The sequence below is a fragment of the Myxocyprinus asiaticus genome, chromosome 33 (assembly GCF_019703515.2).
Source record: "Myxocyprinus asiaticus isolate MX2 ecotype Aquarium Trade chromosome 33, UBuf_Myxa_2, whole genome shotgun sequence".
Taxonomy (NCBI): domain Eukaryota; kingdom Metazoa; phylum Chordata; class Actinopteri; order Cypriniformes; family Catostomidae; genus Myxocyprinus; species Myxocyprinus asiaticus.
This window is the reverse complement of record NC_059376.1, coordinates 25,546,418-25,690,596: the sequence shown is the minus strand read 5'-3', so window position 1 is coordinate 25,690,596 and position 144,179 is coordinate 25,546,418. Positions and strand designations below refer to the sequence as shown.

At 38.7% G+C, this 144,179-nt stretch overlaps 5 protein-coding genes and 1 pseudogene across 6 annotated transcripts in view; all 6 read left to right on the top strand.

Annotated features, from left to right (window-relative positions):
* LOC127424692 (cadherin EGF LAG seven-pass G-type receptor 3-like) overlaps window positions 1–65,811 on the top strand; it is a 69,396-nt gene extending 3,585 nt beyond the window's left edge. Inside the window, exons 2-37 of the mRNA XM_051670083.1 lie at window positions 1–1,573; window positions 18,919–19,256; window positions 20,002–20,290; window positions 31,836–32,058; window positions 33,424–33,539; window positions 34,343–34,431; window positions 34,569–34,726; window positions 34,874–35,037; window positions 35,296–35,421; window positions 35,535–35,704; window positions 37,120–37,305; window positions 37,682–37,792; window positions 38,703–38,871; window positions 44,061–44,202; window positions 44,835–44,955; window positions 47,328–47,511; window positions 47,727–47,828; window positions 48,593–48,687; window positions 48,803–49,012; window positions 49,136–49,319; window positions 49,552–49,701; window positions 51,573–51,753; window positions 51,846–52,013; window positions 52,442–52,568; window positions 52,812–53,018; window positions 55,052–55,226; window positions 55,308–55,420; window positions 55,547–55,626; window positions 57,392–57,518; window positions 59,292–59,411; window positions 59,543–59,640; window positions 60,286–60,407; window positions 60,857–61,030; window positions 61,860–62,048; window positions 62,260–63,133; window positions 64,002–65,811. The exon at window positions 1–1,573 is cut by the window's left edge and continues 2,276 nt beyond it. Coding sequence (XP_051526043.1) covers window positions 1–1,573; window positions 18,919–19,256; window positions 20,002–20,290; window positions 31,836–32,058; window positions 33,424–33,539; window positions 34,343–34,431; window positions 34,569–34,726; window positions 34,874–35,037; window positions 35,296–35,421; window positions 35,535–35,704; window positions 37,120–37,305; window positions 37,682–37,792; window positions 38,703–38,871; window positions 44,061–44,202; window positions 44,835–44,955; window positions 47,328–47,511; window positions 47,727–47,828; window positions 48,593–48,687; window positions 48,803–49,012; window positions 49,136–49,319; window positions 49,552–49,701; window positions 51,573–51,753; window positions 51,846–52,013; window positions 52,442–52,568; window positions 52,812–53,018; window positions 55,052–55,226; window positions 55,308–55,420; window positions 55,547–55,626; window positions 57,392–57,518; window positions 59,292–59,411; window positions 59,543–59,640; window positions 60,286–60,407; window positions 60,857–61,030; window positions 61,860–62,048; window positions 62,260–63,133; window positions 64,002–64,029 — 7,683 coding nt within the window. The 3' untranslated portion in view covers window positions 64,030–65,811. The remainder of the gene's footprint in view (window positions 1,574–18,918; window positions 19,257–20,001; window positions 20,291–31,835; window positions 32,059–33,423; window positions 33,540–34,342; window positions 34,432–34,568; window positions 34,727–34,873; window positions 35,038–35,295; window positions 35,422–35,534; window positions 35,705–37,119; window positions 37,306–37,681; window positions 37,793–38,702; window positions 38,872–44,060; window positions 44,203–44,834; window positions 44,956–47,327; window positions 47,512–47,726; window positions 47,829–48,592; window positions 48,688–48,802; window positions 49,013–49,135; window positions 49,320–49,551; window positions 49,702–51,572; window positions 51,754–51,845; window positions 52,014–52,441; window positions 52,569–52,811; window positions 53,019–55,051; window positions 55,227–55,307; window positions 55,421–55,546; window positions 55,627–57,391; window positions 57,519–59,291; window positions 59,412–59,542; window positions 59,641–60,285; window positions 60,408–60,856; window positions 61,031–61,859; window positions 62,049–62,259; window positions 63,134–64,001) is intronic.
* A 10,865-nt stretch (window positions 65,812–76,676) lies between these two features.
* Window positions 76,677–85,902, top strand: LOC127424694 (WD repeat-containing protein 6-like; annotated as a pseudogene).
* A 113-nt stretch (window positions 85,903–86,015) lies between these two features.
* LOC127424704 (uncharacterized) lies at window positions 86,016–88,788 on the top strand. The gene is made up of 4 exons (XM_051670106.1): window positions 86,016–87,232; window positions 87,361–87,468; window positions 87,600–87,663; window positions 88,127–88,788. Exons 2-4 carry the CDS (start codon window positions 87,376–87,378, stop codon window positions 88,588–88,590), a joined length of 621 nt encoding a protein of 206 aa, XP_051526066.1. The 5' UTR covers window positions 86,016–87,232; window positions 87,361–87,375; the 3' UTR covers window positions 88,591–88,788.
* Window positions 88,789–90,480: 1,692 nt separating this feature from the next.
* Window positions 90,481–93,573, top strand: LOC127424055 (solute carrier family 26 member 6). The gene is made up of 4 exons (XM_051668852.1): window positions 90,481–90,551; window positions 92,314–92,493; window positions 92,963–93,102; window positions 93,304–93,573. The coding sequence occupies exons 1-4, from the start codon at window positions 90,481–90,483 to the stop codon at window positions 93,396–93,398; spliced, it is 486 nt and encodes a 161-aa protein (XP_051524812.1). The 3' UTR covers window positions 93,399–93,573.
* A 1,076-nt stretch (window positions 93,574–94,649) lies between these two features.
* On the top strand, window positions 94,650–110,269 carry LOC127424702 (pendrin-like). The gene is made up of 13 exons (XM_051670104.1): window positions 94,650–94,758; window positions 94,842–94,977; window positions 95,872–95,985; window positions 96,825–97,089; window positions 97,434–97,568; window positions 101,573–101,683; window positions 102,172–102,347; window positions 106,143–106,199; window positions 106,368–106,445; window positions 106,566–106,661; window positions 107,093–107,199; window positions 108,327–108,396; window positions 109,664–110,269. The coding sequence occupies exons 4-13, from the start codon at window positions 97,080–97,082 to the stop codon at window positions 109,685–109,687; spliced, it is 864 nt and encodes a 287-aa protein (XP_051526064.1). The 5' UTR covers window positions 94,650–94,758; window positions 94,842–94,977; window positions 95,872–95,985; window positions 96,825–97,079; the 3' UTR covers window positions 109,688–110,269.
* Window positions 110,270–110,826: 557 nt separating this feature from the next.
* Window positions 110,827–142,703, top strand: LOC127424701 (monoglyceride lipase-like). Of its 2 annotated transcripts, XM_051670103.1 has the most exons (8): window positions 110,827–111,023; window positions 111,795–111,921; window positions 122,054–122,160; window positions 127,953–128,089; window positions 137,571–137,681; window positions 138,744–138,833; window positions 139,636–139,851; window positions 140,331–142,703. In XM_051670103.1, the coding sequence occupies exons 2-8, from the start codon at window positions 111,797–111,799 to the stop codon at window positions 140,445–140,447; spliced, it is 903 nt and encodes a 300-aa protein (XP_051526063.1). In that variant the 5' UTR covers window positions 110,827–111,023; window positions 111,795–111,796; the 3' UTR covers window positions 140,448–142,703. The 2 variants fall into 2 exon arrangements, with proteins under 2 accessions (XP_051526063.1, XP_051526062.1); XM_051670102.1 differs by lacking the exon at window positions 110,827–111,023 and having other exon boundaries at window positions 111,655–111,921.
* The last annotated feature ends 1,476 nt before the right edge of the window (window positions 142,704–144,179 follow it).

Here is a 144,179-nt window from a genome sequence, read left to right as displayed (position 1 = left end):
GTTGAGGCACGGGATTATGGCACCCCGCCACTTTCTGCCACGGCTAGTGTTACGATCACAGTAATGGATGTTAATGATAACAGGCCAGAATTTCTTCAAAAAGAGTATTACGTCCGACTCAATGAGGATGCTGCTGTTGGCACAAGTGTGGTCAGCGTAACTGCAGTTGATCGTGATGTAAACAGCGCTGTCACATATCAAATCACTGGTGGAAATACACGTAACCGATTTGCCATAAGCACAGCCAGTGGTTCTGGGCTGGTCTCGTTAGCGTTGCCTTTAGACTACAAACAGGAGCGTCGCTATGTGCTAACAGTCACTGCCTCTGACAGAACTCTCTATGACACCTGTCAGGTGCATGTCAACATCACAGATGCCAACACACACCGCCCAGTATTTCAGAGCGCTCATTATTCAGTCAGTGTAAATGAGGACCGGCCTCCTGGCAGCACCGTGGTGGTTATAAGTGCCACAGACGAAGACGTAGGAGAAAATGCACGCATCACTTACTACTTGGAGGACAATATTCCACAGTTTCGTATCAATCCTGCATCTGGAGCAATTACACTTCAAGCCGAACTAGACTATGAAGACCAGATGACTTACACACTTGCCATTACGGCTCGTGACAACGGAATCCCACAAAAATCCGACACCACATATGTGGAGGTTAACGTTAATGATGTAAATGACAACGCACCTCAGTTCTTGAGTCCCAGATATCAAGGCGGAGTAAGTGAGGATGCCCCGCCCTTTACTAGTGTTCTACAAATCTCTGCCACTGACCGTGATGCTCACGCCAATGGCCGTGTCCAGTATACATTCCAGAATGGAGAAGATGGTGATGGTGATTTCACCATCGAACCGACATCTGGAATAGTCCGGACAGTCAGGAGACTTGACCGTGAAAGTGTTCCATTCTATGAGCTGACAGCATATGCTGTAGATCGAGGTGTTCCACCTCAGCGAACACCTGTACACATTCAAGTCAGTGTCATGGATGTCAATGACAATGCTCCAGTGTTTCCTGCTGATGACTTTGAGGTTCTAGTGAAAGAGAACAGTGCCGTTGGGTCTGTTGTAGCTCAGATTACAGCGACGGACCCAGATGAGGGCCCAAATGCTCAGATTATGTATCAGATTGTGGAAGGAAATATTCCAGAAATCTTCCAGATGGACATTTTTTCAGGAGAACTCACTTCTTTAATTGACCTAGACTATGAGGCACGGAATGAGTATGTAATTGTCGTCCAGGCTACATCAGCACCACTAGTGAGTCGAGCCACAGTGCGGATCCGACTTGTTGACCAGAACGATAATGGGCCCCAAATGCAAGACTTTCAAATCATCTTTAACAACTTTGTATCCAATCGCTCAAACACTTTCCCAAGTGGGGTTATTGGACGAGTTCCGGCCCATGACCCAGATGTTTCGGATCATCTCTATTACACTATAGATCGTGGAAATGAGCTGCACCTGCTACTGCTGAACCACACAAGTGGAGAGATCCGTCTGAGCCGAAAACTGGACAACAACAGACCACTGGTGGCCCCAATGGTGGTCACCGTCACTGGTAAGACCAAAAGCATTGGGAAGAATGAAGAGGGGGAGGGAAAGATGAGAGGGGAAGGCAGGAAGAAAAGGAAATGGGGAAATGTGGCAAGGGCTATTAAGGTCACGATGTTAAAATCAAATCAGGTCAAATTGGTTTGGCTAACTCTTTTCTGCACTGTAAATGGCTCAATGCTGTATTATGAAATATTGCTAGAGGCAATGTGTCAGAATGGATAGTTTATTTTAGAGGAAAGAATGGAAAGAATACCAGATATCTTTGGAGAAAGCAGACTCTTCCCTGTCAGGGCTTTTTTCCTCTAAAAACATTTTGAGATCATTGTGAATTACTTTATGATAGAATGATTTTTACTGGTATTAGCAGGTAGCAATACCCTTTAATGGAGTCAGTGGTAAAATGAGAGGTTATTATTGCTGGGCGAGAATTACTTGGCCACAACGACTGATTTTGTTGATACCATTTTCTTGGAAGTGCAAATAATTGTGGTTTTTGAAAGGTTATAAATGGTGACTTTTTATTATTTAAAGACATGTTGGCTAAAATGGTAAATGTAACATGTTGTGTGTGATTTTTATCACAATCTACACACAAAAAATGCCTGGATTTTAAGCTTGACTGGATTGATGGTGAACAATATTGCTGACATTTTTACATAGTTTTACCTTTTCTGACAGTTTGTGTGTGTATACAATAGGTTGGGGAGTTTGTAAGACTCCAATGTTAGATGTTTGTGTAATTTCTTTGAGTTTTCTGTGCGAATGATGAATGTATTTTTCTGGGGTTGTGTTTTGAATTTGTTTTAGTTTTGCCTGCCTGAATTGAAACATTTAGCTGGTGCTTGTCCACTAAGTACTGTAAAGGGTCACTCTCTGGGTGTTCTGCTCTGTGTATAAATGCACAGTAATGGTGATTTTCTGGGGAAGATAGGTGGAACCAGAATTTACTGGCTCTCTTTTGAATGTCAGTCAAGAGAGGGAATCTGCCCAGTTCTGCCCAACAGCCCAGGCTAAAAGCACTTCTGTGAACTCCCAGGATATTTTTACAGAATTCAAGGTGGAAGATTTCAACTGGACTTTTGTCCCAGAATTCATAATTCAGTTTATATTTGGGTCCCCAGATTTTTCTGCCGTACATAAGTATGGGCTTGATAACACTGTCAGACAATTTCAGCCACAGTTTAATAGGGAGGTTGAATTTAAATAGTGATTTTCTTATAATATAAAACGCCATACGAGCCTTGTCTGTTAGGTCTTTTATTGCCATATCAAACTGTCCAGAAGCCGAGATAGTCAGACCTAAATAATTGTAACTGGTAACATGGTTAAGAATTGTTCCCCCAAGTGTAAAAACATATTTTTGTGTTGAAGATGATAATAGATCTCTATTAATGACCTACTTACATTATTGTTGAGGACATCAGTTCATTAAAAGGTCATTAATAAAGAACTATATACAGGCTACTGAAAGTTTACTGAATGTTTGTTGAAACACTGTTTACTACCTATAGCAAGTCAGTTGATAAGCTGTTATTTTGCTGATGTTATACAGGCTACTGAAAGTTTACTGAATGTTTGTTGAAACACTGTTTACTAGCTATAGCAAGCCAGTTGATAAGTCACTTATAGTCAATTAAATATCTATTTGGGACCATCAAAATAAAGTGTTACCAAATAATCAGTTAGTCTGTTGTTTATTTTAATGCAGCATTTGTTGTCTTTGTACATGTCCTTTTTTAAATCCTAAACGTTTTAATCCACTCTGAATCAGTTTTAGGAACAATCATCATGCCAAACCAAATCAATGGCTTTGAACAGTGAGTTGCTGCTCACTGCAATTCCTCTATAGACGTTCGGGTTAAATTTGTCGCCTTGTTTGTAGATTGGAGCGATTTGATTTTCTTTCCAATTCTCAGGAATGTGTCCTGATTTTAAGAGCAAATTGAATAATTTGAGAATGGCCTCATTCAGTTTGGGACTGCCATGTTTCAACATCTCGTTGCATATTCCATTTTTGAGTTCCTTCAGTGATATGGGGGTGTCAAGATTATTTAATTGACCCTTTATTGTGCATTCCAGATTATATAGTTAGGAATTCAGAATTTTTTGGGTGGGGTTTTATTCATTTTGTATATAAAGGTTTCCAAAATGTTCTGTCCAGGTGTTTGGGTCACAGATGGGAATTTGTACTTCTTTTTTGGACTTTTCCCAGAATGAATTTTTATGAATGGCTTCTTCTATTTTGTTGACCTTTGTTGTCATATGTTCAGCTCTTTTGCTTTTTAGCAGTGATTTGTATTTTTAAAGAGTTTGTTGATAGGTGGCATGTGTTAGTTGATTTGCGGGGTCTCTGTTTTTATTTGATAACAGTCGTAGTTCTTTTCTTGACATTTGACATTCTTTATCAAACAAGTCAGCTTTCGTGATTTCCTTTTTTCTCCTTTTCAGTTTTATTTTATTCAATGATTGGCTGGCAACTGAGAAAAAAATGTTAGTCAATTGTTTTGTTGCCAAATTGATGCTTTTCTCATCTTCTCCAAATGTGGATAGGAGAAACACATCTATCATGTTCTCAACCTGAGTGCTGTGGAGTTTGTCTTCATACTGGGCTGGACTATCTTTTCTCCAGAAGAATCTGGTTGGGAGGGGATACAGTTTAGACTTCTGATCTGAAGATGGTATAAGACTGGCTGACTTGTTTAGACTAATGACAATGTGACAGTGGTCTGAGAAAGGTAGCTGTGACATCACTGTGAAGTAATATATCTTGTTTTGGTCTAGATCTGTGATGGCGTAGTCCACTGTGCTACTACAGTAGGTAAATCGACATAGAGAATCACCCTTTGTTCTGCTGTTAACTATATAGAGACCCAGGCTTTTACAGAGCTACAGAACTTGTTTTCCATTTCTGTTTATTGTGTTGTCATAGTTCTGACATGGTATAGTGGAATGCTTATTTTGATTTATATTTGTATTCTTAATAATATACTTGTTCTCAGAGCTTATCAGTGTTACATCCTTGATTGTTTTACCAAATATTTTCATGCCCCCTCGATGAATGTGGATATGGTCATAAAGGTGCTCATGAGTGATACGCTAATGATTTGCTACATGTACATTTGGCATGACTGCACACACATCAGCTATCTCTGCATTAATGGCATTGATGATGTTTTGTGGAATGTCTCTGTGAGGCAGAAATGTAGAGATGATGACTTTGGCATTGGGGTACATTCCTGTAGATGATTTCGCCACGTTGATTGGAGCTTTGGCAACATCCACTCTCCTGGCGCTGCGGTCGTTTGTCCCAATGTGCAGTATAATGCGTGATGGTGTTCCCAAAACATCCTCTCTCAGCAGCTTCAAAGCAGAGTGAGAGGTGGGACACCAGATATTTTATGACATCAATGAACTCATGTTTTGCGTGACAGGCTTCAATCCTTTCAACATACAGTATGATGTTGACATTTACACTTGTTTACATTTACAAGAGAGAAAAAAAACTTACTTTTAAGCGGCTCTTCAGCATGAAACCATTCTAACGGTGCAGTTTTCAGGATGCGTCACCCAGTGTCAAGTTTCAACATTCAAAGTATATATAGGATATTAAAATGAATAAATGTCTATTTTTCCAGCCTGTTGAATTACTATTTATTTATCACCCCTTATTTTTTTAGATACAGTTCCTATTTATTGTTATTTACACAGGGCAAATGTCCTATTCATCAAATGTTTTTTATTACGTATCATATTTGAATGGGAACATCATTTATTACAGCTGACAGTTACGTGAGCAAACAAGGTTTGAACATGAACTGTAACAAGATCAAACTGAAATTCATGGCTTTGTAACACTTCTGTGTATTAATTTGAAGGCTGTTTATTGGATCAGTTCAGTTAAACATCATATTATGCGACTACGCATTACTTTACGGAGAGCTTACGACCTACTACTTAAGTCTTGCCTTAAGAACAGGTGATCTCTCTTGATTAGCTCCTCTCTCACCCTCTTCAGCTCCTCCCGCAGCTCCAGGTTGTCCTCCTCCAGCTGTCTGATAGCAGAGCTGAGCTGCTGAAGTTGTTGTGGGCTGAGGTGGGTAGTCTGGTTTTGTAGCTGGCAGAGTTTGTTGGTAGTTTCCTCTTTAAACAGGAAGTAGTCCTGCTCCAGCTCAATGACGTTGTCTCTCAAGGCCTTGATCTTTGGAGATGCAGGAAAGACAGGGTGTCTGTGTGCTACAGGGGTGCTTGAGGTGAGGTCAGTGTTTGTGGCTGTTATGTTGTAGGACTCTACACTGCTCTTCACCTCAGGATCTTTCTTTAACTTCTGAATCTCCATTTTAATGTTCATGAAATTCTTCTGGAATTCATCAAGGCTGGGTTCTGACCCCTGGACCATGACTGTACCATTGTGATACAAGTTTACAGTCAGCTTTGTCACTTTTTCACCTTCCAGTGTGCATTTTCTACCTTTACTGATGCCACACGTTCTGCTGCAGTTCATGGCAGTTATGAGAGTGCTGTGCCAGGCTGATGGCTGATCAGTGAAGAAGAGCAGGTTACACTGGACTCTGTTGGGTTCTGGTCCACTGTAGTCAGACAGCATCTCTGGGTTCTCTCTCAGGATCATCTCTTTCATCTTCTTATTTTTGTTTGACTTCTGCTGGATATATTATCTCCAGCTCCTCTTCATTTTTGACAAATGCTACTGCCTTAGGCAGGCCCAAGCTGTAATCAACAGTTTTAACTGCAATAGAATGCTTGGCTAGCAGTTAGCTTGATGTATTGATTATATGAAATTTTTTTTATGTGAGTTTCTTAGAGGTCTTACCTTAAAAATCTTCTGCCTCTTTTATTCTTATTTTAGTTTCCAGTCATTTAAATAGTGTTTGAGTCGTAAAAACATACATTCTCTGGCAAAAAAAATGGAAGTTACAACAGGAGCTGATATTCTTTGCTGCCAACTGCAATCAGAACTCTCTCTCTCTCTCTCTCTCTCTCTCTCTCTCTCTCTCTCTCTCTCTCTCAGAAAAGCACACACATATCTCTATCCACCCCCTCCTGTTCTTTATTCCTTACTAATTTTTGCCTCCTTGCTTATTTTCACTCTGTTCCTTTTTCTCCCACTTTTTCTCCCATATTTGTCTTTTTCTGTAGGTTTAACTAAGTTTGTGTATGTTTATCTAAACAGGCAGAGCTGCATTCTTCTGTATAGTGATATTTTATCAGAGTTTTGACATCCTGAGCTAGATGACTGGCTAAATTGAAGGAATTTCATATTAAATAATTCCTTTGTATTCCGCTTCACCCAGAGAAAACTTTACAGCTTACTAATGAGCACAGAGCTCATCGTTTGTAAGAGATTACATAGTTTGAAGCTTAATTTAGCTATTTTTGTGTCATTTTCCAAGCAAGGCAAATGTGTATGTGTTTAAATGATGTTAACTGTGAGGACTGTGTGTTTACTTTGCTATGTCCATAGTGAGGCAATGTGTAAATGCACATTTATGCCAAAGCTGCATTGGTCTCAGGGATAATACATGTATCGCTAAATGACGTGTTCTGTTCTTGTGTGTGTGTGCGTGTGTGTGTGTGTGTGTGTGTGTGTGTGTGTGTGTGTGTATGCATACAAATAAATGTAGTTTAATAGAGGATTACAGACAGCCTTCTTATCTCTTTCTTTCTCTCTCTCTCTCTATCTCTCTCTCTCTCTCTCTCTCTCTCTCTCCCCCTCTCTCTCTCTCTCTCTCTCTCTCTCTCTCTCTCTCTCTCTCTCTTTCTCTCTGTTCTACTTTTCTCTCTGTTCTACTTTAATTTGAGTGTAATAGGAGGTCCTTAGGGAAAGCCTGGCTTTGGAAACAAACAGAGCACAGTAATCAGCTGTCAAACCAGTGCCCAAGATTTGTGTGTGTGCGTGTGTAATCAAATGGTATAATATACATTCATGCAGGCATTCACATTGTTTACACCTACATCTGGGTTTGTTTGAGCATATATTAAGTGATGTTTTTAAGTTTATACATACAGTTGTACTCAAAAGTTTGCATAACCTTGGAGAATTGATAATATATGTACCATTTTTAAAGAAAACAAGAGTGAGCAGGCAAAACACATTTCTTTTATTTCTTATGGGATTCATATTCAACTGTAGGTTATAACAGAATGGTACAATCATAAAACAAAACATGGCAACATAGAAAAAAATGAAATGACCCCTGTTCAAAAGTCTGCTTACCCTTAGTTCTTAATACTGTGCATTGCCCCCTTTAGCATCAATGACAGCGTGCAGTCTTTTGTAATAGTTGTCTATGAGGCCCCAAATTCTTGCAGGTGGTATAGCTGCCCATTCGTCTTGGCAAAATGCCTCCAGGTCATGCAAAGTCTTTGGTCGTCTTGCATGAACCACACGTTTGAGATCTCCCCAGTGTGGCTAAATGATATTAAGGTCAGGAGACTGTGATGGCCACTCCAGAAACTTCACATTTTTCTGCTGTAACCACTGAAGGGTCCACTTTGCCTTGTGCTTAGGGTCATTGTCATGCTGGAAAGTCCAAGAGCATCCCATGCGCAGCTTTCGTGCAGAAGAAATCAAATTGTCTGCCAGTATTTTCTGATAACATGCTGCATTCATCTTGCCATCAATTTTCACAAGATTCCCCGTGCCTTTAGAGCTCACACACCACCAAAACATCAGTGAGCCACCACCATGCTTCACAGTGGGGATGGTATTCTTTTCACTATAGGCCTTGTTGACCCCTCTCCAAACATAGCGCTTATGGTTGTGACCATAAAGCTCTATTTTGGTCCTGTTACTCCAAATTACAGTGTGCCAGAAGCTGTGAGGCATGTCAAGGTGGTGTCAGGCATATTGTAACCGGGCTTTTATGTGGCATTGGTGCAGTAAAGGCTTCTTTCTGGCAACTCGACCATGCAGCTCATTTTTGTTCAAGTATCGTCGTATTGTGCTCCTTGAAACAACCACACCGTCTTTTTCCAGAGCAGCCTGTATTTCTCCTGAGGTTACCTGTGGGTTTTTCTTTGTATCCCGAACAATTCTTCTGGCAGCTGTGGCTGAAATCTTTCTTGGTCTACCTGACCTTGGCTTGGTATCAAGAGATCCCTGAATTTTCCACTTCTTAATAAGTGACTGAACAGTACTGACTGGCATTTTCAAGGCTTTGGATATCTTTTTATATCCTTTTCCATCTTTATAAAGATCCATTACCTTGTTACGCAGGTCTTTTGACAGTTCTTTTCTGCTCCCCATGGCTCAGTATCTAGCCTGCTCAGTGCATCCACGTGAGAGCTAACAAACTCACTGACTATTTATACACAGACACTAATAGCAATTTAAAAAGCCACAGGTGTGGAAAATTGACCTTTAATTGCCATTTAAACCTGTGTGTGTCACCTTGTGTGTCTGTAACAAGGCCAAACATTCAAGGGAATGTAAACTTTTGATCAGGGCCATTTGGGTGATTTCTGTTACCATTATGATTTAAAAAGGAGCCAAAACTATGTCATAATAAATGGCTTCATATGATCACTATCCTCAAATAAAAGACAGTTTTTTGCATGATCAGTCATATTTTCAAAATCAATGCCAAAATTTCACAATTTCTGCCAGGATATGCAAACTTTTGAGCACAACTGTATGTTTATATGTGTGTCTGTGTAGTTGAATGCATTCTGTTTGTTTCTACTTCTTTGCCAGTTGGGGTAGAAATACATTTATAGGTGACTAATTTCAGCAATAAAGAGCAAATACACCTTAACCTCTCACTATTGTCTGTGCACTATATGTTGTGCGCAAAAAACACACATAGAGGCGTGTGAGACATTTCACTCATGCCACAGTAGTTTAGAAATTCGAATGTTTAGAAACATGTCAAATGTGAGTTACTGTTTTTCCAAGTCATTCATTGCCAGAGTTCTTGAGTGCCTGCATTTTTCTGTATCTGAGTGTGTGTGTGTGTATGTGTGTCAGATTTTTGTGATAGTAAAATATGATAAAACATGATGAACCTACAATGTGGGGGCCAGTGTCTGGTAGTAACAGATTACATGTAAACTGGATTATGTAATCAGATTACATAAATCAAGAACTTGTAATTGGATTACATTACCCATAATCAGATTAGTTACTTTTTATAGATTACATGATTACATATTAACAAGGCAACTGCAGTAAATTGTTTATAATTTATTGATCATCCTAATCATCCTGTTTTTTCAATCTTTTACATTTTTCATTCTAAATCAGCACACAGCTGATATACGTTCGGTAAGCCTTCGAGTGTTTTTGGAAGTGATGGGGAGGGGGAGGGTTGTGTGTATTGCATTCAGAACTGATACTCGCTACTAGCCAGTCAGGTGAAAATGGAGTGGTCTATGTCGGCATTTAACCACTGGATCTATAGAGATAATTTCATTTTTAAGGATACACAGGGCAAAAACATCACTGTGCAATGTAAACTTTGCCTTCGAAAAGTTAATATCCTGTCAACTGCAAAGGATTGTACATCAAATCTAAAGAAGCATTTGGAAACTTTGCATTGCAAATATAACCAACTCAAACACATTTTTTCAATTATTATTTGAATTATCTCTCTGTGTGTAATATAATCATGTGTCGCAATGTCTTTGGAAGGGTTTTGTCCATCAAACGCAAAAAAATGCACAAATATACTTCATTTCATTCAATTGGATTAGTACCATAAAATTACTTTTAGCTTCTTAAATTGCTTTTGTAGTCGGCTTCACAAATGTATATGAATGCATTTTTGGTGTAGTGATAACTTTGAGAAGTTTTTTTGATGCTGATTCACAAATATAACTGGTCTCTTCCTACATGTGGGTGGTGTTTGTAAAATGGCGAAATTGCATAAACACATTTGTGTTAACGTGCCTCGGGAACCTGTCCATAATTTTAGAAACTCCAATAAGAAATGCCTGTTAAGCGTAAATGTACCGTAAAAGGCCTACCTCATAGCCCATGGTGTAAACAGCTTCATAAAGGGACTAAATCATGTCTTTCACATTAATTCACATGTAACAATAACAAAAATGACTGTAAGAGTAGGGTTAGTTACATGCTGTCGATTAACACAGAAACTAATTTGGATTTGTAAAATACAAAAATGTCACTAATGCATGTGCAATGGCTATCTATGAGGTAAGCATTGCACCAGAATAAATACATTTTAATTTTAATTTTAGCCACAAGACTGAAACATTATATGTTATAGGATTTTGTTATACATTAGTGTGATATTCTACACATGTTGTTAGAACTTAAAGGGATAGTTCACCCAAAAATGAATATTCTGTCATTGTTAAATCATCCTCATGTTGTTCCAAACCAGTATGACTCTTTTTTATACAATGAAAGTGAATGGTGAGTGGCGCTGTCATTCTATCTAACATCTCCTTTTGCACTCCATGGACGAATAACAGTGAAATGTGTTTGGAACAACTTGAGGGTGAGTAAATATCAACAGAATTTTCATGAACTATCTCTTTAACTTAATTTAACTTAATTAAATCTCAATCTGGAGCATTTCTTATTCTTTATTTAATTAGAGAAATACATAAATTGGTCAATGGGAGGTCCCCACCACCAGCATATAAAACAAATGCATTTGTGTTTATTCTGTTATTGTGAGCTGGTTAAGGCTATTTTCATGTTCACCTGCAATCCCAAAAGGAAAGAAAAAAAGAGGCCTTTGAAGTATCATCTCACAGACACACATACTGTACACACACAAGCACACAGCGGTATTTCTAAATGATCTCCCTGAGCAAAAGTGGCCTAAAATAAACTTAACTTTAGTTTGGGTAAGAGAGCTAGATTATAAAAGATTTAAAGGGCATGCGAGCAAGAGAGAGATACAATGAAGAATGAACTGAGGGAGTGGTATAGAGGAAAGGAAGGAAAATGAAGAGAAAATAAAAAATAAAAAAACACCGAAGAGGAACAGAGACTCAAAGATGGTTGGAGGTGAATGGGAGAGTTGCGATTGCACAGGAGGAGGAATATAGAGAGTAAGGACTCGCTGTGTTCAACTTTCAGAAAGGAGCTTGGCTTTGAATTGGCTAAAATGAAATTATTTCAGATGAAAGAAATGGAAAATTGCACTCTTTGAAACCTGCCACACAGCTCTTAACAACGTTTCTAAAAGATGACAGTGTGTGTGTGTTACATACCGTATGCATAATGGCTCTATTTGTGCATGTTCTGGTGCTTCTCACTAAAACAAATAGCTGTGTGCATGTATGCTATATATACAGTATATGTGTGTTTGTGTGCAATAAATCAGTCTATTGATTCAATATTCAAAATACAGTATATAGAACCAGATTTACATTTTCTGAAGAAAAAAGAAAATATGAGTGCTTACCTATGCAAAACTCACTGCTATGATTATAGGATGTTGTAGCTTGTTACCAGGGCAGTGCTACGTGGTTGCAAAGGTGTCCCAAGTGTTTTTAGCATATTGTATTGTGGTTGCTACAGTTTTTTTTATGTAGTTGCTAAGGCATTGCTAGGTGGTTGCTACAATGTTCTAGGTGGTTGCTTGATGGTTGCTTACTGGCCCAAGACAAAAGTAGTAGTGATGGTTGCCTTAGCAAGCACCACCAATAAATTCCAACCTCTACAAATATTGAATGTCCTTCCAAAGACTGCTTATTTGCTTGCAGACACCAGACACCACAGACACAGTAATATTAAACAAAGAACAAGGACACATTCACATAAAACATGTTGATAATTTGACTTGCCCTCTGTGGGAGACCGAATGTGTAGATTTAATCTGTATTATGACTAATAATATTTTCCTGCTCTAAGCTGCATTAATCATTAGAATAAATGACTCGTGTTATGCAGTATTTATGTAGATGCAATGTAACCATAGTGTATTTTCTCTGCACTAGTTGTGGCTGTATGTAGTATTTGAGATTAGTTACTTGTCATTTTGCAATAATTTGCTATTATTTATTGTTTGCCCTCAGTTCTAATAGGACAGGAGTATAACATAAAAACGCTAGATTAGAAAATTCTGATTTGCCTCAGTTGTGTTTTGCTCCATATGTTTTTGTAGTGCATTAGTTTAATGGCTGTGTGGCATGTTAAAGAGAGAGAGAGGGACACACAAAGAGAGTGTTTTTCGGGAGGTCAGTAGGCCTTATAATCCCATAATCAAACCAGCTGCCACCTCATACCCTTCCCCCACTCTCCTTTACTTCCCTCTCTCCCCCCACTCTTTCTCTCTATCTGTCTTTTCTTCATCTCAGACTTGCTCGTAAACACACTCTTTCCTGGTTCTCTTTTCAGCTAGATATTGCCTTCAACTTTCTGTCGTCTATGTAAACACTCCGTGTTCCTGCTTCCCTGCATCCATCCTTTCTTCTCTAACCCTGTTCGCTCTCTCCATTTCTCTCTCTCTCTCTCACTCTGGGTGGCATTTCATCAAAGGAGAATATAATCTCTTTAGACACTGAGACATCCAGTGACATTAAAAACTTCAAGCCGTCACTGTCGTCCTCTTATAGACACTTGCACATTGTACCTTACAAACAGGATTTTATAACACAGCCACAGTCAAACACTCCATCACTATGAACTATGAAAATTTTATGAATATTTTGACCTAAACTCTTAGTAACAAACAACAGGTACATACAGTGTTTGGTGTGGTGAGTAAAATAGGCTTACAGGCTCTTCATAAAATCAAAATTGACCTAATCTGCGTTCCTAATGCATGGCCTTATTGTGACTGATACATTGATGCTCGACATGTTATTCCAAATTTTAAAAAGTACTCTTCCTCTGAAACTACTTTCCTTCTGCTGACGTGTTAACCAATAGCAAAATAGCTATTTAGGCATTGTTTTAGCAAACTCGCATTCAGATCCGGCTCCATTCTGATATTGAACAATTTTCACAATCCAATCATTTGCAGATCAAGTCCCGTGCTACATTTTTTCACTGAATATCATTTGAAAATACTTTCACATTACAGAAGTAAAATAGGTTGCGAACGGGGAGTCACATTGACTTTAAGGACTCCATTTGTTTTTACATTTAAATTTGTGAATTAAAAAGGCAGGTGCAGTTGTCAAGTCATTTTTATTTGTATAGCGCTTTTCACAACACACATCGTTTCAAAGCAGCTTTACAGAAAATCATGCATTAACAGAAAATGAAACTGTAATATCTATAAAGTCTTAAGAGTCATCATTGTGTAGTTTGATTAAATATGATTGTAATTTGTGTATAAAAATAAATAATTTAATAATTAATAATAATTGTATTTATAACCCCAGTGAGCAATCCGAAGGCGACTGTGGCAAGGAACACAAAACTCCATAAGATGTTGGTTAGTGGAGAAAAATAACCTTGGGAGAAACCAGGTTCACTGTGGGGGCCAGTTCCCCTCTGACTAACAGCATGTTTACTTATGTATAGTGCAAGTCATTGTTTAAAATTAGAAAACTCAGTAAGTGTTAAGGGCCAGTGTTTAAACAAAGATTTTGTATGAACTGTAAGATTAATGACTAATGTCTTTGAAGTCCATCCTGTATTAACTGAAGAAGTTCACATTGATGCATTGTCCTTTGTTAGTTGGCAATTAATTGATAATCTATGTATTCCATTTTAAGAGTGTAGTCCATCAATAGACCAAGGTGATGCAGGTAGAGATCAGTGAGGTGCATCGCCGTTTAACCGGCAAGTAATTTCGGTGAGGTCTATCCTAAATCCAAGGTTCAGGCAGTGGCTTATGAAGTAACCCATGTCTTATGGTTGGAGTTGGCATCAGTTCATCCTCTGACGTCCATCATAATAGACTGAAGTGATGTCTGGCTGGCACCGGCTGCATTTAGTCGTCATCAGTCAGAGACACGTAGCAGTGGAGTCCGACACTAAGCAGGAACGGAGCTGGATCTGGGCAGCTCCGGTAACCTTGGGATATGAATCCCGAGGTTGAGACAGGGAAACAAATGGAAAAATATTAGCGTAGATGCCATTCAATTTTTTGCAGAGTTTTAGATCATGATCAATGTTTCTGGTTCCGGCAGACCTAACTAAAGCAGCCTAATTGTAAGTTGATGGATAAATTAGGTGTATGCCTGGCTAAATAGATGAGTCTTTAGTCTAGAATTAAACTGAGTGAGTGTGTCTGCATCCCGAACAGTGTTAGGAGTTAATAATATTAAGAAGAGATTCTGAGATTGCAGGATATACCTCTTTTAAGAGCTTAGTTGGTATTGCATTTAACATACATGTTGTGGCTTTTGATGTTTCAGTAAGTTTTGTTAGCTATTCATGACCTATGACAGTGAAGGATTGAAGTTGCTTGTGAGGAAAATTACGAGACACTGTTTTCTGAGGTACTGTGACAGACGTTCTCATAAATCAAATGTTATATCTGATGATTTAAATTTTATCAGTAAAGAAATTCATGAAGTCATTACTATTGTGCTGCGATGGAATATCTGGTTCAGTCGAGGCTTTATTCCTAACCAATTTAGCCACAGTACTAAATAAACACCTAGGACTGTTGTGGTTATTTTCTATGAGTTTGCTAAAATATGCTCACCTGGCAGCTTTTAGTGCCTGTCTGTAGCTACAGACACTATCCTTCCATGCACTGCAAAATACCTCTGATTTTGTATTCTTCCACTTGCACTCCATTTTCAGTGTGATCATTGTACCATGGTGCAGGGTTTTCTCTTTAATTGTCTTTAACCGAAGGGGGCGACACTATCAATAGTGCTAGAGAAGACTGTATTGTTATTATGTCAAGTTCTTCTAGACTTTTTGGCTTACTGAGTATATGAGATAAATCTGGACATTTATTAGTGAAGCTATCTTTAGTGGTCAAAAGAATAGTTCTACCTGAATGAAAGCATGGTGTAGATTGAGTAACATTAGCTGATCACAGCATACAAGAGATGAGGTATGTCATCACTGAGATGTCATCACTCTGCTGCAAAATTTCTATAGTAACAACATTAACTCTAGCGTATGATTATGGTGATGAGTTGGTGCTGTCACATTTTGTCTGACTCCAAAAGAGTTGAGAATATCGATAAATGCTAATCCCAACGTGTCATTTTCATTATCTATGTGAATGTTGAAGTCACCAACAATTAAAGCTCTATCCACAGTAACTACTAGATCTGATAGAAAATGTGCAAATTCACCAAGTAAATAAGAATATGGCCCGGCTGATCTATATATACTGTAGCAAGGGCAAAAGTAGACAGATATTTTTTTATATCTGACTGTGTCACATTAAGCATTATTAGTTCAAAAGACTTAAACTTATATCTTGTCCTCTCAGTAACACCAAAAACTTCTCTGTAAATTGTAGCAACACCTCCTCCTCGACCCTTCAGACGAGGCTCATGTTTATAACAATAACCTGGGGGAGTAGATTTATATAAACTAATATATTCATCTGGTTTAAGACAGGTTTCAGTCAAGCAGAGCACATCCAAACTATGATCTGTAATAATTTCATTTACAGTTAGTACTTTAGTTAATGAGATCTGATGTTTAGTAGCCCTACCTTTATATGTTTATCTTCAATTTTCTTTCTTTCTTTTTTTTTTTTTTTTTTAACCTTAATCAGATTTTATCTACATGATTTAGTGAGGGGTTTGTGTTTGGTAGTTTGGGTAACAGACACAGTCTCTATATGATATCGAGGTGATACAGTCTCTATGTGTTGTAGTTTATGTGACCTGTGTGACATCTCAAGGCAGCTAGCAGTTTATAAACGTAGATATTTAGTTGTGAAGAAAGCATGTTTGTGTATGATTGTGTAGAAGAGAGAGGAGTGGAGGATGGAAGGTGAATTTTATGAGAAACTCTTATGCCCTATGCTTTTATTCTTTCCCATCTCTGACTTCTCCACACCAGCAACCTCACCCCACACCCCAAGTCCATCTCTCTCTTGCTTCTGCTCTCTTCTGAATCACTCCATGCTCTGTAATTTTCTTTCACTCAGTTTAGATTCACTTTACAGAGACTTAGTGCCAAGGCCATATTCACGCACTTTTTTGCTAAAACATCATTTAGAAAATGGAAAAATAGCAGCGAATGTCAACGATGTTACAACATAGAAATATCAAGGACAATGCTGAACAAAACGATTCAGAATTGCTTAGACTGGCAGGTTATTAGTGGAACTAGAATGCCAAATTTCATCAAACACTAACAGCACTCCCATATGCTTCAGTGGTAACTATAATGATAATGGGTGTAATGGTGTGTATTTTTGAACTCACAGCCCAAAAGTGGTTCAAGGTCCAAAGTTCCAGCCAGTGGCTATATATTTGAACCCGAACTGCTGTAGATATGTACAAGTGAATCTCATAAAGCCTGTCAAGAACATATTTCACCCCAAAATCAAAATAAATAAATTAGAAATGTTATTTTGTTTGAAGAAAATGAAGCCTATTCACTGTTAAAATGTTTTGTAATTTCAACTAAAAGGTAACCTAACCATGTGGTAACATTTACATGACTGGTTTTAAGCCAAAAATGTTGTTTAATCTGACTAAATTTACCTGAAATTAGGTTATAACAACAAAAGTATTTTTTATGGATCAGATAAAGTAGAAATAGATCCTTGAGGGAACAATTGCAGGTTTTTTTTGTAATGCAAAAAGAATAATTCTCTAAATTTAATGCAATAAAACTGAGAATTTAGAGGGAAATTGCCATGGGAATAATGTCACAGTGAAAATCTTAATGGTCCTCTTAAGACTGGATTTTTTTTTTTTTACACAAGATGTATTTTTTTCTTTTCTTTTGATTTTGGGGTGAAATGTGACCTGGGCATGTTTTCATTATATTCAGATTTATAACTTCTGCTCAGTCCCAAAAAACCTAAAAAAACCCAAAATGAAAATTCTCTCATGATTTGCTCACCCTCCTGGCATCACAGATGTGTATGACTTTCTTTCTTATGAAAAACACAAATTATGATTATTAGAAGAATATTTCAGCTCTTCAGCTCTGTAGGTCCATACAATGCAAGCCAAAATTTTGAAGCTCCAAAATCTGCATAAAGGCAGCATAAAAGTAATCCATATGACTCCAGTGGTTAAATACATGTGTTCAGACACGATATGATAGGTGTGGGTGAGAAACAGATCAATTTCTAAGTCATTTTTAAATCATAAATTCTCCTCCCTGCCCAGTAGGGGGCGAAATGCACAAAGAATGTGAATCACCAAAAACAGAAGAAGGAGAAAGTGAAAGGGAAGGAAAAAGGACTTAAATATTGATCTGTTTCTCACCCACACCTATCAGATCTCTTTAGAAGATATGGATTTATCCACCAGAGTTGTCTAGAGTACTTTTATGTTACCCTTATGTGGATTTTGGAGTTTCAAAATGTTGGCACTCATTTACTTGCATTGTATGGTCCGACAGAGCTGAGATATTCTTCTAAAAATCTTCGTTTGTGTTCAGCAGATGAAAGCAAGTCATACACATCTGTGATGGCATGAGGGTGAATAAATGATGAGAGAATTTTCATTTTTGGGTGAACTAACCCATTGATCTCTTCTCTTTATTTCTCTCTCTTTTCTATTCTATTGTGTGACTGAGGTTGTGTGTATGTGCATGCATGGGCATAAGGTATGTGTGCATGTGATGGATATGCATGATTCACTTTGTAGCATGTTCTAATTTCACAGTCAGTGAGCTGTAGATGATATTGTGGGCAGTACTGACACCGACCAGACTCAGTTGTGCATGTTTAGATGGACCTCTAAAGTAATACAACTCTCACTGAACAACTGCAATATCAAAGTGTTTCAGTTCAGATCGCAGTCAAATAAAACATAGATTGTGTGGACAGTTTTTGTCCGAGAGGCTGAAGTGATGTTGTTTTGATTTATTGGGCTGTTAGACATCTTAAAAGGGATAGTTTACCCAAACATGAAAATTATGTCATAATTTTCTTACCCTCATGTCATTCCAAATCAGTATGTCTTTCGTAGAACATTAAAAAAAAAAAAAAAAAGAAATTTTGAAGAATTGTAGGCTACTGGTCGCTCTTTTCCATGCAATTACATTGAATGGGGACTGAGGCTTTCAGGCTTAAAAAGGATGCAAAGGCACCATTAAATTATCATAAAAATGGTCCATATGACTCATGGGCTTTATTCAAAGTCTTCTGGAGTCATACGTTAGATTTGTATGATAGATTCTTAGCAAACATAAAATGAACAAAATTTTACGATCAAGCCTTTTAATTTTCCTGACCATTATCAAATCTCTTTGTCTCACTTCCACTCTCTCTCTTTTCTCTCATTCTCTTTTTGTTTTAGATGGCATTCACAGCATCAGTGCTCAGTGTGTGTTGCGGATTCTCATCATTACAGAGGAGATGCTCAGCAGCAGCATCACTGTGCGTCTCCAGAACATGTCCCAGGAGCACTTCCTATCCCCGCTACTCACTCACTTCCTGGAAGGGGTGTCAGCAGTGCTGTCAGTCTCTCCTGACGATGTGTTTGTGTTTAACATACAGCCGGATGCAGATGCAGGAAAGGTGCTCAATGTTAGTTTCTCAGCGGCATTGCCGGGAGGACAGTTTTTCCCATCAGAGGCACTAGAGGAGCAACTCTACCTCAACAGGCCAAGACTCAATGCTCTTGCACATATGGAGGTAGTGCACACATACTGTATGTTAAATCAGGACTATCCATATACGTCTATTATTATTTTATGTAGAGCTAATTAGAATTACTGTATAGACCTAACCCAAACCCTAATCCTAGCCTTAAAATAAAAGTTTTCTAGAAGTAAAAAATAAAAAGATTTTCCAATTGAGAATGCCCCTGGGAATGCCCAAACTAGCTCAGATTAAGAGACAGTTTTGTAAATACAGTTGCTTCAAAAAAGTATTTGGACATACTTAATATATTAGGTAACAAAATATCAAACCAAGTGGAATCTGGAAACAAATGATGTTAGCTATTTCTTCAGAACTATCTAGCTGCGAATTTTGCAATTACTTTTAACCAACTGATCCCAAGATAATTTTAGTGATTGTATAAAGTCAGTAACCATCAAGTTCACACAGGTGTCCTAGCAGAGTAACCAATGTGTGTCTGCATAATTTTGTCTGATAAAAAAAGAAAATAATTTTTTATAAGTTTTATAATTCAAAACCTAACAAACTTCTTTTTTTAATCAAATGTGTTGCTTAAGAAGTTTACTTGTGCAAACTTTCATTTAGATAAATGCCTTATTTATCTATAACTTGGTTTGATATTTTATAATATAATGCAATGACATTCATACATTAGTAACTGTGGCTTTAATGTCCAAATATTTGTATGCCTCTTTGCACACAATCAAATGCAAACATGCACACTTACACTCTGACACTATGTTGTGTATTCCTGCAGGTTCTCCCGTTTGATGATAATGTGTGTTTGCGTGAGCCATGTCAGAACTACATGAAGTGCATCAGTGTCCTCCACTTCAACAGCTCTGCCCCCTTTATCACCTCTCCCTCCACACTGTTCCGGCCCATTCATCCAATCACAGGCCTGCGCTGCCGCTGCCCAGTGGGATTCACCGGAGATTACTGCGAGATTGAAATTAACCTTTGTTACTCAAACCCCTGCATGAATGGAGGAGTGTGTGCTCGCAGGGAGGGAGGGTACACCTGCATCTGTCGAGAAGATTACACAGGTAAGAGTGTGCATGGAGTGCACAGGTGTGTGTAGAGTACATGGGTGAGCGATGTATTCTGCCCTGCAAAGGCAAAACACAGTAAATCCATATTTTGTCAAAACTAAACTGAAATCGGGTCTTTTAGAATATGATTTCTCCTGAATTCCACTATCATCTCCACTGTTTTGAGAATGTTCAGCTCAAGGTTGTTGTGACCGCACCGGACAGCCAGCTGTTCAACCTCCCGTCTGTAAACTCGTCACCATCACAGATGAGGCAGATGCCTGTGGTGTCGTCTGAAAACTTCAGGAACTTGACAGTGGGATCCTTTGTAGTGCAGTCATTAGTGTACAGGGAGAAGAGCAGTGGAGAGAGAGAACTTGGTGATGCTTTTCAGGTCTTTCCACACAGATGCAGGATTGTTGGTTGAAAACTGTTTTTTCTTTTCTTTTTTTTTTTTCAGCTTTTTAGAGTAGCTTCCTTTAGCCACTTTGATTTCCTTAGTAAGTGTGTCCCTGGCCTGGTTGTACAATATTTTATCCCCACTTCTGTAAGCATCCTCTTTGGCATGACAAAGCTGTCTGAGTTTTCCTGTAAACCATGGTTTATCGTTATTGAATGATAAAAATATCCTAGTAGGGATGCACATATCCTCATAGAAACTGATATATGATGTCACAGTATCTGTAAGCTTGTCCAGGTCTGTGGCTGCAGCTTCAAAAACACTCCAATCAGTGCAGTCAAAGCAGGATTGTAGTTCCAGTTCTGCTTCATTAGTCCATCTCTTTACAGACCTTACTACAGACATAACTGATTTTAGTTTCTGCTTGTAGGTCGGGAGAAGATGAACCAGACAGTGACCAGAGAGTCCTAAATCTGCATGTGGGACAGAGCAATATGCATCCTTTTCAGTAGTATAGCAGTGGTCTTGTATATTTCTGTCTCTGGTGGGGCATGTGCTGTATTGTTTGTATTTTGGCAGTTCATGGGTGAGGTTAGCTTAATTAAAATCTCCCAGAATAATAATATGCGAGTCTGGGTGTTGTTGTTCCATGTCTGTGATCTGATCAGCCAGCTGTTGCAACGCTGCGTTCACACACGCTTGTGGGGGATATAAACACTCACCAGAATGAACGAGGAAAACTCAGAGTAGAAAGGCTTACAGTTGATGAAGAGTGCTTCTAAATTAGGACAGTACATCTTCTTCAGTGCTGTTACATCTGTACACCAACTTTCGTTGATGTAAAAGCATGTTCCACCGTCTCTCATTTTCCCCAATGATTCTGCAATGCGATCCGCTCTGAACAGCTGGAAGTCCGGCAGATGAAACGCGCTGTCCAGGATGTCTTCATTCAGTCAGGTTTCCATGAAACTCAGAGCAGCGGAGTTAGAAAAGTCCTTATTTGTTGAGTGAGCAGAAGTAGTTTGTCCGTTTTGTTGGCAAGGGAGCAGACATTTGTCAGATGAATACTCGGTAGTGGAGTGCTAAAGCCGTGTTGACGAAGCGTGTGTCTTTTGGATCGCTTGTAGAGCACTGCTGCACCTCCAACTAGGATGTCTAATAAAATGTCTGAATAATCAAACATCGGCAAAAAATGATCAGGTATGCTCTGCCGAAATATCAGCAGTAACTGATTGGGAAAGAGTGACAAAAAACATGAAAAACAAACAAAAGTAACAAAAGCGCTAGAGAGCTCCACACCGAAGCAGCCATCTGTGGCGCCATCTTGTGATTGTTACTTTGTGATTATCATTCTGTCATAATTTACTCACCATCATGTCGTTCCAAATCCATATGAATTTATTTCTTATCATATTCCAAGTCTTCTGAAGGCATATGATAACTAGTGTTGGGCAAGCTACTCAAAAAATGTAGATAGCTAAACTACCAACTACTCAACAGAAAGATTTGTTAAGCTAAGCTTAAAGCTATACTTCAGAGAAAGTAGCAAGTTACACTACAAGCTACAGGCCAGGAGTAGCTTGTTTTTGTCAAAGCTAAACCGCTAACTAATCAAAAATATAGTTTTGCTGCTGATTTAAAAACTAGCGAAGCTACTACCTCACTACTCAGTAATGTAGTTAAGCTAATAGCTTCGCTTTTTGTAGCGAAGCTACTGCCCATCACTGATGATATCAACCCAAAATGTAAGTATTTTTTCAGTAAAGATGTGGGGATCCATTGTGTGTTCATGAGCTTGTTCACAGTGGCTTACGCAAGTGTATTACAAGAGAACAGAACTTTGTTTTTGGCGCTATGCAGCACAAGTTCTTGTGTGAACAAGGTTCTCTCATAACGTTCATGAACACATAAAGGGTGTAAAGAATTTTGCTAAAAACGATATTTTGGATTTTTTAACCAAAATCTATTGTCTGCCTTCAGAAGATTTGGAATACAAATCACATGGATTGCTTTAATGACACATTTGGGTCCATTTTAAAGCTTTAAAGTGAGTCACTATCAACTGCCATTATATTAAAAAGTCAGACCACGATATTCATTGGCTTTTTTGTTCCACTTAAGAGAGTTATTTTTGATGAACGTTCCTGTTTAATACCATAAGCCTAGCAAACTTTTCCAAATCCAAAAGCAGCCAGCCAATCAGATTAGAGCTTACCACAAATGCATCAGACAGTCAGTGTACAGACTGTAAATACATTTGTATACATTGATTGTCCACATTGCTGATTGGTTCGCGCATGGCCAGGCAGATTTTCTCGACCCGTGGACGCGATCCTCGTCTGTGTGCATCGTTGGCGCATGCGCCAGCCATTGACTGTATTAAATGACTATCACAAAGCAGCTGTAGTGAGCATGCATCGAATGCAGTCGTATTCACTTGCGGTCAGAAGAGTATACTCAGAAAGACAACGTGGCCGGACGTGCATAATCCAATCTGGAACACAGAAAAACGAAGTATACCAAATGACTAAATGGTTGCGACTGGCTATACTGCAAATCTATGTGTGTGTGTGTGTGTGTGTGTGGCCAATAAGATTACACAGATCTAAACTGTCAGCTATGAAGTCAGTCTGAAGTTAAATGTGCAACCCTTAGTAATACTCATTTTAGATTGAACGATAGTGAAATAGGATAGAGGAAGGATGAGAGCAGGGGCAGATGCAGGATCCCCTGAGGGTCGTACCATGTGTGAGAGTTGTGGGGGTTGGGAAGAGAGGTTGGTTTAGCCCTAGAGAAGAAGAATAGCTTTGATGAATTAAACATCATGTGAACAAAGGGGAGAGAATACATTACCAAATCTGCTGAGGGGATGGAGGGATAGGTAAAGGGGAGGAGAGGGAAAGAGAGAGAGACAGAGGAAGAAAGAGTGGGAAGTGCTCTTAATAGTAAGTCAGGAAGTTCAGCTATTCAGAAAAGTGAACAGCTTGAGAAATGGAGAGAGCGAGAGAGCACCAGATGCAAATATAAAAGGACAAAGGTATCTAGAGACTAAAGATAGACAGACTAAAGATGGGGAGATATTTGCAGTGAGATGGAAAGAGGGTTTTAAAGCCTTTCCCGGCTGGTTTTTATCTAAGCGATTTGAAGTCTGCTAAGAATCAATAGAGATTTGTTTAAGTGTCCTGATGTGTACTTAAAAGCTCACCTTTTGTCCATGTCTAGATAACTGTGCTTGAATGCTCTTTGTGTACATTTAGATGAATATATACTGTATTTGTTGTGGTTGTTTTGAATGTTTATGAAGCCAATCCTGTTTTTCTCAGTCTTTATTTTTGGACTAGATTGACTGTGTGTACAGAGCACCTCTTTTAATATGTGTCCATTTGTTTTTATTTTTGTGTTTGAACATATGTTATGTTTATGAACATGATATTCCCTGCTGGTTGATCAGTTTCACAACCTAAGGGTTGCTTGCAAACAGCATGGCTGGTCCGTTAGCTAGACCAGCACCAACCAGCATAAACCAACCTGGACCAGCATGGAAATTAATGCAGGGTTATATTTGAGTGTTTATGGTCATTCTGGTTGAGGAAATTCAAGAAATTGCTGTTGGTCTCTGAGTATGTATGTCGTGCTCTGTGAGTGGGAGCAGATGTTGTGTGATTTTGTTTTTATAATTGCTTGTATGTACATGTCAGATGGTCCAAAGGTTTTAACACAATTCTCTTTGTGTTGGACAGATGATCTTTGTGCTTGCAGTTTAATATGTGTAAAGTTTCCCCATAAAATAGCTATAGGAGCACTGTTTACTGTCATTGATGTACTGTATTTCTTATTGAAACAGGAAGTTGGTGCTGGACATACTGAAGGGCTCATCCATTAAAAAAAACAAAATAAATATACCAATAACCTTTAGCTTACGCAGCCATGAATCATGATTGGCTACTTACCATTGCTTGTCAGTGGCAAGGGGTATTAGGGGGAGGGCATTCTAACACTAGAGAGCATTTGATTGGACAAAATTTTGGATATACTCTTGAGTTACTCTCGAGTACATTTCCTCTAGAGTTTCCTCTAGAGAGACTGATTGTAAATTTAAAATGCTTGTACAGTAAACGCTTAAAGTTAATTTAGTCAACTCTTATGAGTACAATAGCTGATGGCCTCCAACAGGGGTATCATGCACCTATTTATTTATTGTATTTTTTTTTTTTTTTTTTGAGGGGGCACCAAGGTCAGTCTGATTTCTTACAGCTTACAGCAGATTTCAGCACCAAAGCAAATGAACAGCGACCGATCAAAAAAAAAAACATAAACATAATCTATATTAGATTATGTAAAAACACTGATTGACGGTTCCACAGCGATCAGACATAGTTGGTAAATGTTTACTGCACTGAAGTTGATGCAGTTAATTAATTTTATTACCATAACCTTCCCAGTGAACGCGATATCTGAAGCAGCCACAGGACGTCTTGTTTAGTGGAGAATATCTGACTCGATTGGATTTGGACTGAAATTGAGACATGTGAATAAAGATTTCTGCCACAGACATTCTTTTTCACATGGAATAATCATTTAATTTAATTATCGAAGGTACAAATAAGTTTTTGGAAGTTTATATAATCCATTCAAAATCCTCTTGCCTAAAACATCTAAAGGGGTACCCTCTAAGTGTGAATGGGCATGACGCCTCTGGCCTCCAAGCTAATGGACTAAAAGCCACAAAACTCAAATTTTAATGCGTTTACATGACTTTAATCGGTGTCAGAACATGCATGTAAACACGCTCAGTGATTGTAACCAGAGATTATTTAGCAGAGATGGGCCACTTCTATCAAAATTAATAGGAGAAAAACGGTCCGCTATTTCTCCCTGATGCAGCTGAAATTTAATCTAAGCACAAACGCAACATTTCGAGCAGAATTATCTGTTATTTTAGTGAATTACCTGTATTAACCTGAGCTACAGGTGTTCATGCTTCTCATAAGTGTCCCTGCGTGTTGATATCAGACACAATGAAGAAGATCTGTGAAGTTCTCATGCTTATGTGTATATCCGCTTTTTTAAATGTTTCTTATCGGATGGTTATTTCCTTTCAATTCGCTCGCTACCGGAAAAGTTTAAACTCTTGTTTTAGCACTGTGGTTGATTGATAGGTGAGGGGTGGTGCTTTGCTGCTGCTGGGACGCATACAGGACGGATTAGCGTTTACACCTCAAATGTGGTGTGTTCAGATGTGTTTTTGACCACATATGGATGTGGTTTTTGTGATCCGATCACAAAACTTTTAGACCCCATTTAGACCTGTATTTAGCGCTGACCACATGTGATCTGATCACCAAAAATGCATCGGAATACAACTTTGGGGGCATGTTGAAGCGGGTTTCACCCACGGCACCATACAAGCTAGAACCGCCACTGGGAATACCAGGTGGAAACGGGGTCTTTATGTTAAGTTAATAGGGAGGAGTTCAATTCAGTGGCCACAGCAATATGTTTTATGTGGCTTTTGAATATTCAGTGAGACTGGTGCTGTCAAGAGGACTGTTCAAAAATCCTTTTCCCTTTTCAGGTGATGTGTTTGTAAGTTATGATAAATATGCTAATGCCTCTCTTTCATGTTGAATATGCAGATAATTCTAAGTAGCCAGTGGGAAAAAGGCTGGACTGAGCTTTTTTTTAATCTGCACGCCTATGTGTCTTGGGGGCTTTGGTTTATGTGTGTGTGTGTGTGTGGGGGGGGGGGGGTTTACGCGGGTATTTTTTTGGTTACAAACTGGTAATTACAAGGGTATTATGCTATAAATGTGGTTTATGAAGACATTTCTGGTGTTCCCATAATTCAAATCGCTTAAAAAACATACTAAATTATGTTTTGTTTTATTTTTATGTAAAAATGCAGAAAGATTTTTGTTAGGGTTAGGTTTAGGGGTAGGGTTAGGGTTAGGGGATAGAATCTATAGGTTGTACAGTATAAAAATTATTATGTCTATGGAGAGTCCTCATAAGGATAGCTGCACCAAAATGTGTGTGTGTGTGTGTGTGTGTGTGTGTGTGTGTGTGTGTGTGTGTGTGTGTGTAATTGTGGCTGGTTTGCATGCATGTCCAGCGGTAAGTGTAAACACTGTTGGTTTGTTTGCATGTGGTTTGAGCCTGTCCTTATGTTTATCCTGAGGCATGTTTGGTATATGTGTGTGTATGTGGTTTTAATAGTGAATCAGAGTTTGATGCTTTTAAAGGCAACACTTTCACACTCCCACTAAGGGGAGATGGAATAGTCAACCTGTGTGTCTGTGTCATAGGTTTTCACATTAATGTGCTTTATTTAACTGTTGCCAGAGGCTCACCAACACATTGCTGGTACATCACAGTGCCAGACTCTGGCTCACACTTGGCTCAGCATCGTAATGCCTGAGGGCAGGATCTGCTGATGTTTCAAACCCAGACAACAAGCTGCTTTAAGAATGAGTATGAATGTGGGGGTTATTGGTCCATTGGGGCTTCCCTGTCTACAGGTTTTTTTTTAGAGATTCCACACATCCTGCCAGCAATTTATGTTTGTGTGTGTGTGTGTGTGTGTATATGTGTGTGTGTGTGTGTGTGTGTGTGTGTGTATTAACTTGACTCTTTCTGTACCACAAGTCATTGTAAAATTTAAAGACTCTTTATTATATCAATCCTTTAAATGGATAGTTCACCCAAAAATGAAAATTCTCTCATCATTTACTCACACTCATGCCATCCCAGATGTTTATTACTTTTTTCTTCTGCTGAACACAAACAAAGAGTTGTGACATACAACGGGCGCGTAAACCGCCTTGACGGTTGATGTATGCCACTGTTGCCGTGTTGTCTGTCCGAACTAACACATGATTGCCCTGGATCAATGGCCGGAACCTCCACAGGGCGAGCAGAATTGCCAACAACTCGAGGCAGTTGATGTGCCAATGCAGCCGCGGGCCCGTCCAGGAGCCGGCGGCTGCGTGCCTGTTGCATACAGCGCCCCAGCCCGTTTTGAAGGTGTCAGTCGTAACCACAACGCGCCTGGAGACCTGCTCTAGGGGAACGCCTGCCCGTAGAAATGTGAGGTCGGTTGAAGAGGGCTGAAGAGGCGGCGACAGATCGGCGTGATGGCCACGCGATGTGTCCCACGGTGCCATGCCCATCTTGGGACTCAAGTCTGGAGCCAGTGCTAAAGCAGTCTCATATGCATCAACCCAAGTGGAGTGGCCACCGCTGAGGATGCCATATGCCCCAGGAGCCTCTGAAACAGTTTCAGTGGACCCGATGTCTTCTGTCTGAACGCCTTCAAACAGGTCAGCACCGACTGTGCGCGCTCATTTGTGAGGCGCGCCGTCATCAAGACTGAGTCCAACTCCAAGTCGAGAATGCTCTGAACCGGAAGGAGCTTGCTCTTTTCCCAGTTGACCCGAACACATCCCGAGAGTGAGCTAGGATTAGCCAGTCGTTGAGATAGTTGAGGATGCAAATGCCCACTTCCCTTAATGGGGCAAGGGCTGCGTCTGCGACCTTTGTGAAGATGCGAGGGAACAAGGACAGGCCGAAAGGGAGGACCTTGTACTGATATGCCTAACCCTCAAATGCGAACCGCAGTAAGGGTCTGTGTCGAGGTGAAATCAAGACGTGGAAGTACGCTTCCTTCAGGTCTACCGCCGCGAACCAATCTTGATGCCGGATGCTCGCTAGAATGCGTTTTTGCGTCAGCATCTTGAACGGGAGTCTGTGTAAAGCCCGGTTCAGTACTCGCAGGTCCAAGATTGGTCGCATCCCACCGCCTTTCTTCGGTACAATGAAGTAGGGGCTGTAAAACCCCTTCTTCATCTCGGCCAGAGGGACAGGCTCTATCGCACCCTTCTGTAGGAGGGTAGTGATTTCCGCGTGCAAGGTAGCAGCATTCTCGCCCTTCACCGAGGTGAAGTGGACGCCGCTGAACCTGGGCGGACGCCTGGCGAACTGAATCGCGTAGCCGAGTTGGACGGTCCGGACCAGCCATCGCGATGGGTTGGAAAGCACATGCCACGCGTCCAAGCTCCGGGTGAGGGGGACCAAGGGGACAATCTCGTCGGACATACCGGCGGGTGGGGCCTCACGGCGGGGTGGAGCCTGAGGTGCCACGTTGTGCCGTGGCCGTGCAGAGTTCAGGGACATCGAAGCACTTACCTGGCTCCTTGTTACCACCCCCGGAACAGCCTGGGATGGGGGAGGAAGAGGCTTGTCCTCGTGACCTGTGGAGACCGTCACATCGGGGGCGGATTTGTGCCAGAGCTGGGCGCGCAGGGGCAGGGAGACCACCGAAATGGAATGGTGGACAGTGGTCATGATGACGGCCGTGGTATGTGACCCAGGGAACAAGGAAACTGCTCTTTTGCTGAACTCTTGGGTACCGCAGCCACTTGGGCATGCGGTGAAATTAAATGAAAAGGTAACAAAAGATTCTCCTCCCGGACCTCCACTTGGGGGATGGAGTGGTCTGCTTACCAGCTCCAGAGCAGCGGGTTTCCTTGTCCCTGGGTCGCCTGCTTCGAAGCCTTTCTCGGGTTCTTGGTGACCAGCTGTGAGACGGGTGGCGTCTGCTTCCTGCGGTGGGCTCCACGCCGGGGCCGGGCCACAGAGGACACCCTTGGTGACGAGCAGACGGGGTGCGGTATCTTGTGCCGCTCCGGGGCAGGATGTGTTGGATAGCTTCCGTCTGCTGCTTCACCACCGAGAACTGCTGGGCAAAGTCCTTGACGGTGTCGCCGAACAGGCCAACCTAGGAAATGGGGTCGCCAAGGAACTGTGCCATGTCGGCCTCTCCCATCTTGACCAGGTTGAGCCAAAGGTGGCGCTCCTGGACCACCAAGGTGGACATCGCCCGCCAGAGAGACCGCGCTGTGACCTTTGTCGCCCGGAGGGCGAAGCCGGTCGCCGAGCGCAGTTCCTGCATCAATCCCAGGGTGGAACTACCCTCGTGCAGTTCCTTTAGTACCTTGGCTTGGTGGACTTGCAGAAGAGCCATGGCATGCAGGGCGGAGGCGGCTTGTCCAGCGGCACCATAGGCCTTGGCCGTCAGGGACGATGTAAACCTACAGGCCTTGGATGGGAACTTCGGGCGCCCGCGGCAGGTGGCTTATCCACCAGTGGGATCGCCAGATACCCCTTGGCCGCCCCACCATCGAGGGTAGTGAGGGCGGGGGAGCTGAAAGATCAGAACCGGACAGTAAAAGGTGCCTCCCACGACCTTGTCAGCTCCTCGTGCACTTCCGGGAAGAAAGGAACTGGGGCGGGGCTGTGAGCGGTGCCGCGAGCCCAGGAACCAATCATCAAGCCACGATGTTTCAGGGGAGAGCAGAGGGTTCCACTCTAGCCCGACGCTCGCAGCTGCCCGGGAAAGCATGTCCATCATCTCCGCTTCAGCCTGTGACTGAGCGACTGTACCCAAGGGGGGGAGCCCAGTGGAGGCTTCCGCGTCCGACTGGACGAGCTCCGAACAAGAGGTCGAACTCGCCGTGAGATGAGCCCAGACTCATCCGGAAGCCCGATCGGGGCAGACGAGTGTGCCTGGGAATGGGAGATCCGTGGGAGGATACCCAGCGGAGGTGGTCCCATTGAGGTCCCCAAATCGCCCCCAGTGCTAGCCGCACTGGCCTCATACCCATAGGTAGAAGGAACGAGGCGGGGAGCCGCTGGGGTGGCTTGCTTTCTTACGAAGGCAAGCCGCGACTGCAATGTTGCCATGATCATGTTCTCGCAATGAGTACATGACCCATCCACGAACGCTGTCTCTGCATGGGTAGCACCCAGACATGAAAGACAGCGATCGTGACCGTCAGAAGGTGAGAGATAACGACTGCAACCAGGAATAACACACAAACAGAAAGGCATCTTTAAAATGACGTTCTGTGTGTGCCGCTCTTTTAGAGAAATATACTCTTTTTTTTCAGAATATACTCTTTTATTTCTGCCGATTGCCCAGGAGCGTTCTCTGCAGTGCACCAGTGCAGAGGGGGAGAAGCCGCTGAAATGCGCCATCAGATCCAGCAGAAGTGAATGAACAGCCATGAGAATTCAGCTCAGTGAGCATCGACCGTTCGGCTCCGAAAAGAAAATCTGAATGAGTGGTTGCATACCAGCTCTTTTTATACCCGTATGTCCGGGGGAGTGGCATGCAAATACCACTCGCCAATTTTCACTGGCCTTTTATCAAAGACCAGAGGTGTTTCGGGCTCCCGAGAGTGACCCCTAGTGTCACTACATCGACACAACATTGAGTGAGTGACAGATAGGGAACCATAGGACTCCAATGGTTTAATCCATGTCTTAAGAAGCGATATGATTGGTGTGGGTCAGAAACAGATCAACATTTCTTTTCCTTTTTTCTTTTTCCAAGTCCTTTTTTACTATAAATTCTCCTCCCTGCCCAGTAGGTGGCGATATTGAATCGCATTGAATGGACCAACAGAGCTGAGATATTCTTATAAAAATATTTGTTTGTGTTCAGCAGAAGAAGAAAAAAATAGGTATACACATCTGGGATGGCATTAGGGTGAGTATATTATGAGAGAATTTTCATTTTGGGGTGAACTATTCCTTAGCTAATGTGTATCTTCACATTTTCAACTTAGAGTACAAATAAAATTTAATTGAAAAAGTATATTGAATAATTAAGTGTGCAGGAATATATGCATGTTAATTCTGTCTACTGAAGAAGAATAAAACATCTTAAACTAGCCTTTGCTGGTTTGATGGTCTTTTCTGGTCTCCCAGCCTGTTCAGGCTGACCCGTTTACTGATTTTAGAGGCACTTTTCAGCTGGTCAGGCTGGGGTCCAGGAGGTCTATCAGTTTAACCAGCTGAGCACCAGTTTGGCCTGGCTGGGAGACCAGCTAGACAAGCTTAAATCAGCTAAGACCAGCAAACCAAGGCTAGTTTAAACTGTGTATTTGTTTTTTTTTTTTTTAGCAGGGGAGGTGTAAAAAGTGGACAGTGTGTAAGTGTGTTTTCTTTATTGGTGCTTGAAAATGTATAGATTTTTTTTTTATCTCTTTTCCAATACATCTGATTGTTTTCTTAAATGCACATGGGACCCTAATGGTGATGCAGTGTGTGAGTATATTAAATGTGTTTTAAATGTCTTAATTTCTCTGTCTGTTTCAGGTGAGCAGTGTGAGTTTGACCGGCGTGCTGGGAAGTGTGTGGCAGGTGTTTGTCGCAACGGTGGTACGTGTCTTGAGCTCTCTGGAGGAGGTTTCAGGTGTGAGTGTCCTGCAGGAGGTTATGAGAGGCCCTACTGCTCTGTTACCACTAGATCCTTCCCGCCAAAATCATTCATCATGTTCAGAGGCCTTCGACAACGATTTCACCTCTCCATCTCTCTCTCGTGAGTAAACGCACACAGAAACATCTGTTACCTTACATGTTAGTTATTGTAGTCCAGTCTATAGTCATAAGTCTGAGGTTCTAAACTGTGAAAGAGATCATTATGATTTTAAAAGTATTTTGGTGTGTTTTTTTTATTTTTATTATTATTATTTTTAAATATGATTAAATGTTTAAATACTATAAATCCTATTTTCCTCTGTGATCTGTTTCTTTCCTTCCCCCCCTCTCTCTTACATTTTCTGTCCATTAAAAAGGCTCCTAGCTCACTCCCTCTTCTTTCATCCTGTCTTGTTTTATCTATTTCTTCTTGTGTGTTATTTTCCAGTCATGTATTGTAGTTGGTCAGGGTTTGGTTGCTATGGCGCAGAGGTAATATAATGGATGTATGCTGTAATCTCCAGGGTGGCAAAAACAGAGATATTTTATTTATTAACATGGTCAAATATCAAAACTTCCAGAAAAGGGCACAACCTTCTATCATCTCCCCAGATAGTCCAGAATAATAAATTATTCCCTCTCCAACTTTCTCTCTCTGTTAAAGTCTTGCATTTTTTCTCGCAGTGAAAGACCATTGTGTTACATTATGCAGTTTATGGACTGGTGCTGCTCTATAAAAAACTCTTTTAAATCTAAAAGTCTTTGCTCAGGAGAGCGTAAAACAGGGACCATCCCTTTCACAGCTCAGGCCTTTGTTTAGACAAAACTAAAAGCTGTTTTTGGTGAACTTTCTGTTCTTTTAGTTGTTTTTAACCCAGAGGACATTCAAAAGCATGTCGGCTTTAAATCTATGTTACAATACCCTTTTAAAAAGCTGGTCTTTTGCATGGATTGCTGGTACGCCTACACGGCATCTTAACCAGCAAGCCTCCTTTGTCAACCAGCTACATTTTTGCTGGTTAAAACATGGCTTCACTGGTCTACCAGCTAGACCATCTCCAAACCAGCAATAACCAGCATGATCCAACTAGGTCCAGCATGAAAATTCATGTTGGTCTAAGATGGTCTTTTTAGCTGGGTAAGAATGAATATATATCTGAAATGCAGCAGTTGCATCTATTTGGCTATTTAATGAAATTACAAATCCCTATCAGTATATTTGTTTAACATGATATCTGCTGTGTTTCCCTTGAAATGAATAATTTTTTATTTTTAATATTTAAAATACCTTTACATTTTTTTTTTTTTGTTGTTGCTTTTAATGTTTCCTAACTGGATATAGAGTCTGCGCTAATGGTGGATTACTTTAGAGATCACTCTATGCTGAGTCTGCTCTTCAAACCATTTATGGACTTCACATTAAACTTTTAATGGAACAGTCATGAGTCATTCCAGACATTTGATGAACTTTAAATGTGTTTTGTAGGTTTGCCACATTGGAAAGTAATGGTTTACTATTCTACAATGGTCGATTTAATGAAAAACATGACTTTCTTGCTCTGGAGATACTGAATGGACAAGTGGTTCTTAAATACTCCACAGGTAAATTACAAGGAGTGTGCATGTGTGTGTGTTCAGGGAGTTAAAGGAATGTTCTGTGTTCAATGCATGTTAAGCTCAATCGACAGCATTTGTGGCATAATGTTGATTACCACAAAAATGTATTTAGACTCATCCCTCCTTTTCTTAAAAAAAAAAAGCAAAAATCTAGCCTACAGTGAGGCACTTACAATGGAAGTGAATGGGTCCAATTTTTGGAGGGTTTAAACACAGAAATGTGAAGCTAATAATTTTATGAAAGCACTTGCATTAATTCTTCTGTAAAAACTTGAGCTGTAAAGTTGTTTAAATCATAATGTTTACAGTCGTTTTAGTGTTTTTTGACATTACAACGTCATGGTAACAAAGTTGGAAAATTGGCTATAACATTACACAGAAAAGGTTTGTAAGTAATTCTATCATGCTAAAATCATGTTTACATGTGTATCCTTTATGTCTTGTGGCTATACTTTTGAAACAGTGAGTATTTTAATGTTCAGAAATTGGCCCCCATTCACATCCATTGGAAGTGCCTCACTGGAACAAAGCTTTTTGCTTTTTTTTAAAGAAAAGGATAGGTGAGTCAACATACAGTTTTGTAGTTATCAATATTATGTCACAAATGCTGTCAATTGAGCTTAACTTGTATTGAACCTGGAACATTCCTTTAATACAAATCCTGTACACATCCATGGTCCTAATGTCTATTCTGGATTACAACAATATCAAGCAAATAAAACAAATATGATTCTGCTTTCCTTGGGTTGGAATAGCTGTTTGTGATCCCTGATTGACCTTTTCAATAGGTGAGTCATCTACTCAGGTGAGCCCATATCTGCCTGGTGGAGTGAGTGACGGCAACTGGCACACTGTTCACATCCATTACTATAACAAGGTGAGAAGCTGATGCCATCCAAAGCAAGTTAAGGTGCATTTATTGGCACAGTCCTCCTGGAGCTCACGGAGAAGTATGGTTTACTGTGTCATTGTGAATACTCAACCAAACTCATTTGTGTGTGTTTGTGTATTCAGCCAAAGCGCAGTGTGAGCGGTGAGGTTCAGGGCCCATCTGATGAGAAAGTGGCAGTCTTGAGTGTGGATGACTGTGATTCGGCTGTTTCCCTGAGATTCGGAATTCAGCTTGGCAACTACAGCTGTGCTGCTCAGGGAAGACAGACTAGCAACAAGAAGTGAGTGCATACTTACTTGACACTTGAGTACACAAGATATGTTCATATTGTCACATATACAAGAACAGGGCTGGTTTTGCTTTTAACCTTGGAGGAATGCAATTAGCATCGCTTTCATTCTTTCCTTCTGTATTTTTTCTCTCACAGGTCTTTGGATCTGACAGGCCCGTTGTTTTTGGGTGGAGTTCCTAACATGCCAGAGAATTTTCCATTTGGTACAAGAGAATTTATTGGCTGCATGAAAGACCTGCACATTGATAACAGACCAGTGGACATGGCAGGATACATTGCTAATAATGGCACCTTACCAGGTGTGTTTGTGTAGGTTTTTACAATGTGATGACAGTGACGTCCTCAACAATGATGGAATACAGTTATCTGTGATGCAAGATTGTCATGGCGTCAACATATTCTTTGTCATTTTGTAACGAGTGTCTGCAGTTCTGCAATATTCTTGGTCTACTGTTGGTTGTGGTTTTGTGTCTGTGATTGGCTGCAAGTGTTATTTAAAATTCTGCTTCTGTGATTGGCTTAAGTGGTTATGATGTAATGTTATGTGTCTTCAATAGGCTGCAGTGCCAAAATGCCTTTCTGTAAATCAAACCCTTGCCAGAATGGAGGCACATGCAGGGTGAGTTGGGAGACATTCTCATGTGACTGCCCTGTTGGATTTGGAGGGAAGAACTGCAGCCAAGGTGAGAAATACATACTGTATACACATTTATCTGGCTTCTTTGTTGCTCTTTAAGATGATGATGATCATGATGACAGTGATGATGACAGTAATATTGGACTGATTCTTCCATAGTGATGTCCCACCCCCATCGCTTCCTTGGAAACAGTGCGCTGTGGTGGGACCTGAAAAATGACGTCACTATCACCACGCCCTGGTACATGGGACTGGTGTTCCGCACCAGATCAAAAGAAGGAATTATCTTGCAGGCTCAAGCAGGACAATACACCAACTTAATCTTTCAGGTTGGCTTCACACACTTACAAACACACACAGACATGCATGCAGATTGCCAAGGTTGCCTGGTCTCAGTCCTAAACTCAAAATATGGTTCAGATATTAAAGGGTTAGTTCACCCAAAAATGAAAACTCTCTCATGATTTACTTACCTTTAAGCAATCCCAGATGTGTATGACTTTCCTTCTTCAGCAGAACCGAAATTACGATTTTTATAAGCAGATTTCAGCTCAGTTTGTCCATACAATGCATTTTAATGGGTGCCATCAGGCTGCTGGCTGTTTGACGGTCCAAAAGGCATATTTAGGCAGCATAAATTATTCCACATGACTTCAGTTGATCAATTAATGTCTTCTGAACCGAATCGATAAGTTTGTGTAAAAAGTGAATCGATAATTAAAACTTTATTACCTTTTAAAAATTGCTTCCTGCCAGCAGTCGATGCATCACATTACTGTTGCATGACGTAAGTGCAATGGTGCGTTCATGCGAGAAGTCGTTGTGCTTTGTTTACAACAGAGGAATAAACGTCATGTGAGAGTTAGGTAATTTCAGACAGCAATCCAGTGCTGGCCAGAAGCAACGATTTAAAGTAAAAAAAAAAATTTAATTATCAATTTGTTTCTTACACAAACCTATCGATTTGCTTCAGAAGACATTAATTGATCAACTGGAGCCATGTGGATTACTTGTATGCAGCCTAAATATGCCTTTTGGACCGTCAAACAGCCAGCAGCCTGATGGCACCCATTTATTGGACAAACAGAGCTGAAATCTGCTTATGAAAATCTTCACTTCGGTTCTGCTGAAGAAGCAAAGTCATACACATCTGGCTTAAAGTTAAGTAAATCATGGGATAATTTTTATTTTTGGTTAAACTAACCCTATAAGGTTCCTATTTTAATAAAAGTGTTCAAAACCATTGAAAAAAAAGTCAAAATCAGTGGCATCATTGAAAGTCGTATTATTTACAAAGTAACTAAATGCAATACATTTTAACTGGGGCAGGAAAACCTTTAGGGGTTTACTTATTTAACATAAATTCATACTGTGTACAGTGCTTCTTTTTCTTCATATGTAGGCCTAATACCCGTTGTTACCTTGTTTCCACACACTTTGTAAATCCACTGAAAAAAAAAAAAATAGTATCCATTATCTGTTTTGACTTGTGAAACATTAGCTGTTGGTTGGTCTAAAATCCTTGTATTCTAAAAAAAAACTCTTTGTAACAGTTTTAATGATGCCCTGTTCTGCAAACTTGGCAACCCTGCAACATCAGAACATGTTTGATCCTTTCACATTTACAGCCTGTCAAAAAATGTAAATGTGCTGAATCTCATCACTTAAAAAATGAATTGGAAAGACACTTTTGTCAGTTTTAATTCAGAAATTTGCTTGTGTGTGTCTATGTGTGTGATTCCAGGTTATGTCGGGCCAGCTGGTGTTTTCTGTGGCACAAGGTTCTACTCGGCCGGTCCGGTTGAGACTGGATCAGGTTCAAGTGTGTGACGGACGCTGGCATGACATACAGCTTGAGCTCCGTGATGTCAGGAGTGGAAGAGAGACTCGATATATTGCTACAGTCAGATTGGATTTTGGACTATATCAGGTACACAGGCCTAGACACACATTCACAAATACACACACATACACACACACACACACACACACACACACACACACACATCAGGGGTCCGCTAACCCATATTCTGTTTACTCACTTGCTGCCATAATCCCATATTGTAATCCATAATCTGGAATTCTGGAATCTTTGTGGATTAGGCAAAGCAAATCAGACACGGATTATTGACCTAGTGATACTAACTGTAAATATTGACACTGTATACACACATACAAAGAGATCCATTTGTTAGATTACACACACACGAACACACTGGCATACACACAATGTAATTTAAATGGACTAATCTAATCTCGTTTTCTCTCTGTCTCTCTCTTCATGCCTTTCTCTCTTTGTGTTACAGGGAACAGTAATTGTTGGCAATGAGATTAATGGTGTAAAGGTGAAGCACCTGCATGTGGGCGGAGTTTTTGGGTCAGGAGAGGTGCAAAATGGCATACGTGGCTGTATTCAGGTGCGTCATAGCAACTAAGACTCAGCAGACTCTTTTTACAACAATGACTTATAATCTCACCTCTACTCACCCCATCTCTTCTTTTGCAACCTTCTTTAATTGCTATTAAAGCTAATGTTGCGTTCCATTCAACTCAGATGTGGGATATTCCTACCGATATCTCCGATCTCTGACAATAAAGGCATTCCATTACCAGATGATCTGAAGATGATGTTTAAGGAAACAAATCTGCAGTGCTCCCGTTAGTTCAGCAGGAGTTCGACTGTTACCAGAGAAGTCTCATAGCAACCCAACTAATAAACAGGCGTACGATTATAAAAAGAGAGTTTTATTTACCATGTTTTATACACCTGTTTCTGCAGGTGTTTTTTTTAAACAAGTTTAAAATTCAATATAATGAAGGAACTTTAAAAGTGCATGTCAGTACATCTCAACGAGTGCTGACATGTTTGTGTGACATCACACACCTGTACCATGTTGTTGAAAATATCTGTACGAGTTTCCAAATCGGAATTCCAACTTCAAGTGGCATTCCATTGCACTTTTACTTGTAGGCAGGTGGAAAATCTGACTTTCCGATTTGAAAGGCACGCAGCATGACAATAGCTAACAATTCCTAATGGGGTCATTAATTTTAACAAGCTGACTATTTAATAAATAATGAGATCTTGAAGCTCAGAAATAATAATGATAAGCAGCTCTTTCGCATGTACATTTACTCAATAAATTCCTCTCATGACTGTAATTATCTTTTTTTTTAAATAAAAATATTAAACACAAAACAGCATTTATGTTATTTATATTTATTATAATTTGTGTAATAATTTATTTTGCTTGTGTAAAATGCAAAACATATCTAATCAGGATTTGTGTATTGTGATACATTTTTATGTTTTGTATGTTTTCTCAGGGGGTGCGTCTGGGGGTGCGTCCTGATTCCCCTGCATTGCCCCGGCCCTCCAGAACCATCAAAGTGGAAACTGGCTGTAATGTTGGCAACCCCTGTAAGTCCTCCCCTTGCCCCGCCCACAGTCACTGCACTGACGAATGGGATCGCCACACCTGTGTTTGTGAGCCAGGTAAGCCAAAAAGTGTCTAATGTTGTGTATCTTGTTGTCTGTGCTTGGAACTGTCTCCATTTGTTTTTATAGATATGATGAAAATTTGCAAAATATTAATTTGTATTCAATGCTTATATATATGGCATGTTAGTGGCCTAGATGCCAACATCCTCACAGTTCGCCCACTCATTCAAACAGTAATACATTTACATGATCTCCCTGCATCAGTATGAGCTCTCCCCACTTCTAAATGAAGATACACAGAGACACATTCACTTCATTATCATGCTGTTATAGTTGCATCAGCCTCAGTGTTATTAATAGTGCTCTGCAGAAAGAGAAATCAAAGGCTCCCCTCATACACTCTGAATTTATTTCTCAGACCTCCTACTGGTAGAAAAAAACACACTACACACACACACACACACACACACACACTAGGAGTGCCTAAATGTAAGAACAGAAAAGTCTAATTTTTTTCTCTTTTTTATTGTTTTTTTAATTTAATTTTTTATTCCCATACATAAACAACATAAATTTAAGATATATAAACATTTCCAAATACACACACACACACACACACACACACACACACACACACACACACACATATATACAGGTGCATCTCAATAAATTAGAATGTCATGGAAAAGTTCATTTATTTCAGTAATTCAACTCAAATTGTGAAACTCGTGTATTAAATAAATTCAATGCACACAGACTGAAGTAGTTTAAGTCTTTGGTTCTTTTAATTGTGATGATTTTGGCTCACATTTAACAAAAACCCACCAATTCACTATCTCAAAAAATTAGAATATGGTGACATGCCAATCAGCTAATCAACTCAAAACACCTGCAAAGGTTTCCTGAGCCTTCAAAATGGTCTCTCAGTTTGGTTCACTAGGCTACACAATCTGCTGATCTGACAGTTGTCCAGAAGACAATCATTGACACCCTTCACAAGGAGGGTAAGCCACAAACATTCATTGCCAAAGAAGCTGGCTGTTCACAGAGTGCTGTATCCAAGCATGTTAACAGAAAGTTGAGTGGAAGGAAAAAGTGTGGAAGAAAAAGATGCACAACCAACTGAGAGAACCGCAGCCTTATGATTGTCAAGCAAAATCGATTCAAGAATTTGGGTGAACTTCACAAGGAATGGATTGAGGCTGGGGTCAAGGCATCAAGAGCCACCACACACAGACATGTCAAGGAATTTGGCTACAGTTGTCGTATTCCTCTTGTTAAGCCACTCCTGAACCACAGACAACATCAGAGGCGTCTTACCTGGGCTAAGGAGAAGAAGAACTGGACTGTTGCCCAGTGGTCCAAAGTCCTCTTTTCAGATGAGAGCAAGTTTTGTATTTCATTTGGAAACCAAGGTCCTAGAGTCTGGAGGAAGGGTGGAGAAGCTCATAGCCCAAGTTGCTTGAAGTCCAGTGTTAAGTTTCCACAGTCTGTGATGATTTGGGGTGCAATGTCATCTGCTGGTGTTGATCCACTGTGTTTTTTGAAAACCAAAGTCACTGCACCCGTTTACCAAGAAATTTTGGAGCACTTCATGCTTCCTTCTGCTGACCAGCTTTTTAAAGATGCTGATTTCATTTTCCAGCAGGATTTGGCACCCGCCCACACTGCCAAAAGCACCAAAAGTTGGTTAAGTGACCATGGTGTTAGTGTGCTTGACTGGCCAGCAAACTCACCAGACCTGAACCCCATAGAGAATCTATGGGGTATTGTCAAGAGGAAAATGAGAAACAAGAGACCAAAAAATGCAGATGAGCTGAAGGCCACTGTCAAAGAAACCTGGGCTTCCATACCACCTCAGCAGTGCCACAAACTGATCACCTCCATGCCACGCCGAACTGAGGCAGTAATTAAAGCAAAAGGAGCCCCTACCAAGTATTGAGTACATATACAGTAAATGAACATACTTTCCAAAGGCCAACAATTCACTAAAAATGATGTATTCTAATTTTTTGAGATAGTGAATTGGTGGGTTTTTGTTAAATGTGAGCCAAAATCATCACAATTAAAAGAACCAAAGACTTAAACTACTTCAGTCTGTGTGCATTGAATTTGTTTAATACACGAGTTTCACAATTTGAGTTGAATTACTGAAATAAATGAACTTTTCCACGACATTCTAATGTATTGAGATGCACCTGTATATATATATCTTAGTAATGCAGTGTGCTTTTTGATTCTGTGCAGGACATTGGATGAATACAGTTGTTTCATTCTAATCCTATAGTGACTTCCATACCATTCAATGCTTTGAAAAACCTCATCAGGAGTGTTTCTGTGTATATCTATGAAAGCAATGTATGGTTTTATTACTGCATTCCATTTCTGATTAGTTAGCTTTCCTCTATTCAACTTAATAGGATGAAGTCAGGGTTGGCACACACTGCACATTGTTTCTATAGTGCAAAAATATCTGCACTGAGAGAGGGAGAGATGGGAGGGGTATTGTACCTTTTGATCAGCTGTCGTGCAGATGGAGGCTTTTCTATATGATTCCAGTGATGGAGCGATCAAGGTGTATTCCTATTTTGTGCAGTGAAATACTTCATTCACATCCTGTGTTTTTAATGTCCTTACTCTGAATATAAGTTTGCATGTGAGGTGTGTGGAGGTAGAGGTTGGTACATTTATTTAGGATGTGTAGGGTGTATGTGTGAGTGTATGTAGTGTGTGTGTTATTGACACAATCACTGCATCTCCTGTATTGTCTTAGCATAATAATGCATTTCTTGTAAAGTAGTCATATCATGCAATTTTTATCATACACTTATAGTGTTAGTTGAGGTGTTTTTGCACCAAACAGTCATAATTCATAATCACTTTTTCATGACAATTTTCCACCCTCTCTTTGAGGCTTAGAATTTCTTTGAGCCTTCAAGACAACTATGTAAATGCTTTCTTTGCTTGTGAAATGAGTAACAGCACTCTCTGATGGGCTGTGAGTTTGCTGTCGTGTCCAGTATTGTGTCCATGTGGGTTTGCTGCTGTGTTTATCCTGCATTACATTGCAACAGGTTCACAAACAAGCCACATTAGAATGGGTCCCTCAAACTGTTAAAATAATATTCTGGGTTCAAGTTAAGTTAAGCTCAATCGACAGCATTTGTGGCATAATGTTGATTACCACAAAGATTAATTTAGACTCGTCCCTCCTTTTCTTTTAAAAAAGCAAAAATCGAGGTTACAGTGATGCACTTACAATTTTTGGAGGGATTAAAGGTAGAAATATGAAGCTTATAATTTATAAAAGCACTTACATTAAGTCTTCTGTTTTTAACTCTTTTATTAAAAATTTGAGCTGTAAAGTTTAAATCTGCATTTTTACTGTCAGTTTAGTGTGTTAGGATTTATTGATATTACATTGTCATGGCAATAAAGTTGTAAAATTGGCTATAACTTTACACAGAAAAGGTAAGTAAGTGGTTTTATCACACTAAAATCATGTTTACACACATATTGTTTATGTCATGTGGCTATACTTTTGAAAAAGTGAGTATTTTTAACATTCAAAAATTGGCCCCATTCACTTCCATTGTAAGTGTCTCACTGTTACACAGATTTCTGCTTTTTTTTTTTTTTTTTTTAAAGAAAAGGAGGGGCAAGTCTAAATGAATTTTTGTGGTAATCATTATTATTCCACAAATGCTGTCGATTGAGCTTAACTTGTATTGAACTCAGAATATTCCTTGAAGGCCAGACTGATGTGATAAGTGAGACAGCTGCGGAAGTTCGGAATGAAGCGTTTTTTGCAGCTTAAATGAATAGTTCACCCAAAAATGAAAATTCTCTTATCATTTACTCACCCATATGCCATCCCGGATGTGTATGTCTTTGTTTCTTCAGCAGAACACAAATGAAGATTTTTAGAAGAATTTTTCAGCTCTTTTGGTCCATACAATGCAAGTGAATGGATGTCAAAATTTTGAAGTTCAAAAAAATCACATAAAGGCAGCATAAAAGTAATCCATAAGACTCCAGTGGTCAAATCAATGTCTCCAGAAGCGATTTGATAGGTGTGGATGAGAAACGGATCAATATTAAAGTCCATTTTTACTATAAATTTTCCTCCCTGCTCAGTCAATCTCCACTTTCACTTTCACATTCTTCTTCTTGTATTTTTGATGATTCACATTGTCCATGCAAATGCCCCCTACTGGGCAGAGAGAAGAATTTCTAGCAAAAATGTACTTAAATATTGATCTGTTATTCACTATGCTTTGAGCATGCAAAATTATTTCGGATACTGCAACTGACAGGATATGATGTCACACTCGAGGGATTCTGGCTTTAATAAATAGCTAATTACAAATTACAAATAATATAATATTCAAAATGTAAAAAAAAAAAAACATCTACTCACTTTCCTGCAACAATAAAAACATGCATCTTTGATATATGTATTCTTTGTATTGAGCCAAGAGGTCACTGTGTACTGTTTCGATCTTCTACTGGTCACACATCTTCTCGTCATACAGATTCGCAGGTGAGAGTTCACCGAACTTGAACTTTCGTGCGCAGCATAATGCGAAATATCTTCGCATGAGCTTGCATTTCCAATGCGTTTAGATGTGTTTGAATAGGAGTGAATGGAGCAAAAAATCTAGTGTGAATGCACCTTAAGGCCAAAGTATCCTTATTTTCTGCATGCCGGTACATCTCACAGTGTGCCTGACACAAGTTTCGAATTAGCACAGTATGTGCGAACCATCTGCGTGCAGCCTAGTTTTTTTGTAGGCACTCGGACATTTGTGTCTTTGCATGTCGTCGGCACATGTTCGCACATGTCCTTATTGGCTTATGGACAAAAGAGTATGGCTGAACACTAGACCGTGTGCGAGACGGAACAACATGGGAAAATCAAAGTATACCCTTGCCTTTAGTTTCAATAGATGCTGGACTGGATGACTGGAAGGAAGTTTTGAATTCTTAAAGTATGTTTTCATAGTTAAACTTTGAACTCTATTCACACAAAAGATAAAGGAAAATTTGATTCATCACAATCTGATATACTAGCAGAGGAAAGTCAGAATGACAAAATACAATGTGCCACATATTTAAATTATATTATACTTAAAGATCAATCCTTTGTTTGGCTTTTGCTTTAAAATGTATTTCCTTACTGTAAATGTTGTGCTCTAACAGTTAAATCTATATGTTTATGTATTTTTTTTATTTTGTACCAGGATTCTATGGTAAAAGCTGTATGGATGCATGTCAGCTCAACCCATGTGAGAATCAAGCAAAGTGCCACAGGAAGCCAAGCTCCTCTCATGGATATATCTGCGACTGTGAGGACAGTCACTATGGACAGTACTGCCAACATAGGTACACACGCAAACCATACTGTACAAAACCATAAACACAGACTAGAGGCACACACAGTCCTAGAATGTATAGCCTGATCTATAAGCTCTAATAAGTGGACTAACAAATGCACCATTAAGATAATAAGTGAGAGATGGACAAATAATTTATTGATGCATTCGGATTTATGGCATTCTGACTTTGTGTACAGTATGTGTGTGTGAGAGAGCTTTTGGTCAGACTAATGCAGTGTTTAGGCTCATCCAAAAGGCAGGATGTATATGGCGGATAAGTTTGTATTTATATAATGATGCATTTGTTCTACTTTACCATTTTTATGTATACGTGTGCTTAAGATATTGCCTTAGAACAGATGAAAGTAGATTTAAATTTGCTGACAGTCTGTGACTGAAGTGACCCTAATTCAGCCCCCACCTCAAACACACACACTCAACCAAATCCTTCACTATAGCGGCAATCTCATCTAGTCTCTTTTATCTGTCAGTTCCATCTCTTGCTCTCTCTCTCTCTCTCTCTCTCTCTCTCCCTCTCCCTGTCTCTCTCTTGCTATGTCTTGCTGTCTCGTTCTCTGAGTCAGATCTGCCCAAGATACAGAGGTATTTAATCAAATCTAACTGTGTTTGTGTGTATAGGATCGAGCAACAGTGCCCTCGTGGTTGGTGGGGCAGCCCAACATGTGGACCCTGCCTCTGTGATGCCAGTAAAGGATTCGACACAGACTGCAATAAGACCACTGGACACTGCCACTGCAAGGTGCACACACACTCAAACTCACACACACAAAGTCAGGACTGTCAACTTTACCATCATCAGGGGGAGGGGGGCAATCGAGAACCTACAGTCCTAGATTCTGTCAAAGACCCTGTTTACACCTGGTATTAATATGCGTTTTGTGGTCAGCGCAAAATGCAGATCTAAATGGGGTCTAAAACGTTTTGTTATCGGATCACAAAAGACACATACAAAGGTGGTCAAAAATGCATGTGACCACATCACATTTGAGGTGTAAACAGTGAAGTGCCACCCCTCGCCTGTCAATCAACCACTGTGCTACAACAAGAGTTTAAACTTTGTCGATTACGAGTGGCTTTAAAATTAAATAAACGTCTGATCGGAAAATTTAAAAAAGAAACACAGAGACCCTCCCCTCAAAATTCGAACACATGTGGTCACAGGAGATGCTTTTAAGCAATCAGGTGTAAACAGTGCTGTGTCTCACCTGACTACATGTGATCGGCTCACCCGAGACGCATCTTAATGCCAGGTGTAAACAGGGTCAAAGAGAGTTTTTTATAGCCAATCAAAAAACTAGCCAATATGAAATGCTCTCTGCCTGTCAGTCATTTTATGTGTTTGAGTTTTGTGACATTAAGTTTGCTGACATGTCTTTTCGAGGTTGGGATTTTGGATAGAGGGCATGTGGTTGAAGGGATACGGGCAGTTTAATTTAGTAGCTAAAGTTGGTAGAAAGTAGCAAAATTGCTCAATCCACTTACAGCAATTTAGTCTTTACAAAATAAATTTAATTGTGTATTTACACATGTATAGCAAAATGTCATTACATACACGCCTAGAAATTAGTGAGTTAGTGCTAGTATATTATTATGTTGTACAGTATATTATTCCTTATGTACTGTATATCACTCTGCAGTGACCCTAATCACAATTAGTATATCAATCAGATCACAGATAGACATAATAAAATTAACATGTAATCCTAAAATAGTCCTGATGTAACCTGAGTTTACAGACACAGCAATGATTAAAAGTCACATCTCTCTCTCTCTCTCTCTCTCTCTCTCTCTCTCTCTCTCTCTCTACACACACACACACACACACACACACACACACACACACACACACACACACAGACATGTTGGTGCAGCTATCATTATGAGGACTCTCCATAGACATAATGATTTTTATACTGTACGAACTATAGATTATATCCCCTAACCCTAAACCTAACCCTCACAAAAGACTTTCTGCATTTTTACATTTTCAATAAAACATTGTTTAGTATGTTTTTTTAAGCGATTAAAATTATGGGGACACTAAATATGTCCTCATAAACCACATTTATAGCATAATACCCTTGTAATTACCAGTTTGCAACCTAAAAAAATGTCCTCGTAAACCACTTAAACCTGCCCACACACACACACGCACACTCAAACACACCACTAATGGAATCATCCCGCTAACCCAAAGACCTTTAATCCAGATTTTTCGCCCTAGTCTGTAATCTGAAGGTCTGATCTGTAATCTAACCTGTTTGCAAAGTAGAGCCTGAGCTCTGACATGTCCTGAGAAAACTGGATGTTCTTGTCATAAGTTTTTAGTGAAAACAGTCCCCACCTGTGGTGAATTTACATTTACATATTTATTGAGCCACATAAAGAGCTCATGAAATGATGACAGGGGAGAACAGAATCAGAAATGGTGCAAGCCAGATATAAACCCGCATTGTCTGGATGAGCATCAAAATTGAGAACTGTTTGTTGGCATCAGCAGTTTGGACTGCTACAACTGTAAATGTTACGTTACTTTGCTGTTGCACAAACTCCTCACTGCTTATTTTGCAGTTATCCTGTATACAGTATTAAACCCCAGTTTACCAGTATATACTGAGACCCTCCATCCATTGCTCCCTTTAAATGGGACTTCTAGTTACAGTAAAAAACAAACATATATCTCTGCTACTTTTGAGTTGGTTCTTTTATAAGTAAATGCCCTCATGTTCACTCATACTGTAGATGTAATTGCACATATAGCTGGTCTGGGGAGCATTAATTGGTTTGTTGTGTGTATAAGTGTAATAAAGGGAGAGTAGTGATGGTGTTCCTCACTCTGGGGTGCTGTAACATTACTCGCCTCACGCTCTGATACATCAGGCCTTTTCATTAACACCACAGTATATTGCACTGATCCCAATGGAAAACACAACACACACACTCGTCTTGAGGCTTCTGAAAGTAAATGATTGTTTTTGTTTATTGTTATTGAAATTATGCCAAGGTAATTTATGATGTTTAAAGTAGTTCCAAAACTACACACATCGTCTGTATTTTTGTTTTCATAATTAATGTATTTTCATTAAATTTGCATGTGTTTGTGTGAATTAGGAGTTTCATTATCGACAGCGGGGAAGTGACGTCTGCCTGCCATGTGACTGCTACCCAGTTGGCTCCTTTTCGAGGTCATGTGACCCAGAGAGCGGCCAGTGCCAATGCAGACCTGGTGTGATTGACCGACAGTGCAACATGTGTGACAACCCATTTGCTGAAGTCACACAAACAGGCTGTGAAGGTGAGTGTATGGCATACAACCATACTCTTACTATTTCTTCCGATTAAAGATAAGACAGAAATAGTAAGAGTAGTTTGGTAGTATGCGATTCTGAATTCAGCCTATATCCATCCATCCAACCATCCCATTACCTCTCCATATAATAAATTGTTTTTCTTGTTCTCTTTTTGTTGATCACATTGCTCTCTCTCTCACTCATACCTCTCTTTTCTCAGTGCTCTATGATGGTTGTCCTAAGACCATAACATCAGGAATCTGGTGGCCCAGAACAAAGTTCAACCTGCCTGCAGCTGTCCCCTGTCCCAAAGGATCAGTGGGTAAGTGTCAGAGTGATCTGGGATTTCAGTCTTAAGGATTTTTCACACCAAACTCGAATCTGCATCACGACTTCTCGCCACAATTACAATTTTTAATCGAAACAATGGATTCCTAACAAGCCATTCACACCTGGAGCGAACATTCGCGGCGAATCACACGCTGACAAAGCAAAGCTTTTTTTTTAATGGTGAGTGTGTCATTTATTTATTTATTTATTTATTCTTTTTTTTTTTTGCTGGCCTATGAAATGCCCTGACCTACAAAATATGAGCTTCAGATCACGTGTCAGAAACCATAACCAAAACCAGCGCAACAGGTGGCGCTAAATCACAGAAAGCTGTTTTGACAACTGACATTAAAGTAACTTGCAGAAGAAATCCTGAACCAGCAATGAGGATGTGTAGTTAATTTGCATCAAATGCTTTAAAAACAAAACTTTATTATTATTATTATTATTATCATATGGGTTCTCTTAACATATAAATTATATTATTACATCACTGACTTGCATCCCCTTTAAAAACTAATCTGATCTTGTGTGGATTGTCTTTGTAATTTATTCCATATTTCTGCATTTTTTGTTTTTGCATTAAATTTTACGCAGGTTCGCTTATATCTCTAATATAATATACATTGCGGCATCTCTGCCTTTGTATCACGTTTTTTTAAATTAACGGGTCCTGTTAAACTCTATTTGGAGGGTTTAGTAATATATATGTTGTGTATATTTATTTCTGTATATATGTGACTGTCTCTCTCAAAGGAACTGCAATTCGGCACTGTGATGGAGAGAGAGGTTGGCTGGACCCTGATCTGTACAACTGCACCTCTCCTCCTTTTGTGGAGCTGAACACAGCTGTAAGAAGCTACACACAGACACACATTGATTTTGAACAATAAACTAAGATCCATAATTTTTGCACAGTAATGGATACAGTAGAGTTTCTGTTACATAATCCTTTTGTGTGTGTAGCTGGAGGCATTGGAACGTAATGAGACAGAGCTCAATACCATCATTGAGAAAAAACTGGCCCATCAGCTTCGTGATGTCACAGAGGCAACAACCCGTCTTTATGGCAATGACCTTCAGATAGCTGAGCGGCTGTTGTCCCGCCTCCTGACCTTTGAGGGCCTCCAGTCAGGCTTCGGTTTGACAGCCACTCAGGATGCACATTTCAATGAGGTCTGCTTTACCGTAGGGAACTGATGAATAGCAGGATATCTGTTATTCAAATTTTATTGATCTTGATAGGAATTCTTTATTAACTGCTCTTTTGCCTGTCTCTCCCTTTCTCTCTAACTACAGAATGTGTTACGAAGCTGTAGTGGTTTGTTGGGTCCAAGCAGTGCTACGTTATGGAGAGGTCAAAGTTCAGGTCAGAGCGGAGCCAGGGGATTGGCTGATCTGCTGGGGCAGTACGCCCGCACACTTGCCCAGAATATGAAACAGACCTACCTCAATCCTGTGGCACTCGTTGCTCCTAACATCGGTCAGCATTAATACATGAAAAATACACACATAATTTCTTAGGGCATTTACACACTAGAAAAAGCATTTTAAGGTAGGAATGTGCAAGATACATTTTGATGATAAACTGAACTCGCTTATCCAGTTCATTGTGTACAAAGAAAGATTGATCTGATCTCACAATCCGAATGTGATTGATATTTCTGTATTAAAGGATTGCTCTGGTTGACACTCTGTGTGTTTTTGTGTTGCAGTCATGACTCTGGATCGCATTGACAACCATACACATGTGCGGCGACGGTTTCCACGGTATCACAGCACTCTTTTCCGAGGTCAAGCACTTTGGGACTCTCACACACATGTTGTGCTGCCACCTACTGCACTAGTGCCACAGCGCAACTTTTGTGAGTTGTACACACGCTTACTCTGCTATGTAAATGGGGACATACCATTGACTTTTTTTAGAAAAAGGATAGTTTCAGTTCTAAATTCTGATTGGATGGGCTACATTCGTAGTCATTGTAAAATGATTATACTGTAAACACACACTTGTTACATTACATTTTATATTAAAGGTGCACTCAGTAATTTTTTTAAGTATGTCGAAGTGGCTTACATTGGCTTACACAGACACCTAGTGGCTTGGATGCTGCAACATTCAAACACAGTAGTTTTCAGTGACCAATGCCATTGTAGAAATTAATTATCCATAGTAAGCCAGGATTAATTTAATCCATGAAAGAAAGTGTCCAATAACAGGGCAGAGACTGAGATTAATGCTGCCTTCACATGCTATCGGAATTATCGTACTTCCCAGTTCTGAAGTGCTAATTATGAGTACGTTGTGTTCAAGTGCTTTGTTGTCGGAAAGAACAGGAAACATGGATGACGCCAGGTTCATTCATTCATATTTCTTAAAGGAACTTTTCTTTTTACACCATAATACATAATATTACTCAGTTAGCTTGCTGATGATAATGGAATTTTGGTCAAATACAAGCTATTTTTACGCTGTAAAAATGTACAACATGCAACAGACATAATTCTCTTGTGTGCAAACCACTCACACTAAAAGCCAGTTACTGTTGAGTTCATTGCTGATATACATAAATGAATATTACCAAAATGGTAAGCACTAACAATTAACAGTATTTAGAAAAATAAATGTCTTTCACTACAGAAACCGTAGTCTCCTCAGCCGTGTTGAAAATTTACGACTCCTCCCATCTCAGGTATCATCTAGAATTCTGAGTTTCCCACTTGAACTTCCGACTTTGCTGGGTCATTCATGTGCTCGGAACTCGTAATAATGATATTTCCGAGTCCACTTGAAGGGCACATAAGCCAGTAGTATTCAGCTGGTCATATGATGCTAACATGGCTGCCCCCATGAGGCACCCCAGCTACATGTATAATAAAAGAGCTTTTATAAAGTTACTGATATGACTGAACTCTTCATCTCACATGAGTGGTCATGATTTTGCACATATGTTCCAAATTACTATTCATTTCCGTTATATTATTTTCCATTATTTTATTTCCGAGATACAGTATAACAGAACTCTCAGTTACGATAACTGACTATATTACTTGGTGTGAAAATAATGCCAGATCCTTATTAATAATAAATGTATCTGTTTATTGAACATTTGATCATATTGCTGATGCCACTGTTGTATAAGAACAATAAGCCTCTCAAGTGTGTTTATTATAGTGAATTTTAGCATGTGTAAGGGGGTTCAATACAAGTTTATCTCAATTGACAGCATTTGTGGCATAGTGTTGATTACCACAAAAATTAATTTATACTTGTTCCTCCTTTTCTTTAAAAAAAAACAAAACAAAAAAAACCCACTAAAATCAAGGTTATAGTGAGACACTTACAATGGAAGTGAATGTGGCCCATTTTTTGAGGGTTTAAACACAGAAATGTGAAGCTTATAATTTTATAAAAGCACTGCATTAATTCTTCTGTTAAAACTTGTGTATTATTTGAGCTGTAAAGTTGTTTAAATCATAATTTTTACAGTCATTTGTGGGTTTTTTGACATTACATCGTCATGGTAACAAAGTTGTAAAATTGGCTATAACTTTATATAAGGCTCGTTTTTCCAATTGATGATGTCCCTGAATGCCACCAAAGGGATGTTTTGTCAGATTTAGCTTACTTCTGGGGACAGTTTTGTCCTCAAACGTTAGCTAAGTGAACACACACACACACTCTTAATGTCCACTTAAAGACATTATTGAGCAATAAGTCATACCTTGTGTTTAGTCTCAGCCCCATCTCCAGCTGGCCCTGTGAATCTGTTGGCCAATCAGACGGTAGAAGCGACGGCAGCACGGCGGTCTTTGGCACTGCAAGAGGCACCTATCACCATTGTCATTATCCTCATCTATCGGAGCCTGGGGGCTGCACTTCCCCCCAAATACCACACAGACCGTCGCGGCATCAGGTAAGAGTGTGTGTGTACATAAAACACAAACCTCTTCAGAGTCATGTGTGTGATTCTCTTTCTAATGATGAGTGTGTGTCTCATATCTGCAGGTTACCCAGGCACCCTGTGTTGAACTCCCCTGTAGTGAGTGTGTCTGTGTATAACAACCAGACGTTTGTGGAGGGTTTTCTAGACACTCCGGTCCTGCTGGAGTTTCAGCTGCTGGAGACCAGCAATCGCAGCAAACCACTGTGTGTGCAGTGGAATCACAGCAGCCCGTAAGTGTGTGTATTCAGACAAAGATCTGGAGGTTCCACAGTGTTTGATATTCTTTAATGTGCACACAGTTGTGTTTTACCATACCTGTACATCAATTCTGTAATAAGGGATTTTTCTCTGTTTTTGCGAGTCCGCAGTCAGCCTCACCCCAGCTGCTATTAGGCAACAGTTCAAAGACAGCTATACGGAACACAGTAGAATGGAACAGAATGCAGGGGTCTCAAGACAAATTTTTAAAGGCTAAACTGATTTTAACTTGACATACCATCTTAAAAACGTGGCACTCATGGCACGAGATGCAATAAAATGGCCAAAGACATCCGTCTGAATGTAGAATTTTAATACTTTAAAGAAAACATATTGTTGTATTGTATATATTGTTGTAAAGTATAAATTGTCAACACATTCTTTGAATGTATGTGTGCAGTGTATCAGCAGGGGGCTGCTGGACTGTGAGAGACTGTAGTGTGGTCTATAGAAACACATCACATGTTCGCTGTCAGTGTCACAGACTTGGAACCTTTGGAGTCCTTATGGACAGCTCACAAAGAGAGGTAAAGTACACACACACACACACACACACACACACACACACAAAAGGTAAATTACACACACAACATGCCCACAAAGACAGATTAAGGCAACCTAGTTGCCAGATATTATTTATATAGTTAACATTTACATTACACAAATAGACAACAGGATGTTACTTACATTTTATTCAGCATAGTCTTCATTGCTATATGTTTTTATTCTCTCTCTTTCCTTCTCTCTCTCTCTCTGTCTTTGCTAAGCAGCAGTTAGAGGGTGACCTGGAAACCCTCACCATAGTAACGTACACCTCACTCTCAGTTTCCATGGTGGCGTTGTTGCTAACTGTGCTGGTTTTATCATGCCTGAGGGGACTGAAATCAAACACACGCAGTATTCATTCCAACATGGCTGCCGCTACTCTCCTTTCCCACCTCACATACCTGCTGGGTATCAACCAGACTGAACAACAGGTCAGAGACAAAACACATGTGTGGCTGAGTGTGTGTTAGTGATGGAGACAAAGTATGGGCAGGCTTCAAGATACAAAAACACATGTGTGGACAGTCAAACACAATTTACATTCACCACAAAGTAGACTACTATAGTAGGGTCCAAAAGTTTAAAATGTTTAAAGTTTTTAATGACATTATGCACTCGAGCTGTCATGGATGGCACATGTTTGTGGAAAACCTGATGATCTATGTTTTCCAGAATGATTTGAGAATGTTCCAAAGAGCATCTTTTATGCTTCATTGGAGGACCCAAAGAAATCTGACCTTTCATACAAAGGAGTTAACATTGCCAATGTCACAAATTTGCTTACATTTAAATAGTGAACTAGAATTATTTCTTATGACCTAGAAATACTTCTTACACATTTTTAAGTCATTTTTTAAGTCCTAGTATGTCATACCGTTTCCTTGTTTACATTTTCAAAATCCTAAAACTTTGTTTATTTCCAGGTTAATATGAAAAATATTACATTTTCAATGTGAAAGGGGTGAATTCACTAAAAGTTGTGCCATTTTTGCTCGTGGTATTTCAGTGCAAAAAGCTGCGTTTTATTCACTAACCACCCGCAATCTAGTTTAAACAGGCGCAATCAGTGCTGAAATAGCGCTGCATCTTGAGTATTTAAACTTAGTCATTTTCAGTCCTTTCTTTCTTTCTTTGTAAATTAGGCTTATTATAGTTTGCGCTTCATTCACAAAAATTGCCTGCCGCACTTTACATAGCATTATTACTGCCCAAAGGCGTTAAAATGAATTTTATTTAAAAGAGATGCTTGTGTACATTTTTGATAGATCATGGAAGTAATAATTAATCAAATAATGATCAAATAATGGGTGCAATAAATTATTGACCTCACATTACAGTATTTAAAGCCAAGTGTAACAGCAGGTATTAAAGATTTTGAAAAGCTCAATAGAAAGCGAGTTGAGTATCAGGATAAAATACTAGGCAGTTTGAATGTAATTTGTGTCCTTCTGAAACTGACATTACAGCCATTAGCACAGTATGGTTGAAAAACCACTTAAACTACATTGTGAGCTGGTGCTCAGACATTATTAAAAGACATTTCCTGAAAAACAGATACACTTACTATCACTTTGTCTCTTTTCCTCAGGCAGACGTGCACATCTCTCTCGTTAACACTGTATTTTAATAGACATAATTCTCTTGTGTGCAACCCACATACACTAAAAGCCAGTTACTATTGAGTTCATTAATTTCAACCGCTGTGCTGGGATGTGGGTGTGTGAAACAGAGTACGTGTTCATTCATAATTCAGATTCTCTCTCAGACACTGAGTCTTTAGATCCTCTTTTTTTCCATTTTTTATTTTATAGCAGTGGTACTCATTATTTTACTTTGGGGACTTCTGTTTAACATACAATAAAAATGTTATATAATTAACAGAATTAGTTACTATTACCAAGTTGCATGCCTTTTGGTCTTTAATGGGAACCGTGTGTCTGTTTTGTGTCTGAAGTGATTTTAGTGATTGCCCTGCTAAAGTCATTGTGTGTTCTAGTCTGTGGCGTGCCTTTGTTATGATGACAAGCAGTTCGCTGAATGCTGAGAATTTTCACTGAGAAAACTGATCATTTTTGAAGACTTTGGGATTATAGCTTAATAGTGACTACAAGTGAAATCGTAATCAGTTTCTCTAAAAATCAAATAGATTGGGAAACCATGATGTATACTATAGTACATAGCAGTCAAAAAATTATTAAGAAAAGGGGGGAATGGGATCAGGAAATGTTGCAAACTGGATTCAAACTCACAACACCCATTTGAACACCTGACTGAATGAAAGCACATGTGTTCACCACTAGGCCCCAGTTCCAACACATTGGACATGTCCTCAGTGCTGTACTCCATCTGTAATCTGTACTTTTCTCCCATGTATGCACAACAGCATGTTTTCATGATATGCTGATTTTTTTCTCTTTTTTTCTAATTGGTTTCTTCGTTGGCTCCTGCTTTCTGATTATTACAGTTCATGTGTACGGTGGTTGCGATCCTGCTCCATTATTTCTTCATGTCGGCTTTTGCGTGGCTGTTTGTGGAGGCTCTGCACATTTACCGCATGCAGACAGAAGCAAGAAACATCAACTATGGAGCCATGAGATTCTACTACGCTATTGGCTGGGGAGTTCCTGCCATCATTACAGGTATGTGCACATACAAGCACACACACAAATAAATATAGGCTTTCATATAGGCATGGTCTGTGACATGTATGTGTGTTGCAGGCCTTGCAGTGGGATTGGATCCAGAGGGGTACGGTAATCCAGATTTCTGCTGGATCTCCATGTATGATAAGCTTATGTGGAGTTTTGCGGGACCAGTTAGCGTCGTCATACTGGTATTATGCTCTTGAGTGTGTGTGTGGCTAGGTGTATGAAATGTATTTAAGGGATGTTTATGTAGCTCTTCTATTCTCTCTGTATTTTGGATGGATGTGGTACAGTAATTTTTCACTGTATTACAGATGAATGGTGGAATGTTTTTAGTGGTCCTGCGTATGATGTGCAACCCAACTCAGAAAGAGATAAAAAAGCAGCCTGTTATGTGAGTATAACCTTTACAAAAATTGAGAGTTCACTGCAAATTTACCACAAATTCACCACAGATAATTTTCACATTCAAATGAGCTTTGCAGCAAACTTGCGGCAAATAGTCCATTGTTGCCAAAAGTTTGCCGGAAGTTCACCACTAAAGAGCTGCAAACATCTGGCAAACATCTGCAGCGAATCATAAGCTCATTTGCTTGTGAAAATACGAGCCAATAACATGTTTTATATTTTGTTTTTACAGCGACGTTGTTGATTAATAACAGCTGCGCTTCAATGCGCAAGCTCGTTAATGTGTCGCAGGTGATTGAGTCATAAGTGTCCCAATGCTCAGTGGATGAACACCGTTGCCAGTGCCCGAATTCATGTTCACAATATACTGAGTCATGACATAGGGAGCTAAGGAGCTGATTGAGACACAGGGATCTTCTCTAGAGTCCAGAGTTGAAGCTGGCAATACATAAGTTGTTTTTGTATAAACAAAACATGTTTTCAGTACAGAATGAATGACTTAATATACATCTATTATACATAATGCTGTCAATTTTATGCATGAATTCAGTGCAATTAATTATATAAAAAAATAACGTGTTAAAAAAAATCAACTTAATCACGCCACGGTAACGAGTCATTTTCATACCAGTAGAGCAATTCAAGCACGAAGACACTTACAAAAATTTAGAGTTCACTCCAAATTTGCAGCAAACTTGCCACAGATAATTGTCACATGCAAACTTGCGGCAAGTTGTCCATTGTTGCCAAAGGTTTGGCGAAGGTACACCACTACCGGTGAAGAGCTGCGAACTTCTGCGAGCTTGCAGGTGAAAATAACAAGCAGCAAATCTGCGGCAAGTTTGTGGCTAATTTAGATTTTTTTTTGAAGCAGTGCCACCTTCACCCGCGAAAAAAACGCGAGTTTATGGCAACTTGACACAGCGTTCCAAAACGTAGCGTTTATGGCTAGACATGCTGAAAACCAGTAAAATGCCACCAAAAGCATGTCACGTGTACAGGCTGAACGCAAGAACGCGTCCTGTGAGAACGTCTCTTAAAGGGATAGTTCACACAAAAATGAAAATTTTCAAATCATTTACTCACCCTCATGCTATCCCTGATGTGTATGACTTTCTACTGCTCAACACAAACAAAGATTTTCAGAAGGAAAGTTTGGATCTGTATTTAAATAACAAGTGATTGGTGGCCAGAACTTTAAAGGCCCAAAAAAGACATAAATGCGGCATAAAATAATCCATAAGACTCCAGTGGTTAAATCCATATCTTCAGAAGTGATATAATAAGTGAGGGTGAGAAACAGATCAATATTTAAGTCCCTATTCACTGTAAATCTACACTGCCAATTTCACTTTAACATTCTGATGTGGAAGTTACTTTCACTTTCAGCCACCTACTGGTTGGGGCTGGTCAAAGGTAGAGATTTATTGTAAAAAAAAAGAACTTCAGTATGGATCTGTTTCTCAACCTCACCTGTTATATCACTTTTTAAGATTAAACTCAATTGAGAATAAACTCAATTCTAAAATGAATCGCTGTAGACTGTAGGCCAGTGATAGGCTTATGATCAATTATATTTAAATAAAGCAAGCAATGTATTGAAAATATTGCTATATATGCAATTAATTGATTGATTAATCGGCATATCATGTAAACAATTTGATTAAAAAACAGTGTACAACACGTTGTAATTGACAGCCCTAATTTTATATTAATTCTTCTTATTTTCTTTTTTTTTCTCTCTCTCTCAGTTCTACTATCCGCAGTGCCTTCCTCTTGTTGTTGTTGAGTACTTGTGTTTGGTTATTTGGTCTGATGGCTGTTAATAACAGTGTCCTGGCATTCCACTACCTGTTCATTGTGCTCTGTAGCGTGCAGGTAAGAGAAAATTATTGTCTTGATTTTGTGTATCTGTGTGTGTATGTTTGGCAGTGTTGGGCAAGCTACTCAAAACATTTAGCGAGCTGAGCTACAAACTACTCAACAGAAAAATGTGTTAAGCTAAGCTAAAACTTGCTTGCTACTTTCAGAGAAAGTAGCAAGTTAGACTACAAGCTACACACCAAAAGTAGCTTGCTACATTTAAGCTACTTCATATTTTGTTTCAACCACAGATGCACAGAGCATATTGTCATAGACAAAGCATCTAAAAGACTTATTCACATGATGTTTATCAAAGACTTGGTACAGTATATTACAGTATAGTGCAATACAGTATACAAGTATACAGTATGGTGCAATATGTACTGGTATGTGCACGTAAAAAACAATAAAAAAAACAACAACATGTAAATTCATATTTATACATGCTACCTATCCAAACCCATGTGTTCAACATTTAAAGTCACTATTTTTACATTTTATTTTTCATATTTATTCTACTACCTCTACAAATCCATACCCATTTAAACATAATTTCATTTGCACATTCCTGTATAAAAACTCTGCGTACATACAGTATACTATTCATCTATATATTCATCTATACAATACAGAAATACAGCAGCTAGACACTGAATTACAGGATATATCATCAGAGGCCAAATTTCTTGTGTGTGTGTGGGTGGGTTTGGGTGGTTTACGAGGACATTTTTTTTTAGGTTACAAACTGGTAATTACAGGGGTATTATGCTATAAATGTGATTTATGAGGACATTTCTAGTGTCCCCATAATTCAAATCGCTTAAAAAACATACTAAACAATGTTTTTTGAAAATGTAAAAATGCTGAAAGTTTTTTTGTGAGGGTTAGGTTTAGGGGTAGGGGTAGGGTTAGGGGAAAGAATCTAAAGTTCGTACAGTAGAAAAATCTTATGTTTATGGAGAGTCCTCATAAGGATAGCCACACCAACATGTGTGTGTGTGTGTGTGTGTGTGAGTGAGAGGGAGAGAGCGAGACAGAGAGAGAGAGAGAGAGAGAGAGAGAGAGAGAGAGCACATCTGGGCAATAACAATGTGATTTCTGATGGTATCAGATGGTAATACCATGGAACTTTGATATACAATTACCACATTTATGTACCATTCTGTATTTGCATGGTGCTTCAGAGAATACCATGTTACTACCTTTTTAATTGATATATGATTACCATATTCATATACTATTGTATTTACTTGGTGCTTCAAGGTAATTAAAAAAATACCATGGTACTTCACTATATGATTACATTTTCACATTGCTTTCCTATCACGTGTGACCAATACATTTTAAAGAACCGACTCAGATGAGCGATTAATTTGTGATCGGACGTCTTTAGTTTTGATTCAAAACTGCTGATAGTAAACACCAGGTACAAGGCATGATGTAGCTTTTCTCAATGCTACGCCGCTACCTAGTCAAAAATATAGCTTTGCTACTTTAAAGCTACGTGATTTAAAAACTAGCGAAGCTACTACCTCACTGCTCAGAAATGTAGTTAAGCTATTTGTAGCGAAGCTACTGCCCATCACTGATGTTTGGTATCATGTGATTTATTGTGTTGTAATGCAAGTTTGTTTAGGTTTAATAAGATATGGTCTTGGTATCTAGTTTTACACAACAGTCTTTGTTAATTGTATCATAGAGAGTTTAATGAACTGGACAGTATAATGTTACTCTTCTACATTAATTTGTGTGTGTGTGTGTGTGTGTGTGTGTGTGTGTGTGTGTTAGGGCTTGGCCATACTGTTGGTGTTCACAGTACTAAACTTGGAGGTGCAGGAGGCCTGGAAACTGGCCTGTTTGGGCAAGAAAAGCCCCAGTGAAGAGCCTCCCAGACCTCCACAGATTACTGTTAGTATACACAAACATACATTTAACATATGACCCTCACACCGGGCACAGTCACGCTTACAGATCTCCACACCAAACATATATTTGCCCTCATGGCGTGATAATAAGCATGTGGATTTCTCTGTGTGTAGGGCCAAAACCCGTACAACAGCGCCTCTCTGCTCGAACAGAGCGGATTACACCGGATCACACTTGGAACTTCAACCATCTCATCAGTCAGCAGTGCAAGGTTTGTGAAAATATAAGCACATATACAGTAATATGCAAACACATAAATGCACACAGTGCATTAGTTCACAAACAGCGTCTTTTTACTTTACACATTTTCTTCCTTCTGCATTATGTATGTACAGTGTACTGTACTGCATATGCTACATGCACAGACATTTAACCCTTATTTATACTTTTAGCCACAAATTATTTCACATATGCAATAAACTATTTATTTTAAGTAATGTCCACAAAAGTGGCAAAAAATACATATTTGATGACATATTTATAAATATTAGATTCTGGGCTGAAGTATACATATTGCATTAAAACTAAGATACAATTATGTACAATAATTTTGTTAATACATTTATTAAATTGAAGTACTCAACATAGAATTATACGTTTAGAAAACATGCCTTCATAAAGGAAAATCAAAACCAGAGGGCAAATATTGCCCTTTAATGAGAAAAGTTTGCCTGTAAATCTGTAGAACAGTGGCGCCCAGGAATGGAATTGAATAGCTCTGTCGTGCAGTGTTTACTATTGTGCATTGTTGTAGATTGTTTACAGAACTGTGAAAGAGGATGTAAGAATTGCATTATACATGTAGCAAGTTGAAAGCTTGAAAGCTGATCTATTTTTTACCTTTTGCTGTTCTCAGGGAGAATCTCTTGGCACGGCAGACTCTAGAACACAATCTAGCTCACACAGGGGCCACTGACCTGGATGTTGCAATGTTCCACCGCAATGGAGGTACACTAAAACACAATAACCTGCATGCATGTACGTATATACACACACACGCAACATACACTTCTTAATTCTTTACTTGCAAAGGTCTTGTCTTTTCTAATGAGTATGTCTAATTTGACAAATCTCTTTATTAATTCATTAATGATTAATGATTGAGAAGCAAAATTGCATAAGATAGACTTGTTTTCGGAGAACATATCTTGAATAAAGTTTATTTTCTTTACATCATTGACAATGGTTAAAGCATAAAACTAACAAAATAATGTGAGGTTTATGCTGAAAACAATAAAAACTTTAGATATATATTCTTTGAAACGACGTCTTAGAATCTTACACAATTTTGCTTCTCAAATATCCTTCTGATTATATTTAGGTACTGTACTTTTACTGTAAAATAAGATAAAAAAGAAAGATTTTTTTCTAAGTGCACACTCATAATTTCCTGTCTCTCTTTGCCTCTGTCTGTCTGTCTCTCTCAGGTGAAGACTCTGACTCAGATTCTGATCTCTCATTGGAAGAGGAGAGGAGTCTGTCCATCCCATCTTCAGAGAGTGAGGACAATGTTCATCTGCGTGGACGCATCCAGCGGCGCTTCAAACGGACCAGTCACGGCAAACGTTTACTCACAGAGCCCACTCACAGCGGTGGAAAAGGTACCAACATCATCTTTTGCAGTTATCTATATTATCTGTATTAAATCCAAAAGAGTTCTGAAATACTTTGTTAAAGGAATGGCTCACCCAAAAATTAAAATTCTCTCATGATTTACTCCCAGATGCAATCCCAGATGTGTCTGACTTTCTTTCTTCAGCAGAACGCAGATGAACATTTTTAGAAGAAAAGCTCTGTAGGTCCATACAATGCAAGTGAATGGTGATCAGACCTTTGTAGCTACAAAAATCACATAAATAAAACATTGAAGTAATCCTTAAGTATGACTCCAGTTTTTAAATCCATATTTTCAGAAGCAATATAATAGGTGTAGGCGAGAAACAGAACAATATTTAACAGATACAAATTAAAGTCATTTTTTTACTCTAAATGTCCACTTGAACTTTCATTTTCAGATGTGAAAGTGAAACTAAACAGGCACCACATGTAACTTTCAGATGTAAAAGTGAAAGTGGAGATTTAGAGTAAAAAAGGACTTTAATTTGTATCTGTTTCTCACCCACACCTATTATATCGCTTCTGAAAATATGGACTTAAACACTGGAGTTTTATGGATTACTTTTATGTTCCCTTTATGTGATTTTTGTAGCTACAAAGGTCTGATCACCATTCACTTGCATTGTATGTACCTTCAGAGCTGAGATATTCTTCTAAAAATCTTTGTTTGTGTTCTGCTGAAGAAAGTAAGTCATACACATCTGGGATGGCATGAAGGGGAGTAAATGAAGAGAGAATTTTAATTTTTGGGTGTACTGTCCCTTTAATTGTGTGATGCTCTAGTAATAGTGTATGAAAATGTTTATGTATCAGATCTGGATGGCAATGACCTGCTCTCCTACTGGCCAGCGCTGGAAGGGTGCGAGGCACACTCTCTACAGAAATGGGGCTCAGAGCGCCGCCTAGGGAGCGACTACAGTAAGGACGCAGCTAATAACAATCAGCCAGATGCAGCGCTGACCAGCGGGGATGAGAATGGGATTACACACAGACACCGTAAGGGTGAGGCACATATTTATACAGACAAAGTATAATACTAAACACACTCAGTTCACAGCCAAATGAGGCCCATGCCAGTATTATTTTCATACATTTACATGACTCTAAAACGATCTAAATTAAATCAAAATTGAAAATGAATTAATTTTAAAATGGAAAATGGAAAACTATAATAACCTTGGCCCATTTAAACCCCTCTGCATCCTTTTCTCAGGAATCCTAAAGAATCGTCTAGGCTGCCCTCCTGCTCTGCAGGGTCTGTCTGCAGTGGGTCGTGCTCCTAGTGAGATGTCTTGGTACAAGACCTCCACGTTGGGTCACCGAGGTGTCCCAGCCGCTTCCTATGGTCGTATGTACTCCGGTACTGGCTCACTGTCCCAACCCGCTTCCCGACACTCTTCCCGCGAACATCTGGATTCACTTGCCCGTCGACAGCGTTCCCGTGACAACCTTGACCTGTTGCCACGACGACGCGAGCTTGGTGCTGAACACCTGGGTGGGTCCAGAGAGAGGCTGGGCCCTGTTCACAGCATCCATGCCTCCAGGGAGGATCTGGTGGCCAGGGGTGGGATGGCAGGGTTAATGGGGGCGGAGAGTTCATTAAGTGGATCAAGAGCACAGCTTAACACTCTAACTAGGCAACAGGCCTCTCGGGAACACCTTGGGGGTGCGCTGATGAGCAGTCGGTCTCGGGAACAGTTGGAGTCTAACGGCGGATCACAGCCATGCAGGGAGTGGCTGAGAACCCTGCCACCGCGACAGCTCTCACACCCCGAACCACACCCACCCTCCTCACCCCCTCCACCAATCACAGAAGAACCCCATGAAGCCCTGCCCTATCGGCGTGGACGGCTAGACTCCGCCCCTCCATGTAGGTACCCTTCATCTGCAGCTGCACCTGGAGCCCCATCTAGTCGTCCACCTTCTAATGAACATCTTGATATCCTGTCCTCTATACTGGCCTCCTTCAACTCCTCTGTCTTAACCCCACCCCCTAACCCTGTCTCTGCATCGGCTGGCCCTTCCCCTTCCCCGCCTGCTCTCTCTGTAACCTCTCAGAGCATCTCTGAAGTGTCACCTGACACTGAGTAAGTCCAGGCCCTTTTTTGTCTCACTGTACATCCGTTTATAGTCCTTACATTTTTTATTTTGAAAAAAGAACAAATAATGGCTTTTAAAGAATAGTTGACTGAAAAGGAAAATTCTGTCATTATTTACTTGCCCTCATTTAGTTCCAAACCCATATGACTTTCTTTCTTCCATGGAACACACACATTTTTTAATAATATGCTGACCAATTGTTTCTATATGATACAAGTAAAAGAATTGGGGCTAACAAGCACCAAAATAAAAAAATAAAAATTAAACACTACAAAAATAAACACTATAAATGTATAAAAGTGTGTGCTATATATTTCAAGTTTTCTGAAGCCAAACAATAATGATTGTGTGAGGAATAGACCTAAATTCAAATCATTATTCACTGATAATCTTCATTTCCAGTGAGTTGATAACTGCTGGATCATTGAGTCACAAATCAGACATTGCTGCTTCTCTCGTGAATGTGCCAAGGAGAGCAAGGCCAGATGTCAACATTTTAAATGAGTAAGAGCTTAAAATTTTGTCTGTTCCTCACACAATCCCTATCCTATGGCTTCAGAAGGCTTGGAATAAAACACATAAGTAAGGACCATTTTATGATAATAGTAATAGTGTTGTTTTGTTACTTTAGAGCTTGACAGCCCCAGTCCTCATTTACATGTACTTTCGTTATATTGAAAAGAGTGGCCAGGATGTACAATATATAAAAAAAGAAAGTCATACAGAATTTTCATTTTTGGGTGAACTTTAATAGCCATCATTTCTTTTCTCATAATAACTGATTGTTTTTCTTCTCATAGTGGCATGGTAGTGACATCTTTCCTAATCTCTCTTTCTCTATTTCTCTCTATTTAGAGTTAACAGAAGTGATGGACAATCTTGATGATTCTCTCGCAGCCCCGTAATGCATTTCTGCAGACGGGCTCAAGAGGATCACAGGACATAACCAACCGGAGTTATCAGGACTCCTACTGAACACTTGAGAGTGAAATTGCTCATCAAGGGCTTGAGAAATCATTATCCTGAGAACAGGCAGGAAATTAACAATAAGAAGGTGAAGACTTATATGATAATAATTTTTCCAATCTGCAAACCTCAGATTTCCAGATCAGCAGCTGAGAGGGCTGGACAGAGAGAGAGAGAGAGAAAACTGTACATACAATTTTTATACGTTTTGTATCTTTTTCATCAAAGATCAAAGAAAAAAAAATCTCTAGTGATGTTTTTGACGATTGTGTCTAGCATTTGAGTTTTTGTGTGAATGGATGTTTTTAACTGGGTAAGATTGAAAACATTTTCAAACTCATTCCTAGCCAATACAGTCCCAAACATTCCGATCCTTGTATTCCAAAATGTGTTTATGCAACATTAACCAAGCCCTCTGACAAAAGATTGAGAAACTTTAGAGAGTCTATGAAGAAAAGGTTTGGTCGATGTAATTGAGGAAGGTATTGACGCTTGCATGGGATTGGTAGGAAACTCCAGAGACGTGATTGTAATTGTAAAGAGTTGTGAAACAAAAGACAAGATTGGACCGTAATGATTGTCATTCAAAGAATTTGCTTTTTTTAATTGAAAGATTTTTAGTTGGTCTAAACATTTCTTAAACAAACACCAATATTTGGCTTAGAGTATAAGAGTATAATAATACTTGCCTTTCCTATTTCTAGACATTTTATGCCAATATAAGATAATACTGAAGCATATAAAAGGAGTTTGTTGAAGCTGTGTTAAGAGGCCTTTATGGATTGGTAAATTATTTAGCCTACAAGCATATTCACAGCATAATCAAGAGCTCTTTCATAACTTGACTTATCATAAATCAACTATTGCTTGAGGAAAAGTTACAGATCCTAAATCAGCTATCAGGAGAACATATTTAATCCATCTCTGATTCCTTTTAACAAAGAGAGCATATCTAAATGTCAGTGACTATCTCTGTGAAGTATTGAATAATCTCGGTGCTTCAGGGGAAGAAACATGGTGAGATGAGATACGTGCAGTCATTGAGGTTAAATAATATCTCAAAATATCAGGCTGCTTAAAAGGAAAATAATGTTTCAACAGATGACTTTATCTCCTTTTACAGTATTATCATAAGTTTTTGCCAAAAAAAAGGGGCCCTATGTCATTCCTTTATACCTCTTACCTGTCAGAAATTGCTCCAGGACTTTTCTATTTATCTTTTTTATAATTTATTTACTATTAAAAGATTTTATCTTGTACATACATTACATTTTTTTTTTTATTAACATTTTATTTAATGAGGTTAATTTCACTTAATCATAATCGTTGCTTGAGTGTTTTTAAGAGGTGCGTGTGGGAGTTTTGTTTTTATAAGAGCGAGATTTCATCTGTTAAAATGTTTTATGTATGAAACTTTTGTACATGTACTGTCTGATATGTCCCCCTCCTCTTCTGCAAATGATGAAAAGAAATGTTCTCTGTCCATCAGAGAAAGAGAGAGTAGTGGAAGACAGTGATTGGGTGGGAGAGAAAAAGGGGGGAATGTATAATTGGTCAACATGTTTATTTTGGGACATGCATCCCATTTACCTATGGGGTTTAAAAAAAAAACAAAACAAAAAAAACAAACAACTGCTACCAAAGGGAGGTGAGAACTAGAGACCAGCTGGACATCAATAAAGAGGTTATTGCTACCAGGCTCCTGTATATTTTTTGTTGAATATTCAAGGCAAACACTTGAGGAACATACAGTTTAAGAATTTAAATCTTATGAAATGAAATTTCATGTACAATATAAATTTCAAAATTGCTTTAAAAACGAACACTGTATGTTTTAACAATTGTAGGTTATCACTAGTTTCATTCACTCTAACATTGTGTATTAAAACAGTCTGTTTAACACTATCCTGCATCATGGCTATTTAAACATTCCTTAAAGGAAAAGTTACTCAAAGTCATCATTTACTCACAATCATATCATTCCAAACCCATATGATTTTCTTTTTTTCTATGGAACACAAAAGATGTTTTGAAGAATGTTCACGCTGCTCTTTTCCAAACAACGAAAGCCTATAGTGACCATGGAGCTATCAAGCTCAAAAAAGGACAAAAAAATAAATAAAATTAGTCCTTACAAACCCGTACCAACAAATTCAAAGTCTCCTTTGTGAGTGGAACAATCTGAAATTTAAGTGGTTATTCACTGAAAACCTTACCCTCTGAAAGTTTTTGGGTTTGGAAGGTAAATATACAGTAATGGAATTTGTATCTTTGTGTGAATTATTCCTTTAAGTCTTTTCATGACGCTTGCCGCAACCCTGTTCTAAGAGCTCTGTCCCACCAAATACATTGTTTACATATACGAGTAAACGAACAACACTGCAGTGAGCCTAAATTAAATAAATTCAGCCAGTTCAAGAGTTGGAAGTCAGTTTAAGAGAAGCATCTATTTACCTTAAAAATCTGCATAGTAAAAATGAATTACAGTAAACTGAATCAAAGGGTTGAACCTGAAAACACCACCATTAGACAGCCGGATGAGTTCGATCCTGTCAAAAGCATTAAATGAATATGCTCTGAATCTCTTAAATAGCATCTCTCTTCTCTTCCTCATTTCCACTCTTCAACAAAATTATTAGGCTGGACTGAATGTAAGCAAATCCTCCCTGCTCAATTCTGGCCTGACTGTCTGAGGTTCAGTGCTGATAAGAGAGAAGATTTAATGTAATGAGACTTTTATTTGGCTATTGGAACAAAGCCTAAATTAACCTTTTGTCTAGCTTTCTAGTAAAAATGTCTAAACATCCTGTTAAAACAAGATACATTTACTATAGAAGTGTTTTCAGAGAATATATTACCCCATTGGCAAAGATTTTTATTTTGTTAAGCATAAACTTCAATAATTTTTTTTATTAATTTGCCAATGGGTTAAAAAAAATTAAATTCAAGTTACTGTACATTCTCTGAAAACAGTATTTTGCGCAATTTTGCTTCTCAAGTTGAGTATTATTTTGAGAATGTTTAGATATTTTTACTTGAAAACAAGACAAAAATACTGATTGAATACTGAAATACTGAAATAAAAAAAAAACATTTTTTTGAAGTGCATGGTACATTATTAAACATAAAAAACCTTTAGTCCACAAATAAAAATATATTGTTTTGTAAATAAACAGCATCAATAGAAAAAATGACTTTCCAAATGAAAGTAAACAAAGCTAAGACGTCATAAACATCTGTGTTCATGTCTGTGGATGGTCGCTATCTTCACTGTCACTACTGGAGAGCAGGACCTCTCCACTGATCTTCCACAGTTTGGCTTGATAATATCACTTCTTGGCCTGTGCCACTTTTTGTATCTGTCTCACTGCTTTCCTCTTCTCCTCCCACACACACTGCTGAAACAGCAACAGACTCATCGTCTGTTGATGCTCCCGCTCGAACAGCTCCAATCCACGTGCTTCCCATTTTGAGTCTGGCGCATAAGAGTCATTCGGTAATGAATTCTCAGCAGATCCTGTGGCAGGGGTGCATGGCACTGCAGACTGTTTGTGTACTTGAGATTGGTGTGGGGTGGAATAATAGGGTTCAAACAGTGTTACTATGAATGCAAACTTTAATACAGTGAAAAAGACACTCTATTAGCATAACATAAATATATATATAAAAATAACTAAAAATTTTCAACATCCTTTTGAATGTCCATGTACTAAAATAAAATATCTGATGCCATGAGTGTACCTTCATTTACTATTACTATTATTTTGAATGGCCATGGAAAATGAAGTAATGTGATAATTTTACCTGGTCGCAAATATTAGTCCGTTAATTTACCTGATGAACTTTCACCATTTGCTGACCCTTTATGCTTCGCAGAGTTAATGTGTGCTTCTAAATCACTTGCACCTTTATTAGCAACTGACACATAAGTGCCAGCTTTACATGTCATACATTCTGCTTTCCACGGATCTCGACCTGGATGAAAGCACGGGAATTTTTTGTGCAAATCTTCTGTAAATTTGCACTTTCGTTTGGGCATTGTTTCCACTCAGCTGACATTTGCTGTTACTGTCAAGCAACTGTTTGATGCTGAACATGACAGCGCTTCGCACATTCACGGAGAGATTGACAGGCAGGAATTTGGCCAATAGTTGCTGCAAGCCTCTTATAACCGACCAATTGGTGTGCGAGAAGGCGGGACTTACAAAGAGGGGTTAAAGCAATGCAAATATGCACGCACACACAATGAAGTATTAGACCAGATGCACATCATAATCCAACTAAAGCCAAATCCCGAACATTTTCGCAAATGTAGAAATTTTTTAAGGTCCGAAAAAGAGGACATGTCCGGGAAAAAGAGGACGTATGGTCACCCTAAGTTAGGGCATATAAAAGCTTCAGACCTGTCTTTATTGTGTGTGTGTATTCTCCCTAATAAGGGTGAATGTTACAATATGGTACAGGTTTGATTTTCTCCCCTTTTTCTCCCCAATTTGGAATGCCCAATTCCCAATGCGCTCTAAGTCCTCGTGGTTGCGTAGGTACTCGCCTCAATCCGGGTGGCGGAGGACGAACCTCAGTTGCCTCCGCATCTGAGACAGTCAATCCGCACGTTATCACGTGGCTTGTTGAGCGCATTACTATGGACACATAGCGCGTGTGGAGGCTTCACGGTATTCTCCATGGCATCCACGCACAACTCACCACGTGCCCCACTGTGAGCGAACCACATTATGGTGACCACGAGGAGGTTACCCCATGTGACTCTACCCTCCCTAGCAACCGGGCCAATTTGGTTGCTTAGGAGACCTGGCTGGAGTCACTCAGCACGCCCTGGATTCGAACTCATGACTCCAGGGGTGGTAATCAGCGTCTTTACTCGCTGAGATACCCAGGCCCCGAAAAAGTCATGGCAAAAGTGTGTTGCAAGCCTATATTCTTACTATTTTCAAAATATATCACAGCCTCAAATGCCTTATTGATATTTTAAAACGGTTCCTTCATATTAAAACATTATTTGACTAAGCAAATTCATTAAACATCTTCTTTCTGCTGGAAGATATAGTCCCTGATGTGTAAAAAAAAAAAAAAGGTTATTAGCTGGCCTCTATGGGTGCTGTGCAGTGGCATACAAAGTAACTACTGGTATGTGAACTGGTGTTTTGCATCATATCTATAACTATATAGATCGCAACACTGCCTGCCCACTTTTTCAGCTTCCTTGGTTCTGGAATTATTTTTCCCATAAATGTTTTTTCCATATGGATTTCTTTTTTTTTCTTTTTCTTTTTTTCTTTGATTTTCTTCCCAATTCTCAATGCGCTCTAAGTCCTCGTGGTGGCATAGTGACTCGCCTCAATCCGGTTGGTGGAGGATGAGTTGCCTCTGCATCTGAGACAGTCAATCTGCACATCTTATCACGTGGCTTGTTGAGCACGTCACCACAGAGACATAGGCTTCACGCTATGGAGGCTTCATGCTATTCTCTGCGGCATCCATGCACAACTCATCACGTGCCCCACCGAGAGCAAGAACCACATTATAGTGACCACGAGGAGGTTACCCCATGTGACTCTACCCTCCCTTGCAACCGGGCCAATTTGGTTGCTTAGGAGACCTGGCTGGAGTCTCTCAACATGCCCTGGATTCGAACTTGTGACTCCAGGGGAGGTAGCCAGCGTCTTTACTCACTGAGCTACCCAGGCCCCCTTCCATATGGATTTCAGAAAATCCTTCATAAAACGTTCTATTTAAAAAAGCAAACAAACCAACTCCAAGGTGCATCACAAAATTACAAGTTATGTGCTCCGTTGGTCAACTAATCGACTAGTCATCCAAAACCTTACTAGTCAGTTAGTGGGGTTGATTACTAACATTGATATTTTTAGTGGTGTTTGTTATGGGAGATGCAATTCTCAGAGTGAAGAATAGTCAGCACAGTAAAACCTTCTGCAAAATGTTTTGTTTCTAATGCTTTAAGTTTAGTCCATTTATGCACTGCTGCTGTTTCAGCCATCAAAGTGTCGCATCAGCACTACATTATAAGACGATCACTGTTGGACATTAAATCCTCTGCTGTGAGTAATTTTTCCAAAACTGTGAGGTGCTTCGGAGAGATTGAAGTCTTTTACTGATTCTGTCTGACACTGCTTAAATACATAGTTGCAGTAAAAAAGGTTTAAAGTGCTTGATGTTGTCAACTAGATGTTGTATACCTGCATCATTGTCTTACAATTCGGTGCTTTTGAATATGCAGCGAAGACCACCCTGAAACTCCCAATTGCTCTGGTTACATTGAAGCACGTCATTCTGTGTTAATTCTTGCTTATAAGTGGTTTTGTGCTACTCCGTATTGGAGCTTTTCTTATTTCTTCTTTTACTTTGATAGTTTTGTACAATAAGATGTTGAAGTGCTGTGCTTTGCATCTGTCCCTATCCCTTTAAAACATGTCTGATGGGGGTAACATGAACATAACGGAGCCTAATTATACATTATTATTCTTAACACCTACTAGTTGAATAGTCGATTATGAATTTTTTTTAATTTTGCACATCCCTAATTACAAGCTTTGATCTGAAGCAAAAAAGTATTTGAAAATTGGACAAAAAGGTAAAAGACTGTGTACTTAACATCTTTAATGAGGAAATGAACTACAATGAAGCATTGCGAATGACGTAATAAAAAAATAAATAATATTTAAATAAAAACATTACAATTATTGATTTCAGGTTACTGATTATAGATACAGAAATAATCCTGTATTTTTTAATTTTATTGCAAAATATTCATATATACACTACCGGTCAAAAGTTTTGAAACACTTGACTGAAATGTTTCTCATGATCTTAAAAATCTTTTGATCTGAAGGCGTATGCTTATATGTTTGAAATTAGTTAAAATATAATTGTGCCACCATATTAATTTATTTCATTATAAATCTAAAATGTAATTTAAATTATTTTTTTTTTTTTTTGTGAAATTGATGACTTGGACCAAATAACAAAGAAAAGCAGCCAATAAGTGCCCAACATAGACGGGAACTCCTTCAATACTGTTTTAAAAGCATCCCAGGGTGATACCTCAAGAAGTTGTTTGAGAAAATGTCAAGAGCACATGTCTGCAAATTCTAGGCAAAGGGTGACTACTTTGAAGATGCTAAAATATAACACGGTTTTGATTTATTTTGGATTTTGTTTAGTCACAACATAATTCCCATAATTCCATTTATGTTATTCCATAGTTTTAATGAGTTTACTATTATTCTAAAATGTGAAAAGAAAAAAAATATATAATAAAGAATGAGTAAGTGTTTCAAAACTTTTGACCAGTAGTGTATATATATATATATATATATATATATATATATATATATATATATATATATATATATATATATACAAATTTATAAGTAGCTTGAATTGAGAGTGAAGGGGGACCGACTGCATTGTGTCATTCACAGTACGTCATTGGAGTGGGCGGTCGCAGTAGAGATTTTTTGCTGATCGGTGAATCTTTGGTCTTCAGGATCATGGGTATTGTACTTCTTTACCAGGAATTCTGCTATTAAATATTTTTTAATGAAGTCGAAATAATGATGGCTTCAACAGAAGCACATATCATCAACAACCTCGGAGCTCATGGTAGGTTTGTCTTTAAAGGTTTGTAAGTTATCATTAAAAATCAATTAGTCAATAGGATTTTTATTTCCGGATGCCAACTGTTGTGCTCTATTCCATATTTTAGCACGACTGGAATGTTGTATTGACTAATCAGAATCCAGGATTAATTCTACTGTATATAACATTCTGTGTCCGGGATACATGAGATCTATGAAATTTTGATATATTAAAGCTGCAAAACGGAACTTTGTAATCTCTAGCGACATCTGTTGTTGACACTTAAAATTGCAAACAATTTGCAGAAGAACACTTTACATGAGTTGTGTTTCAGCACTGATCTTCACTGACATCACCTGTGTGTGATCATGACTGGGAGATATTCAGATCCGGAGTCATAAAGTGCTATTTTAATGTTGATATTATGTTATTCTATTAAACATTTAAAATTGAAATATTACTTGCTTTGATAAAGATAAACAACACTCGTATGTCCATATTTTGAATGAATGAATGAATTTTACATGTATAGCACTTTTCTGAGCACTTTTACATTGATAACAAACCACCACCAGTTACCAGTATATTTTAATATGATCATTCAAGTATTTTATCTACTATTAATTTTTGTGTTGTACTACACTTATCAATTTAAGAGGTGAAATTTGTGATATGGCTGATATGAATTCAATGGATGACTTGATTATTTTATATTATAGTGTACAGTCTCAGTTGATAATGCAAGTAAAACCGTAATACTACAATAGTACGTCTATGCACCGCACACAATAAAACTGTAAACTAAAAGCATAAAACAATGATTAATTTATAATCGGGATGAAATATACTTTATTAAGCATGAAAATAATATGCAGAAATGCAATATAAAAAATACAATAATATGTTTAATTAATAATTTCTTTAGCAGTAAAATGATATAGATAGATGGTTACACACTAAACAAATTAATATGTACAATACTGTGCTATGCAATCGGTACATTTTAAACAACTTGAGATAATACATTGTAAAAAGAGACTATCTGCTAAAAGGACAATAAGTGATCGCTAGTGCAGTTCTGCAACTGGGGCAAAAGAAATGAGAAAACAGTGGCACACACACTCTTAGGAAATCTGGAAACTACAGCAATGTTATAAAATTCTCAGAAGTCATGAATATTAGTAAGCACGGTACAGTAACTTCACTTTACAATGTAGCTACATCGCGATTGGTTAACAAACAAGCATTATTGTTCGATTCATATGAGCATGACAAGCAATATAAGCATCAAAAACCCTACCAGACAACATATCCAAGCATAAAAGCAAGTAAAGAACTTCGCCAAACAGTTAACAGAAAAACATCAATCCAGACTGCAGCGATGCTATCCTGAACTGTCAAAAAAGAAAGAAAGAAAAAAAAATAACAAAGAAAAAGCATTTAAAATTGCCCACGCTAAATCACTTTTTAGGTGCTCAGACAATCAGTACATACACTATATTGCCAAAAGTATTTGCTCACCCATCCAAATAATTGAATTCAGGTATTCCAATCACTTCCATGGCCACAGGTGTGTAAAATGAAGCACCTAGGCATGCAGACTGCTTCTACAAACATTTGTGAAAGAATGGGCCGCTCTCAGGAGCTCAGTGAATTCCAGCATGGTACTGTGATAGGATGCCACCTGTGCAACAAGTCCAGTCGTGAAATTTCCTTGCTAATAAATATTCCACAGTCAACTGTCAGTGGTATTATAACAAAGTGGAAACGATTGGGAATGACAGCAACTCAGCCACAAAGTGGTAGGCCACGTAAAATGACAGAGCGTGATCAGCGGATGCTGAGGCGCATAGTGCGCAGAGGTCGCCAACTTTCTGCAGAGTCAATCGCTACAGACCTCCAAAGTTCATGTGGCCTTCAGATTAGCTCAAGAACAGTGCGTAGAGAGCTTCATGGAATGGGTTTCCATGGCCGAGCAGCTGCATCCAAGCTATACATCACCAAGTGCAATGCAAAGCGTCGGATGCAGTGGTGTAAAGCACGCCGCCACTGGACTCTAGAGCAGTGGAGACATGTTCTCTGGAGTGACGAATCACGTTTCTCCATCTGGCAATCTGATGGACGAGTCTGGGTTTGGCGGTTGCCAGGAGAACGGTACTTGTCTGACTGCATTGTGCCAACTGTGAAGTTTGGTGGAGGGGGATTATGGTGTGGGGTTGTTTTTCAGGAGCTGGGCTTGGCCCCTTAGTTCCAGTGAAAGGAACTCTGAATGCTTCAGCATACCAAGAGATTTTGGACAATTCCATGCTCCCAACTTTGTGGGAACAGTTTGGGGATGGCCCCTTCCTGTTCCAACATGACTGTGCACCAGTGCACAAAGCAAGGTCCATAAAGACATGGATGAGCGAGTTTGGTGTGGAAGAACTTGACTGGCCTGCACAGAGTCCTGACCTCAACCCGATAGAGCACCTTTGGGATGAATTAGAGCGAAGACTGCAAGCCAGGCCTTCTCGTCCAACATCAGTGTCTGACCTCACAAATGCGCTTCTGGAAGAATGGTCAAAAATTCCCATAAACACACTCCTAAACCCTTCCCAGAAGAGTTGAAGCTGTTATAGCTGCAAAGGGTGGGCCGACGTCATATTAAACCCTATGGATTAAGAATGGGATGTCACTTAAGTTCATATGCGTCTAAAGGCAGATGAGCGAATACTTTTGGCAATATAGTGTATGTCCAGTAGGATGCACGTAATTGATATGCACGCGCTGGTCTCCTTAGCTAAACCCGAGCATCGCACTACAGAAGTGAACCCAAGGTTTAAGACTAGGACTAGAGCCCACTGTTTTTATTCACTTTTAATGCATTTATACAACAGTTAACATGACAAACTGATATTATATTTTTAAAATTGGCCCTACTTACATGCAATCATCTGTTTGTCGTTTTTTTTTAATTTTTATTATTATTCCGAAAACACCAAACACTGTCCCCATCCCCTTGGGTTTGAGCGGTCTGTAAGAAATTTAAACAACAGACCTGAGACACATTAGCAAAATGACGCTTCAGGCGTAAAAAATGGGCAGATCACTCGTCTGTTCATTTTATTTGATTTGTATACAATATTGTGAGCTCTACAGAGTACATTAAAGTTGTGCATCAGGCAAAATGCAGAATTTCCTTGTTTTGACAGTGGAAAGCGCTGTAATCGTTTCATCCAATCGAGTGTCAGTGTGGTGCAGTGTGCGCAGTATCATCAACGAGGAAGCGAAACCGTGCACACACATGCAACACTAAACACACTTGAGATGGCATGGAGAAAAACAGTAGTCCGTTTTTTTATTGTCCCAAAATAAAGGCACGATCTCTACAGGGGACGCGCAAGTAAAACTGAACTTGATTTAGATTATATTTTGTTTATTATATTTTGGTGAGGAAACGGACAGAATCAGACTGACAGACGGATGATAGCATTTGTGGCATAATATTGATTACCACAAAAATGTATTTTCTCCTTTTCTTAAAAAAAAAAAAAAAAAAAAAAAAAAAAATCTGGGTTATAGTTAGGCATTTAGAATGAATGGGAGCCCATTTCTGAATGTTAAAATACTGTTTCAAAAGTATAGCCACAAGACATAAAGGATATGCATGTAAACATGATTTTAGTGTGATAAAATCACTTACTAACCTTTTCGGTGTAAAGTTATAGCCAATTTTACAACTTCGCTGCCATGACGATGTGTCAACAAACCTTAAAACCCTGAAACGACTATAAAAATTGCTATTTAAACAACTTACAGCTCAAATAATAGATTTTTTTTTTTTTTTTTACAGAGGAATTAATGTAAGTGCTTTTATAAAATTATAAGCTTCTGACTACCACCCCTGGAGTTGTGAGTTCAAATCCAGTGGCTCCAGCCAGGTCTCCTAAGCAACCAAATTGGCCCGGTTGCTAGGGAGGGTAGAGTCACATGGGGTAAGCTCCTCGTGGTCGCGATTAGTGGTACTCTCTTTCAATGGGGTGCGTAGTAAGTTGTGCGTGGATCGTGGAGAGTAGCATGAGCCTCCACATGCTGGGAGTCTCCATAGTGTCATGCACAACAAGCCACATGATAAGATGCGCAGATTGACTGTCTCAGAAGCAGAGGCAACTGGGACTTGTCCTCCGCCACCCGGATTGAGGTGAGTAACCGCGCCACCACGAGGACCTACTAAGTAGTGGGAATTGGGCATTCCAAATTGGGAGAAAAGGGGATAAAAATAAAAAAAAATCCAAACAATTATAAGCTTCACATATTTACCTTTAAAACCTTCAAATATGGGCCACATTCACTTCTATTGTAAGTGCCTCGCTGTAACCTCGATTTTTGCTTTTTTTTTTTTATTTAAAAAAAAAATAATTTAAAGAAAAGGAGGGACGACTCAAAATGTATTTTTGTGGTAATCAATGTTATGCCACAAATACTGTCGACTGAGCTTAACTTGTATTGAACCCGGAATATGCCTTTAAATCGTGATAACAGGTATAATGTTTACGTCTTTTTATGTTTATGGACCGGCCCATTCATTTCCATTGTAAGTGCCTGACTGTACCTGAATTCTTCTTTTCTTTTTAAATGAGGGATGAGACTGGTAATCAACATGCCACAAATGCTTTTAATTAAGCTTAACTTGCATTTAACCTAGATTAATCGACATCCCTTATAATCCCAGATCAACAGTGAATCTAGCTCTGCATTAAACAGTTTATATCATTGATTTGATCACATCTCAAAGTTTATAGTGAACATTTCTCATTTATTTGGGTTTATTTACTAGGCAGAGGCTTCTGCCCTCTGCAGGTAATACAAGAGTTAGTACAATACTGAAAAATGCTGTAATGTTTTTGTTGTGGTCCTGAAGTGCTCTCCAGCCTGCTGTGCAGATTGCATTAAATGGCATCCTCAGTGATGAGGAGCGCTGTGCTTGTTTCTCCAGTGACTGCACTGGAATTTCTGGGGGAGGAATTCCTGTTGACAGGTGAATAACAATTATAAGGGCCTTGCTAAAGGAGAGACCAGTGCCATGTATCACAAAAAAAGAAAAAAGAAAGCAGAACAAATTCTGGATTCCAGGATTGGTTTTAGTTTTACAAAACTCACCAAATCCAAATCAGGCTTCATTAGGGTCAGGATTGGGGAGTAACGGAATACATGTAACGGGAATACATATTTAAAAGACAAAATATAAGTAACTGTATTCCACTACAGTTACAATTTAAATCATTGGTAATTAGAATACAGTTACATTCAAGAAGTATTTTGATTACTGAAGAGATTACTTTGCATTTTATTGTCATTTGTTTCATTTAATATTTAGTCCTTTCAGATGGAAAACATTTATACATATAAATGATGTGATCCAAAGTGCATTTGAACAGCAGTGAATCACTTTCTTATGATGTGTTACATTCATATGAGCCGACAGAGAAGTAAGATTTGAAGTAAGTTTGGAGCAGAAGAAATAGAAATAAACCTTGTGTAAATTGTCGACTTTACGCTTAGCTAAAATGCTATTTCTAGCCATTTTACATGCAGGTTACCAGGCACGGTCATATTTTTTTATCAAGAAAATTCACGTTAGATCATAATTTCTTTTTTTCTAGTAAGACCTTTGATATTAGGGCAAAAGTCATATTCTTGATAATAATTTGATTTTTCTTGTTTTAGAAACAACACTGCATTAGATATTTTGGTTTTTCAGAGAATGTATTTTTAACATATGTATTTTGTCTTACTGTACTGGCAGAGTTTTTATAGTCAAAACAAGTGAAAAAATCTACCAGTGCTGAAGAAGTAATCCAAAGTATTTAGAATACGTTACTGACCTTGAGTAATCTAACGGAATATGTTACAAATTACATTTTACAGCATGTATTCTGTAATCTGTAGTGGAATACATTTCAAAGTAACCCTCCCAACCCTGATTAGGGTTACGTAGTATCAAGATGCTCGTTACCAACTTTCTCTATCAATTCAGAGTTTGATCCCGAGGTTATGATTAATTCACCTGCGCGTTTACACGAATGAAGCGAACAGCCAATCACGTGCGAGACAGCACGAGTCACATCTCGTGAGAGAGTCAGCGAGATTTACTTCTCTGCTGAAGATGTTTATGAAAATTATGATAAATTATAAGAATTTAAACACAGTTATAACAGCACAAGAGAACGTTAAAAAATATGATCAAAACACATTTACACAACATGAATAATCACTATGAAATCAGGAATAATTATCTATAATACATTCACACAAAGTGTCTTTAAAGTGTCTTTAAACAAATGCAAGACTGCCAAAAACATATTTCTTGCAATAAATAATGATCATAAATAGCTTATTTTGTACATTTATAAAGTTGTCTCATTGAAGTGCACTTTAAATTGGAGTGAGAGATTCTGGGGGAGTGACTGTCACTTTGCAGCTGATTGGTCCAGAATTTGGATGAGATATCTGATCGGGAACATAACCTGCCCCAGAACAGGTTAGACGATTAGCGTATGTTACTATGGCAAGGAACCCCGATGAAAGCCTATCCACTTTACTGGTACCGCGAATTAAATGTTTGTTTAAACTAAGTTTAAACTTATCTAGCTAGCTGCTTAAGCCTGCTTTGTGACATAGGCCACAGGGCTAGTTGTCACAAGCGCTATAAGAGTTTGAGCCAAAAGTCCAAATACACATGTACCTCCCCTAATGTTTACATGTACTTTAAAGCCTAGTGTACACTACACGACTGAAGCTCGTCTCCTTTGGTGTTTTGATTTGGCGACTGGTCTGCGACGATACTGTCACGTTCAGAAACAGATTAACCCAGATGTAGACCATAGTGCAAACCAAAAGACTTTTATTAATGAAAAAACAAAGCTGGGTACAAAACAGACTACAGCCAACTTTGCTGGGAAAACAAAAGACCCATGATGGGGCAAAATCAAACAAAAAACAAACTGGATAAACGAACTTAGGAAAAGAAAACCGGACAGGATGCAATGGACCCCAATCTAGAAAACCGAATGGACAGGAGAAATGACAACGAACCGGCACAGACAAGCACACACAAGGGGAATATAAACAGAAGGAAATGAGGAGGGTAACGAGGAGGGCAGGTGGAACAGATTACAAAGTAAATAGGTAAATGAGGGGGTGGGGTATCACTAAAGACTGAACTGACACAAGTGCACATGGCAATTAGAAAAAACATAGCCACCCACACAACACTAGTGTCAGGATCCAGCCAAAAAACGATACTCAAGACTAACCTGATTGGCAGTATCCTGACACTTGATACACAAGACAGAACAAACACAAAAACACAGGTGCCAGGTCCTGACTCTGAAGAAAAGACTTAACTAGAGTGTCGGGAACCTGACAGGTACGTCTCAAATCTCACGAAGAACGGTTGTGTAGTGTGCGCACTCCTGCAACATGTCAAGACTTGTTGCAGACGATACGACAGATTTCAAACCAGCTAGATATCTAGATGTGTTGCCCTCAGAAGTGTGCAATGTCCCGATGTGTGAGAGACCGACAATGAACCACAGCCAATTAAATATAATATAGAGAGCGCATGAGGAGAGCAATGTATTGGGAAGAAGGAGACAAAAAAATTATTTGAAAAAATACATAAATCACCCACATCTCCCTACCCGTATCTTTATTATTTTTTAAAATAATTTAATATTATTTTCATGAATAAACTGTGTGAGTTTGTGAATGAATTTCATCATTGTTAAAGATGTATTCATATTTCAGCGATCCGTTTGAATGGGACAATGGTAAAGATAGCTGTAACTGGGTCCAAACTGTTGCGAATGAATTTTGTCATTGTAAAAGAACTTTTCAGTTTTCTGCAATCTGTTTGAAATGGGACAACGGTAAAGATAGCTGTAACTCTCTGGGTTCAAACTGTTTTGAGATTTGTCCACTTCAAACACATTCAGAGATTGGGCTCATAGTGCCACAGCAGTGGAGCACCACCTAATAAAACAAGATTAAATTTTCCCGGTTATGTGCAGATTTAAAGGGAAATAACCACATGATTGGAAATTTTTAAAAAGCTAATGCATGTACATATAAAATAACTTTTTACGAATTTCTTCAGTGTGTCTGATACTAACATGCAGAAACACAGATATGAGAAGCACGCACATTAGAAGCTCAGTTACAGGTATTGCACTAAAATAACTGCTCTAAACATCAGGTTTGCTTATAATTAAAAGGAAGTGAGCACTTGTATTTAGGGCTTTCTTTCTCTTTTACTTTTTTGTGCATTATTGTCATTAAGTAATACATAGAAGTATGTCCTCATGAAATCAGAGACTCTCTCCTTGAAATCCGAACACAAGTGGTCAAAAGAGAGGAGCAGGTGTAACAGTGATGCTTTTTGCTCATGCACTTATGATCGGTTCACCCAGTAACAGGTGTACAGAGGACCTCAGTCGGAGATGAATGGTCATGTAGTTGATACACCCAGTCTGCGATTAGTTCTGTAGTGTGCACAACGAAAAATAAGACTGTGAGTTGCAGAGCGCCAACTGCAAGTCGTGTAGTGTGTGCTTGGTTTAACCAGTGTTGGGTGTAATCAGATTACAGAGTAATTAGTTACTGTAATCTATTTGCTTTTTACATTTTAAAAGCATTACATTTTTAAATACTTGTAATCAGATTACTGTTACTGACTTTGAGTTATTACTTTTAAGTATATTACTTGGGTTACACATATTTCTAAATAATATTATTTATGTAGAATACATAAAAACATGAATTACGTTAATGCTGTATGTACATATGTTTGCATTTCTGTGGCAGCTAAAAGGCGTGTAAAGACATTTTTAATTTGATGAGCAAAATGTGTTTTAGAAAGTAACTTAAAATGTAAGTAATTAGTAATGTGAAGTAATCAGTAAAGTTACAATTCTAGATAAGTAATTAGTAATCTGTAGTGGATTACTTATATTGAGTAACTTAGCCAACACTGACAGTAACCCACACCACTGCTTTAATGACAGGTTCCATTGTGACATATTACCCCATATAGTATGACAACATAAGAAATATTCACTGGAGTACAAAGTGTGTAATGCATGTAGGATACATTACTGAAGGCTGAGGGCAGTGCAATTACATTGTTATTAAACACTGATAAACATTGTGGTTCACATGTAAGTCGGTGAAGGACCAATCCTCTCTGTGTATAGTCTTCATACACCTTCTACAAAATGTACATCTTTGAAGGTTCTCCATAATTATCGTATCCATGGGATATGACCTAGGAAATGTACACTGTTTGGAGAAAGACAGTCCAATTATTTTATTTCATTTGGAAGTCATCTTTGGGACAAGGAAGACAACCTAATTGTTTTTGGAGTGTGTCTTATCAGCCTTAGTTCTGGAGGGCAATGCCTGAAGCTGATTGGAGCTGCAAGACTGGGTGCTTGACATACATTGGCTGGAAGGTGAACCCCATCCACTGTTAGGCATATCATTGGCCCACAATTCCCTCCTACAACTAGAGGCAGAATCTGGTAATGTTCTGTCCCTCTTCTCCTGCGTTTAGAACTGTCTTCTGTATTCAGCACTTATGACTGGCCCAAGCTGGGACTCTTTAGTGTTGGTGGGTGGGACTGTTTTCAACCAGCTGGTGCTTTGCAAGCCCAGAGGGTCCAAAACTGATGGCCAGACCCAGGTTGAGAGACATCCTCTAGGCCACAGTGGAGTAATTTTTAGCCTTTGCTACCTTTAGAAATCTGGATGGCTGGTGTCTGCCTCAGACGACCGCAGCGTTTGTTTGTGGAACGTCAACACACTGGGTGTGGATGCAGGTTGTGGTGAGGAATCACCAACATGTCTGCGGGTGCTTTACGTGTACCATGCCTGAGTGTTCTGTGCCAGGCTTATGCCCAGTCATGTATTCAATGCAGGAGAAAAGTGGTGCGTGTCTGCTCTGGGAATGGGGAGGTGAAGGCAAGGTAGGGCGTACTTTTAGAGGGCATATGTCAGGTGGGGTAATGGCTCTGGCTGCCAGTGAGGGCAATGTGGGGAGTAGAGGGAGATGGTTAGCTACTGGTGGGGCATATGGTGGGAGAAGAATGTGGAAAGTGCCAAAAGAGAAGAAAGTGAGGAAACACAGGCTGAACCTCAGGTGGATCTGGGTTTGAAAGGGTGAGGTTGCCCTAAAGTGGTCCGATTCTTAGGTGAGGGTGGACTGAAAATAATTCTGGTTTGTACTGACCAGGGAGAGGTGTGCCTTGCTCAGGGTGAAACCTGGAATGTCATTTAGCAAGAGGGAGCAGAATTCCAATTATATTGAGTGATGGAGGTCACAAGCACCCAAGTCCAGAATTCAGATTCTATTGTGTGGTTGTGTGCAGTGGGTAACCTGAATGGAGGTGTCTAAGTTGCGGGTGTGTTACTAAGGGCTGGTGAGGGTAAAGTTCACTCTGTTCTTTGGGTAAAGGGGCTATTTGGAGGATGCTGGGGTTTGTGTCTTTTCGCATCAAGCTCCGAGGGACTGGTGCACAGGTGGAAAATAGAACTTAGCTGTGCTAAGCGATGGCTGACTTCTGCAGTTACCCTGTCGCAGAAACGAAGGTCGTACCTGTGTGGTGACCGAAGAGGGTCACTGCTGCTTTACACCGAAAGGGAGGAGAATTACAGAAGAAACAAGGAAGGAGGAAACGGGATGGATTTAAAAGATAAGAAAAAAGAGGGCAGGTTAGGGTGACCGAACAGGGTGAGCAAGAAGCAGCTGAAAATACCACAGCAAGTAAGAATAGTGTCAATGACAACATTGACTGTCCTCTGTCTCCAGTCAGCACCCTATTTGGTGTCCATTGAAAGCAAGGTGTGACTCCTGTATGTGAGCAACAGGGAGTGTTACACTACAAGTCGAGACGGGTGTGTAAGAACATTAACCATAGAGGACAATGTTATGATGGTGTGTAGAGTTCAGCGGGCCTTCAGGGGGATGGAGTGGCTGTAGAGGTTTCAGTTTCTGGGATCCAGTGGACCTGAACTTCAGTGAGACACACTGAATGAGAGAATAGAGGAGGGAAAAATCAATAGAGAGATGGAGGAAGGAAGAGAGAATGAAAGTGTAGCCAAGGCTCGATTTGTAATGGCTGTCTTTCACTCAGTTAGCTTTGTTATTGGGACCCTCACCAACAAGAGAAGCTATTATCAGTTGCCTGTGGAGGTGGACATCAATCCTGGGTCTACAGAATCCCCGATACATACCCACTTAGACTTTCATACACACAAACTTGGGCAGAGTAACCTGGTGTTCATTAAGCATGGAGCTGTCATGGCATCTCATTCTTTAGAGTCTACAGAAACTGATCTGAATGGACATACCTAGAAGGAGGGGCTACATGGGTGGGGCATTGGCTGTGTGTGTCGCCTTGGTAGTATCACCAAGGTTGGATCAAAACCTTGGGAGGTTCTTTTTACTGGAGGGGAGGATACCACAGTGAGTGTACTAACTGTAGAACTGCAGAGTGGAACTGTGAATTTGCTCGCTGTTCTAACAGACCATATTTCAAATGTTCGCACACTGGCTGCTGTCAGAAGAGGAAAAAATAGTGAAAACGGAAAGGATTCCTCCTCTTTCTCTTCTTTGGTCTTCTCAGCGGGGGGAAGGGCCCAATTGCAGTGTTGCTTGATTCGTTTGGATGAGCAGCAGGATCAGCTGATCTGTCAGGTCCCTCAGATTGCTGGCCATTGATTAGATGAGCAGTAGGAGCGGAAGCGGAACCGACACAAGACCGTCAGTATGGACCCTGAGACAAGGTGTGTGTGTATATGTGTGTTAGTGTTTATTAAAATGCTTTCTACTCTCCAAGTTTGCTTCTAGAGTTTGGGATAAGGATTTCAAAGTGTTTTATGTTGTTTTAATGGTTTGTTGCTGATGGTTTGACCACTTGACCATTTCTCACCACTAGAGGTCATACAACACTAAAGTACCCCCCTACATTGTAGTGATGTAAACAATTTTATTCTGGTTTTAATGTGCAAATCCTTTTTCATTTTTGCAGGTACGTGTCTATGTTAGTGGTGTGTGATGGGACTGAATGTGTCCTGGCTCTGGGGTGTAGTGATGGTGCAGTAAGGTGATTTGAAATGATGAGAAAATAAATTATTTTCAAGAAATAAATGTTCTAACATTCTGCAACTGTATTTATTCATGTTTAAATGATTGTGTGTTTGTTTTCCATGCTAGGTTAGTCAGTGTGATTGAAAGCAATAGGAGGGTTGAGATGCTTTGGGAGTGTGTTTACCATCAAAGGTGTGTGCTCAACATTGCCACCTACAAGCTGGAGGACACCATGGCAAATAGTAAGCAGATGATACTTTGTGTTAATTATTAAATATATTAAAACTTTTTAAATAAATCTTTTATAACTTCTTTTTCCCTCTTTCCTACCACTCTTTCTCTCTCTCTTTCTCTCTCTCTCTCTCTTCTTCAAGCTTTTTTTGCTGTTCAGTGCCGCTACAGATGGTTGAAATGTGTGTGGGATTTAACAGCAGTTTTGAACAGTAAGGCCAATGTCAGCAGGCAGGGTGAGTCATACAAACTAAAGACCATAATCTTGCTTTTTATTGATGTGATTATGTTTTGCTTCAGTTTTTGTGACAGCCATTGTTGTGAAGAAGTGGTTGTTTGTAACTGTGTGCTTATTTGCTTTAGTTATTATGAATTAAAAATTATTTGTATTTGTCTATTATGTGTTAATGTAATGTAATTTTATGTTTGAAGTAAAGTTGAATCAAGACCAAACCTGGCCCATAGATGGGTCGGAACAGAGTGTCAAATCTAAGATGAGCCCAAAATGGCCCACTCTTTTTATTTCTCCTCTGTGTGAGTAGACCCAGATGCATGGATTCTCATAGGCGTGATTTTACAATGTTTTTGCTCTGATTCAAAGATAAGAAATGTGTGCTTATTTAAATTCATAATAATTAATTTTTTCATTAATTACAAACCCAAACATGACACTAACCCAAAGATATGCATGACTGACCTGAACCTGGCCCTAAACCTGACAATTTGTAAGGCTCCTTTCAGGCCCAGGCCATGTAGCAGACCTATAAAATGTTAATCTTTGTTTATTCTATTAATGAATTACCATATGTGTGCTTTAGGTCGGTCAGCCCCATTCTTTTCCATACCTGTCCATCAAAGTGGAGTACTCTTGCTTTATCAAAATTGAAAGCGGAAGGACAAATGCAGGAAAACCACATCTCATTGATCAGTGGTGGAGATGATGGACAGCTGTCTGTGCTGCATCTCAGGATAGAGCATGAACAGCAGGAGAATGAAGGCGTGTCATACAGTTACTTTCTTTAGTCAGTGGCCCTGGCACATTCGGCCCTGCTTACTGAGTTATGTTTGCTAAGCCACACCCTGTTGGTGTCCACCTCACCAGACCAACGCATTTGTTTGTGGAATGTAAGCAGTGATGAGCTCTGCCCAAAGAATGTACTGTTCTCGTACACAGCAGATGCTGCAGGTTTGTGGGCGTGGCATGGGGCTGGGCTAGAGGGAGGAGCTTGGGTGGTTGTTTGTGGTCAGTTTCAATTAACTGATGGAGGGAGGGACGAACTGAATGAAACTCTTAACAGGAGAAAAGAAGAGGAGGAGGGAAGGAAAGTGATAGTTTCACACTGTTTTCTGAGGACATAATACTTGCTTAAAATAACATGATTGATAAGTTAAGAAGTCAAAAATTTTAATTGTAAAGTTAGAATTTTTCAAATAGAGATGTTAAATGTTTTAACTGTTTTACTGTGGTGCAGAAGGCCTTGTTCTGTCTAAGGAAAGTATCTAATGGATATTCCGTGTCAACACAACAAGAGGTCCCTGGCTAAAAATGGTGTTTTTGATGTTTTTACTGGTGAAAAATAAAAACAACATAAATTATAATCAAAGCCAAAATATTGCAGATGTACATTTCTGGAATCCAAAAACTAGTTGAAATTGTTAACTTAAGAGCCCTAACTGAAGGGCCTGGGTAGCTCAGTGAGTATTGACGCTGACTACCACCCCTGGAGTTGTGAGTTCGAATCCAGGGTGTGCTGAATGACTCCAGCCAGGTCTCCTAAGCAACCAAATTGGCCCGGTTGCTAGGGAGGGTAGAGTCACATGGGGTAACCTCCTCATGGTTGTGATTAGTGGTTCTCGCTCTCAATGGGGCGTGTGGTAAGTTGTGTGTGAATCGTGGAGAGTAGCATGAGCCTCCACGTGCGGAGTCTCTGTGGTGTCATGCACAACGAGACGTGATAAGATGCGTGGATTGACTGTGTCAGAAGTGGAGGAAACTGAGACTTGTCCTCCGCCACCCGGTTTGAGGTGAGTAACCGCGCCACCACGAGGGCCTACTAAGCAGTGGGAATTGGGCATTCCAAATTGGGAGAAAAGGGGATAAACATTTTTTTTTTTAAAGAGTCCTAACTGAAGAGCCACAGGTGTCGCTTATTCTTAATAGTGTGTTTTTGGACTCTCGAAAATCGAGATTTTTACATTATTGTTTTTATGTGAATATATAAAAGTACATTTCTAGTTTCAACATTATTTGTACTTCAGATCTTTGTTTTGTTGAACAAGATAAGCTAGCTTCATACCAGGTGACCCACATTTGTTTTTTCAACCCTTGAAAATGTGTAAAATTTTCACATGGAGCCACATCAAAAGCACCAAAGCTATGAGATTTAACCACTTTAGGCCTTAAAAATGAAGATACCAAAAGGAAAGTTGATTTTGAACCAGAAATTAAAAGGATATTAATATATCTGAAATACTTCTGGAGTTTAATATACACCAACTTACAACACTAAATGGTGTTTTTTTTTTTTTTTGGACTCACAAAATTGCCATCTAATACAACAAGGGGTGCTGAAGTCAACTAATTTCATTAATAGACCTACAGTACTCATATTTGTGTAAAAATAATGATGCTGCCACCTTTGTAAGGTTATTTCTTATTTGTTTGTGATACATTATTTGTGATACATAATATAATGTATCAGTGTTTTCCTGGGCTGCATGCCAGCAGGTATGCACGTGTGTGTGTGTGTGTGAGTGTGAGTGAGTGAGAGAGAGAGAGAGAGAGAGAGGGTACACAGAGTGTTGGGGGGCTTTGGCTGTGCAACTAAGAATAAATATTTCACCCCCTTCTCCAGTTTCCTTTTGTTCATCATCTTAGTGGCTCGATGGCCAACCCCTTTAATCCACAGCAGAATGAATGAAAGCAAGGGAGGGAAGGAAGAAAAGCATGAAGGGAAAGACAAAATCTAAAAGTCTTATTAGGATTTACAGACTGAATGTTTACAGACTGAATGTGTCCTTTTATTTCATTTGTTAGATATTGAGATAAGAGTGTATGTGAATATGCATGATGGAATATGAAGAAGACTGAGAATGAAGAAAAAAAAAGAAGAATTTGTAAACGTTGAGATGATAAAATAATTATGTAAGTATGGAAGAACTTTACACCTAAGACTATTGTACTATAACAGTTCATGAACTTATGTGACTTGTAAGGCTCATGTTGTGTCTCAGTGTGCTGAAGTGAGTTACAGTATGTCTGTGTGTGCCCAGATCTTTAGAAAAAGGATGTCACGATTTAGTGAAGCCTTTAAAGAAGACAAATCTGGAAAGAAGAACTTGAGGATGAAGCAACAGAAAAAATATGCTGAAAATGATAAGGTATGGCTGTTCCTGAGCATACTTGCATATTTATAAATGTACAGTTGAACGGTCTCTTATTAGCAACAGTCATTTAAGCAACATCGTACCAGTTTTGAATCATGCTTGCATGTGTGATGATGACCATACAGGCCAGTGGGGTCATGTGGAGAGATAGGCTTCCTCTGATTGGTTCGTCAGGCAACAGAACTGCAGGTATAGTTAATAAATAACCTGCAAATAAATAACTATCAATAGTGCATTGATTTAATGTGTTGGCTATTTATTATATTAGGACAAAATGTGATTTGACAAGATAACGGATTTAGGGTTCTTTTTGCATTTTAAAGGCCATTGCAATTGATGGAACGCTAAGCAGTTCTCTCATGCGTGATGTATAAAGTGTGTGTTTACATTGGTCTTTGTTCCTCCTGTCTACACAATGTTACCTGAGCTTGTCAATGAACAATGCAAGTACAAAACACAAGGAAATTCAGAAGGTGCTTAATTAATTAGCTACTATTATCAAAACATTGATCTTTTTAAGGGGACTTGTCAGTAGTGTAGATAATTGTAATTGAACAAGTGTGATATAAAGTTAAAGAAACGAGGAATTAGAGCTGTGTCCATCTTTTTTCATAATTCGATCCTAATATTTCTTTGCCTATGTTATTTTTAGTGAGGCCTGCTTTATCCACTCCTCAGCGCCCTCCTCAGTCTGAGACGAGAAAACGTGGTCGTCTCCCCATCTCCTCTGCTGCCCTCCCTGACAGCATGGCGCCCTGGGAAGGCTCTTCCCACTCTGAGTCTTCTTTGATCAGTTTCCAAACTCCAATTTCACCCTTTCCTCCTGCCCACTCCAAACCAATCACAGCACCGGACCCCCTTGCCCAACTTCCCCCTTCTCAAATTAAAAACACTCAGCCTGAAAATGGGCAGACTGCCAGGATAAAACGTAAGCCCCTCCCACCAAGATTTCCCCCTAGACCTCCCCGTTTGCCCCCTCTGAGGCAAGTCACAAATCTCAGCTTCTCGCGAAGTTTCACGTTTTCATTTTTTGAGCTGCCGGTTTACCAGTCAGCACGGAACAGAGCGGAGAGACTCAGAGATCTAACTGTGCTACTTAAGCAATTTCATTACTAAAGGAAAAACATGATAAATCTAGTGCAGAAATGCATCCATTGGAAAAAAATGTTAAGCAAATTTACATTAGACTCTTACAATTACCAGGACAAGACTGCACACCACTTTTATATTCTGTTTGGGGTGCATACACGAGTATTTTTTGTTGTTGTTTGTTTATGTAGCATTGGTTGATATGACAGTGGTTTAGGACTTTTTATTGACACCAGTCGGTGTGAATAAAGCATCCCGCAAAAGCAAACATTTTCAGTTACTGATGCCATTGTAGAAATGTGCTATTTACAGTCAGCCATGATTATTTATTCAGTGAGTGATAGTGTTTAGTAATAACTGGCTAAAAGTTCTCATTTGTTTGTTTGGTATGCAAAGCGACTCTAAAAGTAAAAAAGGTGTGCTTCAGTGTCAGAAATTGACTTTACAATTATGGGGCAACATTTGCACTCTGCATCCCGGGGGCATTTTTTACCTTTAAGAGGGCAATTATTTTCTAACTATATAAAAATATACTGTAAGTCATTGTAGAGCCGAGGAGGGCGGGGCCAGGCTGGAATGACGCACGCCCGGTCCTCAATCAGCCTGATGGGGCGCGCGAGGGATGAAGGCGGCCGGGGACGACAGTTCGAGAGAGAGAGAATGACAGGCAGCTGTACTGTGTGTTTATAGTTGTGTGTTTTAAGTTGTTTATTAAATTATTATTTAAGTTGTCAAGCCGGTTCTCGCCTCCTCCTTTCTGGGTTTCGACACCTGTGTAAGGGGGTTCAGTGGAAAGGAGGAGGCGAGAACCGGCTTGACAACTTAAATAATAATTTAATAAACAACTTAAACAAAAACACACAACCAAAAACCACACAGTACAGCTGCCTGCAATTCTCTCTCTCCCGAACTGTCGTCCCCGGCCGCCTTTATCCCTCGCGCGCCCCATCAGGCTGATTGGGGACAGGGTGTGTCTCATTCCAGCCCGGCCCCGCCCTCCTCGGCTCTACAGTCATCTTGTTAGGTTAAATACTTAACTTAAAGAGATAAAATGCATAACTAGGCCTAGAATAGAATATTAAAACTTATATCAGATGTTACAAATAAAAAAACCAGAGGAATTCATTATGAGGGCATTTTTTTGCCCCAACATTTTTAATTCTGGGGGCATTTTATTATTTTCAGTGACATTTTTTGCCCCAAGCCCCCCTTAATTTCTGACCCTGGTGTGCTTCTTGGACAGTTTGGAGGTATCTAATCCTAGATCAGTACTCTTTATTAATTCATATGGCCTGGGTTGTCCCACACTTACTATTGTATTTAGTGTCTGTTTAAAGAAATTCACCCAGGGTCTACTTTAACACACTTGATTGAAACAGCCCCAATTCTGAAATAAATAAATAAATAAATAAATAATCTCACACCCCTAAAGAAGTTTTAAACTCATTATGACTACTAGGCTCTGTTAAATAATTAGCTTTTGGAGTAATGGAAATTTTCTAGCTTGTGTTTGTTGTTCCTGTTGAATATTTTCTTCTAGATTGTTAAATGCACATGTATGGAATGTGTGTTATTTATTTATTATATTTTATTTGTTAATTGGTTGCTATCTGTTATTAAACATTGTCACTGGTCAACATATAAGCAAATTAACCAATGGAGCACAGAGTTGGGGAGTAAAACCACGGGGATCATTATATGGGGTTAAGAGAGGGTTCATGTTGAGGTTTTACCTTTTAAATATCAGAAAACAATGAAAATATTTAAGGAGAGAACTTTAGAGACAAGTGGAGTTTTAATTTAGCAATTCAGGTCATGTGCACTTCATGTGCACTGATAGAAATCAGTGAATTCTCTAGACAAGGTAAGCGATCTTTTTTCTGGGTTCTTATTGATAACAACCTTATTTCCACTTTTATGGCACACTCACACCTGCACAGTCACCTGTCCTCATGTGTGCTCATATCAAAGAATGCTGACAGATGCAGGTATGAGCTTTGATGTCTTATCAACTTTGGCTGTGGCTGCTCATGTCTTCACACAATTACAAAAGACACCATAAGAACGGCTACCCCTCGAGTCTGATCAGATTTTAAAATGCATTTTTTAGTGAATTGTTAAAGGAATAGTTCACACACACACACACACACACACACACACAAAAACCCGCATGGCTTTCTTTTTTCTATGGGTCACAAAATGTTAGGCAGAATGTTAGTCTCAGTCACCACTGACTTTCATTGCATTTTTTCCTTTCAATGAAAGTGAATGGTGACTGAGAATAACATTCTGCCTAACATCTCCTTTTGTGTTCCATAGAAGAAAGAAAGCTATTCAGGATGAAAGAATTTTAATTTTTACTTAAGTACTAATGTGTGTTTGAAATTATCTTCTTAGAGTATACATTAATATATGTCTGTGCATTAATCAGAAATACAGTAATTCAGGAACAACTCCTAAGTATATTCTGGTGTTTTAACATCTGCTTTTGTTGAGTTCTGTCCACTCATACACACAAACATACTGTATAAATAAAACACTGCAATGTAAATAAATCAATGCATGTCATATCTTGTGTAACTTCAGTCTGTGTTGTACTATTGATGGTCAAAGGTCAGTTGGCTAATGACTGAATAAGCGAGATCACTGGTAAATTTCACTGTGATTTTTGGTGAATAATGTGATGCTGTTGGTGATTAATTTTTTATTTATTTTTTTCCTTTGAGGGTAGATGCCAAATGACCCTGACAATCCACAGGAAGAAATTATGTTTTTAAAGTGTTGCTCAGAAGATGGTAACATTTAACACTTAACAATAAGGTAGTATACATAACAACTTTAGTTCATGCATGGGGTATGATTTTTTAAAACTGTATTAATTAATCTATGCAAATATTAATTTATATATATATATATATAAAACATTGTTCATTTTCAGTTCTCTTGAGTACATAATGAATGAAGTAATGTAAATATATACACATTTTAATGTTAAAAAATGTTTTAGTATATTTAGAAATTAACATCAACCAGGATTAATAAATACTGTAAAAGTATTGTTCCTTCATGTTAACGTTTACAACCTTATTGTAAAGTGTCACCCATTAGACTAAATGGTAAAAGTCTCTCTCTTTCTTTCTCTCTCTCACACACACACACACACATACACACACACACACACACACACACATACACACACACACACACACACACACACATACACACACAATGTTGGTGCAGCTATCATTATGAGGACTCTCCATAGGCATAACGATTTTTATACTGTATGAACTATAGATTCTATCCCCTAACCCTACCCCTACCCCTAAACCTAACCCTCACAAAAACCTTTCTGCATTTTTACATTTTCAATAAAACGTCGTTTAGTATGTTTTCTAAGTGATTTGAATTATGGGCACACTAGAAATGTCCTCATAAACCACATTTATAGCATAATACCCTTGTAATTACCAGTTTGTAACCTAAAAAAAAGCCCTCGTAAACCACTTAAACCTGCCCACACACACACACATACACTTCCTTTATCATATAAAAGTTTTTCCCATTAATTGGTTTAGCTTCTGTGTTTGTTTTTTGAGAGAGATAATGAGAGTTTGTTCTGAGTTCAAGGCCACATTTCACCAGCCACACAATCACGCATACCCACTTTATTTCCTGGAGAAACCACCTTTCTTTTAGAGTTTCATGGAAAACGCATTAACATAAATTGCTTTGTTTTATTTGACTTAGGAGTTGTGCCTGTCTAAACCTTTTTCTCATTGTCACAGATGGACAATCAAACATTTCACAGAGTGAGAATTTAAATCAGGATCACATTTATGGTCTGGATGAAGCAGAACTAGATGTGCTGGGACAGTGTGGAGGAAAGAAGCACTGGACAGTCTGGGAAAAGCTAAAAACAGAGCTCTGGTGAGTAGGCATGGGATATGAGTACAAGAGCTTGCTTAAAGGTGAAGTGTGTAATTTTTTGGATGTTAAAATACTATCTCTTATCCAAGCTTATTATGCAGAGAAAACCATAAGTCATTCATCTGTTGATTTCTCTGAAAAGTGTAAACACTGTGACATTATGAAAACATTGATCTGTTTTCATTTTAGCATTTTAGCATCTTTACAAGCCCAACATAGCAACAAACCAATGGTATGAGTTTGGGGCAGGACTATCTGCTTGCATGGCCAATGGCAAACTGGGGAATTGTTCTGGAAACCTTTTTGAAAGCAATCATTATTTTTGCAATTCCATTTGCTGACACTAGACACACTAGACCTTTAAGAAGCAGATGCACCTAAGATAATTGTGACAGTACTTTAGCAGGAACAGAAACAGTTTTCATAATAAATGTTTGTATTAATCTATTTCTATATCTTTGTACATCAGGTGTTCAAGTCGGAGGCTGAAGAAGTGTTTCTTGTCTATTGTTACTCTACTGTCATTGCTGCCACCGTACTCACTCAGAAACAATGCTACTGGAGATCTGATATCGGGAATCAGTCTGGGGATCATGCACCTGCCACAAGGTCTGAGATGCATACCTATGTTACCTGAGCTATAATAATGAACACACCTGTGTTACCTGAGCTAAAGTATAGCTTCAAACATACACCTATTTTACATAATACACCTGTTCTAAAATATTAATCTAATCTAATCTAATCTATATTTATAATACAATATTTTCAAACAATTTTTCACTCAAATTTGATTTTTATTTCATATAGGAATGGCGAATGCTTTGCTGACTGCAGTTCCTCCAGTGTTTCCTTTATTCCTCCTTCTACCCTGTTCTTATTTACTTCATATTTGGAACACCTAAACACATCTCAGTGGGAAAGTACTGTACACACAGACGTTTTGATGTTCAGGATTAATGTCAGTCTGATTGGCTGGTGATCTGTCTGATTCACAGGTACTTTTTCTATCCTTTCCATCATGGTCGGTACAGTGACAGGTGATGCGGTGCTGCCAGGCAGTGGAGGGGAGGAAGATGAGAGAGAGGCTGAAAGGACTAGAATTGCCATTGTAGCTCAATTAACCATTCTATGTGGACTGATGCAGGTAAACACACACACACATTTACCTAGCTATCTAAATGAAAACAAAAAAACAGACATCTATAGACATCAATGTTTTTATGTAAAGATAATTATAGTGATTATTGACTAACCTTAACCCCATGCCTACGCCTACACCTAAAAAAGAACTTTTTCACATTTTAAGAAAATACAAAAACTTTATTTAAATTATTTATATTATTTAACTAACTTTTATTTAAAGCTGCACTACGGACGATTGTTTTATTTTAAAAATGTCATTTTTGGTTGAGTCCATAAAAAACAGTGTTTTAAACAATGTCCTTACTTCACCCCGATTCACTACGGTAAGCCTACAAAAATGATTTGTATTATGAGCTGTCGGGTCAAAATTATGTAATACATCCTTACGTCCAAGCTTGCGTCATTACGTTTCAGGACTTCTGAGTATTTTATAACATTGCTGTAGTTTCCAGGAGTGTGTGTTCTGCTGTTTTCTCATTTCTTTTGCCCCAGTTGCAGAAATACACAAGCTATCACTTACTGTCCTTTTAGCAGATAGTCTGTCTGTTTACAAGTCTGTTTAATAGCCACTATAGGTGCAAGTTACTACAAGGTAGTTCCCCATGAAATGCAAAATCATCTCAAGTACGATTTCATAGCACAGTAATGTACAAATATCTCCCAGTCATTATCACACACAGGCAATGTCCAGGTAAACTCAAACCATTAGATTCATCCACGCAGGAGAGCAGTGCCGAAACACAACTTGCGTAAAGTGTTCTTCCACAAATTGTTTGCAATTTTCAGTTTCAACCACAGATGTCGCTAGAGAGCACAAAGTTCCATAGTGCAATTTTAATAACAAATGTCCTCAAAGGGAGGTTGTGTCAGATTTAGTTCACATCTAGGGACACATTTGTCCCAAACTAGCTGTAATAATTGTGTATTTGTGTGTGTAAACCTCTTTCCCTGCAGATTCTGCTCTATGTGTTGCGTTGTGGAGGAGTGTGTCTGTGGTTGTCTCGGCCATTGGTCAGTGGATGCACTTTTGAAGCTGTAGTCCATGTAACTGTTCGCCAGCTGCCTTTACTGATGGGCATCTCCATAGTCAGACATAGAGGTGTCCTCGCTGTGGTCTGGGTGAGAATGAGCTCTGTGTGTTTTACATTATGCCCTCAATTTATCTCTGATACTGAATGTGTATACAACTGTGTGTATTCCAGATGTTTTCAAGCATTTGTCTGCAAGAGGGGGAGTATTGGAAACAACACTGGTTGTTTCCCTTGTCTCCTTGGTAATCCTTGTTAGTGGAAAGATGCTGAATTCATGCTGGAATACTCTATTTCCCTTTCCATGGGAGTTAGTACTGGTGGGAATGCACACACACACACACACACACACACACTTAAAAGTCATCACGAAATTTTTTTATTCAGTTGACCCTATTTACTGTCTCAAATCACGTTCTTCCCTATCCTTCACCACTAAAACAACTTTGCTTTTTCGCCTCGTGTCATCAATCCCTCTTATTTTTCAACCCATCCCCTCTAAACACCTGGCTCCATTTTTGTATATAACACCCACTTTCAACAATCAAATAAATTTTTGATGTATACATTTAAGTTCCTCCCTATATTTTCTTCTTGTTGAATACCCTATTTCAGTCAGAAATACATCACATTACAGAAGAAAATGTATTTCGCATACTGGATTCATATTGATATTTAACGTTGATATTTAACGTTTCTCTGCAATAGTAATTCTTTCTCGATGTTCCTAGAATTATTTGCCACTTTATCATCAGTGCAGTTTGATTTGTCTGGTCGGTATGGAATTCAGATCATTGGACCCATACAAACTGGGTCAGTAGAGTGTGAATTGTCATTATAACACTAGTTAGCAGAAACTGTTTGGAGCTAAACTAATTACAACTAAATTTCTCTCTCTATCTATCTCTAAGTCTCTAACTTCCCTCCCTTCAAAAATTTTCCTTTCTCAAAAACTGTTTATGGCCGCTCTTGTGCTGGCAGAGGTGGGCTTTGGTTTCCAAGCTTCACTGGGAATAATGTTTACTCATACACATGGGTACAATTTTCACAGCAACCAGGTAACATGCGAAGGATGAAGTTTTAACTTCAAATATTATTACAACCTCCCAATAAGATTAAGTGAAGCTATTTTATTAGGCCAGTAAAAATGTCTGCATTGCAACACCCCCTACTTCTGATCATAAATGGTCTTTCCCAACTGTAGGAGCTGTTGGCTATGGGTCTGTGTAACTTCGTTGGAGGGGTGTTCCAGTGCTTTCCAGTGAGCGACTCTATGCCGCATAGTATGGTGCAGGAGAGTACAGGTGGACAGACTCAAGTGAGAACACCAGCTGTCCTTTACCTGATCTCTGATGAAAAATAACCCCACCTTACAGCCATAGTTATTTGGGATCAATTCACAGTTACACAGCCTGAGACGATTATATTTAATCTTTTCTCAGAGAAGAGATATGTTACTTCACATTCTTTGCAACTTGGTGGTTATCTCGCCACCAAAACAACTGATGCATTTGCTTTGATCTCATACTAATATTTAGAGAGTGGCCACATGAAGCATAGACATATTAATTCACAGGGAATTAAATCATGGTGAACAAATGTTAACTGAAATTTTAAACAATCTCATGCTTCTCACAGGCTATGAACTTGAAAATAATAATTAAAAAAAAATGTCTACATAAAATAATGAAGTTAAATTATGATTACGTTTTGGTTTCATTCTGCTTAACTGAATTATGCTGCAAAAAAATTAAAAAAAATACAAATAAAAAATGCAGCATGTAACTCCATTATTAAGATATTGATCATTAACATCTATGTCACTCTTATCAACACAGGGTAACTGATAAAATACAAACCACACAAACAAAAGAAACAGATTTTGCAATATGTCAGTGAAAGTTTGGGGACTCCGGGACAAGGCTTTGGTCTGTGGAGCACTGTTGTTAGGTTTTTACTCATAGGTCTTACATGATGAACTTGATCTTTGTCTTCTCTGGTATCTGCACTGATAATTCTATTGATTCTGCTGAAGTTTGGTCCCCTTTTTCAGCAGCTACCAAAGGTCCCAATACCACCTTCAGTTATCAGGAGTATTTTATACAGATCTAGTGTAATAAGACATTTGTAAATGCTGTATATATTTATGTCTTTCAGACAGTCTTGGCTGTCATTATATTGGTAAATTTGCAAGGGGTCTTTGCGCAATTCAAAGATGTCCTAAACTCTGGAAATCAGACGGATTGGAACTGGTAAGGACAGCCCCATCCATCCGTCCGTCCGTCTGTCCATCCATCCATCGCTAGAGTTCCATGTAGGCCTCTCATCCAGAATATTTTCTGTGTGCATTTCCCCACTGAGACCCAGCTGGTATTCCAGCTGATTAACCACCTAAACCAGCTCAGACCACTAATGACTAGAGGTGAGGGAAAAAGGATATTTCAAAGTATTGCAATATTTTACATTGTGATGGTGCATTAATATTCTAACACCAAGAGTCAATAATTCTTACATTTTGGGGAAAAACAGGTTGACCGCCACTCAAAGCAAGTCTGAGAATGCAAAAAATTTCTAAACAACCAAACTAAGAATGAGCTAAGAATATAATTGCACAGAGCACCAAAGTCCTATGCAGATATATTGCAATATATCACAGTTTTGAATGACTATACACTTAATAAAAATAACAACATTATCGTGTTGTGACCCAGAAATCAATATGATATTGCCAGGTCTCTTCTGATTTCCATCCTTTCTAATGTCCAGAAATGACCTGCTTAAACCAGCTACCATCAGATGCTACTGTAGTTATAGCTGATGACATTACCACAAGGATTGAAATTTCATTGAGAGAACAAGATCATACCGGGACAACATCATTTTTAGATCTGTGCAGAGGAGGTGATTTGCTGTGTGAATTATTTAGGTGTTGTTCCTCTCTTGTTTCACAATCTCTATTTCTTTGTACGTCAGGTGTACAGACCCAAAGTTTAAGTGCTTTTTCCTGTCTGTTGTTCCTCTCCTGGCATGGCTGCTGAAATACTCTCTCAGAGAAAATGCTATTGGAGATCTGGTATCAGGAATCAGTGTGGGAATCATGCACCAAGCCACTTTTACAGACACACTTGTGTAGACACACCTGTTGTACTATAGTAGTTTACATTTTTAATCCATGTCCATTAGCTTTGAAGCTATCTAGTGTACTTCTATTCATTATCTTTTAGCAGATATACACATAATTCAGGGCCTTTCTGTTCTAAAAAAACAAACAAAAACAACACATACATACATATATTATACACAGTACTGTGCAAAAGTCTTAGGCAGTACTATATATATATATATATATGAGTCAACGGAGTTGAGATCCATGTGCAGCTTTAATAACAATAAAAGTAGTAATACAGATAGGCAGGGTCAATCACCAGCAACAGTAATATCCAAGGTAATCCAGAGAGGTAGTCAATAAACAGGCAAGAGGTCAGGGCAGGCGGCAGACAATCACAGGTTATATCCAGGTAAACAAGGCAGTAATAGTAGGCAGGCAGCAACGGGTCAAAACAGGGTAAACAGTCCAGGATCATACACAGGAAATACAATAAACTCAGAGAACGCTCAGAAATGTCAGCAAGGGCAAAATAAGACTTCGCAATGATAGCGTGTGAGAGTGAGACTTAAATAGCTGAGTAGACGAGGAACAGGTGAGCAGGTAATCAGTGCCAGGTACGGGGATTATGGGAAATGGAGTTCAGAGTGTAAAAGTCAATATTCAGGTGATGGAGCCTTCAGGTGTTGAGTGGGAGGAACTACAGAGGCGGGATTCGTGACAATATATACAGGTGCATCTCAATAAATTAGAATGTCATGGAAAAGTTCATTTATTTCAGTAATTCAACTCCGCAGCCTTATGAGGATTGTCAAGCAAAATCGATTCAAGAATTTGGGTGAACTTCACAAGGAATGGACTGAGGCTGGGGTCAAGGCATCAAGAGCCACCACACACAGACGTGTCAAGGAATTTGGCTACAGTTGTCGTATTCCTCTTGTTAAGCCACTCCTGAACCACAGACAACGTCAGAGGCGTCTTACCTGGGCTAAGGAGAAGAAGAACTGGACTGTTGCCCAGTGGTCCAAAGTCCTCTTTTCAGATGAGAGCAAGTTTTGTATTTCATTTGGAAACCAAGGTCCTAGAGTCTGGAGGAAGGGTGGAGAAGCTCATAGCCCAAGTTGCTTGAAGTCCAATGTTAAGTTTCCACAGTCTGTGATGATTTGGGGTGCAATGTCATCTGCTGGTGTTGGTCCATTGTGTTTTTTGAAAACCAAAGTCACTGCACCCGTTTACCAAGAAATTTTGGAGCACTTCATGCTTCCTTCTGCTGACCAGCTTTTTAAAGATGCTGATTTCATTTTCCAGCAGGATTTGGCACCTGGCCACACTGCCAAAAGCACCAAAAGTTGGTCAAATGACCATGGTGTTGGTGTGCTTGACTGGCCAGCAAACTCACCAGACCTGAACCCCATAGAGAATCTATGGGGTATTGTCAAGAGGAAAATGAGAAACAAGAGACCAAAAAATGCAGATGAGCTGAAGGCTACTGTCAAAGAAACCTGGGCTTCCATACCACCTCAGCAGTGCCACAAACTGATCGCCTCCATGCCACGCCGAATTGAGGCAGTAATTAAAGCAAAAAGAAGCCCCTACCAAGTATTGAGTACATATACAGTAAATGAACATACTTTCCACAAGCCCAACAATTCACTAAAAATGTTTTTTTTTTAATTGGTCTTATGATGTATTCTAATTTTTTGAGATAGTGAATTGGTGGGTTTTTGTTAAATGTGAGCCAAAATCATCACAATTAAAAGAACCAAAGACTTAAACTACTTCAGTCTGTGTGCACTGAATTTATTTAATACACGAGTTTCACAATTTGAGTTGAATTACTGAAATAAATGAACTTTTCCACGACATTCTAATTTATTGAGATGCACCTGTATATACAGTATATATATATATATATATATATATATATATATATATATATATATATATTCTTGGTTGTTGGCAGATAGGATGTTCCAAGCTTCTTGGAGAATTCGCCACAGTTCTTCTATCTATTCAGGCTGTCTAAACTGCTTCATGTATCCCAGACTGACACAGTGTTCAGTGGGGGGCATTGTGGGGGCAATGACATCTGTACAGTATACATATATACTGTACACTCACCAGCCACTTTATTAGGTACACCTGTACATCTGCTTATTCATGCAATTATCCAATCAGCCAATTGTGTGGCAGCAGTGTAATGTATAAAATCACGCAGATATGGGTCAGGAGCTTCAGCGTTCACATCAACCATCAGAATTGGGGAAAAATGTGATCTCAGTGATTTAGACTGTGGCATGATTGTTGGTGCCAGACAGGCTGGTTTGAGTATTTCTGTAACTGCTGATCTCCTGGGATTTTCACACACAACATTCTGTAATTTACTCATAATGGTGCCAAAAACATACAAAAAAACAATGAGTGGCAGTTCTGTGGACGGAAACACCTTGTTGATTACAGAGGTCAACGGACAATGGCCAGACAGGTTTGAGCTGACAGAAAGGCTACGGTAACTTAGATAACCACTCTGTACAATTGTAGTGAGCAGAATAGCATCTCAGAATGCACAACATGTCGAACCTTGAGGCGGATGGGCTACAACAGCAGAAAACCACATTGGGTTCCACTTCTGTCAGCCAAGAACAAAAACTGAGGCTGCGGTGGGCCTACCATCTGTGTACCTCAGCAGAAATCAAGATTTGTCAGACCAGGCAATGTTTTTCCAATCGTCAACTGCCCAGTAATTGTGAGCCTGCACCCACTGCAGCCTCAGTTTCCTGTTCTTAGCTGACAGTAGTGGTACCCGGAGGTGTCTTCAGCTGCTGTAGCCCATCCGCCTCAATGTTCGACATGTTGTGTTTCAGAAATTCTTTTCTACAAAGCACTGTTGTAATGCGTTTATTTGGCTTACTGTCACCTTTCTGTCAGCTTGGACCAGTCTAGCCATTCTGCTCTGACCTCTGTCATTAACAAGCTGTTTTCGCCCACAGAACTGCTGCTCGCTGGATGTTTTTTGTTTTTCGCACCATTCTCTTTACACTCTAGAGACTGTTGTGCATGAAAATCCCAGAAGATCAGCAGTTGCAGAAATACACAAACCAATATAATACTAAATACTAAATCACTGAGATCACATTTTTCCCCATTCTAATGATTGAAGTGAACATTAACTGAAGCTCCTGACCCATATCTGCATGATTTTATACATTACACTGCTGCCACACGATTGGCTGATTAGATAATCGCATGAATAAGTAGATGTACAAGTAACCTAATAAAGTGGCCGGTGAGTGTTTATATATATATATATATATATATATATATATATATATATATATATATACATATACTGTATATACAGTACTGTACAAACTAATTCTCAAAGTAATGACAACTAATTCTCCTAGGTACACCTGGACACAGTTTTCCTTGGTTGTTGGCAGATAGGATGTGACTTGCCACAGTTCTTCTCTCTATTTAGGCTGTCTCATTTGCTTCTTTCTCTTCATGTAATCCCAGACTGACTCAGTGATGCTGAGATCTGGGCTCTGTGGGGGCAAGACCATCTGTTGTAGGGTTCCTTGTTCTTCTTCTTTTTAATTCTATTTGCAAAAGGGAATGTTGAAATCTAAAATTGATATTTCTTACTCGTACACTAAAAGCAGAATATATAAAATGATCAAAAATATAATGCGCCTAAGAATTTTGCACAGTATTATATATATATATATATATATATATATATATATATATATATATATATATATACTGTATTTAATGTATGTGTTTTGCTTTGTAGGTATGGCATATGCTTTGCTGGCTGTGGTCCCTCCAGTGTTTGGTTTTTATTCCTCCTTCGACCCAATTCTCATCTATTTCATATTTGGAACATCCAGACACATCTCAGTGGGTATGTACCTGCAGACTTACACATTTTTTGTTTTTATATCATGATCGGGACTTCTGGATCTTTTACCTTTATTACTCTTAAATATAATTGACTCTTTGCTAAGTCCACCATAAAAACATAGTTTTACATTTAATTATCCAAAAATAAGGTAAGAGAGAGGATACATGCAATATGTTTTTTTTTTTTTTTTTTTAACCTAATTCTAGATAAGTTCATGCTTTGGATCAGGGGCGTCATCCACCTAATTTTTTTGAGGGGGCACCAGGGTCAACCAAACCCAACCCACCACCGCCATTTATGCAAAGTTCATATTGCTGCAACAAGCAGTATAAATCACAGGAAATGGTATAAAATGGCTGTTTTAATCAGTAATTGTATCAATAATGGTTGCATTTGATTGCATTTTTACATCTTCATACAGTTTTCTTTAAAAATATTTTATATTTAAAAACTGATACTGTAACACACACATACTCGCCTGTCTGTAGGGACATATGCAGTTATGAGTGTTATGATTGGCAGCGTGACAGAGCATTTGGCTCCAGACTCAGACTTCATGTTGCCAGGCAATGACACCAACTCCACCATCACAGACTTTGCCAGCCTTGATGCGGAGAGGGTGAAGATCTCTGCCACATTATCTTTCTTATCTGGTATTTTCCGGGTAGGTTCTCTTCAACTTGTTTTCCTATGTAGCTTTAAAGGTGTTTCTATATACTGTACTGTATGTGCTGATGCAAGGGTGTAGCAGTCATTTTAAAAGTGGGAGGGACACAGCTGTCAGTAGGTAGCTCACACAGACCTAACACTTACAGTGCAGTATTAATTACAGTATATTATTAATATATCTGACTTGACAACATTACTCCAACACAATACTCAACAAAGGACTAGAGAACATGAGGGCTATAAATACACAGACTAGGTAAACAATTTAACAAGACAATTAAACTTGAACCAATAACAAGACTAAACTAATAAAAAGATAACCAAGCAATACCATATGAACCAATGACATAACAGAACTAATAACAACACTCATGAACACAAACCAATGAGGAGACAGGACTAATAAACATAATGGAACAAGAGGGTCATATGACAGTAACATGACAAGGGACTAATAAGAACTAAACCCATGGCAGGAACAGGAAATCACATAACTGGAACAAGGAACTTAGTTTTCAAAATAAAAGATGTGAACAAAATCACACGAAAACGTAACAATTAGCCGCAAAAATAAAGGACATCTTGTGGAGCACTTGCTTCTGTTTCACACATGACAATAAAAGACTGAGCACAATCTGGTCCTGAATAAATTATTTAACCAATTACAATAATGACAACTGTGCATGTGCACATTTTTATTTTTACTCTGTGCTTGTGCTTTGTGAGATTTAAGTGGCTCGAGTGTTTTGATTACGTTCACCAGAATTCGTTCAGATTAATTTAATGATTCAGTGACCATTTCTGGTGATGCCAGAAGGTGGTGACAAATTAGTGTCTTGTGTGAAATGAGTTAGTCACTGAATCAGCGATCAAAATAAACTTTTAATCCTTTAAAATTTGTATGTCTAAAGACCTATAAAGGTTTACTTTAGTAGAAGTTTTAAGCATTATAAGAACAAAGCAAATCTATCATTTCCCTACAGTTTGTGTGCTACTGAGCATGACGTTTATCAAAAGACAACAATAATAGTCTTATAATAATTATAATGAGTTTCAATAAAGTCTTTATGTTTTCTTGTATAAAATAGCGTGTCTGCATGTCTATTCACTTCATTAAAATGCCTAAGTGTTCTAAGAACACAGCAGATCTATCTTTTTCCTCACAGTTTGTCGACTGCATACCAACATAGAGGTAAAAAACAGGAGCTGATATTAAAACTAGCTTTAAATATTTAACACAGATCTAGTAATCTGCTTAAATTGGCAAAAAGAACTAATCAAACTTTTACCTCACAAACATAATGTAAAAAACATAACTTAATGAAGACTCATGTGGTGATATAAACTCCACTTCCAATGTGTGCTTAAAAGAAGGATTGTCCTTAGTTTTTTTTTTTTTTTTTTTTGCAGTGCATTTCAAGCAATGCTGCCAATCAAGAATGATATGCCAATAAATAACTCTCCTTTGTGTGTTCCTCATCTCTAGATTATTAATTTAGATCAACATCAATGCAAAATAAAAAAAACATGGATAAATGAGCATTGTTGAAAGCAACTTTGTTGAAATGAACGGAGCCACGTTGATTAGACTGTCTGACTGACGGCCTATTACGTAAAGGTTGTTTCATGAAACTCACCTGCGATTGGCTGGATGATCAGCCCAAACCCGCAAACACAAAGAATACTGTATACAAATCCACCATTTGGACTTGGTATGGGTTGAGCTTGGAAAAGTGCGGGGGACAAAAATCACCTTTTAAAAAGTGCAGGGGGAAGTGTCCCTCACGTTCCCTGAGCTGCTACGTCCTTGTGCTGACGTGCCTAAGTATGTCTCTGGTGTCTGTGTGTGTTTATGCGTGTAGCTGCTCCTTGGTCTGGTTCGGTTCAGTTTTGTGGTGACATATCTTTCTGAGCCACTGGTGAGAGCTTACACCACAGCGGCTGCCATCCATGTTATCGTCTCACAGCTCAAATATTCGTTCGGCATCAGCCCTAAACGGTACAGAGGTCCTTTGTCTCTAATGTATGCGAGTATGAACCATGCGTGTCTTGCTTATTTCCTGTAAATCCCCAATTATACTTCTAATGTCTTCAAGTGTTATTTGCTGTAGGTGCACCCTAATGGTGGGGAACATGGCATTTTCCCCTAAGCTATGAAAAACACTTCTCTATCTATTTTTGGGGTTTGTAGCTTGTGACACTCACAGTTCTGAAGATCACAGTGAGAATGGAGAAGGGAATAGATGCAGCCAGTCCCAGATCAGGATTAAACAACACTGTCAAAATCAGAGTCATCACCCAAACCACCTAAACACACAAATAAACAGTAGGAAACAGACCCCCCTACCCCCTCCCCCTCTCTCCAGAGTGTCATAGAGGTTTGTGCATTGCTTGGAGAGACTAACATCGGTACTCTGGTATTTAGCATTGTATCCATTGTTGGTTGGTTTTAACAGAGTTTTCTAACATCAAATGAATCAAATTCTTATTCTGAGAATCTTACGTCTGAGTTAAAAAAAAATTTCATATAAACTTTCATATAACCTGTCATCAGTTTTGCTTCTTCCTGTTCAGAGGTCATGGACCTCTTTTGCTTTGAGGATTTCTTAAAGCTTTAATCTTGGTTCTGTGCGTAGATCATAATAGCTACTGTGGTATCATGGCAATTTGATCTGAAGACTAAATACAATGTGGAAGTGGTTGGACAAATCCCATCAGGGTGAGTCCTACAACATAAATTTGGAACACAAACATACTACTGCACAACACCACACACTTTACACACACCTTTAACTTAAAAGCTTCATACTTCATAGCATATATTCTATGTACAGTTATACAGAAATAGTTAAATACACAATCACAGCAACATAGTACAACCTCTTATCTATACAGACACTCATCTCTCTCTCTTCCACTTTAATAGTCTGCAGGCTCCTGTGTTGCCTGCAGTCTCCCTACTGGGTTCAGTGGTCGGTGATGCCTTTGCACTAGCTGCTTTTGGTTATGGCATTGCTATCTCCCTCTGTAGAATTTTTGCTCTAAAATATGCCTACAAGTCGATAGTAAGCAGTTAAGAGACTCTCTCTCACACGATTTCGCTTTTGACAGTGGTTCGGATGAAAGTATAAGTGAGCATTTTTGGGCGATGTGAAGAGATACAGCATTATGGTGTTTATTATGCCCGGGACATGCGTTGCGCGTAATGAATGACGTGCACAAATGTATACATTGTACAAATGTGCCTGGGCTTGTTCCTAGCAGGCAGCAGATGCCCTAACCCCGCCCCCACCCTAGAACATCTCGGGATACATTTCTTCTATCACGTGAAGTTTCAGGAACTAAAAAAAAAACGGCATAAATTTTTTTACAAGTTAAAAAAATATTAATTGCAGAAATTAACACGTTAACTTTCCCAGCACTATAAATTAAATTATTTTACTAAACCAATATCACACGAGCAAGAGTGTTGTATAGCCCTACATCAGCACGGCTGTGATTCAGCCACTGGTAGTTCAAAAGATGCATACAAGCCTCCGTTACTAATTCAAAAAATGTCACTTTAGATCTAGTAACGACGGCTTGGGCTGTTTCTAACAAGTAATTGGAGAAACAAGGATATCTGTGTGTGTGAGAGAGAGAGAGATAGAGAGGGAGAGAGAGAGAGATTGAATTTGTGTGATTACCTGCGTCTGTCGCGATTCCCAAACAGTACTGTAGTGTTAGTCAGCTTGCTGGAAATAATGCGAATTCTGGTCAAATACATCTTATTTTCTCTGTGTAAAAATAGCCGTCCGAGCAGGGGTCTCGCAGTATGATACAGGTCAGCACTGGACGGAAGACACAGGTGAGGACATCAGCAGATTGCAATCTGACTTCATTCCCTTTTTAGTTTTTGAGACCTAAATATGTTTTTACACATGAAGATGTTAACATTCTGGATGAATGGATTAACAAACTTCAATGAAACTTCTCACTCTCTGTTTTTCTATCTCTGTCTCTGTCTATCACTCAGGTGGCTGGAACTGTCTCTGCTGTTGTTATTCTGGTGATACTGTTAAAGATCAGAGAACTCTTTGAGGAGCTTCCAAAGGTGAGCACTGGAATCAGCCCATCGGTCTGTCTTGAATATTCATAATCTTTCATATCCATGCTGAATTACTGAATCTGGTAATGTATTTAGTATGTGTGTAAATTAAGGATATTGTTTTAGGCAGTGCTGGCTGCTATAATCTTTGTAAACCTGCATGAAATGATGAAGCAGTGTGGAGACATTTGCTTTCTCTGGAAGACTAACAGAGTGGATATGGTGAGAGAGAAAGAGATGGGAGTTTCATGAGAAAAAGCTTAAAAGCAACACATTAAAATAAACATTAGAAATAATCCAAAAGAAAGAATAATGAAAAGTTAACAAAGTATGAAATATTCTCATAAGCCCATGACACAAACATGTAATCAAATATTCAAGATTTTGAGGTGGGAAATCAAATGTAAAAGTTTAAGAATCACTTATTGAAAAACTCAAATTGATCGACCACTATTCTGAATATTTGTCTTTGTGTCTGTGGAGCTTAAGCCCTTTATCAACATAAACAAATAATTGTATTCATAACTAAGGAGAGAGTGACAGCATAGAGTGAAACAGTAAGGTAAAAAAGAGAGATCTCAATTGATTCCTAACAGTTTGATTGTTATCTTTTCTCTCTCAGTCTGTTTCCTGCTGTTTATTTGTGTGTTTAGGTGGTTTGGGTGATGACTCTGATTTTGACAGTGTTGTTTAATCCTGATCTGGGACTGGCTGCATCTATTCCCTTCTCCATTCTCACTGTGGTCTTCAGAACTCAGCTGTGAGTGTCACAAACTACAAACCCCAAACCATTAATGATTCATCCATACTCAGTGAAACACACACCATAATCACCCATTCCTGAGCCTTAAATCAGTGGTTCTCAACTGGTCGGTCACAACCAAAAATGGTTTGCAGGTGTGCTCTGATAGGGTTACAATTATGAACAACAGGCAAAAATCAATGCTAAATGCAAATAATACAATGTAGTCATATGTTTTATTAGGCATATGTTAACATGGGGAATGAGGGGATGTCGGGGTTGCTAGATTACATTAAATAAAGGTTCACTTGCAACAAGGATCCAAAAGATTTGTCCACAAGGTGTTTTGTGTGGTAAATTGTTGGGCTGATTAATAAATTAATAGTAATAATAAATGTTTTATTTTATTTTTGATTTTAAGGACATTTTTGTTTATGATAAACAATTCTGGTACTGTCTTGGGTCGCAATGAAAATTTGTGTCCTGAAGCAAAACCAGTTGTGAAACACTGCCCTAAACCATTTTCACCCTAAAGCCTAAAAGACTCTTCCACACACCCTAAACCCCAGTACAAAACCATTCAGGTGTGCAAGTTATACCTGCACTATAAACTATGTACCTGTACACCCTGAGTCCTTACACCTAAATCATTGACCCAAGCACCTTAAACCCTTATCTCTGAACCCTGTACCTTACACAAATAACTATTTTAGAGAAAACAATGGTCTCCAATGAGATATAAAACTTTCTGGTAGTTAAATGTGGATGAATGGAGGATTCGGTTTTCTGAGCGGCCATTGCTCCCTGGAGTGAAGTGTTACTTTTCATTCAGTTTTCATTGTATTTTTAAATAAACCCCTTTTTGTCAAATGAAGATAGTTTAATCTTTTAAAAGCATTTTTTTTTTTTTTTCAGTAAAAACAAAATGATTTTTCTTGTTTCAAAGGGGGGCGTTACCCGAACAAATTGAGAACCACTGCCTTAACTCATCCATATATTATTCCATTGCCTCAGTTGCTGAAATTAAATTTGGGTTCTTGCCAGCATCACACATTGTCATTTCAGCAGTTTGTAAATGAAACTCTCTCTGTCTGTCCCTCCTTTTCACTCCTTTACCCCTTATCTTCCCGTTTCTTTCCCTACAGATCGAAATACTCTCTGTTTGGCCAGATTCCTGGCACTGACATCTACAAACCAGTAGTGGACTACAATCAGGTGACCATGACCACACTACCACCATGCACACCAGTAAAACAGTTCACACACACAGTATATGTTTACTTTGCATTCAACTTTGCATGCTACAGTGATTTCATTTCACAGAGCATATACAGTATATTGCACCATTATCAGATTGTTGAGTTGCATTCAAATAACTGTGACAGGTCTAGCAGTGAATGCAGTTGGACTGTCAGTAACACTGTTGAGCTCTATGGCCTACTGAAGCAAACTGTCAGTCATAGCTTAGAACCTGAATAACAACACGTTTCCCGAAAAACACACACTCTTTGATTTCATTGTGTTGGATACTCAGGGTGTGTTTGAAAGTGTAGGTGGTGTGTAGATTTGTATATTGGGTGTGTTTCACTTGAAGGCGTTGTAAGAGAGACTGTTTGTATCTCTGAAGTATCAGCAAAGATGTGTGTGTGTGTTGCAGGTGATTAGGGGTATAAAGTACTCAAGTAAATAGATTTCATCACTTGTATTATTTGTGAAATTTGTAGAATACGCAAATACTATTGACACTTAATTCTTGTAGTCTACTCAGTTATATTACCAAGGGAACTCACTGCAATTTCATTCAGACCTTCAAAGTACTCAGTCTTTCCTCTTATACAGTACATATATAACAGTTCTTTTCATTTTAAAATGTAGCTTTGGGTAAAGTATTGAAATCCTCCGAAATGAGTTCGGGTCAGAGTGACATTTGAAATATGGACAAAGGGTGACATTTTGGTAATGCAGGCAACAGACCAAGGAGGACGTTTTGCGCAGGGGAAAAGGTGCCATAGGGATGCATTGTATTGAATGTGTTGCCTGTTCGATGCCTTTGACATAAGTGGAAAAATACTGTGCAGGTTACAAAATATATGCCTTCATAAAAACAATACCCTAGAAAAGCTATTTCAGGGGGAAAATATCAGCCAAGACGTTTGTCATCACTGTTTATGATTTCCTTTTTCCTCTCATTTTCCCTGTCTCCCTCTCTCTCAGAAGGTGTTGTAGAAAGTATAGAGAAGGGTGATTTGTGAGAAAGTAACTAAATGATTCTCCTCTCATCTGTATATGATGCTGTTCTTTACTGCCAGCAAGGAAAGAGTGAAGTGGTACATCTTTTTTCACAATTACACACACGAACTTACACACACACACACACACAAATGTTAGGGTTGGTTGACTGTAAATTGTCAGGGTGGAGTTTCTCATTATCCTTCCTGTGTAATGGACATGCAAACAAATTCTTTCCTTTCTTCCTATACAGGCCATACAGGGAACACATTTGTAAATCGCAACATCAGAAATGATATGGAACACTCTTGAAAAATGACACACTGAAGAGACCCATGCATTCTAAATTTGTGTAAATTCACCAATATTAAGCTGTTTGTTATTTATTGTGTAAATGGTGTACTGTTTATTGTGTATTTTGCATGTGCCAATAAATCACTGTCAGCTTAATACTTTTGAATATAAAATAATGTGGGCTTTGGAATAGATATAGAACTGTAGAACTGTAGAAGTAGAACTGTTTAAATGGCATTTAACATTGAAACCAGTAATTCTTGATAGATTATTCCAGGTTATAACAGTTATTATAACATTGTGTGTATGTATATTATCTGAAAATGTTAGAAATGAAGTATTACACATGAATGTAAAACCGTTCTCTCAAGATATAACCAGACTCCTGGAAAGTTTTTTTTTACAATAAGGCACAACAATACCGCAGGTCTTTATTTTTCCCATTTCAGCAATATAATAAAATTCAGTGTTTGTATTTTAGTGAGTATAAGCTATGTGTGCTATGTGTTAACTACTGTACTGTATGTATGCATGTGTATTCAGAATGACAGTTTATCTTAAATAAACAGGCATTTTGTTATTCTTTTGGTGAAGCTATTTATTGTTCAATGCTGAAGAGTGTTAGATCAGCCATAATAGCTTATCATTTACTTCGGTCCTGACCCAAAAACGTAACCTGGTATGATAGAAACATGTTACTATACCAATATTTTTGCAAAATTATTTTTGTAAAAAAATTTTTTTTCTATTTTATAATTTTAATTGAATTGACATCAATTTAGATTATACAATAATGCAGCTCAGTTTATTAAGAATATTATAACTGATTCAAGATGTTTGAGTTATGAGCCCAAAACTTGACATTTCAAGTAATGATAAATTAAGACAACTTGATTTTTACAGTAATGACAACATCAGGGTTTATAGTGAAATGTATAGGCAAAATATGCAATTCAAGTCTCAGATCCAAACAGTTTCCTATTGAAAGACAGTGAATGTGAAAGAGGTGAGAGAGAGAGAGAGAGAGAGAGAGAGAGAGAGAGAGAGAGAGAGAGAGAGAGAGAGAGAGAGAGAGAGAGAGAGAGAGAGTGTGTGTGTGTGTGTGTGTGTGTGTGTATACTGTATGTGTTTGCGCTTTGTCACACAGCTCCCTTTACATTCTCCACCCAAAAGGCGGCCGCTGAGCATCTGTTGGTGAGCAGATCAGGGCAGAGCTCAGTGCGGGGAACAGCAGAAGCTTTAGCGCCGGTACCGGACCACTGACTCCAAAAGTTGACTTTATTTGTGTGTGACAAGTATTCTGTCGGTAGTAGGTTCAGGTAAGTGGCAGGTTAGATTTGCTTCTTGTTTGATACCTAGTGTTTAGGATATAAATAGCTAATATGTTTCTATTAAATATTGTAAAGTGTTCACCAGCGCAATTTCATACAGGCTTAGTTACGGGAATTTACAGCTCCTATAAAGGCAAGAGTGTGTTTACTGTAGTATACGGATAACATTTTCTCATTGTAATATAAAACCATAATCAGAACATAAAGAAAGAAAACTTTTAGAGATAAAGCATACAAACGTCTTGTGTCCTGTCAGTGTTTCTCTTGCGTGACTGAATGGTCGAGACCTCCAAGTCAATTGTTACAGTATAGTAGCCTATATAAATCTTTCAGTCTTGGCCTCAATTCTCCATCGACCCAAATACAGTAGTCTGCACTGATGGTCTAAAATTAATTGGCAGCCTCTCACTCCATCTCTCTTGGCAGGCTGTCAGTCAGTGCAGGACCGTGCGCTCTGTTTTTACTTCTGTCTATGGGAATCTGCTTAATGTGATGAAAATAGACTTCATTTTCGGTCCTTTTCAAAGCGTGCGTGAATGTGTTTGAGTCTGTTGCGGAAGTGTAACAGTCACTGTTCCGTCAGGTCCCCCTGACGTCAGCGGCTGTCATTGAAAACATTAAGCCGGTCGCTGTACAATGCGCCGTACCGGATGAATGAAATTCCCGCAATGCATGTGTTAGCTATCTGCCTGTTAGTCGCCGCTGTTTCCTACTGGTACAGCCGCGAGCTTCTGACAGCCTTCCGTTTGTTTATTTCAGACATGCCGGAGCCCGAGGGGACTCGTCAGTCACCGCAAGGTGTCCCCTACACCGACTTGGCGCACATCGTCAACGCCGAAGGACTGCACTTGTTCTGCCGTTACTGGGAGCCTGACAGTCCGCCGAAGTTAGTGCAAGAGACAAGTGTCAATTAATGCAGATTTCACACACACACACACACACACACACACACACACACACACACACACACACACACACACACACAGATAAGGTCAGTCCTCTTGGGACCAAGCGAACTCTTCCGTTACAGCCTCCGGTTGAGAGAGCAGTGCGAGAGGCTGATAAGCGTTAGTAGATGTTTCTAAAGGGGCAGTTCACACCGAACACGTGCTTGCGGGCAAAAACAGCAAGACGCGGCGCAACGATCAAAGACATCCGTCTAACTGGAACGCAAGTTTTCATATGAAAACAGTTGAAAAACAGCACGGATGGACGCAAAAACGTGTTCGGTGTGAACGGCCACTAACGGAGCTTATTTTTTAACCTAGCCTACTTTCAAGAGCCTGCGTTTCCAAACCAGCGCCTGAACGATTATTTTGAAATACGCAAGCATTATAGCTAGTAAAACAACATAGGCTTTAACAGTGCAGTAAACATTTAACAGTGGGTTCATCTGCAGTTTGCTGTAGAGGTTCCCCTTTGCAAGGGGGTAGCAGCCAGGGGGGATGGGGGACACGTTCCCCGCACTCTTTAAAAAATGTGATTCAGTCCTCCACACTTTTCCAAGCTAAACCCATACCAAGCCCAAATGGTGGATTTGTATACAGTTTTCTTTGCTTTTGTTACTTTGGGCTGATTGAGCAACCATCCAGCCAATCACAGGTGAGTTTCATGAGCACAACCCTTATGTAATAGGCCGTCAGTCAGACAGTCTAATCAACATGGCTAATTTCCATGTTTCTTATCTCCATTGATGTTGATCTAAATTAATAATCTAGAGATGAGGAACACACAAACGAGAGTTATTTATTGGCATATCATTCTTGATTGGCAGCATTACGTGAAATGCACTGCAGAAAAAAATTAAGGACAATCCTTCTTTTAAGCACACATTGTAAGTGGAGTTTATATCAGTGCATGAGTCTTTATTAAGTTATGCTTTTTACATTATGTTTGTGAGGTAAAAGTTTGATTTTTTTTTTTTTTTTTTTTTGCCAATTTAAGCAGATTACTGGATCTGTGTTAAATATTTAAAGCTATTTTTATTATCAGCTCTTGTTTTTTTACCTCTATGTTGGTACGCAGTCGACAAACTGTAGGAAAAAGATAGATCTGCTGTGTTCTTAGAACACATGCATTTTACTGAAGTGAATAGACATGTAGACATGCTATTTTATACATGAAAATGTACAGACATTATTGAAACTCATGATAATATAAGACTATATTGTTGTCTTTTGATAAACGTCATGCTCAGCAGCACACAAACTGTAGGGAAATGATAGATTTTCTTTGTTCTTATAATGCTTAAAACCTCAACTAAAGTCTCTTTATAGGTCTGTAGACATACAAATTTTAAAGGATTAAAATTTTATTTTTATCGTTGATTCAGTGACTAACTCATTTCACACAAGACATCACCAGGTGGCATCACCAGAAATGGTCACTGAACTAATAATTAAATGGATCTGAATGAATTTTGGTGAACGTAGTCAAAACATAGCTTATTTTTAACCTACTTTCAGGAGCCTGCATTTCCAAACCAGCACCTGAACGATTATTTTGAAATACACGAGCATTATAGCTAGTAAAACAACATAGGCTTTAATGGTGCAGTAAACGTTTAACAGTGGGTTCATCTGCGGTTTTCAGTAGAGTTTCGCCTTTTTGTCAAACCACAAACAGTAGGCCCACTCACATGATCTGTCTGCTGGTGTGAGGAAACATAGAGGAGAAGTTTCTTATAAAATATGACCTATTTTAAGAATGGCTGATTATATTATACAGGCAGTGCCAATGCCTGCCAACATCTGAAATGATTTACAGTAATCTAATATCAGTTTCTCAAAACACTTTATTGTTAATTCATAGCACAGTCCTGAATTACTCAGCTGCTTAAAGTGAATAGAAAAGGAGCCCAGACAGTGTCTCTGTAGTGAATGCACCCGAAAGGGAATGTGTTGGTTCCTTATGCAGGGTTTCTGTCGAAAGCCCCTGCTCATGGCTCCTTTTTGACCACTTAGGTCTATATAGAGACACATAATACAGATCGTCTGTGACAAGGCGGGTTTATCTTAACTAGGGTCAAATTTGAGATTCTTTTATAATCCACATTTGGTTGGACAGTCAAAAATGCCATTGTTTGCAGTATAATTGTTGCCATAGTTTCTGCATTTTGGCTTTGCAAGGCACTGTGTTGTCATGTTTGTGTGAAAGTTGTTTTTTTCTGAGCAATTATAAAAATAAGTCATTTTTGAGGATGTGGAGTTATCAGATGCTTTTGTAGATTTAATCACACACAGCTCACACTCACTAGACAGGCAGCGAGCATCTAAATTTGTGTGTGTTCGTGATTACAGCCTTAACAGGTCTACAGGCCTACAGCTATTCACATTGAAGCCCAGGGGAATATGTCATTACCATAGTTACCACCTCTTCCCTTCTCTCAGACTAATTTGATCTCTGATGCATGTCAACAACAAGTGTCTTTGTGAGTGTTAGTGTGTATGTGTATAAGTGTATGCATATGTTCATGTACATATACTGTATACAGCACAGTATAGTGATAGTTATAGGAACAGAGAGTGAACCGGTAAACCACATACACTGAAATCCTCAGTTTAGGCACTAAAACCCTAGATTTTTCTGTTCTGGCATCAGTAGATGGAACCTCTCCCATGTGACTGATTCGGAAAGATAAAAACACAGCAGAGATGTTTATATCAAACATCTGAAGGAAAGCTGACAGGATGCTCTCTAGTGCTGCACTCTGTGATTCTGTTTATGCTGAAATATTTAGGCTTCGTTTGATCGTTTGATGATTCTGTGGGTCTGTGTACTGGTTGTTTATAACATTTGTAGAAACAGTCCATCAAAAACATCTAAGCTTTGGGCTGTACTGCATGGAAATGACTTAATAACCCATTTAAATGTTTAGAAGGTAGAAAGAACAGTGTCCACAATTTGTTTTACTTTTTTATTGGGGATGCAAAATATAATGTGACCATATTGGTTATCGGCCGATATTACAGATTTTTTTAATTGATCAGTAACATTTGTTGTTGGTTCTTTATCGGCCTGTTTTGGATATTTTACTGTGGACTCCAGATTACTTTGTTAGCCGTAATCTAATTTTATCTTGTGCTTTTAGTTGTTAGTGTGTTTTAAATCTCTTTTTTTTATTATTATTAAAATAGTCAGATCCATAATATCAATATTAATCATTTATTGGCTGGCTATAACATAATAATTTTCGTTTTATTGGTATCAGCCTTTTTTTTTTAAAACAATTTATTTATCAGTATTGGTTGATGTTTGGTTCTTTATTGCCCTGTTTTGGATATTCAGCTGTTGACTCAAGACTACTTTGTGCAACATGATCACTGAAAATCGGCATGTTGTTTCCGAGAGTTTCCGGTACCCTAGGATCAGCCACATTATGCCGACACACCGACAAGCATCATCTCATATCAGATATTTTTGCATTGGCTCCAGCATGTTTACTTTCCCCTGTGGCGCAACCGGAACGCATGGGAGACGCGTGTTCGGATCCTGTTGAAACCATGAAGTAAACGTGTTCGCATAATCTGTGAATCAGTTCCCTCTAACATTAAATTTTTACTCCACTGATGGTTAGATTTAGGTTTGGGGTTTGGGGATACATTTTATAAAGTATGCATTCCTCTTTACTGTATTACATTATGTACAGCTGAAAACAACTTGCTTCACAACACTCTTTTGGTGGCCCTCCTTGCCATTATATCTGGAAAATGGAGATCACGTCTATACACCCAACAGCACTTACTGCTTTGGCCACTGGGGGCAGTGTTTCCAATTTCGGTTAGCACGGTGCGATTTTAGCTAAAGGAAAGTCAAACTACTGTTTCCGATTTCATTGTGAGATCAGTTTGCTTTGTTTGCCATGATCTAACATTATCTACAGCTTTTAGTAGTTAGTGTTAAATATATATATATTTTTTTAAATAGTTCAGATCTATAATATCAACATTAATCATTTATTGGCTATGACATAAAATTATCGTTTGATTGGTATCAGCCATATATATATATATATATATATATATATATACATACACACACACTGGTGGCCAAAAGTTTGGAGTAATGTACAGATTTTGCTCTTATGGAAAGAAATTGGTACTTTTATTCACCAATGTGACATTCAACTGACCACAATGTATAGTCAGGACATTAATAACGTGAAAAAGTACTATTACAATTTGAATACATTTTTCAGAACTTCTTAAACTACTTCAAAGAGTTCTCATCAAAAAATCCTCCACGTGCAGCAATGACAGCTTTGCAGATCCTTGACATTCCAGCTGTCAGTTTGTCCAGATACTCAAGTGACATTTCACCCCACGCTTCCTGTAGCACTTGCCATAAATGTGGCTGTCTTGTCGGGCACTTCTCACGCACCTTACAGTTTAGCTGATCCCACAAAAGCTCAATGTGGTTAAGATCCATAAAACTCTTTTCCAATTATCTGTTGTCCAATGTCTGTGTTTCTTTGCCCACTCTAACCTTTTTCTTTTTGTTTTTCTGTTTCAAAAGTGGCTTTTTCTTTGCAATTCTTCCCATAAGGCCTGCACCCCTGAGTCTTCTCTTTACTGTTGTACATGAAACTGGTGTTGAGCAGGTAAAATTCAATGATGCTGTCAGCGGAGGACATGTGAGGCGTCTATTTCTCAAACTAGAGACTCTGATGTATTTATCCTCTTGTTTAGTTGTACATCTGGGCCTTCCACATCTCTTTCTGTTCTTGTTAGAGCCAGTTGTCCTTTGTCTCTGAAGGCTGTAGTGTACACCTTTGTATGAAATCTTCAGTTTTTTTGGCAATTTCAAGCATTGTATAGCCTTCATTCCTCAAAACAATGATTGACTGATGAGTTTCTAGAGAAAGCTGTTTCTTTTTTCCATTTTTCACCTAATATTGACCTCAAGACATGCCAGCAATCCCGGTTCTACAGGGGTACTTGAGGGTGCTAAGCACCCTCAAACGAACCTTAGAGCACCCTCAATTTCAGACCAGGGCAAACTACTGCCTGTGGGTCAATTTATCATGAAAGTTTTTTATTAGATATGCTCAGGGTTGCCAGATAATATATGCAACACCCCAATAAGAGATTTATACTTGCACAAAATAGAAATATTTCACCTTATGTCATACTTAATTTATGCAATCTGGCAACCATACATGTGAGTGCATGCACATTCTCTCCGCAAAAAACAAACAAACAACAACTTAGCTCTCAGTAGTGTATGGAGGACATGCGAGTAAAACCAAGTGAGAGAGGAATATATTTATTCTTTGTTATTTGTAAAATGCTGAAGTCCCTCACACCTGTCTGTGAATGTTACTCTGGCAGTAATCATTTATCGGTGTCATGCAGCCTGTTTTATTCAGTGGTGTGCTGAATGGGGTGCCAAACATTGACAAGACCCACATCATGACCCATGAGCATGTAAACAGGTTGATAATGTTCTGAGAATAAAACAAGTAAACGGGTCCACTTTGCGGCCAACATTAAAATAAGCTTTTAGAATCTCTTTCCCGAATATTTTATTCTATTTTTAAACCAGACTCCTGATATAGAGTGTTAAATTGAATACTAAATTACCATTGCATTGAAGTATGGTAAAATAATAAATTAATAATTTTATTCAGTCTTTATTCAGTTTTACTAACACATGATAGAAAGTATAGCAGCAAAACTTCAAGCAATTGCAGAATGGTCCCATCAGTATACATTTCAGAATATTGTGCATCATTCATTGAGTGCATGTCTGGGCTTAAAAGATAAAATTATGCAGAAATTTTTATCTTCTCTGTTCCATGTTCTACTTAACAGCTGATGTGGCCCCAGTACCAAAATAATTGCACACCCCTGCTCAATTGAATATGTAAGTCTAATACTGTAAATTGGCAAGCAGATTTTCTTGCAAACACACAAAAATCCTTGCATATTGTGAACACACAATTGCTGCATCAAAACGTATAAACGTGTATGATTTTGCAAATCAGTATGTCCTAATCTGCAGGCGCAGAATTTTGCCGCCCCCACCCCCAGCAATAAATGTTTTGTACATTAAAAAAACAAACTTTTCTTTACGTTGTTTAAGTAACATTTAAACGTGTAATTATGATACATCTCCACTTTATATAGAGCACCCCCACTATTTTCAGAAGCACTCTTAGTGATTTTGATCTGGAACCGGGCCTGCATGCCAGTCTATTACATACTGTGGCAACTCAAAAACAAACACAAAGACAATGTTAAGCTTTATTTAATTAACTAAATAGCTTTCAGCTGTGTTTGGTATAATGGCAAGTGATTTTCTAGTAACAAATTAGCAATTAAGCATGATTACTCAAGGATAAGATGTTGCAGTAATGGCTGCTGGAAATGGGGCCTGTCTAGATTTGATCAAAAATGACTTTTTTCAAATAGTGATGTTGCTGTTTTCTACATCAGTAATGTCCTGACTGTACTTTGTGATCAGTTGAATGCAACTTTTGTGAATTAAAGTACCAATTTCCTTCGAAACAGCAAAATCTGCACATTATTCCAAACGTTTGGCTGCCAGTGTGTGTGTGTGTGTGTGTTTATATATATATATATATATATATATATATATATATATATATATATATATATATATATATATATATATATATTATATGTACCAGTATCGGTGTTGGTTCTTTATCGCCCTGTTTTGGATATTTAACTTTTGACTCAAGATTACTTTGTTTGCAGTAATCTAAAATTATCTAGAGCATTTAGTACAGATATTTAATATCAACATTTGTTGTTTATCAGCTATAACATAAAAATAATTATCGGTTTACTAATGTTGGCAATTTTCTTTAATTTATCAGTATAGGTTGATGTTGGATTTTTATTGCCCTATTTTGGATATTTAACTGTTGACTCAATATTACTTTGTTTGCTGTAATCTAGCACTAAGATTTTAGTTGTTAGTGGATTTGAATATTTTTTAGACAAAATAGTACAGATCTATAATATCAACATTTATCGTTTATCTGCTATAACGTAAAAATAATTGTCAGCTTTTCAGTATTGAAATATTGGTGCATTCCTAATTTTTATCAGAATGTGGCCAATAACCCAAATGTAACTCCTATCTGAACTTGAGACAAGGTAACGGTTTAGTATAGACACCGCACTTGGAGGATATTCATGCACAGTCTAGATTACTTTAGCTGTCGTAAACTGACCGTCAATCAGCTGATGTCTACACCAAACCAACCTTTGAAAGTAAACATAAATGTAGAAAAAGTTGTCTGTTGGAAGTTGAACTTCCAGGAAAAACAAAAGGCATGACAGAAATTAACATGATAAGCTAGAGGACTGGAATTTAAATTTTTTCAGTGAATTCAATAGTCCAGTGCTTGGATCATTTAGTCATTTAGCAGATCCACTCTGCTCATGGTACAGAGTACAGACATCATCTCACACTGTCTCTGACACGTACATGTCCAGTGCTAATGCCGTCACATGTGGCCAGAGTGGCAGTAAGTGGGTGAAAGTTGAAAAGACCATAGTAGCTCATTGTGTGACCCCCTGTAGCCTAATGACAGATCACTCTAAAGATAATCTGGGCATTGAACCCATGAAAAGTCAGACACAAGCACAAGTGGACAGTCTGTCTGTTAAATTGGGTCATGCTGGTTGGCATGTTTCATTCTCTTGTTTCTGAGAAGATAATCTGGAGAAGAATTCCTCTACCATTTTGTAGATATTTATACAGCTGTCAGCTGTACAGCCTGCGACACATACCGACTGTATTTCATTCTCTATTTATCTCTGCTCTGTCCTTGAACTTGAAGCTTTTTACCGTATATTTTAACGCTATTAGATAAATTTTGGAATTCCAAAGAAACACACACACTCACAAACACAAAAACACACACAGTGGTCTCTCTGTCTGCTTTGCACTCTCTATTCCCAGGGTTGAAGGACTAAAACTTTTTTATCTGAGTATGATCATAACCACACACACACACACACACACACACACTCATGTTACCACTAACAGCTCTTTGATTGAGTTTCTTTTAAGATTTTATTAAATATGTTTGTGTGCATGAGAGAAAGCAGAAAAAAGGATATAGTGGTAAACACAAACGCTTGTGGTGGGGTGAGCAAGAGACAGACACAATGGGTGTGGCTTCAAGCCTCGGAGAGACATTTATTAGAAATAATAAACATAAAATGTCCAAAAATGGGGAAAATAGTGTCCAAGGGGGAAAGTGTCCAAATTAAAGGGGAATCTGGCATCCTCACGGTGAAAGGGAGCGTCGTGTTGGGTGGGGAGTGTCCACAGGAGGATCCAGTACATTGGCGGGGTCTGGAGGCCGCACGTGCTCCCCTTATTGGTCCGTGGCACTTGGGTTGACGGTGTCCTTGGTAATGATGGGAAGTCCATTTCTTTTCCATGAACGATTCACCAGTTAATTTGCGTCATCCTGCAATGACATCACTATACATAATGCTAATACGCCTGTGTCGTAGAATACATGCACAAACACATTCAATAAAGCCATATGTAAGCGCATATGCTGTTCTCGGATTAATGTACTATTGACTCGAGAACTGCTGCGAACGACTCAATGTACTGTTGACGTGAGAGCTGCTGTTCTGGGATCAGTGTACTGTTGACTCGAGAGCTGCTGCCCTCAGATCAGTGTACTGTTGATTCGAGAACTGCTGCGAATGACTCAATGTACTGTTGACTCGCGAGCTGCTGTCCTGGGATCAGTGTACTGTTGACTCGAGAGCTGCTGTCCTCAGATCAGTGTACTGTTGACTCGAGAACTGCTGCGAACGACTCAACGTACTGTTGAGATGAGAACTGATTCAAACGATTCAGTCCGATTTGATGAACTGGTTCAACTCGTTCACTAAAAAGAACTGGTTCAAAAGAACAATTCGTTCACGTACTGGACATCACTAGTCCTTGGCTGTCTATCTTCCCAGGCCCACGGCAGATGTGAGGGGAAAGTGGCCCAGCATCCATGCCCGTCGGCCACGACGCGTGCTTCAATCCCCGGTGTCGCATCTAATTCGGCCTGAACTCTCCCCGTTCTGCTCCTGGATCCATGAGGATGCCAGTGTGTTCACACTCTGGCTGAGTTCAGTATTACATACTACTCATACTACTCTTACTACTTCAGCCATATATGTCTATGGCAGAAATAGTAAGAATAGTATGGTAGTATGCCATTCCGAACTCGGCCAAGGAGATAGAAGCCGGTTTCCCGAGAAGAGGCACGCTCAGCGTTTATTTGGCAGCGGCGACGAGGCCAAACACACATCAGGTGTGCCTCGTTCCACCCCGCTGCCCAAACGGGCTTATTAATTATGCGCCTCTTCTCTCTTCTGCCCACTCCCTTCGTGAGCCTGGCTGAAGGACGGCCCTCAGAGGCGGGGTGACGAAGACGAGAGGGCAGGTCGTTCTATCACACCATTAAAGGGATAATTCACCCAAAATATTTACTTTACTCACCCTTATGTTTTTTCAAACCTGTATGACTTTCTTCTGTGGAACACAAAAGAAGGCAGTATGTTAGTCTCAGTCACCATTCACTTTCAATGCACAATGAAAGTGAATGGTGACAGGTTGCCATTCTGCCTAACATCTCCTTTTGTTTACCATGGAAGAAAGAAAGTCATACGGTTTTGGAATAACACAAGGATGAGAAAACGATGACAGAATTTAAATTTTTGGGTGAACTATCCCTTAAAGGATCCTACATACCCTTACACACTCTCTCAGTCCTCTGAGAGGATGTTATTATGCATTTACAAAGATTCTTTTTGTCAATGATCAGGGGCTGCTTGGAGGTCATAACAAATTGGCTCAAGTTTGGACCAAATGAAGCTGGAATCTCTCTTTTCCCCTCATCTCTTTGGGCCTTATTTTCCTCTCGATTTTTGTGCGTATGTAGCTAATGAGTGTTATTCTGGTGTCAGTGTGTTGGTAGGATGTGTCTGTATGTTTGTCATTAATGTGGATGTTTCTCTCATCAGGGCACTGGTGTTTGTCGCCCATGGAGCAGGAGAGCATTGTGGGGGATATGCTGACATTGCTCACAGACTGACCCAACATGGCATGCTGGTGTTCGCCCACGATCATGGTGAGCGTAAAACTCCTAATGGCTCAAATCCACAGCACACTACTGATCACTGATTTGTTGGGTAGCAACAGTGCAGCAGTGTTTTGGGTGGTGTAGGAGGGTGTGCTCTGTATGAGGCTGTGGGGGTGAAAAATGTGTTTTCGCACATTTTTGATTCCTGGAACTTCACCCACCCTGTTTCCCTGTCATTTATAACAGATGTTTTGGGCATGACAATCCTGTGTTTATTGTGGGGGATGGAGTTTAAAAAAAAGGGAAATTAATGACTGAAATGACTGATGTAGCAAATTGCGAATATAGAAAATTCCAGGTGCCGTGTGTACAGAATGTTATAAATGTTTTGTGGTAGTGCCATGGTAACTAATGATTCACACAGAGAGACAGCAATCCGCCTTGTGATGAGCAATTGGGCTTGTGTGAGTGTGTGATTTGACTGTCTGGTGTTTCAATGTGAGGAATTGGTTCTATTGAAAAACATCAAACAAAAGCAATTTTGCAACACAAGTCTCTCTCTCTCTCTCTCTTTCAATTCAATTCAATTCAAATTAGCTTTATTGGCATGACCGTATACAATGTACAATGTTGCCAAAGCATTGAGTAATAAACATATTACAAACATAAAAAAACATATCTATAAACAATAAATAAATAATAATGATAATAAAATAGAATACAAACAAATTACAAATAAAATAAAGAGAGTAATGAGAAAGGAAAGAAAAAAGTACATTAAAATAGCAGTTTCAATAGAGTTCTAATATCATGAGGTGTCAGCCTCTCTCCCTCATATGTTGACAGGAGGACACATACTGAGCTGCCAGCTGAATACACTATACTTTCTCTCCCATAAGATACAAGATTTTGGCTAAATCATTTATGTCCTGGAATTCAGCTAGAATGTAAACTATTTGTGTAAAGTAAGTGTGTCTAATTGTCTCATATTTACTGCAGTGAGTGAGGAAGTGCAGCTCGTCCTCCACGACTCCTTCAGTGCAGTGTGAACACAGTCTTTCCTCTCTGGGCCTCCAGTTCTGTCTGTGTCGGCCGTCTATACGGACAGGCTGTGCTCACACACACGATACTTTGACAGTAGCGTTCTTTGTCGATAGTCTTTAATATTGATCAAATATGGTGCCAATTCATAATCAATCTTGATTCTGTGGAAGTAGCTTAATTTATGTACTTGTGTGACTTTGTGCTGCCAATCATGAATGTATTCTTCCTGGGTTGTTCTTTCTGTCTGTTTCAGTTTTGCCAGTCTGAACTGGATGGATGAATTTAGTTGATATTTTTCCACTAAATAGTGCAGAGGTTCACTCTCTGGGTGTCCTGCCCTGTGTGTAAAGGTACAGTGATGGTAGTTATCTGGAGGTGTGTCTGATAATGGAACCAGAACTTAGCTGCTCTCTTCTGGATTTCAGTAAGGAAAGGGAACCAGCCCAGTTCTGCTCTACAACCCAGACTTGGAGCATTTCTGTGAATTCCCAGGATGTTTTTGCAGAATTCTAGGTGGAAAATTTCAACAAGGATTTTATCCCAGGCCCAGAGTTCCCAGCCATATAGAAGTATAGGTTTGATGATGCGGTCGAAGACTTTCAGCCACAGTTTAATGGGGGGGTTGAATTTAAATAATGATTTTCTTATACTATAATATGTCCTACGGGCTTTGTCAGTCAGATCTTTTATTGTCAAATCAAATTGTTCTGAAGCAGAGATTGTAAGACCCAAATAATTACAGTATAGCAGTTGGCATGATGAAGGATTGTTCCCCCGATTGTAAAAATACATTTATTGTTCATTATGCAATTTTCTTTCTTCTGAAAAATCATGACTTTGGACTTCTCCATGTTTATTGGTGAGGCCCAATCACTGCTATATTTTTTCTAAAATCGAGAGACTTTCATGTACTCACTCTACATTAGGTGACATCAACAGGAGGTTGTCAGCGTAAAGGAGACATTTGATTTCTCTGCCATCTAAGGTCAGTCCAGGGCAATGTGACTTTTGAAGGGTTGCGGCCAATTCATTTATATAAATATTAAATAGAGTTGGGCTGAGGATGCAGTCTTGATGAACTCCCTTGGTCTGATTGAAATAATCTGTTCTTTTGTCATTAATCTTAACACAGCATTTATTGTCTTTGTACACATCTTTTATGATATCATATGTCTTTCCTCCTATTCCACTCTGGATGAGTTTAAGGAAGAGTCCATTATACCAAACAGAGTCAAAGGCCTTTTTAATCAATGAAGCAGCCAAATATTTTGCCTTGTTTTGTGTGCTGAACATATTTCTACATAAGTGGAGTGTATAGATATGATTAGTTTTTCTCTGTTTGGGTATGTATCCAATTTGACATTTATTTAGCGTCTTGTGTTCTTGAATGAAATTCACTAATCTGTTATTTATAATGCAACAGAATAGTTTCCTGAGGTTGCTGCTTACTGTAATGACCCTGTAATTATTTGGGTTGTACTTGTACCCTTGTTTCATAATTGGAGTGATTTGATTTTCCTTCCAATTCTCAGGAAAGTGTCCTGATTTTAATAAGAGATTAAATAATTTAAGAATATCTTATAGTTTGGGGCTGCTATGTTTCAGCATCTCATTATATATTCCATCCAAGCCACGAGATTTTTTATTTTTGAGGGATTTCATCTTTTCAGTCAGTTCATTTAATGATATAGGGGTGTCCAAATGGTTGAAATTTCTTGTGTGTTCCAGATTACTTAGTTGGGAGGTCAAATGTTTTTGGCTGAGGCTTGGTTCATTTTGTGAATAGAGGTTTCCAAAATGTTCTGTCCAGAGTTTTGGGTTACAGATTTATCTAAATTGTTCCATAAATCCCAAAAGGAATTTTTGTTGACAGCCACCTCAATCTTGTTGAGCTTTGCTGTCATATGTTCAGCTCTTTTGCTTCTTAGTAATGACATTTTAAGGGTTTGATGATGTGGTTTGTGTTTGCTGGTTTGCAGTGTCACTGTGTTTTTCATTTGATAATGATCGTAATTCCTTTCTTGATGTTTGACAATCTTTGTCAAACCAATCGGCTTTAACAATTTAATTTTTACTTCTGTAAATGTTTCTTTTCCTCAGGGCTTTGCTGGCCACTGTATAAAATTTTTAGTTAACTGTTCTTTTGCCAAATGTATACTTTTCTTGTCTAGTCCAAATTTGGTGTAGAAAAATTTGTCTAGCATTTTCTGAACATGATTGCTATGGAGCTCGGCTTCATACCTTGCAGGACTGTCATTTTTACATATAAATTTGGTGGGGAGGGATAACAGTTTCATTTTCTGATCAGAAAATGGCAGATTTGCTGACTTGTTTAGACTAATGACTATGTGACTATGATCTGAGAAAGGAAGCTGTGGCATCACCATGAAGTAGTTGATCATACTGTGGTCTATATCTGTAATATCGTAGTCATATTGCTGCTTCCTCGAGGTGAGCAGTAAGTAAATCGACCCAGAGAGTCTCCCCTTGTCCTGCCATTAACTATATATAAACCCAGGCTTTTGCAGAGCTGCAGGACGTGTTTCCCATGTCTGTTTTATCATGTTGTCATAGCTCTGACGTGCTTTAGTAAAGAGTTGTTTCTGCTGTGTATGTGTACTGTTAATATATTTATCTCCAGCTGAGCTAATGTAATCTGGTTCCTTTCCAGTCCTTGCATTCAGATCCCCCATTAACAGTACAGAGCCTAGAGACTGAAACTGAATGATCTTGGACTGTAGTGTAGGTAAGGTGCCCTCATTATAATAGGGGGACTCGGATGAAGGGATATACACTGCACATGCTGTAGGTAAGTGTCCTCATCTGAACAAATGAGTTCCTTATTAAGTTTCATCCAGATATGTGTTTTCCCATTTTTTACAGGCTGGATATAGTGGAAAAGATGCTCTTTAAACCAAACTATAATTCATCCTGAATCTCTTACATTTTTAACATGAGGGTTTTGATTGAATGTATGAATAACTCTCTGTAGTTTTAAGGAGTGTAGGTTAGAGACTCTAAATGACTCCATGTCTCAAGTAATATAATTATATCCAAACTATATACAATATTTAAAAAGAAATCAGTGCTTTTCCCTCCAAAAGATTAAGAGAACATCCCCTGAATGTTGTAGCATGTTATTTTAAAAGACATTGAGAAATTTTCTATTTACCAGAAAGAATAATATATGATTTTGCAACCCAATATTGATTTGAAATATAGTGAGTCAATTAAAATGCATTACAAAATAATAATAATAATAATAATAATAATAATAAAGGAATAAAGAATATGCTTGACTAAACTCACATTGTAGGTAATTAAGCTAATTGATTGTCACATATAATTTTCAGTATGTTTTTTATCTGGCTGATGTCACTGGTGTCTGAACTACCTCTACCTGCTACAACAGCAGCATAGCTGTCTCATTGTCTGCTGGGATGCTGTGTGACCCTCTCCTCGCTGACAGGACGTGTTCTCTGGTGGCTCCTGAGAGCCGCGTCCTTGAAGGATTTTGCAAATAGTCTCATGCCGTCTTGATGAATGTGCAGACAGTCATATAGATGTTCATGGTTGATGTGCTGATGGTTTGCAATGTGCACATTTGACATTAGTGCACAGACACTAGCCATCTCTGTATTAATTGTGTTAATTATTTTTTGTGGAATGTCTGCGAGGGAGAAGGGTAGAGATGATGACCTTAGCACTGGGGTAGATCCTGGAAGCTGTTTTCACCACGATTGTCAGAGCTTTGGCAACATCCACCCTTCTGGTGCTGAGGTCGTTTGTCCTGGTGTGCAGTATGATGTGAGAGGGCATGCCCAATACACCCTCTCTCAGCAGCTTCAGAGCAGAGCCGGTGGTGGAACACCAGAATTTCCTCACAGTCCTCCCTGGGAACAGCCGTCTCTGGTCGAGGTGGTTGCCTTTAGAGTCACAGAGGATGACAATGTTGTCCTTTCTCCTCAGTTCTATGTTGGGTGGTGTTGTGGTAGGTGGATGGCTCTGCCTGCTGCTGCTGTCTTTCCTCTTGGGGTTCAGTGAAGCCTGAGGGGGTTGTTGGGGTGGAGGTGCTGTGAGTTTGTGTGCTGACACAGTGCTGATGTTGTTCTCTCTCTCTTTCATTCATAATCACTCTCTGTCTGTCTCTCTTTCTTCCATTTTCTGTTACTACTATACCACATGTTTGTTGCAATGTCTGTATGTGTGTGTTTGTGTATTTCAATTACCCTATTCTCAATTCTTCTATTCTATTCTATTCTGCATATAGACAGCAAATTTAATTTAAAACAAATGAAAATAAGTTCAGTGTGATCAGAAAGTTTTAATTTTAATTTTCATAACCCATATATGTTGTTCTCTGGATTTTTTTTTGTTTTGTTTAATTTTTTTGGAAAGATGTTATTTCAGTGTTTTGTTGGCTAAATGATTATTATTGATTTTCACCAAGGTATTCTACAGTACATCCCATTAAACAGACTGTACTTACATCACAGCCTCGTTTTTGTATTCATATCAAATTAAATATGGTTGTGACTAAGGTTTTTTCTATTCTATTCCTTTGTTTATTTGTTCCTTCATTCATTTTATGTTAATTACTTGATTGAATTTTCTGTCAGTTGCATCCCCACATTTCCTGAGCCCTTCTTTGTGAGCTGTTGGCATGGTGTTGTGAGTGACAGTACTCTGTTATCTGCTTCTCCTTTGTATCAGAGGAGAGCAGATTAAAAAAAATTGAGCAGAAGGATACATTTGGATGATCATTCTGTCTGTCTTTCTCTCTCTGTCATTCTCAGTTGGTCATGGTCAGAGTGAAGGTGAGAGAATGAATATCAAAAACTTCCAGATTTATATCAGAGACTCCCTTCAGCACATTGACATCATGAAGGCACGTTATCCCAACCTGCCCATCTTCATCATTGGCCACTCAATGGTAAGACACATTTTAAAATGTGCCCTAATGTTTTTCCACAAGCAAACAGTTGACAGAAGATGACACATGCTTCTTACTCACTCTCTGTCCTATCTTTCTGTCTCCCCTCTCCCTTTTTTCAGTTAGAGTTTCAATGTTTTATATTAGCATGACAAGAAATGCATTTTTTACATTATAAAATCTGTTGCAGCTCTGCAGAGGACAATGCAGTGCAAAGCAAAATAAAGTGTTAGTAAAATGAAGTGATAAATACTTCATATAACTACTCTTCTTTAAATGTTTATCAAATTCCAATTCTGTTAATCTGCAATATGTCTCAACTGAGTGACTTTTGTTTTTTGCTGGAATAAATTAACTTTTTTATATAAAACCTATTTAACATTTTTATCAGTCTTCAAATTTTAGTCCATAAAAAATTATTTCCTTTGAATATCCCTAAAAAATCTCTGTAAATCTAAAAAAAAGTTCAAAATCACTTGAGAAAAGAAAGTCCCAATTCCAACACAGATATCTGTTCAGGTGTCAGTTCTGTCTGACTTAAGTTGATGACAGATGATCTCTTTGAGGGCTTAGGGATCTGGTCCTGGTTCCAAGGAACTAATTTTCTTTTTTGATGATACTCCATACCTCCAGGTCTCTGGATCTGCAATGGGGACAAAAATGGCCACTAGCTTTGCATGTCTTTTTGTAGGTAAATTGGAGGAGTTGGTATTATATGAAAAAAAAAAAACCTTTCATCCATTTATTATCTCTTGGAAACACTGTTTTGATTATGTTTTCTTGTTATGGCAAGGTCCAGGTATTAGGGCCCAAGCATTGAAAGTGCGGAGGCCCTGTTGTTCTTCTAAGGATTATTATTGTTAGGGCCCAAGCACTGAAAGTGTGGAGGTCCTATTGTTCTTCTAAGGATTATTATTGTTAGGGCCCAAGCACTGAAAGTGTGGAGGTCCTATTGTTCTTCTAAGGATTCTTCTTCTTTTCAAGGTTTTCGGTACTTTTGGGGTATTTAACATGCATGAAAACTCTTGAAAGTCTGCACACACACCAGAGTCATCGGGCATTAGGGCTGGTCAAAGTTGCGGGGGGTTGGGGTGTGGTGGGTGGGGAGCTCTGTAGCGCCACCTAGAAGATGGGCATGTTCGGGGGCTCTGTAGCACATCCTTTTTGAGCTACAGTCACCAAACTTTGTACACATATAGATCTTGGACAACTTACGCGCTGATGGTCATAAGCTCCACCCAACAGGTAGTTGTTTGAAAAATGCATGCTCTGAAATTTGAAATACTCCTCCTAGGGATTTCATGTTACAGGTTCAAAATGTGGGTGACATCATGCCAAGACATTGACGATACTAAACTGCAAACAGATTTTTGATATATTGAACGTTGTTGCCATGGCGACGTGATAAATTAACATAAAAAAATCTGAAACAGGAAGTGTCACATATTTTCTGCGTGCATTGTGTGATTTACATCAAAATTGAGCCATATGTTTGGCCTTGTGGACTGAGTTCTGAGATGCTTGAATTGCACACTTGCGACGTGCCCATTCAAAATGTTAACTCAGAAACAGATCTTATCACACATCCGTCCTCAGGACTGATTTGCGTCAGTAGATCTGAAGGATGCGTACTTCATTTAACAATTGCACCACGTTACAGGCGGCTTTTTTTTTTTTGATACTGCGTATCAAGTTAAAGTCCTTCATTTCAGTCTGTCTCTGGCTCCCCACACATTCACGAAATGTATCGATGCGGCGCTCGCCCCATTGAAAATGAACGGTGTGTGTGTGTGTTTTGAATTACCTCAGCGACTGGTTATTACTAGCCAGTCAGAGGCACTACTGAGCGAACACAGAGACTTGCTGTTTTGCCATATGGAAAATCTGGTCTAATGTCAGATGGCGAAAAGCACACTTTTCCCCAGCCAGTAAATCTACTTTTTAGGAGTTCATGTGTGTGCACCTCATGAATGAGCACATACAGACCATTTTTCAGTGTCTGTTTCAGTTCAAACTGAAAAAACATTACCTCTGAAGTCATTTCATTTTCCTGTGCATCGCAGTAACTCGCAACTGTCTGGTTGCTCTAGCACCATGGACGGCGCCAGCCTTCTACCAACAGGGTGTTATGCTGGGTCAAGTTTTCAGAAAGAAAATGCTGACCGCAAATGCATCCAATACAGGTCTGGGTGCAGTGTGTAATGGACGCCCGACTTTCAACACCTGGAAACAGGTGCGAAACGGTCATGACATATCAACCGCCTAGAGCTACTGGCTGTCTTTCTAGCTTTGAGAGCTTTTTATTCCGATATTGTGAATCACCACATTCAGATTCGTTTGGACACACAACAGTAGTGGTGTATATATTTTACCATGGCACGCTGGCCCATATATGGCCAGCGAAACGCAAGTATGCCCTTCCCCCGGTGCGCCTCCTTCATTCTGTCATCAGCAATGTCCGAGTGGACATGGAAACAGTTCTGTTAATTGCGCCAAAATGGCCCAATCAGCCATAGTTTCTGGAAATGATAGAGATGTTATACAGCTCGCCATGGGAAATATCGCTGAGGAGAGATCTACTCTCTCAGGCGCAAGGCACAATCTGGCATCCCCAGCCCAAGCTGTGGAACCTGCATGTGTGGCCCCTGAACGGAACACGCTAAACGTGTCAAAACTGATGCATTCAGTCATGAACACCATTTTACAGGCCAGAGCGCCGTCCACGAGATGCCTCTATGTGCTAAAATGGAATGTGTTCACTGATTGGTGTCTTTCTCATGGCAAAGACCCAGTAAACTGCCCTATACATGAAATTCTCATATTTCTTCAAGAGCGATTAGTCACAGGACCCACTCCGTCAACGCTCAAAGTTTATGTGGTGACTATATCTGCATATCGGGCCTGAAGCCAGCACCACTATAGGTAAGCATGATTTAATCATAAAGTTCCTTAGAGGAGCAAGACAATTAAATCCACCTCGGCCGGCTACAGTCCCGACTTGGGACCTAACTTTGGTCCTAAAAGCGCTCGCAGGGCCTCCCCTTCGAGCCTTTGGACTCGTTTATTTGCGCATGCTCTCCATTGAGACCACACTACTGCTGGCTCTGGCCTCAGTAAAACAGGTTGGTAACTTACATGCACTTTCAGTTGACAATTCATGTCTGGAATTTGGCCCCAGTCTTTCAAAAGCCACTGTCAAACCCGGAAAAGGCTATGTGCCTAAGGTTCTAACCACGCCCTTAAAAACGCAGGTGGTAAACCTTCAGGCTTTCTTCCCTCCTCCATTTATTTCGGATGAGGAACAATCCTTGCATTTGTTATGCCCTGTGCGGGCGCTACACGAATATGTTGAGTGCACCTGTCAGTTCAGACTGTCTGATCAGCTCTTTGTGTGCTATGGAGGACGCACGAAAGGAATGTCCATCTCCAAGCAAAGACTTTCTCATTGGATTATTGATGCAATTGCCTTGGTTTATGAGTCGCAGGGTAAGACCTGCCCAGTTGGTGTTAAAGCACACTCAACTAGAGGCATAGCCTCCTCATGGGCGTGGACCAACGGTGTGTCTTTACAAGACATATATTTTGCAGCAGGATGGTCTTCTCAAAACACATTCGCAAGGTTTTACATCCCAGATGTAACGTCTCTCTCTTCACAAGTCCTCTCTGTTTAGAGCGCTTGCTATTTTGTTTGCCAAACATATACTCTCCCCTTAAGTACGGACTCCCTATCATTTTACACAACCGCCTGTATCAGTTGTAATTTACCATAAAGTCACAGGCACTTTCATTATAAATAAACTCCCTTCCCGACTGTGTTCGTGAAGGGGTTAATTCATACTATATGACTATAGTTCATATATTCATTCAGAATGCTCCCCTCCTGGCCCAACATGAGGGTCACTCACTTGTGGCATACTCATGTCAGTCGCCGTCCCGCGGGACTGCTGCATCATGTTTCCTCTCTGGAAAATTATGTCGTGTAGTGCGGCGTGATAGGATTCTGTTCCCCATATGTGTTAGCATGCAATATCAAGTGTACTGATTCGTAAGGGAACGTCTCGGTTAAGTACATAACCTCAGTTTTTAAGCTTTAATTTGATAACAGACTTTAAAATAGTCTTCTTGTATTTACCCAAATTGCTTCAGAATTGTTTAGAATAATGTCAAATGTGTGTGTCTACCTTGCATTGTTTTTCGAAAGCCACTAGGTGGAAATGGACCCATGGTGCTTGGGACGTCATCGCTGCTTGCAGCTGTATTTACTCTTTTGGATTTTATTCAATTCTTTAATGATAATTTCTTTGGTCTGAAATTTTCTTTGAATTATAATACTGATTAAATAAATGTTCTTGATATAAATGTGAAAAGGAGTAGGACTGACATCTTCATTATATACAAAACCTACAGATAGGAATACACTTTTACTTGCAGATAGCTTTCATCCCACGTCTTAAAAAAAAAAAAAAAAAAAAAAAAAAAAGCCTACCAATCAGTCAACTAACCAGACTGATGAGAATCTGTGAGGATAGTGGTGACTTTGAGAAAGAAAAGCAGAACATGTCTAAATTTAAAGAACGAAAATATAGGGAAGATTGTTACATAATGCAGAACAATTACAGAATCCAAGATTCGGGAAAAGTATCTGGACCCCAAAAAAACACCCAGGCGTAATAATTTAAAGACGTACCACTAATTACTTACAAAAGGACTAGAAACATTAAAAATAGAGTCGTCAGAGCTTGTCCATTAAAGGATAAACCATTTAAGACTCTTACAGGTCAAATTCCAATAGGTAATTTTAAATGTGGCAATTGTACTAACTATCCATATAAAAAAAAAAAAAGGAAAAAAAAAAGAAAAGAAAAAGAAATCTTTTAATCATCCTATAAATGGTCGTTCTGTTGATATAAAAACTAGAAATGTGATTTATTTTATTCAATGTCCATGTAAAAAGTTCTATGTTGGAGAAACATCTCACTCCCTAAAGGAGCAAATGACAGAACATAGAAGTGCAATAAAAAGAAAGGATATTAATAGTCCTGTTGCAAGACATTTTAATGAATTCAATCATCTGTTGTCATAATTTTTCTTTTTTGGTATTGAACATATAAAACCCAATAAGAGAAGTGGGGATATTGATCAAATTAGGAAAATGAGGGAGGCCTTTTGGATTATTTACCTTAAAAGTTTATTTGCAAGAGGGATGAATGAGGATTTTTCTTTGAAAGAGTTTTTGTAGTGGTGTCAGTTATTTTTGATGTTGACGTGTCTGTGCTGTTTTGGTGCCACTATTTAGTACACTGATGAATTGAAGCACCATTTTAAAACTGAGATTGGATGTCTGATTGGTTGTCTGATTGATTGACTGACTGAGTTAATTAAAGGCCCTTATTAAACCATTACTAGGGGAGTCCCTTGTCAGCTGTACGTAATTCCAGGGCCCAAACTGATTGGTTGTCATAGTGCGCTCTCTTATTAGTAATTGATCAGAGTTGTTTGAAATGTTCATGTTTTATACATTTATTTTAACCCTGATGAAGGCCTACATGTCAAAACATGTTGGTTTATAAATTTTAAGTTCAATTAAAGTTGCTTTTACCACAAGTGTTGCTGGATTTCTCTATTCTATCCTTGACAATACCATGTTGTCAGCCTTGTCTGTATTCTAACATCAAGTCTACCTTGTTTGGGTTTTTTTTTTTTTTTTTTTTGGTCGAAGACAGTAGAAAAGTAGACTAAAACTTGTCTATGCTTACTGTCTTTTTTTTTTTTTTTTTTTTTTTGTCATTACTGTCTCTCTCTTTCCATATATATATATATATATCCAGGTCAGTGATCCATGTGTTCATTTCATCCTTTCCTGAGATTGAAATGAAAATTGGGAAAAAAAATACAACATTCTATGAAATCTGTGAATTTAGTAGAGTGGACATCCTTTGCCTCACAGATTTTGATGTCTATGAAATAAAGATTCACTGCATAATTGAAAGTTTGTGTTGGGTGTGTAAGCATGCTGACAAGTTTGTAAATGTCCTACATGTGTCCTACATTCATATTATCATTCTTCCTAAGGCAGAGCAATATGATAATATTTACAGCCTAAGACCACTTCTTGGAAACTTTTGTACTAACAGTTAACCCTCCTTGTTTAATAACTATTCAAAGCCAACCCAAATTGTTGTTACATTTAGTCAACTTAGCTACAGTATTTTAATCTGTCAGTGGCTCATGGGTTGGAGATGACAGGAAGACTTGCTTTTGTTTTGGTACAGTTCAGTATGTGTTAAAACTCAATAAACAGTATGCATGACTGAATGTGAACAAGAATCCAGCTGGAAGCTCTTTACTTTTGTTTTAACCTTTCAGCTCGCATCAGTGAAACAGACCAGCTGCATATTTGAACAACTAAAAGATGTTTCATAAGTCATATATAAAGAATGCATATATGGTTATAAGTATAGCCAATATGTCACTGAATTTATCTGTGCTGTGTGTCTTGTGATGGAGATGTTTCCGAAATAGTCATATGGAACAAGTACGCCTCTGTACGTGTATATTCCGATAAAGTCTATACCCACAATGCATCTCTCTCCTGTTCCTTCAGAAAAGAGCCTCACTCTAAAGTAATGAAATGCCAATCTGATTTTTGTTGTCTTTTTCTGGCAATTCTTTCCCTTTATTTTCTCTCTCGCTGTCTGAACTAGTATGCAATGTCAGTCTGTTTGGTCCTTATATAATCACAGTCATAAGTTTTCAATAAGTTACCAAAAAAATGCACTCTTTGTTCCCTATAAAACTCAAAGGATGTGTGTGTGAGATATATATATATATATATATATATATATATTTTAAAAAATGACATACTGAAGTGTGTTTAGGTCATTTGCTTTGAATACTCCCTGTAATTATTTTACAGTTAGGTGTATTTTGTTAACCCTGTAAAGCCTGACACAATTCAAATTTTTGGTCATTAAACTGTTCAACTGTTTCAACTGTTTTAGTACCATTAGACAAACTATAAAAATAAATCATATATATATATATATATATATATATATATATATATATATATATATATATATATATATATATATATATTTATGTATCTTATTTGATACATTAGGCTTTAAAGTTCATTATCCTCCTGAGGCCCAGCAATTCATTTTTGTATAGGACATTTGTTATTTAAGTTTTTCTTAGCCCATACATGCTACAGTGGTAAATCTTGAGGTTTTATCAGAGGACTCCCTGGGCTTTTCAGAGATATCAAATGTTTGAGAGTTTGGCCATGACAACTTAATAAAATAAATAAATAAAATACTCTTTTCAATACATTTTTTTATCATATGTATTTTATACACCAAACACTAACTTTTTCCCTGTGTCTCAGGAACTTATGGTAAGATGACATCATAATATCTTGTAATGTAAAATAATAAGATCTTTATAATGACAAATCAGGCTGCATATATGCAAATACACCGAAATATTAGTTCACACTTTAAATATATCTTATAAAAGGTATATGTCAGAATTTTCAAAGCTCTGTGATTTTTTAATTTTTTAATTAATTTTTTAATTTTTTTATAGTGGGCATGAATGGAATGTAATGATGATTGAAAGATATACCTCAAAAGCCTGTTGTATCATATTTGATACATATAATTTCAACTGGCTTTTTCAATAAAATAATATACAAAATTTTAAATAAGCACAAGTTGCTTATATTGAGCAAATACTAATTTTAAAATATCAGTAACAATATAATCATTACTGTTATTTTTATTTTATTAAAATAAGCTGTCATTTATCCCAACAGTCACTTTTTGCGCAAGTCTGCCACCATTTTAAATGGATCGATATAAACATTGAAACCACTTTTTTCACAAATAACCACTAGATAGTGAAACTTACATGCCAAAAGTTGTCAGGCTCTTGAGTTTGAAAAGAGAGTGAAACAGGAGCCATCAAATGTTGTGTATCATATTTGATACATATGGTGTTATAGGGTTAAAGCTGAAGTGATTTTTCTGATTTAAAAACTAGCTTAATATGCAGATACAACTTTAAGTAAGCCATTTGAAGGCTGATTTCCCCCAAAAGTTTATACAGTGTGACTTTGGTGCCATCAAAATATTTTTATGTTAGTTTGAGCATCCCGTTCAGTCCAACGTAGCAACATTGGCTAAAATAATGGTGTGAGTTTGAAGCGGGGCTACAGTATCTGTTTTTATCTACAAATGGCAGATGGGGGTAGTGTTTTTTGCCTTTCCGTTTGATGATGCTAGTGGTGCAGAAATTACACACTTCAGCTTTAACTCCAGTGTTGTGTTGTGAGTGTGTGTGTGTCCTTACCTTTTTCCTTCCACAGAACCTATGGAACTGAAGCTACTGGCAGAGTAAACATAGACTTTCCTATCATACATACACAGATAAAAAATGATCAGTGACATATTATAGCGTGTGTGTATAACGCAAGGGTTTGAACATATGCAAACTGTGTAAGTTTATGTGAAGGGAGTGTTTAAAACATTTCTCCATGGGATGCAGAAAGTCTAATTAAAAAGCAGTTGTCTCAAATGATGAAATCAAAGCAGAACACCTATTTCCTTGATGAGTGCATCTAGGCGAGTTGGTAATTTCGTATGATTTTGTACGATTTTATCATGTGCAAATGCCCGGACGTGTAATGCGGAAGTAAGCACGAGTTCCGCGCACGAGGCCCAGTTAAGGATATGCTTATTAATATTATGCCCTTACCCAAACCCCTTATCTAAACCTCAGTAGAGTGTGTAAACATGATAGGAAGCTGTTGTGTGTGACAGAAGCAAGTAATTTTTGCATATTAAATTAAAATGATGTCCAGCATCATTATTGGCTGTAGTGAAGGTCGTACGAATTCATACGAATGCAGTCGTACGATATCATACAAATTAGCCAAATTTAGAAAAGCCTTACGAATCCTTACGATTTTGCCATGAGAGTGTGAAGGTCAAGACTGAATTTGTCTGTGTGTGTGTTTAACTTAAACCCGCCCTGCATTGGAGTCTTTTCAAAATGTGGTGGGAACTGCATTTTAATCTCTCCACCTCTTTTGAGTCCTGGTCCCCACTCATGAATATTCAGAGAAAGGTTCATAATAGAACACAAGATAAAGAGAGCAGAGGAGCAGAGCAGCCGAAAATTACAAATTAGGGGCTACTCACACCATTTTACCCTTTTGAGGAAGGAAATCATGATTGTTGTTAAAAGTACAGTCTTAGTATTGAGACTATTAATTAAGAAATGACTGACTGCATGCTAATGGACATGTCCAGAGATAGGACTGTCCCTGGGTGTGTACTGTATATATGGTTGTGTAAATATATATATATATATACATGCACGGGATTTAGTAATAAGTGCAGTGCTCTGTTACTGAAATAGTATTTATATTTAGCTGTTTTCAAAAACATTACTGTGTATGTTTGTGTAATTACAGGGAGGAGCAATTTCCATTCTTACTGCATGTGAAAGACCACAGGATTTTGCAGGTGTAGTTCTCATAGGACCTATGATTCAAATGAATGCTGAATCTGCTACACCTTTCAAGGTAAAAATATGGTCAATTATCATGGTAGGGGCTTTCCATGAACTTCTACTGTTTTTGTACTGAGCTAACAAGATCACCTAATCTTACCTTTCTTAAACCTAACCCTGACAGAAATATTTCCGCATTTTTAGATTGTTATTAAGACATTATTAATAGGTTTATTAAGCCATTTTCCTCATGGGAACTGTTGGCTGGTCCCCACAATGTTTGTGTTTTCACCAATGTTTTACCATCCTTGTGGGGACATTTGTTTTCAAAGTCTTCTTTCTACCCAGTTATTTGTTCTGTAGAGACCTTTCTTGCAATGGTTTGCATCCAATATCCCTCACTACTGAACATTTTCGAGATAGATCTGCTGCCCCCTGCAGTCAGGCTGTTTAATACAATCAATCGTCTATAGCTTTCGAATATCAGCCGTCAAATAACAAAGACAGCCCTCTCTGTCATGGGTGCAGTGCATTCAGTCAATCTCTGCCTCTGATTTATGGTTAAATTGAAGCATATTGGCAAAACACAAAAGTATATGCTTTGCTGTTTTTAAAGTGTATAAAACCAGTGGTCGAAAGTATATTTTTTGTATTGATTTTTAGAATATTTCATCTAGATTTAGAGTAGCATTTGATATTGACACCATTAGACTGAAAAGTAAAATACTGTCATTATTTACTCTCCCTACTCCAAAAGCTCCAAAAGCACAAAAACACCAAAAGTGCACCATAAAAGTAGTCCCTAAGACTACTTCAGTGTATTACAATACCTTTATTAACGCCATATTATAGCTTGTGTGAGGAACAAACTGAAATTTAAGATGTTATTCACTGATAATCTTCACTTCCACTGAAGTGTTCTCTAAAATAAAATAAAAATCACTTTTTTTTACCTTTCACTTATTGGCCTTATATTGCGAATGTTGTCATTTTTGTTTGCTATTTCATGATTTTATTTTGTGAAAATTTAGTAATGTCCCTTGTGATGTTACATAGGATTTTCACTCATGTTTCCAGACATTTCATTCTCTGTATTAAATCAAGAATGTCTATGGGTTTTTTGGATTCTTTTCAGGTTTTCATGGCTAAAATTCTAAGCCGCTTGACTCCCAAACTCACTCTGGGCTCCATTGAATCCAAATGGATCTCTCGGGATCCAAAACAGGTAAAGGAATGTATGTCAAAAGTCTTCAGAAGTGGGACATGTATGTTTGTGAGTGTTTAAAGCATATTTCACACGGACAGCAAAGTGTTCAAGTAGGGTTAGGTGGACAGTATAACAGAAAAGTTTGTAATGTTTACTGACTAGACGTATGTAACAATTCTCTGGCTTTCTTGTGAAGGAGGAAGCGGGAGCTTCCACATGATCCTTTTATTAGATACCACTTTCAATTTTACACATACACAAATAATGCTTTTCATCAGTCGGTAACACACACAGGAACACACAATGCTTTGTGCATCTCTCTCTCTCTCTCTCTCTCTCCACTGGCAGTCTGGACTGCTCTTTTATTCTTCTCAGCTCTCACTGCAAACACAAACAACTGTTAGAGATCATTTCCCACAGGTGTCAATCCTTACCGTTCTTCATCTCCCGGCCTCACTCTCCACAGACGTCACTCGGCCACGCACACATCACCACAACATATTTACACAGTACTCTTTCAAAGTAAAGCATGTACATATACGTAAAAATCAATCAATAACTTGGAATAATTTACAATTACATATGAAGGTATCTTTCTTCAGGGCTTGGCCCTGGAATACAGTTACTACAACAGAAACAGCTGCTGCTTTCTTCAGCCATAGACAACACACAGAAACCTGTCTATACATTCAGTCTGATATAATTTAGAGATTCCTCTTTGCATGCAAGCCTTTCATTATGTTTCTTTAAACAACTCTCAGGTTGCTTGTGCTCTGTCTATTAAGTACAATCTTGAACATCCTCCCCTCCTGTCCTGTAGGTGGAGGCATATGACACAGATGAGCTAAATTATCACGGAGGGCTTCACATCTCGTTTGGAATGCAGCTGATGGATGCGGCAGCTCGCATCGAAAGAGAAATACCAAACATCACATGGCCCTTCTTTATTCTCCATGGTGACGAAGACAAGCTTTGTGACATCAAAGGCTCTCATCTAATGTATAATGAGGCCAAGAGCACGGATAAAAAATTTAAGGTGAATCAAACACGTAAATGCATAAACATGGGCCAAAAAATACTAACATAGAGATTTTCATGTATGTCACCTAGAAAAGAAGAATCGTATTTACAGTGATTGCCTTGATATTGTCCTCTTAAAGGGGACAAGGGAACAGTTAGGAAAACTTAAACATAAATACAATCAATTACATCAGAAGGTAAATAAAAAAAATTAACAATAGTATTTATAAAAAAAAATCTCTTTAAAATCTCACAGTCTTTCTTGCTCATTTGAACTACAGAACGAAAGGTTATGTACCAGATGTACTTTTGTGTACGAATATGATCTGAGTTGCCAATAGAGGTTTTGAATGTTCCAGTATAACCTGATACAGAAGATCATTCTGTACTCATGGAATGTACTGATATGTGCCTATATGCCTTCCCTATTGTGCAAGCTAACCCACAGATCTGTGTGTGTGTGTGTGTGTGTGTGTGTGTGTGTGTGTTAAACAGGTGTACGAAGGAGCTTACCACACCCTACATCATGACTTACCTGACACAGCTGAGTCGGTCTTAAAGGAGTTGGGCACCTGGATCCTGGAGAGACTTCCCACCACTGATGGGTCTTAGCTCTCAATCATCCCATCTGCCCTGGCTAAGCTCTGCCCTGTTTCTAATCTTTCATCTCTATTGACAAAGAGATGTGTAACCACACTAAATACCAACAAAACAACACTCATTATGATTTATCTAGGACACATAAGTGGTAACTGACCTTTGACGTTAAGGTCTTATTAAGCTTTAATGTAGCCAGTAACGGGGTTCTGGGGGAATTTGTGTTGTAAGACAGTCACCCATTCTTCAAAGGCATCAGAACTGCAGAGTTTGGCTCATGTGTTACCATAGCAATTGTCATTAGGAATATAATGAACCCAGCTGCCCTCAGTGCTAAGCTCAATTTTGTGTTGCCATGGTAATAGAACACAGCTGCAATTTGCTCTTTGTGATTTCCAGTGCCCATTAGAAATGTAGTGCTGCCCCTGCTGGACAACAGCAATATTGTATTCTGCTTTGAGCACAGTTACCAAGGCAACTCAAAGATGTGTTGCCTGTGCCTTGGCAGAGAAATAAACAGAACCTATAGAAAGAAAACATAATAATGCACAGAGTGGTTCAGGGAGATTTAAAGGTGAGTTTAAAGGTGAAGTGTGTCATTTTTTTTAATGTTAAAATACTTTATCCTATTCCAAATTAATGTGCAGAGACAACTGTAAGTAAACCATTTGTCGGATGATTTCCCCCTAAAGTGAATACACTATGGCTCTGTGGGGTTATCAAAATGTTGCTCTATTTGTTTGAGCATTTGACCAGTCGAGACAGTAACATTTGCTTGACCAATGGCATGACTTTGTGGCTGGACTATCTGTTTGTCAGACTAATACAAGATGGGGGCAGTGTTTGGGGAAATTATTATTATTATTTCATTTTTGCAATTTAATTTGGTAATGCTAGTGGTGCAGAAATTAGCACTTCACCTTTAACACTGCACTCAAAGAGATTCATTAACAGACTATCTCTAACTCACTCATCTATGTAGGAGATCCTACAGATTCCCACATTTAGAGATATTATTCACATACTGGAGAATTAAAAAATATTATTATTATTATTATTATTATTATTGTCTATAATGAACTTTTACAAGTTTCTGTTTGTGGCTTGACTGTTTTAAACACATTAGACTGTTCCATTCCTTAGGGCAAACAGGGGAAGTGCCTGTTCTGCATTTAATGTTAATTTGCAGAATATTTACAGAATATCTATTTACAGCTGATATACCATTCTTTGTTTTTACCAGTGTTTGGTTCCTTTGACATATCTATGACTTGCCATTTTACTGTTACAATTATACCATGTTCGCAATAGCTTTTGACCTCATTGAAGACCTTGGGTTTATACAGAGATCAGCCTGGGTGCTCATGGGGTTGTAACTCTAAAAAAACATTAAATTGTAAAAGGTCAGTCTTTCAAACCAGCTTAACATTTAATGCACCTCAGAACTGTTCTGATTCAAACAAAGGGGACTTTGTTACAGAGATTTTGCTGTAATTCTCAGATGCATTTTATTAATGAATGTGAATCAATTAAGGTTTTTCTATTACTGAATGTGGCACATTTTTATTAGAAGGAACATATAAAAATCTTGTTTCTCTAGCTGAATTGTATATATTCTCATAGCCGTTCTGATTAAAATCAGTTAGAAACAATACTGCTCAACGTGGTGTGCACAGAACTGAAATATCCAGCACAAGGTTGTAAATCGTATTCACAGTTGTGTACAGGCTTTGAAGGGAGAATATGTAGAGAAGCTATATAGTTTGGATGTTTATTTTAGATGTAAAACATTTTATTGAGAATTTAAACTCAATCATTAAAAATTGAGAGACAGATCTAATTTGACATGTACATGTCAGATATGTTGTACTTACAATAAAAACTTACATTTGGAAAAAAGCAGCCCTTGTTAGAATTTATAGAACTAGACTAAATCTTCATTTGTGATGAAAGTGCTAGGAGCACTGTGATTGGAGGAGTGGGTATTGTAATATTCTCAAGGAAACTACCTTTACATTTGGCAATAATGCATGATTCCATTTGTATTAGAACAGCCCATTTGGGTTGCTTGGTTCCACCATATAGCATCTAAAAACCTTAGTCTTAGTACATGGCACGTAATATCGAAAAAAGGCTTTGAATTCTTACTTAAATGTTTTCATATATTTAAAACACAAACCAATGCTAGAATGTGACTGAATGTGACCGTATTTTACTGAATATTGCCAGTGAATGCAGAGTGATATAAAATAAACAAACTGAAATGCTAAATGATTTTTGTGGAGCTATAATTATTTTGACTGATCCTGAGCTTTGTTCCACTGTCTGCAGAAAAATTTGTTCTGTCTTATTTTGGACTTTTAGCATTTTCAAGTTTAATTTCCATGTTTTTATTGACTGATTAATTGATTACTTTTAATATGTGTATGTTATTTATATGTGCTTGACATCTCAAGGCTACAGAAAGATACCCTGTATGGTCATTGTCTCTGACTCTCAGTCATTGTCTCATTCCTTCAGGCTAACAAAATTTCCTAACATGTGACATTTTCTCCAAACCAATACACCAGAGATTTCTGGCTGAATGACTGGGTCTATTTTTTGTGGCTATTTTCAAACATGAGCGTAATAATTAATTATGCTCAGAAAATGCTTTATTCTCCAGTGAAAATACACTATAAGAGATAGTGGAAAAACTTATATTTTGAAGTCACACATCTATTATTCCAGTTGGTAGGTTTCCCATGGTGCACCTCTGTTCCAGTTTCTCTAAGGGAACAGGCCTGAGCTATTTCTGACTTGTCATAATGACTGCTGGGTTCTCCAGTAAACACCATTCATGTGGTTACTTTTTGGGCCCAACACAACACTCTGTCTTTATTTATATAAATAGGAAGTGTTTAAAGGATACGATGAAGGTCCATGTACCTTCGGAAAATGTGTTTTTCGTTTTTGTCTTCGAAGTGAAATAACTAATAAACCGACCGTTTACTAGTATTTCATCTAGAAAGAAATGAGCAAAATTGAGAAGACACTTTATTTTTCAGTTTTTTTCATCTAAGAAATAAAAAAAAAAACAAGAATACTGCTCGATTTCTAATTTTTTCATTCAAGTGCATAAAATAAGTGTATGATTTGATTATTTGATTTGCACAGATGGATGGATGTGACGTGCTCATTTCTACTGATTGGTCAATCTGCAATGTCATCTGCTCTTCCTCATTCCTTTTCTTCAGAATAAAAGCCTTTTCATATGGGACGTTGCAAGTGTAAGAACTGAAATGGAAAGGTTTAAATAAAGTTAGATTGTACGTGAGATATCACGAGCGTAGGAAAACGGAGAGAGAGAGAAAACAGGAAGAGAGTTGGAGTTGCACGAGTTAATCGGGTGGAACGAGGCAGAGTTAATGTTAAGAAATGTCGAAATAAACCCTGAGTTCCGAGCACAGAAATCTTGGTCTGACTCCTCTACTCAGTGGCCATAACAGACAAGGAAAATAGCCAAGAACCCATGCATAATCCTCGGTAAGCACGAATTCATCCAGACCCACAAACCTGAGTATTACACTGGTGGCAGTGCTGGTTGGCTATTTATCTATTTTTTTCTGCATGTACATTTTCTGCTTGACGCTGGATAACGTAAAATCGGCACATCCACCTGCAGGCACGTTTATATTGTGGTATAATATTATTACATGCTATATTTTTGCAAGTTCGGATTACGTGCCATACAGGTGCATCTCAATA

What these genes read in the sequence shown, in the direction of transcription:
- LOC127424704 (XM_051670106.1), top strand. Translation starts at nt 87,376, where the DNA reads ATGTCACGATTTAGTGAAGCCTTTAAAGAAGACAAATCTGGAAAGAAG. An exon ending in AATATGCTGAAAATGATAAG is followed by an intron (nt 87,469 to 87,599) that starts GTATGGCTGTTC and finishes ATGACCATACAG; the next exon opens with GCCAGTGGGGTCATGTGGAG. An exon ending in GTCAGGCAACAGAACTGCAG is followed by an intron (nt 87,664 to 88,126) that starts GTATAGTTAATA and finishes TGTTATTTTTAG; the next exon opens with TGAGGCCTGCTTTATCCACT.
- LOC127424055 (XM_051668852.1), top strand. Translation starts at nt 90,481, where the DNA reads ATGGCACACTCACACCTGCACAGTCACCTGTCCTCATGTGTGCTCATA. An exon ending in AAGAATGCTGACAGATGCAG is followed by an intron (nt 90,552 to 92,313) that starts GTATGAGCTTTG and finishes TATTTGACTTAG; the next exon opens with GAGTTGTGCCTGTCTAAACC. An exon ending in GATCATGCACCTGCCACAAG is followed by an intron (nt 93,103 to 93,303) that starts GTCTGAGATGCA and finishes TATTTCATATAG; the next exon opens with GAATGGCGAATGCTTTGCTG.
- LOC127424702 (XM_051670104.1), top strand. An exon ending in ATCCAGACACATCTCAGTGG is followed by an intron (nt 101,684 to 102,171) that starts GTATGTACCTGC and finishes GCCTGTCTGTAG; the next exon opens with GGACATATGCAGTTATGAGT. An exon ending in GCACTGGACGGAAGACACAG is followed by an intron (nt 106,200 to 106,367) that starts GTGAGGACATCA and finishes TCTATCACTCAG; the next exon opens with GTGGCTGGAACTGTCTCTGC.
- LOC127424701 (XM_051670102.1), top strand. Translation starts at nt 111,686, where the DNA reads ATGAATGAAATTCCCGCAATGCATGTGTTAGCTATCTGCCTGTTAGTC. An exon ending in TCTCTCGGGATCCAAAACAG is followed by an intron (nt 138,834 to 139,635) that starts GTAAAGGAATGT and finishes CCTGTCCTGTAG; the next exon opens with GTGGAGGCATATGACACAGA. An exon ending in GCACGGATAAAAAATTTAAG is followed by an intron (nt 139,852 to 140,330) that starts GTGAATCAAACA and finishes TGTGTTAAACAG; the next exon opens with GTGTACGAAGGAGCTTACCA.